This window comes from Phoca vitulina, unplaced genomic scaffold, assembly GCF_004348235.1.
Source record: "Phoca vitulina isolate PV1807 unplaced genomic scaffold, GSC_HSeal_1.0 scaffold12, whole genome shotgun sequence".
Classification (NCBI taxonomy): domain Eukaryota; kingdom Metazoa; phylum Chordata; class Mammalia; order Carnivora; family Phocidae; genus Phoca; species Phoca vitulina.
The window spans coordinates 12,219,196-12,363,374 of NW_022589715.1; the positions used below are offsets into that span (position 1 = coordinate 12,219,196).

Consider the following 144,179-nt stretch of genomic DNA (forward strand, 5'->3'; position numbering starts at 1 on the left):
CTATAAACATTCACATATGGGTCTTTGTGGGAACATATGTTTTCATTTCTCTTGGGTAAAACCCTAGGAATGGGATTGTGAGGTCATATGGTGAGTGTATGTCTAATTGTATAAAAAGTGGCCAAAATGTTTCCAAAATAGTTTTACCATTTTGCATTTGGACCAACAATGTATGAGAGTTCCAACTGCTCTACATCCTCAACAGCACTTGCTCCTTTTTTTTTTCAAAGAGCTGTTCCAATAGACATGGAGCGATCTCATTGTGTGTACTGCTTTGAGGCAAATTGTTCGTGCTAGACTCAGGCACAGATATAATTGATTACTCTCATAGCACTTGTGCTAGATTGGATTTTTGCTCTCTGAAATCCTATGCCCACATCCTTCGTCATGTGACTTTGAAGTTTCTCTCACTAGTGGCAAGGCATATTTTCCTGCTTCGTTGATGCTGGGCCTGGTCAAAGGCTCACTTAGCCAACGGAATGTGAATGGAAGTGACAGCGCTGCCGTTCTGACTCCAGGTTTTAATAGGCCCTGTAAATTTCCACTCATCTTTCTTCTGTTTCTGCCATTGCCTTAAGGAAGATGTGTTCCGCGGGCGCCTGGGTGGCTCAGTTGGTTAAGTGTCCAATTCTTGCTTTTGGCTCAGGTCCTGATCTCAGGATCATGGGATTGAGCCCCACGTCAGGCTCTGTGCTGAGTGTACAGCCTGCTTGAGACTCTCTTGCCCTCTTTCTCTCCCCTCCTCCTGCTTGCTCTCTCTTTAAATGAATGAATGAATGAATGAATGAATAAAATCTTAAAAAAAAAAAAAGATTCTCTCTTTTCTCTCTCCCTTTGCCCCTCCTCTCTCTCTCTCTCTCAAAAAAAAAAAAAAAAAGACGTGTTCTTGCTAGACCAACCCCCCAGGTGAAGGGTATGAGTTCCATATATGTATAAATGTTACACAAGCACATCAAAGGAATCTCAAAATCATTAGTCATCACGGAATTGCAAACCAAAACCACAAAGAAATACCACCACATACTCACTAGAAAAACAAAAATTAAAAGACTAACAATATCAAATGTTGTTGACGATATGAAAGAACTAGAACTCTCATATGCCACTGGTAGGGGTATAAAATGAAACCACTTTGGAACATGGTTTGGCTTATTGGACATTTATGTCTTTTTTAGTGATATTGCAAGTCAAAGCATTTACAAAGGGAAGAATTTATATGGGTGGGCACCCAACAGAGTTTGCCACACAGTGAAATATACAGTGCTGTATCAGTTGACTATTGCCATAATAATGCCATGTAAGAAACCATCCCCAAATGCAATGGCTTAAAACAACAGAAATTTATACCCTCACACCCTTCACGTGGGGATTGACTGATCTAGGCAGAGCACAAATACTATTTGGCAGATTCATATAAATTTAACATACATCAACCACATGAGCCAATAATTCCACTTCTAGGGTTTACTCAAGAGAAATAAAAACCTACACTTACATAGAGACTTGTATATGCAGGTTCATAGCAGCTTTATCTTCAATAGCCCCAAATTAGAAGTATCTCAATGTATACCAACAGGCAATGGAATTCGACTCAGCAATAAAAATGAAGAAAGTGTTGCTACATGTGAGAACATGGATGAATTTTAAAACATTATATTAGTGAAAGAAACCAGACACAAAGAGTATATACTGTACAATTACATTAAAAATTCTAGAAAATCTATTGTGACAGAAGACAGATCAGTGATTACCCGGGCCCTGGGGTGGAAGAAGGACCTATGAGGAGATACAAGGAAGCTCTCAGGCATGGCGGGAATGTTCTGTTACCTTGGCTGGTGTATACATCTGTTGAAACTTATCCAAGCAGGCACTTTCTATAGGTACACGTATTAAACTGCAATAGTGTGGATTACAAATTCTCTCCTTCATCCTCACCAGCAGAACCCTAGTTTTATTCAGAGTGGCAGTATGCTTCCTTTTTAGCTCTGGATGACTATTTGACATGTTCTTGGCCTGTGAAAGGTAAGCAGAAGTCCCTTACTGGGGCTTTGAGGAAAGCTCTTGACAGAGGGCAAATTCAGGCAGCACCAGGTACAGACTTTCTCTGCTAATAGACTGAGCCTATGATTCGAAATCACTGACCTCTTTTGCTCACCTTCTAGACCATGCTCAGTTTTAGAATTTGAATTCTAAACTTGGCAACCCTGGCTCAGATACCTAAGCATCAGCTTCTTCTCCTGGCTCAGGTTCATTGATCAGCTATCCTGCCTGGTTCCAGCTACTCTTACACTTCCCTGAGGAACTCACACTCATAGTCCAGGGTTCCCATGCAGCCACCATGACTCTCCATGCTGTCCCCAAACTGGCAGGTTCTCTCTTCACCCCTTCAAGTTCTTTTCCTAGTCAGCTGACCCTGACTCATGATTATGACTCCTCTTTTTCCAAAATGGAAATATTCACATGTTTTTTTCTGAGTATAAACTGTGACTGTCCTTACTGGCATTTTCCACCACTGAGCTCTTCTGTCTGTGCCTTTTCCTCATGGCATTTACTTTGTTTTCATAATATAAGTATATGTGTGATTATTAAAGTAGTGTCGGTCTCCTTAACTAGAGAAATGTTAAGCTTCAGAAGGGCAGGGACCATGCCTGTTTTGTTCACAACCTTATTCCCATAGTACTTGCTAAATGGTAATGAATAAATGAATAAACAAAACTTCCACATCAATTGTAGGTGGCAAGCAGACTCCTAATTCATTAGCTCAGATTACAGTTCATGCCATGATCATTTTTTGAAAAAGTTAAAAAAAACATGAAGACTAGGTTCACTAACCTATACACACTAGCTAATTTCAAATGGGCCATTACAAATAGTCAACAATCATTTTTCAGCTCCTGTTAATTTTTTTGACACCTTTCTTATATTATGTACTAAATATCACTTTGGCAGGAAATCTTATTTTCTGTTTTATTGAGTAAATCATGATCAGCTAGTTTGAACTCTCTCACCTATTTTTTCTTTCAAAGTAAGTTATTCTTTAGGGGTACTTCTTCAACTTTCAACATGGACGGCATGCCTCTGCTTTCCTGGATACTCTGGGATCTTGCTTCCTTAATCAACCCCTTGGATCTACAGCAACTACAATCTCCCTTTCCATTTGTCTCTTTCCATTCTGTCCTGTTGAATGAATTCATTCATTCATTCAACAAATATTTATCAAATACTAAACACCTTGCTTTGTTTTAGGCTCTATTTAGGAATATATTGATGAGCAAATCCTCATTAGAACTTATATAGGAGTAGAAGGGGACAGACAATAAACAAAACAGATATATATATTACGTATTTTAAAGTCTAAGGAGAGAAATAAAGCAGGGGAGTAGTTTAGGAAGTGATCTGTGGGAGATGTTTCAATTTTAAAAAGGGTGGTCAGGAGAGGCTTCACTGGGAAGGTAACAGAGCCTTGAAAGAAGTGAAGATATCTGGGTGTTAGGGGCTGAATTGTGTACCCTCCCCCATTTCCAAATTCCTATGAAGTCCTTACCCCCTGAGTACCTCTGACTGTAACTGTATTTGGAGATAAGGCCTTTAAGGTGATTCAGTTAAAATGACGCCTAATGAGGGTTATGACCTGGCCTATGGGGCAGGAAAACCAGTGAAAAGTGTTTTGGCAGGGAAGACTGAGTTACTGGGTTAAATATAGCTGATCAGATGAAGACAGAATTGTCTTTTTAGCAATGGCGGCCTCAGTGAGAGCAGTTTTGGTGGAATTGTGAGCTTGAAAGCCCGACTGTAGTGTGTTTGAGAGGGAGAGAAGAGGAATTGAAGACAAGGAGTTTAGAACACCGGAGAGTTTTGCTGTACTGAAGAGCAGGGAAATGTGGTCAGGAGGTGGAGGAGGAAGTGGGGCTTTTTGTTTGTTTTGCTTTTGGACGGAAGAAATTAGAAAAAAACCTTCAGTTTTGATGAGGCAATAGCCTCCCAGCTAGCTTCCTCATCTTTGGTGTTATTCTTTTGAATACACAGCCGATGGACGCATTTTACCGTTTCATTCACTTGCTCAAGAATTTTCAGGGTCTCTTTAACTGTATGCCTTAGTTGAACATTCAAATTTTCTGCAGTTTGGCCTTTTGCAGTTTTATCTTTTTTCGTCATAGCCCTATAGTGAGGTACAAAGCATGCCAGACCAGGGTCGGAAGGCTTGGATGAAGTCACGGAGCCGTAAGGGCTAGGTGTGTGACTTTAGACAAGTGAGGGCAATGCACTGGGCCTGGGCTCCTTCTCCTTTATAACGAGGAAGGGAGCGTGTCAGGTAGACTGGATCCTCTGGAGGTCACCGGCATCTCTAGCGGGCTGTAATTTCAGCACCAGCGTGGCCACAAGCAGGATACTCTCCTGAGCCCGCCCTGTCCCTTCCACTTCGGGGGACCACACCTCCTGTACCGTCACTTATTTTTCCTGCTTCGCTTTTGCCTTTCCAAAGACAGCAGGCTTTAGAAGAACCACAGTGGCAGCTCCTTTAAGGTCGGCCACCTCCCCGCCACCAGGGACTCGCCTCCCACTCTTGCTTTCACTTGGGACCATCCACTTCCACAGTCAGAATCGGCCACGTATTAAGTGCCGCTTCCAACCAATCAAGAAGAAGTTACCTCAGACCTTTGGAGGGGCATCCACTTCTACCAATGATCTTCCAACTCTTCTCTAGCGCCTCATTTTTTTTTGAGGGGCGAGGCCAATCGCAACGATGGCCAATCTGCTCCGGGAAAATGTATTCCGGTACTGCGGTGCCTACCAATCAGGTGAGAGGATTGCGGAGAGGGGCGATTTTCATTGGTAACCGCGTCCGGAAGAGGGCCGGGCCTCGGGAGAGGGCAATACGATTTGATTGGCAGGCGTGATGTTGACATCCGAAAGCCCACCTTCTCCAAGAGGACCAGCCTGGGTCTCCTGAGTGACGGTGGCCGCAGCCAATCAGGGGGGAGACGCGCGGAAAGTTTGTTCAATGGGCGATGACTGAGGGAGGCTGTCACTCAGGTGCGGTGGCGGAGGCCGGGCTAAGACGTGGCCGGTGGAGCTCCGCTCGGCTGTCCAGACCGTCGGGGCGGCGGCTGGGTGCCTAGCGCGTCCTCGTCCTGGTCGGGCGCTTCCAGCAGCGGGAGAGGCAGGCGCCGGCGTCTGCACCTCCATGCCCGCACGCGGGGCAGGACGCTGATGGAGCGCGCCACCCGCCCGGGGCCGCTAGCGCGGGCGCTGCTGCTGCTGCTGCTGCTGCTGGGACTGGCGGCGGGCACGGTGGCCGCGGAGCGAGCCCCGGACCTCCCCGCGCCGAAGGCGGAGGCGGTGTTCGGCCTGGGCGCAGCGGCCGCTCCCACTTCTGCAGCGCGGGTGCCGGCGGCGGGGGCCGTGGCTACGGCCGAAGTGACCGTGGAGGACGCCGAAGCTGTGCCGGCGGCCGCTACGGAGCAGGAGCCGCGGGACCCGGAACCCGACGACGAGGCCGAGCTACGGCCACGCGGCAGGTGAGGGGCGCAGGCTGAGCGCCGGGGCCGGCGACCCCGGAGGCCACTTGTTTACGGCACGTGTGCCGCGGAGGATCGGAGGTCCGGGGTTCCCCCTCGGCTGTGGTCTCTCTCAGAGGATGGAGAACTGGTGACCCGGGAGCGAGCGCGGGGCCGTGCTCCCATCCCCCGGGCCAGCGACGGGCCTTTTCTCCGGTCCTTGTTCGCAGGCAAAAGCAGCATCCTCGAAGGTGTCTGGGGGATGCTCAGAGAATGGAGCGCAAAGGTGGGAAAGAAACGTCGCTTTCCCTCTTTTTTTGTTTTCGAACTTTATTCGCGCTGCAAGGACTCCCTCCCCTTTTTCTTCCATGAGTCATCCCATATCCCTGCTGGGTTGACAGCTGTTTGGGAAAAGAACTTTACAATGACATTTCTACATTTCCCTTTCAACACAACCCTGTAGTGGCCCCTGGACCAGGGGTGAGGTCAGTATTTCTCGAACTGAGACCTGCAGAACATCTGCATCAGAATCACCTGGGGATGCTGGTTAACTGTACAGTTTTTAGGCCCTACCCCAGTTGTACTGAATTAGACTTTCTTGGGGCAAGAACCTGGAATCTGCAGGTTTAAGAAGCACTCCAGGCAGGTCTTGAACACACTAAAGTTTAAGAGCTGCGGGTAGGTCTTGCATTTTGGCAGTTCTTTGATATTTAGAGGGCTTACGATCCGTAAACATTTAAAATAGGGTTGTCTTGGTTGATTTGCTTAGCCTCCTTAAAAATGTTACTGCAAGGTACAGGTTTTTAAAAACTTTTCAAAACCTGGACACAAATGTAAGGTATTTTAATGGTAAAGTATTTTGCAGGCAGCTGATCTCAGCACAACTGGGGAGAAAGTGATGTCTCATCTAACAAATGGAGTGATAGAAGGAGCATTAGGCAAATTAAACCAGAGAGGGCTAGAATCTGGATTAGAAAGTATTGTAAGCTTATAATGTAGCAATTACTAGATCCTAACAAGTTAGATTTAATTTTCAGCTAAATATCAGCACCTTGATCTATATACTTGCAGACTACTAAAACTGGATAAGTACTAAAATTTTCTAGGCACTATATGAATGTTTATGTATAGATTTTTTTTTCCTTTAAGTAGCACATATTTGACAATATTTTCATAGATTTTGCTGATGGATTAATTTTCCTGGAAGAGTGTTTTTGTTTATCTTAAGTTTCTGAAGCCCCTGCTCAAAGTAAGTTACTTGAAGTAAAGTGAGATGTTTCATTTTTCTTAGGGTACAGATCCACCACCACAGGTATTTATTGGCACTTACAACCCACAGGATGCCCTGGGGTTAACAAAGGTTAGGCAGATAGTCCCTGTCTTCCAGGAGGAGGGTGTTGCCTAGCAGTGAGGATTGAATGAAGAGACCCATAATGATATTACAGAGCAGAAGCAGTGCAAATGAAGTGCCCTGACTGTCCCAAGGTTTTTGTGGTGTTCAGTGGGTGGGGGTATGGGGGTGAAGTAGGTAAAAAGGTAAGAGAAGGCTGTGGCAGAATGAGTTGGTTTGTGAAATGTGAGTAGGATCATGATGAGCAGATACTGGACTTGAGGAAACAGCAAGAGGCACAGAAGCTGGAAAGTATGTTTAGGGAACATTTTTGTTTGTATACCTGTGTGTGTGTGTGTGTGTGTGTGTGTGTGTGTCTGTCTGTCTGTCTGTCTGTCTGTGTGTACGAGGGAGATACAGACATGCACATGTGTGCTGGGCAGGGAGTTGTGGAAGATGAGGCTAGAACAATAGGGTGGGACCAGATTGTATATGTCGAGTCTAACACTACTAGCATCTTCATCACCTGGGACGTGTTAGAAATCAGAATCTGGCACCACCCAGATCCACTGAAGGAGTATATGCATTTTGACAGGATTACCAGATGATTCCCATGCACGTGACAGTTTGAGAGTTATTGTTTCAGAAGTGTTGTGTAGGGTATCTTGAAAGCCAGGTCTGATTACAGTTTGTTGTTAAGTGGGTATAGTACAGAGGGGAGAGATTTGAGAGATTTGAGGCAGAATCTTGGTTCCTGGCAAATGAGTTGATTCCTCCTCCTGTGGTACCCCTGTCCACAGATAGAGATGGGATGGTCAGAAGATGGGAACACACATGGGAAAGTGGGGAAATTGAGGAGAGCAGGGAAGAAAAGGTAAAGGGCTTGTTGTTGGACATGGTGACTTGGAGGTGCAGGCAGTCCATCCAGAGGGAGAGATTTGGGAGGCAGGTAGAAATGATTGACTGTAGTTGGAGAGAGATCAGGGTAAAGAGGTGAAGGTGTGAGAGAGAGGAGGCTCAGAAGAAGACCTCAACAAATGCCTTATATTTTTGAGAAGATGAGGCAGCAGAGGAAACAGAAATCCAGCTGGCTGGGATGGAGGTGTAGGGTGAGGGCTGAGAACAATGAGGAGGGATTTGGTGGTGAGCGCATGTAAAGAATTTAAGTCAAGCAGCAGAGAGTGCTCAGATTGCAAGACGGTAAGGATTCATCCTTTTAAAGCCCCACTCCCTCCTTCCGGCACTCTTTGGACTGACTCCTGACAGCAGGCAAGTTTATACATTCAGAGGAAGGAGCCTGTATAGACAGGTTGAAAAAGAAAGGAATAGAGGAGGGAGTGGAGGTAGTTGAAGAGGATCTCCTTGGCAAACAGGAGGACCACTTCCTTCTCAGAAACAAGGAGAGTGAAAATAGAAGAGTTGGGCCTGGCAGAGAGTAAGTGATCTCCGGCTAACAGAATTCTCTAGGAAGAGATAGACCGTGTTTAGGGGTGTGCCAGGTAGCTTGAGATAGTGTGGAAAGTTTGAGAAGCCTTGGATAAGTAAATTGATTGAGTCAACAGAAGATCAGTATGCAACGTTTATAAAACTTCTTCCTAAGTGCTCTTTAAAAAAGTGAAAAACCAGAGAATATCAGTGTTCCATAATAACAGACCAATATCCTGTTTGTTTAAAGGAGGAGGATTAGGGGAACAGATTTGAATTAACCAAGCGTTTATCACAAACAGCTGTGAAGAGCTATGGTACTTGCAAAACTTTTAAAAAGAGGGAGATGGGAAATTAAGGTCGCTATTTTTTCATGTTGTCTTTTGATGCCCAGGAAGCAATATGAGACTCTGGTTCATTTTTCTTCCCTTGATGGAGTTTTCATTGGTTTTATCCTAACTGCTTATTCTACATCTCAAGAACATGTGAATGAGTGAATAAACTTTTTGTCTTTAAAAAGTAGCTAAAATAAACTTGTTTTTCTGATAGCAGCCTTGTTAGTGCTTCTGTTAAACATTACATTTAGTTGAAATTTAAATGGGATGCTCGCTAAGGAAAGCTGGGAAGAAAGTTGCAATCTCGCCTCATTGCTAGATTTTGTGCACATTGGCATAGTTATGAGTTACCAGTTTCCTGACTCCAGCACAAATGGGCAAATTGCTAAGTGTTACTTGGGGTTTTGGGGATGGGATGGGCATCTTCATAGTGACAGCCTCTAATGACCTCAAGAGTTGTAAAGAACTAATTTTATCTTAACTGTCACACTAATTTGTAGCATATTTCTGCCTTCCTCCCCTGCCTCTAATTCCCCGCTAACAACAGTATTACTAAGTTTGATGTTAATCTGTGGTGCTTCTTTAATTTGTCACCTGTAAACTGAATTCTTTGTATTTAATGAGATAACATGAAAATATTTTGCAAATGTGAGATGATTTCATTTTTTATTTCTCTCTCCTGTCTATCCTTTCACAAACTGATTGGATGTGAATCGTGGTACAGAATCTGGTCATCCTCAGATTTTCAGATTCATAATTAAGCTTTTTTTTTTTTTTCCCCGCTAATACACCTATTGAATAATAGAATCTCAGCATACAGTGTTGAAAGGGAACTCAGTCATCTGGTCCCAACACTGCTCACTTTTCTGACACCAGACTTTTTCTTTTTTTTTTAAAGATTTTATTTATTTATTTGAGAGAGAGAGAATGAGAGAGAGCACATGAGAGGGGGAGGGTCAGAGGGAGAAGCAGACTCCCTGCCGAGCAGGGAGCTCGATCCAGGGACTCCAGGATCATGACCTGAGCCGGAGGCAGTCGCTTAACCAACTGAGCCACCCAGGCGCCCGACACCAGACTTTTAAAGTTAACTAGAAATCATATTTAAAGAAGAATTTATGCATAACTTTCAAGGCAAGTTGTAAGCCAAAATAAACATACTTTAAGCAAGTAATGAATTATCCTTCCTGTCTACAATTGTCTTTTTAGTTTAGTTGACACCTGGGCTCTAGATATGATATGTGAGAGGATTGAGGAAACTGTTCTTTATTTGAACTCCGAAGCCTTTACACACCTAGGCATTTTGCCGAAAGGGACTGGGTCTTCATCAGCTGCTGTGAGCTGTAGCTCCAACATGCCTCTTCATTTCCTAAATACTGCCTGAGAACTCCATCTGATTTTTTCCTCTGTTTGTAAGAGAGAAGTTCCTGAACATTTTTACTACAAAATATTTTAAAATACAAAGAGGAGAACTTGTAAGTTACAGAACTAAATGTGAGGGGGGAAATTAATTTTATTTTTTATTTTTTCACCCTGTTCTGTTTGTAAATGACCATTTTGATTAAAAATGTTTCCTAGAACAAAGTAGAAAAAGTGTGTCCAAAAATGTTTTAATCTGATAAAGGGTATATGTCACTCATGTCTATAATATTGAAAACTTAAATGGTATTTCTTTAAGGTGTAGCTGATATGTCAAAGTTATAAAATATAGTTGGTAATTTTTGACATGTTTGTTTTGATTTGGGGCAGGGCTAGTCTTGTGATATGTTTAAATAAAGGAAGTTTGATTTGAAGATTTACTTAGTAGGTGAGGACTAAGAAGTATAGTCCAATTAGTACTAGTTTGGTTTTGAACAAGAACATATGCTTTCTTGAATAAGAGTATGTGTTTAGGTGGAGGATTCTTGGCTACATCAAAAAGCAGATTTAAGGGGCGCCTGGGTGGCTCAGTCGTTAGGCGTCTGCCTTTCGGCTCAGGTCATGATCCCAGGGTCCTGGGATCGAGCCCGCATCGGGCTCCCTGCTCGGCGGGAAGCCTGCTTCTCCCTCTCCCACTCCCCCTGCTTGTGTTCCCTCTCTCTCTGTGTCTCTCTCTGTCAAATAAATAAATAAAAAATCTTTAAAAAAAAAACACAGATTTAACCAAATCACATTTTTAATTTTGTAGAGTTTTTTCCTCTCCTCCCCTCTCCCCAAAGAAAGAAAATGTGCAATTTAAAAATAAGCAGTTGTTAATGTAGAAACTGTTCACTCGATACAGTGTTCTCCTGTCACCTGCTTCTCTTTCACATGGGAAATTTCTACAGGTGGTAAGCCTCCTTTAGAATTATTGTATGAAAGAATTCAGCATCTACTTCTCAGACTCTTATAAACTTAATTGTAAATAGGCAGGTATTCTGGGTGACTTAAGTGAGAGCAAACAGATTTTTTTTTAAATTTTTTTATTGTTATGTTAATCCCCATACATTACATCATTAGTTTTAGATATAGTGTTCCATGATTCATTGTTTGTGCATAACACCCAGTGCTCCATGCAGAACGTGCCCTCCTCAGTACCCATCACCAGGCTAACCCATCCTCCCACCCCCCTCCCCTCTAGAACCCTCAGTTTGTTTTTCAGAGTCCATCATCTCTCATGGTTCGTCTACCCCTCCAATTTCCCCCCCTTCATTCTTCCCCTCCTGCTACATTCTTCTTCTTTTTTTTTTTTTTCCTTTGAGAGCAGTTTTTTAAAATAGGATCTTCATTGGCATAAGGTTATTTCTGCTCAGTTGAGGGCAAATCAGAGCAGTAACAGGATAAATGGCATCTTGATGAGATTTCTGGAATGAATAAAAGCTGCACATTATAGTAATATAGTAGTTGCTACTTAATGAAAACGTACTGTTAACAGAATGATTGAGTTTAAAAACCTAAATTCATGCTTCTGTCCAAAACCTCTTACTTAGTGCATGACTGAGGCAAGTCACATATTTTCACATCTTTCTCAGCTTCTGTTTTGTTTTTGTTTTATATGTACCATAGTGTCTGCCCTACTAAGGTGTTTCATTCAACAAACATTTATTGCATTTCACGAGTAGATAAATGGGCAGCTGAGCTAGCCCTTGAGCCCCAAGTCTGACAGGGAGATCATTGTGTTAAAGAATTAACTACACTAGAATGGATAGTGAGTGACATAGGAGTAGTTTGAGAGTAAAGACCATGGAAGTATCAAGTGAGCGAGTCCTTGAATGTCAGGTGTCAAGGCGAGTCTAGGCTGCAGAGCCCGGAGCAGTGATTCCCAAGCCAGGGCTCCGGGACATCTATGGATCTGCAAAGGTAAAAATGGGGATCCATGAGATTGTCAGTATTTTTAAATAACTGAATGGAATTGGATATCCAGTGAGGGGAAGGCTAATTAAACAGTCAAGTTTCCTGACTTTGAACTAGAATTGTATCAAACTTAATATAGTAATCTTAGCTATATCTTTTCAGAAATCTTCAGTATTTTGATTGGTATTAAATATTTCCTCTAAAAATGGGGGAGTTCATTAGAAATAATGTTTATGGGGCAAATGAAATAATTTAAGATGTGAGATAAAGAATAAATTAAATGGAACTTTGTTGAAAAGTTAAGAAACGTGTGTGTGTGTGTGTGTGTGTGTGTGTGTGTGTGTGGCAGTGGGGTGGGGGATTATGCCTGATTATGAAAGGCTCTGTGTGCTATACGAAGCAGTGTGGCCTTTATTCTGTGAGCACAGTAAGCTTCAGAAGTTTATCAGATCTCTATTATAGAAACAAAACTGTTGGAACTGCAGAGGGGACAGAGACCTGAGGCAGGAAAATATGTCAGAAAGGCTTTTGAAGGTGTTCTGATGAGAAGTGAGAATTGGTTCTAGGACAAGGGCAGTGGTAATGAAGAAGAAGGAAAAGATTCAAAAGCTTCAGAAATAGAATCAATAGTAACTGACTGTTGTCTAAATGTAGAGCGTGAAGGAGAAGGTAGACTTGTTGTCTGATGCAAATGTTAAGTGACAGGGTAGATGGAAAAGGATGTGGGAGAGGAGATTTATCTGAACACACTATGGGGGTAACAAGCATGCCCTGCTGAAAATGCAGAACTAGAGCGGGGAGAGAGACAGTGGACTGTAAACACCGAATAGGTTTGGGAGCTGTCATGTTACAGGTAAAGTCAAAGCTGTGGGCATTGGCTGAAGCCAGAACTCCATGGCCTGCTTCCTGGAGATTGAGAGCACTAGGAATTATGGGGTGAAGGGAAGTGGCCTTGTAGAAGCCGGGGAAAGGAGAAGGTCCAGAATGAGGAGCCAGCCACTTTTTCAGCGCTGCTGCGGGACAGACTTGATGAGGAGAATAGATCTGGCAGGAGGAGATTGTTGAAAACCTTCTTGAGAACAGCTTCGAAGAATTGGGTCATGCGTAAGAGAACAGCGCTTGCTGTTGAATCATCCAAACAAATGCCTTTGTAAACTAGAGCAAGGTGTAAGTGAGAGATAGGAGTTTCTAAAGAGTTTATTGGCAGAGTTGGCCAATAGGCCTTCTTCATCCAGGTAATAGATTATTTTTCTACTCTAAGGAAACAGCCCTTTGAGCTAAGTCAGTATTTGCCAACCTGGTCTTATTGCAAGACTCAACTGGGGTATTGTCAAGCTCTAGCTCCCAAGCCCCTTCTGGGGATGGGACCCATGAATGTTTACTGGCTTTTAACAAGCACCCCAGATAATTTTTATGATCAGGCAAGATTGAGTTATGCTGACCCAGGGAAGTAGTCATGTCTTACCTGTGAGAAAGCAAGTGGAATGAAGCTGTGAGCAGAACAAGTGCAGAGTCATGGGGATGTGAACACAGGTCTGACTTCAGAGCTCCAGTTCTTAAAAAGAAAAAAAAAATGCTCCAGTTCTTTCCACTGGAAATGCTGCCTCTGCAGTCCCTTCAATTCTTGAATAAGTAAAAGGCTTTTCATCTTGTTCATAGAAACCTGAAAATAGAGCGAATGGATTGTGGGGAGATAAAATGGCCTTATATTCTCCCTATTTGGGGAGGGGGGATTCATTTTTCATCTCTGATTGGTGTTTGTTCTAAACACTTATTGCTGTCCTCTGTTTATCCCTGCATTTAGCATTATCTATCTGCTTGATGCTTTTCTCAATCAATAGTATGTCCATGAGCATCTCTCTCTTAGAATGTGATTAGACATAATAGTCTAAATTGTAGCATCTCTTTTATGCCCTGTAGTGCTGCTCAATTTCAGCCACAGCAGAAGGGGTACTTCCTTCCAGAAACATGCTTGGGAAGGAGCCCACAGTGAATATTATGGCTAGCTTGTAGCAGACGAGAAAGTGAAGGGTTTTTTTTGTTTGGTTTTGTTTTGTTTTTTTAAATGCCTGACAGAGTTATAGGGGATTTACTGTTTTTCCCATTAAGAGGGTTAAAATAATTAAGGGTACCCCATTCAAATCTAAAAACCAGATTACATTAAGTATCAAAAGCAGTTAAGAGAATAATATACTTAATTGTTCCTGCCCACATGTTTGTATTTCTTTTAATTATTACTCAAATTTACACTTATTCTCTAGATATTGTACAAAATCTGAAACTATCTTGTTTAAAAAAACAGAATCCTTGACTCAGTTAAATGCACCCTATATGATAAGTTGTCAGTGAAAGAATAGTTAAACATTAAACTCCAAGTGACTTATTAAAATGTGTTTTTATATACACATAAGACACATATGCATGTTTTATTGTTGGGTTTTTCTTTGTTTTGAAGATGAGACCTAGAGTTTTACCATTCTCTGCATACCTCTAGCCCAAATACCTACATACTCAAAAAATTACAGGTTGTTTTTTTTTTATAAGTAGAACGTCTAGGGTGAAAAACAATGTTCATTCTGAATTAAAAACAAAAAATAGTATCTCAAGTGTTGCAGGGGTCTACTTAATTTTTCATGGGTTAACACTGCTTGCTTATACTAAGTTTTGTTCCAATTAGAGTAATTTTCATTTAGCCATTTATTTGTGGTTAATGATTACCGAACAGAATAACTAGACATTTCTATAATGGTACTAGGAAAGAGTTAACTTGGCTCTGAACCTTCGATCATTAACTTAATTAGATTCTGTTGCTTTTATTTGTAAATTGGCACATCTAAGATACGAATTTTTTATACCCTTCATTATAAAATAACTTCCTTCCACACGGTATCCGTCTTCTCCCCTAATTCCTGATACATCTCTTTAGAAAGCAGGGCAGGGGCACCTGGGCAGCTCAGTCGTTAAGCATCTGCCTTCGGCTCAGGTCATGATCCCAGGGTTCTGGGATCGAGCCCTGCATCGGGCTCCCTGCTCGGCGGGAAGCCTGCTTCTCCCTCTCCCACTCCCCCTGCTTGTGTTCCCTCTCTCGCTGTGTCTCTCTCAGTCAAATAAATAAATAAAATCTTAAAAAAAAAACAAAAAAAAAAACATTGGTCTTGGCAATGATTTAAAAAAAAAAAAAAGAAAGCAGGGTAATGTGTGGGGAGGGGAGTTGAGTTGTTCCTTTTCTTTTGGTTAGTTATCTAAAATTATTAGAGTTTGTTATGTGTCAAAAATCTTTATTTTCACAAATTAGACTAAGAGTTACCATTTGAAAAATTCAAAATTAGAATTAGTGTATAGTTTGGGAACTAAATTAACAATTGTATTTATTCACTTGATAAATTTATTCATTTGATAAACAATTAAGTTCTTTGAAAGGTTTCAAATGAGTTTATCGAACTGCTTTGTCTTGGTCAACTTACAGCTTCACTATGAATTTGTATACCTTGTACTTCAAATGAAATAGAAAAGATAAAAGTTGTATTTTATAATCTCAAAGTGGAACATAAATATGTGTACTTAGAATTTGCATGGTCTTTCAAGCAGACCAATATATACCTAACAAATTCATAGAACAACTGTATAACACATTCTTTCATTCAAGAAATATTTATTGAGGGCCTGTTATATATTTGGGAGGATATGTTCCAGGCAGAAGGAACAGTAGCTGCAGAGGCCCTGAGGGAAAATCATGATGTGTTTGAATAATTGGAGAAGTCATTCTGCCATATAAGTCTAGTAGGCAGTTAGGTATGTAAGTCCAGAGTTCAGGGAGAGATACAAATTTGAGAGTTGCCAGCATATAGATGGTATTTTAAGCTATGAGACTGGATGAGACCATCAAAAAAAAGTACATGTAAGTAGAGAACACTTTGAGAGATAGAAGAGATGAGGAAGAACCAGAAAATGAAACTGAGAAAGAGTAGCCTACAACTAAGGAAAAAAAAAATTCATGTGTCCTGGAAGCCACATGAAGAGTGTGTCTCATGAAGGGCAGGAGATGTCACTGGTCAGGTGCTGCTAGAAGGTCAAGTGAACTGGGACCTGACCATGGGATTTTTCAATATGAAGGTCGTTGATGACCCCAACAAGAACCTTTCAAGTGAAGTGGCAGAGACAACATCTTGATTAGAAATAGTTCAAGACAGAAGAAGGGGAAAGGATTTGGAGACAGAATGTATAAGAACTCTTTCAAGGAGTTTTGATCCAGAGGCAGGCACAGAGTGGATTGGAAGCTTAGAGGGGGTAGAATGGCTCATTTTGTTTAACTGGTTTGGTTTTTAGGTTGGGGGAAATAATAGCAGGTGTGAACGGTGAGAGGAATGCTCTGGTAGAGGGGGAATAATTGATGTGAGAGCAAGAGGAGAAATGTGAGGACTGGCAGATAGGGATCTGTTGTCTAAGCAGAAGTGTTGGTAGTGCATGGGACCATGAACAATTCACCTGCAGTAATAGGAGGGAAGGTAGAATTCACGGGTCCAGGTGGTGATAAAGAGAGGCATGATGGTGGGATGTCTTTTGATTATCCCTGAGATGAATGAGCTTGGAGGAGCTTGTGTTGTAAGTTGAGGAGAAAGGAGAAATAACATAGTTTAACCTAGGCCAGTGAGTGAGTAGATAGACCAGGGAAGTATGCCGTGATGGTGGAGCATCATTAATAGCTTTTTTCACATTGGTGGTCATGATTAAAGTGAGTCCAGTCAGCATGATTATGTTTTTCTTTGGCCACATTCAACTGCACAGAAGCGAGAGTGAGAAAATGCAGAGCATTGGATTTAACTAGGGTTGGAGTTCTGCTAGGCACTTGTGATGTGTGAGGGGCCAGGAAGTACTCAAAATGAAGGATTATGGGATTTAAACTCAATAAGAAAAAAATGAGGGCCTAATGTTGGTGAAGCTTAGGGTAAAAGTGACAGGATCAATGGCTTGTATGCTCAGGTGGGGTCATAGATTAGTGGGAGTGAGGGAAGCAAAGGAAATGAGCCAGAAAGGGGTTGGTGGCAGGGGCTGGAATGCTTGAAATTTCAGTGGGGCGGGGGAGTTGTGGTGATTGGTAATGCCAAGGGCTAGGATCTCACCATGGCAGTGGATGAGGCAGGGTAAACAGATAATGAAAACCCAAAGAACGTGTTAATAGTGACAGTTAAACCAGGAGCTGAAATCCTCAAGGAGTGAGGCTAGTGACCCAAGGGTCAGTAGCCAATTACTAGGAGGGGTAGTGGGTGGAGCAATCTGATCCTGAGGATTTTTAGAGAGGAGAGAAAGAAAGTAGTCAGGAAATGGCAATGAGGTGCAAGGAGCACCCCCACCCTGTTACGGGGCCCAGTGGTTAAGGGTTTTGGAGCAAAGAATTCTCTTTGCTTCAGAAGTGATGGTCTCAGGAAGAGCCAGGTTTCTACTCAAGCAAGAAGGCAAGTAGACATTCAGGGAAAACTGTGTTTCAGGGTTAAGGCTTTCAGGGATTTGGGAAGGGAAGAAGAGGACAGCACTGGGAATGTTGAATTCCATGTGGGGATTACAGTGTGAGAATGAGGGGTGACCTAGGAGTCTGGGGCTTTTCATAAATGACATAAACAGATAAAAGGCAAATTGCAATGGTCTTGGTAGGCTTTAGCCAGATAGAGATAGCAAGACTGCAAGTCTTATGAGGAGGTGGGCCCTCCTCCCCCAGCAGACAGAGGTCTGGGGATGGCCTGGTTTTCTTTCCAGTGTATGCAGTAAGTGCCCGATATTATAAATACTTTTTAAACTTTGTCTTATTAATTTTTAAATTTATAGATCCTTAGTGATTATCAGCACTTTAGATGGGCGAATTGCTGCCTTGGATCCTGAGAATCATGGTAAAAAACAGTGGGATTTGGATGTGGGATCCGGTTCCTTGGTTTCATCCAGCCTCAGCAAACCAGAGGTAAGAATTTTCTATTAAATGTTGATTGGAAACAGCTATAATGAACAATTGCTGATACTAGTAGTATGTATTTGCTTATAGAGCTGGGCTACCCGATGGCCTAGGTGTGAGGCCTGTCTGCCTTTTACGAACTATGTCCCCTTCCAGCAACTACTTAACTTTTCTGTTCCTCAGTTCCCCTCCTTTAAAACGAGTGGCTAATGTCACCTACTTCTTAGGATTGTTTTGAACATTAAATGAGTTCATCGTATACATGAGTAACTGAGAATACTATCTGCTGTATCAATACAATATAGCTCATTATCTGAGCTATAACATGATCATCATTTCTTCCCCCTTATTATTATCACAAGGTGCCTAGGAATAAAAAAACAAATATAAGTAACTTAATAGTTTGAAATATATACTGCAAAATCCTATAAATTATTCCCTGCATTTTCCCTCAAGCATACATCCTAATTGTAAACATGAAATTTTCTTAGAATGTAATTTTTAGACAAATTTGATTATTTGCAAAAACAAAAAGAGAGATGGTACTTCTAAAAACTCCTGTGACACATGACTCCAAGACTTGGGCAGCAACTTAGCTCCTCAGAGCTTTAGTGTCCTCATCAATAAGTAAGGACACTGCCTACTTTGTTGAGGTTGGGGGCAGGTTAAATGAGAGAAGTTAATTTTTCTCGCCTTTTGTCTTGACTCTGATAGATGAAGTTTCTGTCCTATTCTAGAGCTTTATTCTCTAGTTTAAGTCATTTAAAGTAAGGCCCTCTTTTGAGTTATGACTGCTGACATGGAAGCTATCACCTCTGTTTTCCAGAATACCCTCAGCCTTCTATCTAACCAGTCTGTTCCTCTGGGACAATCTCTCCAGGTGCTCTTTTTTTTTCTTTCATCCAATTGTTCCCTTTCAGAAAGCTTTCTAGGGGCGCCTGGGTGGCTCAGTCAGTGAAGTGTCCCGACTCTTGATCTCAGCTCAGATCTTGATCGCAGGGTCATGAGTTCAAGCCCCACGCTGGGTGTAGAGCCTACTTAAAAACAAAACAAAACAAAAAGCTTTCCAGCTGGTATCAAACTTGAAAAAGACAAAACCTAACATGAGGGGCTTAAGAATGACCTTATTTGTGGTGATGGAATTTTCTGATGGGGATACTGCAACCAGTGCCCTATCTGCTCTTCTATAAACCCAGCCTGGACGCTTTCCTGAAGCACCCAGGGAGGTGCTTAGGGAAATAGCACTGCCCGGTCTCCACATTTGTGTGGGCTAAGCCCTGACTAAGCTTTCACAGTGCATACTATTTATCAAACAGTACAGTTTGCTGTTATATCTGTCAAGAATACTGAACTTCTGTTTTTTGGAATTATTAATATAAATAGCAATTTTATTGTAAATTACATTAATAAATTTGAATCAGGTATACTATTCAAATGAATTACTACTCAAGCTAAACATTCATTGATTTGTGTTCTGCTGGGATTATGCTTGGGTATGCATGTTTTGCTTTATTTTTTAAACTAGACATAAAAAGATGATCAGCAAAATCAGAAGATTGTGAGCTGTTTACATCTGAGGTAATAATATGGTGTGTCGTGGTGGTACAAAGCAGGTGTGTGTTTGCAATAAAATAGACACCTGAACGAAAGATAAATTGCATGTTATGACAAAGTAGATGCAAATAGTTGTAATATCCCGAGTGCTATTGAGTGTGTTTAAATTATGTTAGCCGTTTTTTTAAGTACAGTTCAACTTTCTCATTGTCTATCCTTTGGATAGAATACTTGTGAAATGTTGAATCTCAAGTATATTCGCAAAGTTTCATTGTGTCACTCTTACACAATAAATGACAAGCTCACTGGCCACCTTCCATTGCAGGAGAAGAATCCTGAAGCCTCTTCGCATTATCTAGATTTTCATTTTCTATTTTATGGAAAAAAATAGAAAATCTAAAGATATTGACCATCTGAGATAATGTGACAGATTTACTAGACTTTACGGCTGCCCCAGGTTCTTGAGACCATTTCTTGAAACAACACTGTTTCCGGGGTTGTAATATACACCTTATGTACTTTACACACAGTGTAAGCCTCATAAAGATCTTCCTGAGGTTGATGTGTTGGTGTCATTTTATAGAAGAGGAAACTGAAGCTCTGAGAAGTTACCTGCTTGAGATTATAGACCAGCTAGATGATAAAGCTGGGATTGAACCCAGGCTTGCCTGACTGTACTCCATTCTGCCTGCTCTGGGGCCATCACCCCATCGTGGGTGCACCTCCTCATTACAAACTCAGACTGCTTATCTACTATAGCAGGTCTCAAACTGTATTGTCCCATGACCCTTCACATTCTTAAAAATTGTGGAGAGTTCCAAAGAACTTTTTCATGGGTTATGTCTATCTAGACTTAAACCATGTTAGAAATTAAAAAAGAAATTTTAAAGACTTGTTATTAAATCATTTAAAAAATGAACCCATTGATGATAGCATAAAAACATATTTTTATGAAGAATATTTTCTAGTTTAAAAATATTTTAGTGAGAAGAGGGGTGGCATTGTTTTGTATTTTTATAAATCTCTTTAATTTCTGGTTTAATAGAGAAAACAGTTTTCCTATCTGCTTCTGCATTCAGTGAGTTGCATTGTTGTTTTGGTTGAGCTATATGAAGAAGAAAATCCAGACACGTACACATACGTAGTTAGAAAAGGGAGATGTATTTTAGAAGACTTTTCAGATGATTGGGTCATTCTTTTTTGATACTATACCAAAACAAGTGGAAGTTTCTTAAAGGTTAGTTGCACTGTAGAATCTGAAACCATATCAGTGAACATTTTGTACTCTGTTACATCAACATCCATATGTCTGTCTTGCCTTTTACTCATGCATGATGTTCTAACATCATTTGACAAATGTTGATTCAATGAGTTATACAGATCTTCCAGGTGTTCACCTATTTCTTGATAGAATATTTTAAAAATCAAATTTGCTATTATCGCCACTGATCTCATCAGAAAAGTCTTTAAGTATTGGGAAACTGTTGAGCTCCCATTGGTAGAGAGAGATCTTCCAAAATCTGATTTTCACTTGAAAACTTGAATTTTACCACAAATATGATCAGTTGTTTTCTTTGAGGTGAGAGGTTCACTTTGTGTATTTTTGAGAAAATGTCTGACAGATACCCAAGTCTCATAAGCATCTTTTTCCCCTCAGTTTTTTAAGTAGAAACAGAGCTCTGTGAACAGACAGTTCACAACTCGATCACAAGTGCTTTTCCTCAAGACGTGTTTCATTCGGTGTGTGGCAGAGGTGCTGGTGTGTACCTCCTCCGTAGTTACGCTAGCAGAGTAAAAAGATGTGTACTCAGGTCCCAAAAAGAATGAAATTAATGCTTTCTGTTGCTTCATCAGAACATTCTTGAGTGAAGCTTTTCTCTTTTCCTCTTATTCTTTTCTTTTTTTCTTTTTCTTCTTGCTGTGAGTGTGTGCCAGTGAAGAATACAATGACTGCTCGTTTGGTGCTTGATTCTCTTAATTTTCGTGCTAAGGCACTAGCAGTTTTAGTCACCATTGCTTTTTCTTTTCTTTTCTTTTCTTTTCTTTTCTTTTCTTTTCTTTTCTTTTTTTTTAAGTAGAGCATGGAGCCCAGTTCCCAGGCTTGAACTCAAGACCTGAGATCAAGACCTGAGCTGAGGTCAGGAGTCAGATGCTTAACCACCTGAGCCACCCAGGCGCCCCTAGTCACCATTGCTTTTATACCTTCAGTGCAAATATCACCACAGTAAGAAAGCAAATAACACCTTAGTGGCAAAACTTTTTGACTCTCTGCACCTCTAAAAGCATCTACAGACCACAGTTTGAGAATTGCTGATCTAGTATGTGATAGAAATATAAGAATATTTGTAAGATACAAAGGAATGTATTGTGAGCTTGAGTCATCTGTTCCTCCGCAAGGTGTGCGTTGCTCAACATCTATAAGTTGTGTTCAGAAGTTGGACAAAATGCCACAGAAAGGACATGTGGGTGGCTCAGTCGGTTAAGTGTCTGCCTTCGGCTCAGGTCATGATCCCAGGGTGCTGGGATCGAGCCCCGCGTTGGGTTCCCTGCTCAGCAGGGAGTCTGCTTCTCTCTCTCCCTCTGTGCCTCCTCCCTGCTAGTTCTCTCTCACATAAATAAATAAAATCTTAAAAAAAAAACAAAACACAGAAAGAGGATCAAAAACTGCTATTTGAAATGCCCTGAATATGATGCATAGACTTATAATACCTTTTTAAATGCATCTGATACAGTATTTTATGAAGGTACCTAACTTTTTGTGAGAAATAGTTAATTTTCTCTGTCTGAAGCCCAGCGTTTGGTGCAGAGGTAAAGCCGAAGCCACCCAGTGACGGTAGGTAGATCCATGGGTCCCTGTGGGGATCCTGTATTAGAATGTTGCTTTCTCCACATTTTCATCAGGAGTGGTATGAAGATGAAACAGATAAAACCTAGAAGGCCAGGGAAGATGTATTTCCTGTGGAGCAATTAGTAAAGCTACTTATTAATCTAATGAAGAGGATTTGATAGACTGTGTAATAATTTTTTTAAACTTTTATTTATTAAGTAATCTCTACCCCCCAAAGGGGCTTGAACTCATGACCTGGAGATCGAGAGTTGCGTACTCTACCAAAGGATCCAGGCAGGCACCCTGACTATATAAAATTTTTTAAGTTACTGGGGCGCCTGGGTGGCTAGTCGATTGGGCGTCTGCCTTCGGCTCAGGTCATGATCTCTGGGTCCTGGAATCCAGTCCTGGGTTCAGCGGGGAGCCTGCTTCTCCCTCTCCCCCACCCCTGCTCGTGCTCTCTCTCTCTCTTTCTCTCTCAAATAAATAAAATCTTAAAAAAAAATTTAAGTTATTAATGATAGAGCAATTGGTGATGAATCACACAACTTCTTACAATGTGTGGGATTGTGGAGGAGGGGCTGGGATTCAGGGACTTGAGTTCTAGTCAGGATTCTTTCATTAACTGACTAGATGGCCTGGCTAAATTCTTCAGTTGAATAGAGCTTTAATTTCCTTCTCTGTAAAATTATGGGATTGCACTAAATCTTAAAGATTGTTGTAACTTCAGGAATCAGGTACCGTCAGATACATGAAACACATAAATAAATTATCTAGAGTTTTCAATTCCCCCCCCCCACTTTTTTTTTTAACTGCATTTAAAGATTCTTTAAAAAATAAAGCACAGATTCATTAGAAATTACTATTAGGTGCATATGTTATTGCCTCCGGGCCTGCTCTGATATCGTCCTTAACCTTCTCTGGTCCAAAAGGCATATAAAATAGTATATTATGTTGCTTTAGTGGTGTTTTGATTATGTCAATGAAAAAATAAATTCCTAGAGGATAAGAGAGACTGACGGTTCCATTAAACAGGCGTTTTACATTATATTTAGACTGGTATGCTGTAGGGAGATTGAGGTGTCTTGGGACACAGATCTGATTTGCCACTCTTTCCTCTTGACTAGGTAGTTACAAACTTCCTCAAAAGAATAGTGATAAACCAAGCTAAAACCCTGTGTGTGTGTGTGTGTGTGTGTGTGAGAGAGAGTGTAAGTGTGCCCTAGGTTCTAAGCCTAATACTTACATAGTAGTAGCTAAGAATTTTGTTTTTAATTTTCGAAAAGACCACCTGAGGTGAAATCTGATTTGCTTTCCTCTGGTAATTTATATGCAGATTAAACCTTGAAAAGCACTGAGGAGATTTGGCTGTGGTTCTTCATTGGTTGTCTTATTTTTTTTTTTTTAAGATTTTATTTATTTATTTGAGAGAGAGAGCTAGAGTGCACGTACCAACAGGAGGAGGGGCAGAGGGAAAAGCAGACTCCCCGCTGAGCAAGGAGCCTGACTTTGGGCTCACCAGGACCCCAGAATCATGACCTGAGCCAAAGGCAGACGTTTAACCGAATGAGACACCCAGGCATCTCTCATTGGTTGTCTTAAAATTTTGTTTTGTAACATATTAGCATAGTTTTTCTTTGGGGTCTCTGGGTGACATTTGGATCACACTTCAAATCTAAGTAGATATAATATCCTTGAACTATCTACCTTTTTGTGTTTTGGAGCACATTCATAAACACACAGAGACCTTCCTTATCTTTATTTAGAATGCATGTTATAATTGTATACATATAACTAGTTTGTCCTTAGATAATACCTGTACCTTTTCTTTATTTAGAGATACCATATCTGTTTTTTGTTTCAGTTTTCTGTTAAAATGCCTTTTTCTCCCCCCTCTTAAAAAGAACAAACAACTCTATTATAAGACTATAGTTAGAGTTTGGGGTTTTGTTTTATTTTCGGCATGTTTCTCCCCAAGGGACACCGCCTTTCTGTTTCAGACAGGTGCAGAAACAGACAACTATGATGCTAGAGCTTTCCAGCCTCCTCCTCACCCCTCATCAGACTCCATTCATTGAGAAGGGCCTTCATAGGTGGGGGGATCCTTTGAAAAGGGTATACTCTTAATGGTTAACGTGATTTGTTCACAAAGAGTTCATCAGTAGACCCTCAGTGTAGTGCTTTTATTAAGAGAAGATCCATAATCTCTCTTAAAGATTCTCTAATTTACACTGAAAGATGTCTGGTCATTTTGTATTTTTTTCATTTGTACATAAACCAGCACATTTTGAGCCTGGATCTGTCATTGAATATTGCGATTTATTTGGAAAAGTCACTGTCATTTGAGTCACGTAGCAAGGCAATATGTAAATAATTGCTTAGGTTAATTGCTTTTCTTTTAATTATAAGAAATGAAACAGTGCTTTGATTTCATTTTGTTTTATTAATTCCTTAGCATGGCTGAAAGCGTTGCTGTGAACTAAACCAGTTTACTCTAGCATGCATGTTGCCAAGTGAGAAATTGATTTGACCTTATTTTTTAGGAAATTGACTTCGCATGCATATTATCTACTTCATGAATGTATAATGATCTAAATGAAGGGAGAGAAGTTACTAAAATCTGTGTTTTCATCATGAATGTGAAAAGTATGCTTAAAAGTTAGTCTGATAGTTTTCCTTGAGGTATTTTGTTCTATAGGTTGATGATAGGTTGAGGAAAGAAAGAATGAAATAGTTACTATCTCCTTGGCATCTCACTGTTCTCGGGTGTTAATTCACAATCTTTGATGACAATAAATAACCAAATTGCTTCAGGATTTGTTTTTTCTTCAGCATTTCCTTTATAAAAAATAAAAAACTAAAAAAAAAAGTCTACGTTTCCTGTTAAGCAGGTCACATGGGATGCCTTCTCTAATAGCCAGATCTACTGAAAGATCTTATAATCCCTCATGTTAGATCTAAGGAGTTGTTAACCAGGCCCCCTTCCTTAGTCTGTGAGGTATGATTCCTAGGAACACTTTATTTTCAGCAAAAAAGCTTTCTTTATTCTCCCCATCATGGTAATTTCAGGGTTTTCAGGGAAATAAAGCTTTTCCTTAGCACAGTGCTGGAACATTTTTTTTCTCTTAACATCACCAATAGTCAATTCTGGCATCTTGTCATCTAGTCACTTACTGGTTTTTGTTTAGGTTACCATTTTATGTCCCATACACAGTGTATCATTTTTAAAGAAATAAAATATACAAAACTATGCCTGTTAACTTTAATATTGTTCATCTTTGTGATCAATAAAGTACAGAACTTCTATATGATAAAGGAGAATTTTAGGGTTGATAGAGATTTCTGGTAAATCAAGACTGGTAACAGTTTGATGTATTTAATTCTTACATTGAATTCATCTTTATTTGGCTTTGAGGCTTTGTTTTTAAATGGGTGTTATAAATCCAGGTTGGGAAAGAAATAATTAATATGGCATAGTTAAGCTTTCTGCTTTCTCCTTGAATTTACTTTTGGAGAAGCTATTTAAATTCTAAAAGCTTTTTTGCAATTTTTGAAATTTGGTGTTCATGAACCATAGTTACTTTCTGAAGTTACCTTATTGAGAATAAAGGAAGGTTCATGATGAATTTATAACTACTCAGATGAAGAGTTTATATTTTTGTTTTAAACATTTTTCTTTAATAAGTATGCATATATATGCATATACACATGAATTTCATTAGAGGTTCAAAGTAGCATTACATATACATAACAACTTTTGTTTGATTAGTACTTTATAGTGTGTAAAGTGATACCAAACCCATTCTTATTTAATCCTTACATAACCTTGTAAAATATTCTTTTTAAATGTTTTAATGTTTTTTGTTTGTTTTAGAGAGAGAGTGCATGTGAGTGGGGGGTGGGGATCCTAAGCAAGTTCCACGCCCAGCATGGAGCCCAACTCAAGGCTTGATCTCCAGACTCTGAGATCGTAACCTGAGCCGAAATCAAGAGTCAGACACTTAACCTACTGAGCCACCCAGGTGCCCCGTAAAATAAATATTCTTATTAGCCCCTGTTTTTCAGATGACAAAATTGGGGCTCAAAATGTGTCAGAGATCTGTCTGATGTAATAAAGCCAAGACTCAACCCTAGATCTTTGGACTTAGCTCTTGCCCTCTTTCTGATGCTTCATGCTTTTTTTGTTGTTGTTTTGTTTTTGCATAGTCTTAAAAAATCTCCCATCATCCAAGTATTTATTCATTACAAGGGAAAAATAGTTATTGTACAGTGGGGAAACTTGGCAGACCCCAGACATCTCCTTAACCAAGTGATCAAGGTTAACATCAACAAAAATAAGACTTATCAGATATAATGCACTGAGGAGGGCACAACATCACTCCTGTGGTTTTCTTGCCAAAAATGTATAACCTCAATCTAATCACGAAAAACCACTGGGCAAAATCACATTTAGGGACATTCTACAAAATACCTGACTAGTGCTCTTCAAAAGCCTTAAGGTCTAAGGCTTTGAACAACAAAGCAAGACTGAGGAACTGTCACAGATTGAAGGAAACAGAAAAATATGATAATACAATATGTAACCCTAGACTGGATCCTGACCAGAAAAAGGACATTAATGAAAATACTTGTGAAATTCGAATACAGTCTATAATTTAGTTAATGGCATTCCTCCAATTTCTAAATTTCAAGATGGTAACATTAGGGGAAGCTAGATGAAAGGTTTATAGAAACTATTTGCACTATTTTTGCCACTTTTCTGTCAGCCTAAAATTATTTCAAATTACAATTTTAAAAAAATCCATACATTGGGGGAAAATTCCCAAGAGTTCCTTTTCCGACAGTCTTTCATAAAGAAAGAATCTGAAATACAAAAGATGTCATCATAGTGTTATTCATAATTTTAAAATTTAGAAACAACCTTTATGTTCCTAAAAAGGTTGCTGGTTAATAAATTATGATCTCTGGGCTCTTGGATTTAAACAGAACCTGTGCACTGTTGACACCCCAAATATACATCTGTGCCGGTAGAGCTGAAGGCTGGCTTCACATCTATACATAGAGGAAGGTCTAAAAGTCACATCAAATTAGTATCTGCCACCTCAACCTCAGTCTTCCCTGTGGCTTAGCTGAAACCTACAAGTCATCCTTGAGTTCCTTTCATATCCTTGTCTTCCAGGCTGCTCCATTAACAAGTCTCTTTGCTCTTCCTCCAAAACATACCATTAATCCATTTACTCTCTCCAGCACCATTGCTCCTCGTGATGCAAGCTCCTACCACCTCCCTTGGACCACTGCACAGGCCTCCCAATTGCTCCCCTGTTTCGTCTATTGTCTGCTGTCATCACTGTCCATGCTGCCATCTGAATGATGTTAAAAGAATACGTCAACCTGTTCCTCCTCTGCCTAAAGCCCTCCAGTGGTTCCCTATTACGTGTAAAATAAGGTTCAACTTGCTTACCATTCCCTGCTGGGTCTTACAAGAGCTGGCCAGGCTTTGAGCTCTGGGCCTGTCCCTCATCCTCTCTCCTCCTCTCTCCTGTGTTCTGGCCAGAGTGGCTTCATTCAGTATCTTAAACAACAGTGCTTCATGCTTTTTGAAATACATCAGTACTTACCCATGTATTTGTGTTTTCTATAATAGTAATTATAATTCTTAATGTGCTTTATCCAGAATAATTGCTGAAAGACATCATGTATAGAGCAGACTTAGCTTGCTGCTCAGCATATTGTGAGCATTTAATGCCTCTTAAACATCCCTAGTGGGAGAGTCAGAGGTACCTGAACTGAACACATCCCAAACGGAACTCCTCTTTAATGGGGTGGGAGTCTGGCAGGACTGTGCACTGGGGTACAGCAGTGCCCAAGATACATGAGATCCTTGCCCTCGTGGAACTCATGTGGCATCATGTGGAGCCAGCTGGGAACACAGATATAGAATAATTACAGTGTAAATAATGTAGTTGAGTTGTGGAAACGGCCACATGGAAGGGTTGAACTAAGAGATTTAGCAAGGAGGCCTGACCCACCTAGATAGGAGGCCAGAGAAGCCTTCTCAGAAGAGACGATGTTTACAACTGAGATCCCATGAGGAGAAGGAGCTGCGCAGGCAAGAGACGGGTAGAGCCGCAGGGAAAGACTGCTCTGGGAGAGGAGATGGTCTGTGTGGAGGCCTTGCGGTGGGAATTATCGGAGTATGGCAATAAGAGTGAGGGCTGGGGGATAGCAGGAGAGATGAGGCTACTGAGGGACGCCGGGGCCAGCTGATACAGGGCCTAGCAAGCTGTGTTGAGCATTTTGGATTTTATCCTGAGCCATCGGAAACCAATGAAGGATTTTAAGTGGGAGAGATTCCTCCACAGTCAAAATGGAAAGGGTTTCTTGACATTCTTTTTTGCTTTGAGACTTTCCATGAGACTCTGATAAAGCAAATCGTTGTCTCAGTGAGGCATTTGTATTACAAGCCAGTTATCGCTAACTGTGGAAGTATTTATATTTATAAACACCAACTAGCAATTGGGGAAACCTGGAAGAAAATAGGAAAATTCCTAAAATTCTACTAAAACCAATCTCTTGAAGCACTTTTTTCTCTGACTTACCAACTTTCCTGGAATTTTTAAATGTTAGAGTTCTAGAAGTTTGGGTGTAGGTCGCCTTCTCACCCTATTCTCTTTCAAGGGGATTGTGTCTCTGTTCCTATGACAGCAGTAATTCTAATTTTTCTCTTCCGCCCAGACCTCTCCTCTGAGCAGCAGACCTGTACAGGCAAAGGCCTCCTTAACATCTCTGCCTGGAGAGCTCTCAGTCACTCGGAACTCATCATATGTAAACACACTCCTGTTCTTCCTCTCTGTACCTGTTCCTAAGTCACTCCTAAATCCTCCTTTGGTCTTAGTTTAATTCCAGAGAATGTCAAAATCCCTTTCTGTTTTGACTGTGGAAGAGCTGGGGCAATAGGTATAGGAGTGGAGAAAAGCAGGAGGCCTATGGATCCCCAGAGTGGTAGAAACATCAGTAGTCTGGGGACCAAAAAGACACACCTTTTAAAATAGCCGTGGAGGGGCGCCTGGGTGTCTCAGTCAGTTAAGCGTCTGACTTTGGCTCAGGTCATGATCTCAGGGTCCTGGGATTGAGCCCCGTGTTGGGCTCCACACTCAGCGGGGAGTCTGCTTCTCCCTCTCCCTCTGCCCCTTCTCTCCACTTGTGCTAGCTCTCTCTCTGTCTCTCTCAAATAAATAAATAAAATCTTTTAAAAAAAAATAGCCATGGAGACTGAATTTGAGGATCAAGTACAGTAAGTTAATGTGGGGAGTTTTGTAGAACGCTGTAATGTTAGTTTTTGTCCAAGGTCACATAGCAAGTGGCATGCAGAGTCAGGGACCCAGGAATGAGGCAGGATGAGGTGCGCTCATCACCCTGTGCACACGGCTCCATTTCATACGTTGGATGCCTGCTGTTTCCCCATGTTAGCAAAACAGCTAGCGTGGCCAGGAAAGTAATTGTTCAGGGAAAAGGGGATTTCCACATAATAAAAAAGCCAACAATTTAACACTTCCAATGGAATGTTTTTCTTGTATTTTACATCTTCCCAGTGTTCGTGAATTTTATCTTTTTATTCTTTGAGATCATCGTTGGAAGCATCAACTGTTGTGTTATTCTAGAAATGCTTGGAGTTCTTGAGGTGGGACAGAGATTGTATGCCCCTTTAGTGAATATTCTAGAATAGTTTTTTTCTGTCCTTTCCCTTATAGTCTGTGTTCATTCTTCCTTATCTGTACTATTGACAAGTCTGAGTCTTAACCACACGCTTTTTATAAGTCCCTTCCCTGCCCTCCTTTTAACTTTATTGCTTCTTAGCTTGTACTTGGGACTTGGCTTTTGTAGCTCTCAGGGCCAGCGTGTTCTTTTTCCCTCTTTCCTGGTTGGATGCAACTCTTTGGATTTGAAAGGGTTTAATGTCTTAAGTCACTACTTGAGAAAATAACAGTGTATGCAAATCTAGCTTCCAAAGCTACAGAAGGGAAAGTTCTTATTTATAGAAAAACTCTCACTGATAAATGCAGGAAGAATATAGAATTAGAGTCATTGTTTTATTCCCTTTATTGAAATAATAGGTCATCAGTTATGAAAAGTTGATGGAACACTTTAAAATGGAGAGATCAGGCTGACTCCCCCAAATCTACTAATTAATAGTAACAAATATGACATAGCACAGGGGTTGGCAAACTTTTTCTGTAAAGGGCTAGACAGTAAATATCTTGGGCTTTGTGGGCCACATGGTCTATGTAGTTGTGGGGAAAAGCAGTCATAGACAATACATAAATAAATGGGTGTGACTGTGGCCCTAGAAGCCTTTACCTATAAAAACAGGCAATGGGTACAGGTCTGTGATTCAACAGTCTCAAAAAAAAAAAAAAAGAAAAACAGGCAGTGGGTCAGGTTTGGCTTGTAAACTGTAGCTTACTGGCCTTCAATGTAATAGGAAGTATGTAGCGCCACCTATGAAGTAGTCTTATAAGAAAACCAAACCTGCATCAGATCAAAGCTCCAGGTTTAATCACACACTTTTCAGAAAACACAGGGGATAAAGGAACAAGTTAAATGACATGCAAAACAGACTGTGGGACATTCTATAGGATAAATAATAATCTGGTTTCTCAAGCAAATCAGTGCGTGAAAAAGGAAATAAAGGGGCTCCTATGGGGGAAAAAAGAATCAAATGTAGTATGTGGAGTTTGAATTCCTTGTTGGAGCAAACCAATTGTATATCTTTGAGACAATCAGGGAAGTTTATTTTATTTTATTTTTAAGATTTTATTTATTTATTTAATTGACACAGAGAGAGAGAGAGACAGCGTGAGAGGGACTCAAGCAGGGGGAGTGGGAGAGGGAGAAGCAGGCTTCCGGCCGAGCAGGGAGCCCGATGCGGGGCTCGATCCCAGGACCCTGGGATCATGACCTGAGCTGAAGGCAGTCGCTTAACCAACTGAGCCACCCAGGCGCCCCAGGGAAGTTTAAATATTAGATGATTTTAAGGAATTACTCTCAATTCTGTTAGATGTGATATTAGCATGGTAGTTACTTTTCAGCAATGAATACTGAAGTATTTATAGGTGAAATGGCATGGTGTCTGGGATTTACTTTAAAACATTCTAGTAAACAAATATATGTCGTGGGTGGATGGAGGACAGATGAAACAATTAGCAAAATTTAATAATTGTTGAAACTGAATGATAGATTCATGAGGTTTTCTTAGTCTCTTTATACTTTATATGTTTCAAAATGTTCAGAATAAGTTAAAATAAAGTTGAATATACCCCAAAAAGTATACGTGTCAATGGTGGGGGTGGGGGTACATAGAAAAAGAAGGAAGAACCAAGTTTAAAAAATATATTTTATACAGTTAGAAGAATTTTTGTTTTTATTGCTGGTTATATTCATTTTAGTAGTAGCACATCCTACATTTTCTCAGTTGAAGTTCCTTCTGTCACTTGGCAATAGAATTCTTATATTCACATTCTAATTTCAAATAGCGCTCCCTGATTACATGTGCCACTGGTATTCATTATGCAATTTAGGTTTTGTTCAGAAATAGAAATTGAATTATTTTACCAGACTGCTTTGTGATTGCATGGATAAAGATCTTGATTGGCTCTTTGGCCCTGAGTTTGCCAACCAATGTGAAAACCTTTTATTTTAAAATTATGAACAGGAAAAAAACAAATGGAGGAGGAAAAAAAAACCGCATAAAATAACAATTTATATTTTTAAAAAAATGACTGATAGAGGAAGCAAGTCACGCAATTAGTCTGAGAGGCAGAGCAGCGAATCAGAACAAACAGCTGCTCACAGAGACGAATCAGTGGAATGTGAAAATGCATCGCATCACCGTAACCTTACATTTTTTCTACCAAGAGATTTGCAGCTGACTCTCCGAGTGACTCATTCCTGTGCTGGGCGGGTGAGGTAATGCTCTGGTGAGGGCTGATGTCATCTCACTACCTGAACTGCATGCATATAGCATTTCTTGTGGTTCTCAAGGAAAAGCACCATCTGCTTTCACATACGCTGCCTGAAAGACTTCACAAAGATTGGTGCAAGGTTAGCAGCCGAGGGGATGACTCATAAGCAGCCAATTAGCGAAGAGCAGCTATTTCAAAGTGAGCTTTTAAAATCAGAATGCAGAAATACGACATGATGAATAAGTATTGAATCATAATGCTTTTTTGTTGTTTCGGGTTTTGCACTTTTCTCACTGAGTTCATGCTGTTGAAGATTTCACTTTTAAAACAAGGCAGCTTTTCTCAATATGGTCCATCATGTCAAATCTTCTTGGTTGTTTAAACCACATATATGTATGTATGTACGTGTATAATTTTTTTTTAGTGTATGTGCTGCTGAAGCAAGCACTAAAGCTTATGTTTATTGTGGAAAAGTTTGTTTTCTTTTACATTTGGAGGCATATAGATTAATTTTAAAGCAGAGATGAATTTCAGTCCATATTAGTTTGACAGTATTTTGTTTTTTAGTTTTTGGGGTTTTTTTGCAGCACTTAGGAGTCATTGTGTTTCTTAAGGATCTGTTACTACTTTAGGAGAAAAGAGGTGGTTAATGGAAGAGGAAACAAGTCAAAATAAATGTTATCTGTTTACTACAGACCCTCTAACCCCTCTTCCTCTTTCTTTTAGTGATCACACCTGCTTTCCTTGTTTGTACTTAACTAGTACTACTGCTGATATGACCAGACGACTGAAATACCTGTTTTTTTAACTCTATCATAATTTGAATTTACTGTTTTAGTGAATAAAATAAAGAATACCTGGGCGCCTGGGTGGCTCAGTCGTTAAGCGTCTGCCTTCAGCTCGGGTCATGATCCCAGGGTCCTGGGATCCCGTCCCACATTGGGCTCCCTGCTCAGCGGGAGGCCTGCTTCTCCCTCTCCCACTCCCCCTGCTTGTGTTCCCTCTCTCGCTATCTCTCTCTCTGTCAAATAAATAAATAAAATCTTTAAAAATAATAATAAAGAACACCTAACATAATATGAAAGGTAGAAAGCAGTAAATACTTGATTTTCTAACTGATATGTAACTCAAAATGGGAGATCATATTGGCTACATATTGTTTTCCTAGGGTATGTTTACTAATGACCTAACTCTTTTCTTAATGACAGCTTCAAGTTGGACATTCTACAAAAGATAAAAAGAAAAGTTTTAATTTAAAAAAAATAAAATAAGAAAGCAAAGAATAAGAGTGATGTGAAAACTAAGGTAATAAGAGGCGGTATACTGATGCCATTTGAGAGTTTATTAAAAACCCCCAAATGTTTTTTCAATAAAGAATAATAGTGATCTTTAAATACCCAGAATTAGAAAAAGTCAATTATCATATGGTTTCACTTATTTGTGGAACATAAGGCATAGCATGGAGGACATTAGGAGAAGGAAGGGAAAAATGAAGGGGGGGAAATCGGAGGGGAAGATGAACCATGAGAGACTATGGACTCCGGGAAACAGAGGGTTTTAGAGGGGAGCGGGGTGAGGGGATGGGTTAGCCCGGTGATCGGTATTAAGGAGGGCACGTATTGAATGGAGCACTGGGTGTTATACACAAACAATGAATCATGGATCACTACATCAGAAACTAATCATGTACTGTGTGGTGACTAATAGAACATAATAAAAAAATAAATAATTCCCAAAATTATGACAAACTTTTGTTTTAATGCTTTGGCCTTCTGAGTTTAATTACAGAGCTCCTGTAAGGCTCTTGAGCCTTTTTCTTTTCTTTTCAACCTCTTATTTGGAAATAATTTCAAACTACACAAGGTTGCACAAATAGAAATGATATAAAAAAAAAAAAAGACCAATCTTTATATACCAAGATTAACCTACCCCAAACCTTGTTTGCTTTATCATTTGAGTTGTCTCTCTTTTTCTTTCCCCCAACCTCTCCTACACATTTTTTTTTCCTAAAACATTTGGAGATAAATCAGCTATCCATCCATCGTGGCCCTGTACTCCCAAATGCTTCAGTGTGTATTCCTAATAGAGATATTCTGTTACATAATCACTACATAGTTACCAACTTCATAAGTTTATATTGATACTTTAATCTGCCATCCATATTGCAGTTTTATCAGTTGATCTCGTACAGGCGTACCTCGTTTTACTATGTTTTGCAGATACTGCATTTTTAGAAATTGAGGGTTTGTGGCAACCCTGCATCGAGCAAGTCTGTCGGCACCATTTTTCCAACAGCATTTGCTCACTTCACGTCTCTGTGTCACCACTGGTAATTCTCACAATATTTCAGACTTCTTCATTGTATTTGTTAAGGTGATCTGTGATCAGTGATTGTGACTAGCTGAAAGCTCAGATGACGGTTAGCATTTTTTTTAGCAATAAAATATTTTTTAATTCAGGTATGTACATTATTTTGTAGACAGAATGCTACAAATACAAATAGAATGTAGACAAATGCTAGTGCACATTTAACAGACTACAATATAGCATAAACGTAACTTTTACAGGCACTGAGAAACCAAAAATTAATTTGCCTTGTTTTATTGAGGTGGTCTGGAACCAAACCCACAATATCCGCAAAGGATGCCGTGCTATCTTTTATAGTGTCCTTTACCTCCAGTACACCCTCTGGTTTAGGGTCAGGTAGTACATTTATTTGTCTTGTTAGACTCTTTTAATCTAGATTTTCCCACAGACTATGTCTTTTATGATGCCGACATTCGGAAGAATATGGTCTCTCTGCCCTTTTATTTAAAAAAATAGAAATTTCTTCACTTCAGGGAACCTGGGTGACTCAGTGGGATAAGTGTCCAACTCTTGCTTTCAGCTCAGGTCGTGGTATCAGGGTCGTGAGTTCGAGCCCTGCAACAAGCTCAGTGCTGGGTGTGGAGTCTGCTTAAGATTCTCTCTCTCCCTCTCCCTCTGCCCATTCCACCCCCCCCCCCCCCCACATGTGTGCACACATTCCCGTGTGCACCTGCTCTCTCTCAAAAAAAAGAAAAAGAAAAAGAAAAAAGAAGTTACACTGTGTGCTTGTCCAGTGTTTCCTGGTGATTAGATCTAGGTTGTTCATTCTTGGCTTAGAATCCTGCACAGGGGAAATGCCCTCTCTCAGGGTGTCACATCTGTCCCTCATTGGTGATGTTAATTTTGATCATCTGGTCAAGGTATTATCTAAATTCTCCACTATGTAATTACTGGGTTTTTTTGTTTGTTTCTGTTTTTAGTTTCTTGTAACTAATAAGCAGTCCATGGGTAGACCCTTTAAGACCGTGCAAATATCCTACTCCTTGTCAAAATTTCCACCTTCCTCGATTTAACACCATTGCTGATTTTTGCTTGATGTAGTTTTTACTATGATGGTTGCAAAATTTTAATTTTTCCAACCTCACCCCTCCCTTCATATTTACTAGTAGACACTTGGCATTTTATTGCAGTAAGAGCCTTCCCTTCTCCCCCATGTATTATTTATCTATTTATTATCAGTATGGACTCATTAATTCTTTTTTTTTTTCCCTTCAGTTCTTAATTATTTTGGTACTTAAGTTGTTCCAGATTTGCTCAGTGGTGTACTTCTATCTTTTCTGTGCACGTCCTTACTCTCTAGAATAATAAGATGTTAAAGTCTCATCCTGTCCCTCCCTTGCTCCAGCTCTGGAATTAGACATTTCTCTGAGGAGCTTTGATTCCTTCAGTGGGCAGTAGAGTTGGAAAACAAAACCTGGGCACTAGGTTTGGGTGCATTGCTTTTACAGCCACTGTATAAACATTGTAGAAACAGAAATGTAGAAATGTTAGTGTATGTGGTAAATATTTCTTAGAGGTACAGTAAACAGTTTTTGAGAATGTAATGCTATCTCAGTTTATAGTTACAGCAAAAGGTAAAGTACAGTGTTAAGGAATGGGAAGATCTTTGTCAGCAATCTTACACTGCTAAAATTTTCTTGGACTTGAAAGCAAAAGCATAAGTGAGGCCCACTTGAAGGCCAGATGGGATTTCAGTGGGCAGTGTTGGTACTGGAGGGTGTTTCAGGGAGAAGAAGTGACATTGACAATGACATCACTGAACAATAACAGTAACGTTAAATATCACGCGTAAGTGGTGATGCCCGATTTCTGCCCAAAAGTGGAAGACAAGGAAGAAAAGGTTGTTTGAGGTCACGTGTAGAGGACTTTGAATGTCAGATTTAGGATTTGGCGTCTTTAATAAGAAGATAATCGAGAACTGTTGAAGATTTTTGAATAATGTCATAACAAGCTTAACTCTGACTCAGAGATTAATCTAGAAGATACGTAGAGTTTAGATTGAGGAAATTGCCAGTTTAGAACTGTAAAGAGGCTGTTATAATAGTTCAGGCAGGAGATATAGGGATTTGAACTAGAACATGAAAGAAGTGGATGAGAAGAATGGTTTTCTACCAGCCCTTGAGAATTCCAAGGTATAGGGGCCAAGCTAGAGGGAAGGGAGGATTGGGTGAGCGCTTGTAGTGACTACGTGGGCGTTTTCAGGTAAATATCCCTTTAAAGATAGGATTCTACTTGAGGAACAAAGAAGTACATAGAGAAATTTTGCTATTAAAAAAAAGTTAAGATCAGGGCGCGTGGGTCGCTCAGTCGTTAAGCATCTGCCTTTGGCTCAGGTCATGATCCCAGGGTCCTGGGATCGAGCCCCGCATCAGGCTCCCTGCTCTGTGGGAAGCCAGCTTCTCCCTCTCCCGCTCCCCCTGCTTGTGTTCCCTCTCTTGCTGTCTCTCTCTCTCTGTCAAATAAATAAATAAAATCTTAAAAAAAAAAAAAAGTTAAGATCAACATTTGTTTGGACTTTTTTTTTTTAAGATTTATTTATTTAGGGGCGCCTGGGTGGCTCAGTCGTTAAGCGTCTGCCTTCGGCTCAGGTCATGATCCCAGTGTCCTGGGATCGAGCCCCGCATCGGGCTCCCCGCTCAGCGGAGAGCCTGCTTCTCCCTCTCCCACTCCCCCTGCTTGTGTTCCCTCTCTCACTGTGTCTCTGTCAAAAAAATAAATAAAAAATCTTAAAAAAAAAAAAAAAGATTTATTTATTTATTTTGATAGGGGCAGGAAGGGGGCAGAGGGTGAGGGAGAGAATCTCAAGCAGACTCCCTGCTGAGCCCGGAGCCGGAGCCGGACATGGGGCTCGATCTCACAACCCTGAGATCATGACCTGAGCCAAAATCAAGAGTCAGACTTTGACTGAGCCACCCAGGCACCCCTTGTTTTTTTGTTTATTAAACTCATACTTCTTTATGTTCCCTTTTTCCAAAGTTTTGAGCCTGGTCAGGAAAATAGTTGTGTTATTAGCTGAAGTAAGTCAAGATGTATATATTTTTAAATACCAAAAGGTCAGCATCATAAAGCCATGCACTAATAACTCTTCCTCAAGAAACAAGATGTTCGTGGCCAAAAACTTTAGAGTTACCCTGAACTCTTTTCTTTTGCTTATACTACACAGGGAGTCCTCCATGAAATCCTGTTGGCTTTGCCTTCCTGTTATATCCCAAATCTGATTGCCTACAACACCTCCAGTGCTGTCAGCCTAATTGGAGCCATCATCATCTCTTGCATGGAGAATGCCTCCCCCCTTGCCTCTATAGCTTGTTCGTGTTCCTGTGCTTCCTCCAACGTGAAGGGCATTCTTGCACCTTAAGGTCTTTGCAAAGGCTGTTCCCCAGATATAAGCATGGTTAACTCCCCCAAGTTCAGGTTTTGCTCAGATGTTACTTTCTCAGCAGGGCCTACCCTGAGCTCCCTGTTGGCAGTCCCCTCCCCTCCCATATGCACGTTTTCTAGTCCCACTTTATCGTGTTCCTTTTTTCCCTGTGGTATTTATCACTTCACATACTCTCTGATTATTCATTATGTTGTTTGTCTCCCGACACCAGAGTTTGAACTCCACAGGGCAGTTATTTTGGTTTGGTTTGGTTTGGTTTTGCTCTGCTCACTGGTCCCTCCCAAGCAGCATACTCATGCCCGCACATAGTAGGCCCTCAATACACATTGATAAAAGAAGGAAGGACAACTTGGAGCCTAAAATCAGTAAACGTTGTTCCCAGGCTTGTGGTGCATAGCAGATTTGAGAAAGTAAGTAAAGGATGGGATACTGCTTGAATCAACCTGTCTTCCATGGATCTGAGCCTGTGACAGTAATTGCCCCGGATAAAATAGGTCTGGAAGATACTGCATATACTGTCCCTTTATTAGAAAATCATATTGCACATTAGCGTTTTTTTTAATAGAGCACGGGGGAGGCTGGGAAGGGAGGGGCAGAAGGAGAGGGAGAGAGAGAATCTTCAGCGGAATCCATGCCCAGAGCAGAGCCTGATGTGAGGCTTCATCTCACAACCCTGAGATCATGGCCTGAGCTGAAATCAAGAGTCAGACACTTAACCGACTGAGCCACCTAGTGCCCCTGTACATTAGCATAGTAACTGCCATAAGAACAGCTGTAATAACCTCTTCTTGAACTGACTTGATCACAAAACTCTCTTTTGGCAGCTCACTTATCATTATGGGACACCCATAGCAGACAGAGTTTGAGAAAAACCATACTAGAATATTATATGTAGGCCCCAGGAGAGACTGGCAGTTGTTTTAAATTGTTTTTTGGTTGATGAACTGCACCATTTCACATACTGTTCAGAAGGAGGCTGGAGAATGTCAGGCTCAAGACTCCAGCTCTTAGATACTAAAGTGATTATCCCTTTAAAAGTTAGCTTTTGTTTTAGGTATTTGGGAATAAGATGATCATCCCTTCTCTGGATGGAGACCTCTTCCAGTGGGACCGGGACCGTGAGAGCATGGAAACAGTTCCTTTTACAGTTGAATCACTTCTCGAATCTTCTTATAAATTTGGAGATGATGTTGTTTTGGTTGGAGGAAAGTCTCTCACGACATATGGACTCAGTGCATACAGTGGAAAGGTGAGTGAAAATGTTGAATTATTTGGGGAGAAATCAGAATAAATAGGGATGGAAGAAATAATTTATTAAGTTATACTATTACTGGTTGAAGTTTATTATTATTTGTCCCTCAAGGATATCGTTTGTTTTAATAAAAGAACTATGAAGTCGAAAGGGCAAAATATTATTAAGAAAACTAAATGTATCCAAGACAACAGAATGAACAGCAGAGCCAGGAATAGCAGGAGGAAGAGAATTAATAAATAAGGTCTAGTGTGTGTCAGTTGCGTTTTACATACATTATTTTGAAATCGTCACAGTATTCCTAAAGGTCACACATTTTTGTTTCCATTTGGACAGATGAGGACTCCTCCAAATATTAATAATAATCCCAATAAGAATAATTGCTACTAATTTATTTATCTAGTTTGATCCTGTAATCCAAGAGGAAAGTTGTACTCATTTTACAGATGAGAAAACTGAGACTTTAAAAAGTTCAGAAACGTCTGAGGTTAGATTTGACTTAGGTCCGTCTGATGGTAAAGTTATACTATTAAGACCTAGATTTTCTCTAATGTTAGTTTTTAGGATATAATCATAATGTGCTCCTAAGATTGGGTCTTATACTGTAAATCTCTTATTAGGAATAATTAATTAAAAACATCCTTTGTAGAAAGGTAAAAATCTTTTATTTTATCCATTCATCTGGTGATGGACATCGTGGCTCTTTCCATAGTTTGGCTATTGTGGACATTGCTGCTATAAACATTGGGGTGCACGTATCCCTTTGGATCACTACATTTGTATCTTTGGGGTAAATACCCAGTAGTGCAATTGCTGGGTCGGTACGGTAGCTCTATTTTCAACTTTTTGAGGAACCTCCATACAGTTTTCCAGAGTGGCTGCACCAGCTTGCATTCCCACCAACAGTGTAGGAGGGTTCCCCTTTCTCTGCATCCTCGCCAACATCTGTCGTTTCCTGACTTGTTAATTTTAGCCATTCTGACTGGTGTGAGGGGGTATCTCATTGAGGTTTTGATTTGGATTACCCTGCCAAGTGATGTTGAGCACTTTTTTGTGTGTCTGTTGGCCATTTGGATGTCTTCTTTGGAAAAATGTTTCTTCATGTCTTTTGCCCATTTCTTGATTGGATTATTTGTTCTTTGGGTGTTGAGTTTGATAAGTTCTTTATAGCCATCAAAAAAACCGAAATCTTGTCATTTGCAACTAGAGGGTATTATGCTAAGCGAAATGAGGAAGACATGTATCATATGATCTCACTGATATGAGGAATTCTTTTTTTTTTTTAAAGATTTTATTTATTTATTTGACACAGAGAGAGATAGCGACAGCAGGAACACAAGTGGGGGGAGTGGGAGAGGGAGAAGCAGGCTTCCTGCCGAGCAGGGAACCCGATGTGGGGCTCGATTCCAGGACCCTGGGACCATGACCTGAGCCGAAGGCAGATGCTTAGCGACTGAGCCACCCAGGTGCCCCTAATTTGAGGAATTCTTTTTTTTTTTTAAGATTTTATTTATTTATTTGACAGAGAGAGACACAGCGAGAAAGGGAACACAAGCAGAGGGGGTGGGAGAGAGAGAAGCAGGCTTCCCCCGAGCAGGGAGCCCGAAGCGGGGCTTGATCCCAGGACCCCGGGATCATGACCTGAGCCAAAGGCAGACGCTTAACGACTGAGCCACCCAGGCGCCCCGATATGAGGAATTCTTAATCTCAGGAAACAAACTGAGGATTGCTGGAGTGGTGGGGGGTGGGAGGAATGGGGTGGCTGGGTGATGGATATTGGGGAAGGTATGTGCTATGGTGAGCGCTGTGAATTGTGTAAGACTGTTGAATCACAGACCTGTACCTCTGAAACAAATAATACATTATATGTTAAAAAAAAAAAAAGAAGAAGAAGAAGAAGAAGATAGTAGGAAGGGAAAAATGAAGGGGGGGAATCAGAGGGGGAGACGAACCATGAGAGACTATGAACTCTGAGAAACAAACTGAGGGTTCTAGAAGGGAGGGGGGTGGGGGGATGGGTTAGCCTGGTGATGGGTATTAAGGAGGGCACATACTGAATGAAGCACTGGGTGTTATATGCAAACAATGAATCATGGAATACTACATCAAAAACTAATGATGTAATGTATGGTGATTAACATAACATAATAAAATTTTTAAAAAATCTTTTTAAAATAAAAACAATAAAATAAATAAAATAAACGATTAAAAAATCTTTTATTTTAATCCCTTAACCTTGATATATGAATATTTTATATATAGAGTTAAGAATAAAACAAGGAAGAGTAGAAAAATGATCTTTTGACCCTTGAGTTTTTCAAACGTTAATAATTCCTTATCTGAGTGTTAGGCCCATAGCCCCGTCTTGCTCTTGCGGGTGTTTCTCTGCCTTCCCCACTGCCCGCATCCACATTGTACTGAGGAGGCAGGGAGATAGATCCTCAGTTGCCTTCAGTATTCTCATCTGTAAAACAGTGAGATTGAACCCAATCGTCCGGTTCTCTGATTTGATGTGCTGCTACAAAATTCTGGTATTCTAGCAGGTGTGCTACTCTCTGTGAGGATTTTAGTTCAGACCATGCTGAGTCCTTTTTCTTTCTAATGAAGATTTGAAGGAGGCACTTTTTTTAAAAATTTTATTTTGTTATGTTATATTAATCACCATACATTACATCATTAGTTTTTGATGTAGTGATCCATGATTCATTGTTTGCATATAACACCCAGTGCTCCATGCAATACGTGCCCTCCTTAATACCCATCACTGAGCTAACCCATCCTCCCACCCCTCTCCCCTCTAGAACCCTCAGTTTGTTTCTCAGAGTCCATAGTCTCTCATGGTTCATCTCCCCCTCCGATTTCCCCCCCTTCATTTTTCCCTTCCTACTACTTTTTTTTTTTTTTTGACATATAATGTATTATTTGTTTCAGAGGTACAGGTCTGTGATTCATCAGTCTTACACAATTCACAGTGCTCACCATAGCACATACCGTCCCCAATGTCCATCACCCAGCCACCCCATCCCTCCCCCCGCCACCACTCCAGCAACCCTCAGTTTGTTTCCTGAGATTAAGAATTCCTCATATCAGTGAGATCATATGATACTTGTCTTTCTCTGATTGACTTATTTAGCTTAGCATAATACCCTCTAGTTCCATCCACGTTGCTGCAAATGGCAAGATTTCATTTTTTGATGGCTGCATAATATTCCATTGTATATATATACCACATCTTCTTTATCCATTCATCTGTTGATGGACATCTTGGCTCTTTGAAGGAGGCACTTTTAAATACTATAGCTATTAGGAAAGGTTTAAGTCTTTAAAAACCTAATACTTCCATCAAATGGAAACTCTGAGGCTAATTTTTTTTTAATTCACCTGGAATTTTATTAATGATATTATTGCTAGGAGGTCACAACTGGTTATCTGTTTCTTTTCGTGTATTCCATGGAAACCCCCCAAATAAAACTAAAATTTCCTAAATCCTTAAAATCATTCCCTGAACGAAACATTTATTGTTTCCTTTATGGTTCTAAGTAACTCATTTTAGGAGTTGATAGTTTAACTGATGCTTCTTAATACTTAGAGATCTCAATTTTTTATAAATTATATTGATTCTTTTAATGTCTCTGATCTCCTATAACCTGTATTCTTCACAAAATTTATATCTGTCTTTTCAGGTGAGGTACATCTGTTCAGCTTTGGGTTGTCGCCAATGGGATAATGATGATATGGAACAAGAAGACATCCTGCTTCTGCAACGCTCGCAGAAAACTGTTAGAGCTGTCGGACCTCGCAGTGGCAACGAGAAGTATGTATTCAGAGAATGCTGCTGTTGATAATTACAGGTTCAGCAAAACCCAAATTTATCAGATTTTTCTTTATGGAGATTTCCTGAACTATTTTCTTGTCCTAAAAACATACAACTCTTTTAAGAGAAACTTAGGCCCTAAATTAAAAATGGTCTCATGATTATCAACAAATCCCAAATTGAAAACTCCCACCATAGGCTCTGGAGGTGGTAACTGGGAAAAGGCCCATACAATGACTATAGCAAACCTCACTGATCGAATTTCTTTGAATGCAGAGCACTCTTAAGACAAAGTTAATGTGCTTTATTTCAACTTGCATCTCTGACTCTGTAGTTCTCTCTAGTAAGTAATTTCACAGTGTGTTTGACAACCCCAATTTTAAAATATGTTTTAGTCTATTTTCTTAAAGTGTTAAAGTATAATTTATTTTGTCAAATGCCTTTTTGCTTCCCTTTTCAAATAAAGAATTCTTTATGTAATTTTTACATTTAAATATGTGATTAAAAAGTAAGATGATGAGATGACATGTGCTGATCCTAAATCACATGCTTGGTTTTTTTTTAAACCTTTTTTAAATTTTAACTTGCCTGTAGTAAAAATCATTGGAGATCTCATCTTTATCTTTTGAAAATGAACCAGACTTTCAGATTTTGTCTAATCTGATGCAATATAATTCAGTTTCCTTTCCTGTTTTCTCAAACTCAGTTAAGAAAATATTTCTGTGTTCACTGGACTATGAATAGGGCTTTGCATCTGCTGGCAACCTGACCTTCTTTATCCTGATGGGATTTTGTCTCCTTAAGTATTTGAGTGTCTGCTGGGTGTCCAGCCACAAATAGGAACAGATGTCCAACTTAACAGAATTTTGAGTTACCGGAATAGGAAGAGTCTGGGGTCCAAGATCCATGTTCCTTAAGTATATTTTTTTAATAGACATCAGAATTATTAAGCCACTTTTTATCTAAGTGACAAGTCATTATACTGTCAATAGTTAAGTGATTTTTCTATATATTGATTATAGAGGAAACATTATTATTGCCACTTTATGGATGAGGACACTGAAACTCAGGAAAGGTTCGATGACTTGCCAGATCTCAGGAGAGATCTCAGATTGGAGCTGAGGTGGTATGGCCTTCAGCCTTGGTACGCGGGGTCACATTGCCTTTCAGGGCTATGTTTTCATATAAATATAAAATTGATGCATTCAACTTGCTGTGTACCATTGGTTTACTGGGATGTATTAATTTATCTGCACTTGAATGAAATGTGCCCAGACTTTAATAAAGAAAGCAGACTGCTGCTACCCTTATTTTAAGGTAACTTTGATATGTCTGGAGAAAATCGTTCTGATTTGGAAATGTGAACATTTGTTAATTTTTGAGGGAAAATCTGTCCCATAGCCATTGTTGGTTTACAAGGTAGAACCATTGTTTCTAAAGGACCAGAACAAAGTGATGCCCTCTTGTGGCATAAACCAGTGGAGCACTTCCAGAAAATTATGTTGAGTTCTTCTTCTCATCACAAAATTTTAGTGTTTGCTTCTTGAATCTAGAATGGTTTTTTATTATTTGGTCCCTTTACTTAAGTGTAAATTTCTAAAACAAACCTTTGTAAATTTAAGGTGGAATTTCAGTGTTGGCCACTTTGAACTTCGGTATATTCCAGACATGGAAACTAGAGCCGGATTTATTGAAAGCAACTTAAAGCCCAGTGGGAGCAAAGAAGGGTCTAAAATTATTTCAGATGTGGAAGAACAGGAAGCTGCTATGATGGACACAGTGATAAAGGTCTCAGTTGCTGACTGGAAGGTTCTGGCGTTCAGCAAGAAGGGAGGACATCTGGAATGGGAATACCAGGTACCTGAAACCACTGAGCGTTTATAAATACGTTTTTTCCTTTCCCAGTTTGACCAGACTTATTGGGTTGAGGGAAATAACTGTCATTGTGGATTCTCAGCCTGTTCTCTATGCTTTAATATATGTGTGGCCCCACACCTGCTAGAGTGGCTCTTCTGAAAAAGCCTACAGAAAACAGGTGCTGGTGCGGATGTTTGTATCTTTGTGCCCTGCTGGTGGGGATGTGAAGTGGTGCCGCCACTGTGGAAAACAGTATGGAGGTGCTTTCGAAAAATTAAAAAGAGAACTACCCTATGATCCAGCCATCCTGTTTCTGGGAAGACAGTCAAAGGAAGTGAAATCAGTATCTCGAGGAGATATCTGCACTGCCATGTTCAGTGCATCGTTATTCACAGTAGCCAAGAGATAGAAGGAGCCTAAGTGTCCATCAGTAAATGAATGGATAAAGAAAATGGGGTGTGTATATGTACGCAGTGGAGTATTATCCAGCCTTAATGAGGGAAATGCTGTCATTTGCTAAAACATGGATGAACCTGGAGGACATTATGCTAAATGAAATAAGCCAGGCACAGAAAGTTAAAAAGTGCATGGTCTTACTTACATGTGGAATTTTAAAAAGTTGAACTCACAGAACAGAGAGTGCAATGGTTGTTGCCAGGGGCTGGGGAGTAGGAGAAATGGAGAGATGTTGGTCAAAGGGTACAAGATTTCAGTTATGCAGGGTGAATAAGTTCTGGAAATGTAATGTACAATGTGGTGACTATAGTTAATAATACTATATTGTATACTTGAAATTTGCTGAGAGTAGATCTCAATGCAGGGCTTGAACTCACAACCCTGAGATCAAGACCTAAGCTGAGATCAAGAGTCAGATGGACACTTAACCGACTGAGCCACCTAGGTGCCCCAAGGGTAGATCTTTAAAAAAAATTTTTTTTCTTGTCTGTTGAGGTATAATTGATAAATAAAAACTATATATATTTGAGGTGTACAGCATGATAATTGATATGCATACACGTGAAATGAGGAGGGTAGATCTTTTTTTTTTAAGATTTTATTTATTTATTTGACAGAGAGAGAGAGCAACGGAGCACAAGCAGGGGGAGGGGCAGAGGGAGAGGGAGAAGCAGACTCCCCACTGAGCAGGGAGCCTGATGCGGGGCTCGATCCCAGGACCCTGGGATCGTGACCTTATCCAAAGGCAGACGCTTAACTGACTGAGCCATCCAGGTGCTTGATTGTGCTAATCATTTCATAATGTATATATGAGTCAAAATATGGCATTGTATACTGTAAATATATACATTTTTATTTGTCAATTATACTTGTAAAGCTGGAAAAATTTTTTAATTTGTGATTTTTAAATGTCATTTTAGGAGTTGATTTACATAAATACTGCTTGAAATTATGTAAAATTTCTTTTCTATTTTTGTTTAGTTTTGTACTCCCATTGCATCTGCTTGGTTGGTTAAGGATGGAAAAGTCATTCCCATCAGTCTTTTTGATGATACAAGTTATGCATCTAACAATGAAGTGTTAGAAGATGAAGAAGACATTGTAGAAGCTGCTCGAGGAGCCACGGAAAATAGCGTTTACCTAGGTGAGTAGATGTCTCGTATCTAGTGATAGGACATATGGACATTTAAGTTTTATTCCTATGTTGTTCCTTTCTACCTCTGGTATGCCTATAGCAGTTTTAATTCCTAAAAACATTCCCTGCCTTAGATTGCCCTTAAGATTTATACTTTGGTTTCCATTCCTGCTGTTTTTTTCCATTTATCCAATTCTGAAACTTTCAATTACTATGGCATATTCTTTTCCTCTGAGACCCTATTAGAAAGGCTTAGAAATGTTGCCATCATACAGCATGCTGTAAATTATCCTCAGATTCTAAAACTTTCTACATTTGCATTTGCATCTATGTCAATTTGCCCCCCCCCTTAAAGTTTATGTTTATTTTTTTCTATGTATCTTTACAACTTATCTGAAAAATAGTAACAAAATTCTTGTGTGCTTCTGGGCAATTGGAGGCCTTTACAAAATAAAATTTGCAAACTTTTGAGTCTCATTATTTGCACTAGTGTTGGTGGTCAAATACTCGTAAAATTCTTTAAGCTCTATCAATGTGCCACCCACCCTTCAATCTCAATGAAATGCAAGAATTTGGAAGAATAACATGTCACACATGTATTATGATAGTATTTAACTGGCGTGTTAGCAGTATCTCTGGAATTACAGGTGCTTTGGTTTCCTTAAAAAGAAAGTTACTTCTTCTAAGCTGTCAGTTTTATAAGTGTGCAGTGATTTCTTTTCTTTGAACTTTCCTACTGGAAGTGTTCCAGTAATTACTGACAATTATTGTTCAGTGAGAAACAGCTTAACTCGTGTATAACTTTCCTTTCCTGTTTTTGTGAAATAACCTTTAGGTTGCATTCAGGTACTTCAGGCTTGATTCTTCTTTGGAAAGAGTTATGTAGCACGTGAAGAAATAACAAATAAATCTAATTGTATTAAATCAAAATGAACCTTTTTGAAAAAAATCATTGGTACTTGATTCTAAACCTAATTGACAGTGTTCTCGTTGACTCAGGAATGTACAGAGGTCAGCTCTATCTGCAGTCATCAGTCAGAATTTCAGAAAAGTTTCCTACAAGTCCCAAGGCCTTGGAATCTGTCAATAATGAGCATGCAATTATGCCTTTGCCAACAATCAAATGGAAACCCTTAATTCGTAAGTGAATCATGAACTTTTATACTATTATTGAGGTGTTCAGAGGCCTTATTCTGTCTTTGTCCTAGTATTGAATACCACAGAGATTACAGCTGTTATGTACTCTTTATTTTCTGACAAACTAGGAAGGTATTTCAGACGTCAGTGAATTTTAATTATCATTTACAGCATGATTTCATTGAAACAGCAGCTGCTCCTAAAGAAATCAGTGTTAATAAAATATTTCTCTAGACAACCTAGATACACTCTTTACCATTCACTGACTATACCTAAGTATCATTTAGCTCTTAACATATTAAGAATATTTATGAAACAGGGGCACCTGTGTGGCTCAGTTGATTGAACGGCCAGCTCTTGATTTCGGCTTGGGTCATGATCTCAGGGTCATGGGATCAAGCCCCACGTTGAGCTCTTTGCTGGACATGGAGCCTGCCTGAGATTCTCTCTCTCCCTCTCCCTCTGCCCATCCCTCCTGTGCTTGCTCATGTGCTCTCTCTCTCTCTCTCTCTATTATTCTCTAATAAAAAAAAATTTTTTTTAAGAATATTTATGAAACATTATCTGGTTATTACATCATATTCTTTGAGACATTTAAATGAGTTGAATTCAAATAGTAGGCCACCTACTTCCTTCAGTTATCTTTCCGTGGCTTGTATGTGTTTTTTATCACATATGTCACATCCTATTTTAATTACTTGTTTAAATGACTCATCTTCTTTACAAGACTGCTTTTCAAGGGGGAAGAACCTTAAGCCATTTACTTAACATATTTAAACAGAACTGTGGTTGAATATCTATTTTTTGAATTAATGAGGTACATGCATTTTCACTAAAGTCTCAACAGTTAAGATTTTACCATTTTCTTTTAGATTCTCCTTCCAGAACTCCTGTCTTGGTAGGGTCTGATGAATTTGACAAATGTCTTAGTAATGATAAGTTTTCTCATGAAGAGTACAGTAATGGCGCCCTTTCCATCTTGCAATACCCATATGGTAAGTGTGATGAAGCTTGTATTGAAAATACTGTTTTATTTTTCCTTTTAGTTTATTTATTACTTTGAAATTAATTAGTAGAATTCAAATGAAAGGTAGTTTTTGGAAGGTAGAAAATATCTTTGGAGGAATAGTATGAATGGTGGCCAAAGGTGCAAGTTCCAAAGTTAGATTGCCAGGGTTCAAATCTCAGTTTTGCCACATACTAGGTTGGGCACACCTAATTTAACTGCGTCTTGGTTCCTTCATCTGTAAAGCAAGGATAGTAATCCTGATATTTATTTATTGGGTTGTTATGAGTCTAAATGAGATAATGCACATACAGTCTTAACTAGCACTGTGTCTGGCAAATAGTAAGTGTTCAATAAGCATTAATTCTTGTGATTAGCTTTCATTTAATTATCAGCCTATTTAATAAAATCTATATAATATCAGCCTATATAATGAAGAAAATAGGTTATGAAAATGCTATAGAATGAGGGGATTTTAATTTTGTCCTCCAACAAGAGAAATTAGTGCAAAAGTCAAGAGTAGGTGAAATTTGACAGGAAATACATGCCTGGGTATTTAAAGTTAGGATGTATTCAGATATGAAAGGACTTTGAATAGTTAGATATAAAAAAAATTGTCAAATCTGCATGAGACAAAAACAGACTCCTCACCATTCACCCTAGATGCTAGCACTGGGAAGTTATTGTAAAATTTAAATTGACAAAAACAGAGGGCTCTAACCTAGAAGCAACAGTCTTTATCTGATTCTGATCAAAATACAAGGTAAGAGAGAATTGTGTAGTCGGTCCACATGGTACAAAATAGAAGCCAAACAAGCAGGCTGCTTTCTGGGACAACCTCATTTTGACAGCTTGAAATGAACCAAGGAGACTGTTGGAGATGTTTTCTTCTGAGTTTGCCAAGAATAATTTATGGTAAAATTTGTATTTTATTGATGCCAAATGAGAGTAAAGCTTAAAAACTTTGAAGGAAGATTGAGTACTATCTAATTCTTTCTTGCATTTAAAGAATTGGATTATTAAAGAGGTAATAAGGGGCGCCTGGGTGGCTCAGTCGTTAAGCATCTGCCTTCGGCTCAGGTCATGATCCCAGGGTCCTGGGATCGAGCCCTGCATCGGGGTCCCTGCTCGGCGGGAAGCCTGCTTCTCCCTCTCCCACTCCCCCTGCTTGTGTGCCCTCTCTCGCTGTGTCTCTGTCTGTCAAATAAATAAATAAAATCTTTAAAAAAAAAAAATAAAGAGGTAATAAATAGGGTGGCCCTTAAGGTTTTTTTCTAGTCTTATTATTCAGTAAAAAGAAAATCTGTGATGCTTATGGAATAAAGGAAAATATGTTTGTGTAGGAAAAAAGAAAAAATAGGATAATGAGGCTATTGAAAAGTGTTAAAGAAGAGATGAAACTTTAATAAAAGGAATTAGTAATAGAAGTGATAGGAAAGTAGATAATTTTTAACAATTAAAAGTGGACCTGTATTGGTTTATCTTTAAAAAAAAAATCTTTTAATGTCTGTTTTTGAAGATAATGGTTATTATCTACCATACTACAAGAGGGAGAGGAGCAAACGGAGCACACAGATCACAGTCCGATTTCTCGAGAACCCAAGTTACAACAAGAACATTCGCAAAAAGGATCCTGTTCTCCTCTTACACTGGTGGAAAGAAATAGTTGGAACTATTCTGTTTTGTATCATAGCAACAACTTTTATTGTGCGTAGACTTTTCCATCCTCATCCTCACAGAGTAAGACATTTTTTAGAATCTAATGTATTTCAGAATGTTGGGAGAAAGTGTGTGTGTGGTGGGGGCTAAGGGGACATTTACTTAAGTTCACCATGAAGTCATTGTTGCCCATCCTCTCGTCTCTCCTGACTTACCACCCCTTCACTCCTCAACTTGTTCCCATCTGGCCTTCACCCATCCCATTTCACTTCCCATGGACAAGGGAAATGCTGTATTCTGTGTTCTTAGAATACTTTTCTTTTTGTCCATATTACTTATTTTTTAAATGTTATTTTATAGCTTAAGATTGTTAGCTAACTTCAGTTCAGCTTTGACAGTGATTTTTCTCCCCCCCCACCTTATCAGCAAAGGAAGGAATCTGAAACTCAGTGTCAAACTGAAAGTAAATATGATTCTGTCAGTGGAGAAGCTAAGGACAGTAGCTGGAATGACATTATAAATTCTGGATATGTATCACGGTAAGAGTCTTGTCATATATAAAGTATGTATGTGTGTGCCACAGCTTCTGGTGGCAACTGTTTGAATCAAGGAAGAAATGACCTCTAAACTAAGATCTTGTTTAACTTTTTCTTTAATGTATCGATATCCAGGGAAATAAAATATAGACTTAACCCTCAAGTAACTTAAATTTATTCAAAGTGGTATGTGCCCTAGAAAGGATAAAGATAGTGTTACAGAAGTTCAAAATTAAGTTCTTATTCAGGGGCGCCTGGGTGGCTCAGTCGTTCAGTGTCTGCCTTTGGCTCAGGTCTTGGTCCCAGGGTCCTGGGATCGAGCCCCGCATCAGGCTCCCTGCTCAGTGGGAGGCCTGCTTCTCCCTCTCCCACTCCCCCTGCTTGTGTTCCCTCTCTCGCTGTGTCTCTCTCTGTCAAATAAATAAATAAAATCTTAAAAAAAAAAAAGTTCTTATTCAGACAACTTTGTTATTGAGGGTCTACTGTGTCCTGAGCTTGGCATTATCAGTACCGAATTATTATTGTGTTATTAGAGTATGATATTAATCTCTATATGTTAACTTAATCTTCAATTATTTATTTCATCTTTATTCTGTCTGGAATAAGAAGTAGAAAAATGAGGGGAAATACACCAGTAGGTAATTTTAAAAGTAGAAGAGGGAGGTGAGTCACCTAAAAAGTAGGCAATTCAGGGCGCCTGGGTGGCTCAGTTGGTTAAGCGACTGCCTTAGGCTCAGGTCATGATCCTGGAGTCCCGGGATCGAGTCCCGCATCGGGCTCCCTGCTCAGCAGGGAGTCTGCTTCTCCCTCTGACCCTCCTCCCTCTCATGCTCTCTGTCTCTCATTCTCTCTCTCTCAAATAAATAAATAAAATCTTTAAAAAAAAAAAAAGGCAATTCAAATAATTTGAAGGTAAAATAAAAGTAGAGAATCTGTTAGCATCTGTCAGGCGTACAGGTTTTTATGCTCTGTGGTACAGGAAGTGGTTCTGTGGTTCATTTTTCATATTGCATGGTTTATTGCTACATTTTCCATTTGTTTTGGTATCGTACTTAGCACTTGGTGATATGGGGACAAGGAAGAGATACAGAACCTTACTGCTTAATATCTAGGGTAATGGTTTTATGACAGAAAAGATTGAAAATTACAGCAAAAATGTGTGATACTTGGATGATGTGTAGACCTAATTTATCTAAGCTGCATTCATACTGTATTATCACAGATTGAGAATTGACTGTAATCAGTTTGTTTTAGCTACAAGTTTCCCAAAGCAGAATTTACTAGGTGACTAAGAAATGGCAAAGGCTTTAGTACCCTTCTGATAAAGATGCTGACTAATATGGGAGCAGGCAGAGAAAGGGAGAGAACTAGAGACCTGACAAATCTCACGAGGTAATCCACCACCGAAGCCATTCATGGTTCATTCAACATTTACTCTGAACAACCGAGCACAGGACAGTATTTCTGGCTTTGGGAGAAATAAAAAGACTGGGCCTATTCTGGAGGGGCTTAAAGTCTATGAGGGAAGATAATACTGGGCAAAACAAACAGCTAAGGAAAAAGCCATGAACTATAAGTGACTCAGTCACTGGTTGTGATGATTCAAGAGCGCATCATAAATGAGGTCACATTTTCATTGAACCTTAAATTGTGAGTAAGGAAGAGTTAGGTAAAGACAGGGAAGAGTAGGGTAGAGTGAATAAACATACATCTATAAGGCTGTTGTGAAGAGAACTGGAATAATATACTCTGAAACTGAATTAGATTTAATTTTCCTTTCACTTTATTCAATATGGCGAGCACAGCTGATTATTTTTCAAATCCGGGAGGCTCTATAATAATACCTAATGTTTATTGAATGCCTACTATATTGTAGGCATTGTGAAGAACCTGAGCCCTGGGTTCAGTCATGAATTCAAGTCTCAACTTTGTCATTTGTCATTTGGGACCTTAGGCAAGATGATTCTTAAATTTTACAGAGTCTATAATCATATATAAGATGTCTCTTCAGACGACATATTCATTTTCTTTAATATAGGACAATAATGCATTTGGCCTTGCAGGAGTAGGATGTGAATGTCATGAGCTTTGTAGTTGGGGAGATGGATCTATACCAAAGTGCCTTGACTGGCTATTTTTAGGGATACAGATTATTGTTCTTCATTCTCTGTGAAGGTAATTGGGCCATGGAGGATTGGGATCGATTGCCTCTCCTCAACTCCAATGCTCTACCCAGCTAAGCCAACTACTAAATTAATATGAGTGTGCAAATCATAAAGTAATAAACTTAGCCTTATGAGAGACAGTAAAGATAATCGAATTCAACTCTCCCCCATATGGTGGAAAGAACAACTTCCATAGCATGCATGCATTCATTTATTTTTTCATATATTATTTGATGGAGATTTGTTAGACCTTCTATTTGCCAGGTAAGTGCAAGCTCTGGAAATACAAAAAGAAGCAAGAATGCTTTCCTGCATTCAAGGCCCCCACAATGCAGTGGCAGTGGGGAGAGTGAGCTGCATACAGATACCCGCGAAATATTGAGATTATGTTTAAATAGTCCAAAAAGCTATGTGCAAAGTGCTATGAGAACTTAAGACAGGGGTCTAGGAAGGCTCCACAGTGGTGGCGAGATGAGCAGAATGAAGGGAAAACAGAGTTTCATTAAGTACAAAGAAGTAGGCCATCTCAGTAGAGTAAATAGCAGAAGCAAAAGCCCCAAAGTTGCGAGAGAGCCTGGTGCAAGTCAGCTGAAATCTAGAGTGCAGAGCGAAGAAGTCAGGCGCGTAAGGGAGACGAGGCTACAATGTGCAGGTCAGCCTGGAAGTCACAGATGCGGGGTCAGCTTCTGTCTGAATTCCTCTGGTGATGAGCATACTGACTCATGCGGCAACCCAGCCAATTTCACACAACTTTGGCTCCTAGAAAGATTTCTGGCTAAAAAAAAAAAAAAAAATACTTAATAGGATTGATTACATTTTTTTCCATAAAATTTACAGGCACTGATATAAGATTAAGCTATTTTTTTTTCTTTTTTTTTTTTTTTAAGATTTATTTATTTGAGAAAGAGAAAGAGTGCACGTGGTGGAGGGCGGGGGGAATGGGCAGAGGGAAAAGGAGAGAGAGAATCCTCAAGCAGACTCCCCACTGAATGTGGAGCCTGACTTGGGCTTGATCCCAGGACCCTGAGATCAGGACCTGAGCCAAAGCCAAGAGCAGGATGCTTAACTGGCTGAGCCACCCAGATGCCCCTAAGCTATGTTTTTCTAACTGAGTGCAGAATGCCACAGGAGGCAAAAGTTTAGAGAACGAAGGATAGAATATTTTGGTAGGCGATGGAAAGTTCTGGACAGGTTAGATCAGTAGTACAGTTGCTATAAGAACAAGTGATTAACAAGCGATTCCCAATTGAACAGAAACTTTTTTATTTTTTATAAATTTCCTAGGAAAAAATTAGAATAAAGAATACTAGTAGTCAAATTTAAACTATAATCTCTATTAAAATAAGTTCTCTGAGACTCACTGAGTTTATGTACTTTTTATACATCATAAAGTAAGATTGAACTATTGCCTTATTAAATTTACTTTTTTTTTTTTTTTAAGCTATCTAACAGATTTTGAACCAGTTCAGTGCATGGGTCGTGGTGGGTTTGGAGTCGTCTTTGAAGCCAGAAACAAAGTAGATGACTGCAATTATGCTATCAAGAGAATTCGCCTCCCCAACAGGTAAGGGAGGGCATTGTTAGTGGGCTTGCAACTAGCGCCATATTGCTCATCTCATAGGCAATATGTCCTTCTTGCTATACTCCGTCCATCCTATAGAAAAGAGTTTCTGACCTTCTGAATCTTAGCTTCTAAGTGCCACCAGATAACCACCCGTCGAAAAGGGGTGATCTATTTAGATTGCTTTGCCTCAACTTAAAAAAATCTGCCCCTGTTTTTGATTCTTAAACACTCAGGACTTTTCCACAGTGGATTATGGTGACAGTCATATTTACTACATAGCACCATTTAAAAATAATCTATATATTGTGGAAAACAGGGAAAAGTAGTAAAACAAAAATCATCTGTGTCTTCTCTTCCCAGTAATGCTCACTATTACCATTTTTGGGTATTTCCTTTGATTTTTTTTCTGATCATAAATTTACCTAGTTAGTAGCATAGTTACCAATATAATACAGTTTAATCTGTTGCTTCCTTTATTGTATCCTTGGCATTTTCCATGTTATTAAGAGTATAAATGCTAAAATAAACGAAGTATTTTATGGCCGGGTATTAGTCCAGTTGATACATGTGAAATATTTTGTTTAACTGTTTCTTATTGTTAAACATTTGGGTTTCATATTTGTTGCAGTTAAAAACAACTTTGCAGTGTCCATCTTTTATATAAATTTTTGACCACATCTGTTTCCATAGGATAGATTCCCAGAAGTAGCATTTCTAACTCAGAACAGTGTCATGCTTAAGATGATGGGCTTTGAGTAATGCCTTCTTTTCCATCTATTTTATTTTTTTTTAATATTTTATTTATTTACTTGTCAGAGAGAGAGAAAGCACATGCAGGGGAAGTGGCAGGCAGAAGGAGAAGCAGGCTCCCCACTGAGCAAGGAGCCCGATATGGGTCTCGATCCCAGGACCCTGGGATCATGACTCAAGCTCCTATTGATTCTTTTATTTTTGAGACTTTTTATTTATTTATTTGAGAGAGAGTGAGAGAGAGAGAGAGCGTGCAGGAGCAGCGGGGAGGGGCAGAGGGAGAGAGAGAAACAGACTCCCCACTAAGCAGGGAGCCCAATGCGGGACTCGATCTCAGGACCCTGATCGTGACCTGAGCCGAAGGCAGACGCTTAACTGACTGAGCCACCGAGGCGCCTGTAAGCTCCTATTGAGTCTTGATTAAATGTGTACAAATTGCTCTGTTGTCCTTGTAACTGCTTAAACATTCTGTCCAACAGTTAGGGACACAAGATTGGGATGGATTTGTGTACTAATTCTTTTCCTTGGGACTAATTCTTTTCCTTGGTATATAATTTTTGAGTAGTTTAAATATATGTGCAAGGCACCACATAGGATATGAAATTAAGCAAAGCTTCTGCCCCCAAGAACCAATAACTCTTTGAGGCTTTTGCATATATACTCAAATAACTACAATGCAAGGAAGGTTGTGACCTGGTGGCTTAGATTAGTAAATAGCTTCTCATGAAAAAGTGCAGATGTAACTGAAATCAAGGAAGGCAAGCTTTTTGGAGGTGGTGACATTTGTGCTGGGTATTCAAGCGTAGCCTGTCGCTCAGTAGACAGATGTGTGGGGGTGGATGGCCAGCTACACAAAACGGCCTGACAAAGGCTCAAGGAAAAGCACTTGGAGGTGGTATAGAGAATAGTTAGTGGGATCCCTAGAAATGTGAGATTAGATCTACCAGAAAAGCTGTCAAAGCAGAAAATCAAATCCAGATGCTTTTCTAATTAAACTTCATTGCCTGTGATAGTCAGTATTTGAGGCTTGCTTTAAACAAACAAACATGCTAATACAGGTTTTTTGGATGGTAATATGTGCCAATTACATATGTACTAGTAGGGTCATTCTCCATCCTTCTGAGCTGCCATCCTGAGCTGTTTTCCAAATACTTCACTTACACGTATTCATCCTCTTATTGATTTAATATTATGCAGTCTTTATAACTGTAACGATCTGTAGTCATTCATTTTTAGTCGTCCAAGAAAGCTTTGTTTGAATGAGGCAATGTGTTCGTAGCACTTATATTTAGAAGGAAAAAAAGACCCCTAAATACATGTATTTTTTAAACTACAAAACCTACTGTGTGGCTTTTTAGAATTGTACCACTAGGGCTAACTCATCTGTTTCTAATTTTAGATTCAAGAGAGAATTTTATTTTCTTATTTCTCACTAGAGATATGATTACTTTTTCAGGTAAAAGCAACCTTCAGTATTGTCTTTGTCTCTGTATTTTAGGGAGTTGGCTCGGGAAAAGGTAATGCGAGAAGTTAAAGCCTTAGCCAAGCTTGACCATCCAGGGATTGTTAGATATTTCAATGCTTGGTTGGAAGCACCACCAGAGAAGTGGCAAGAAAAAATGGATGAAATTTGGCTGAAAGATGAAAGGTAACTTGGTTAGACATAGACTTAAAATCTAGTACTTTTAGGCTGGTTTTTTGCTTATGTGAATAAAATATCATTTCTATAACTAGAGATGAGTTTTGCTTGTTTATTTTAGGAAAAAAATGCTGTTCTCTGTCATCATGTTTTGGAACATTCTCTAGCCACTTATTGAAAAGTTTATTTAAAAAAGGAAAGACAAGTTTATTTTTTAGAATATGAATTTTAAAAATTATTTGTAGATAGGCTGTATGAATTGTAAATTGCTAAGGGATTTATGGTGGCTTTTCTTTTTAAGAGGTTTTGTCTGCTTTCATTACCACTTTTTTATTTTAGATTTTCAGTTTCTCAGTAGTTAACAGTTTACAGTTCCTCTAAAACTATTAAACTAGTTTAAAGCTATTTGCAGTTAAAAATACTTAAACTTGGGCAACCTGAAGATAATTCCCGTATTAAGTATGCTCTGCTACAGGAAGGAAGGCTCTTTTAAAAATGAGTAAATGAGAACAAAGAGGAAGCAGGCTGCATATAGACCATTTACCAGTAAAATTCCTACCTAAAAGTACCAAACACAGCCCTAGATCCACGTGAAGTAACATGTTAAGATGACACTTACAGACACAGTCAATAGCCAAACCACAGAAGGACCAAGTGAGGTGGCCCCATGGCGCAGGGCCCTGTGAGCTGCTGCCCTAATTTGGACAAGGGCTCGTGAACCATGGCCACTCAGCAGCCTTGTCCGTGGCGGCCCCTCAGCGCTTTGTGTTTTGCATAAAGGCCCTGGCTGCTCTGGCATGACAGTCCCAGGTAACTGTTTCAAGTCTAAAATTAAGCTTCCCAATTGAAATTTTTTAGAAGAAATGGATGGAATATAACGTTCTTTGTCTCATATAGCCTGTTTTTATTTCATCTGTGTGTTGTTTGTCATTCGGTACCTGCTTTCTTATAGACGAAGCTTTTAAAATAAAGACTGTGCTTCAGATCATTTAATCAGCACATATTCCCTCTCTTTCCTTTGTATCTCTCCCACTTCTAGCACAGACTGGCCACTCAGCTCTCCTAGTCCAATGGATGCACCGTCGGTTAAAATACGCAGAATGGATCCTTTCTCTACAAAGGAACATATTGAAATCATAGCTCCTTCTTCACAAAGGAGGTCTTTTTCAGTAGGGATTTCCTGTGGCCAGATGAGTTCATCTGAGAGTCAGTTCTCTCCGCTGGAATTTTCAGGAACGGACCATGGAGACACCAGTGAGTCCATGGATGCAGCACGCCACCTCCAAGACAGTTGTCTCACGGAATGCGATGTGGAAGATGGTACTATGGATGGCAATGAGGACGGGCACTGCTTTGAACTGTGTCCTTCTGGAGCTTCTCTGTATGAAAGGTCAAGGGAGAGAACATCCTCTTCTATAGTATTTGAAGATTCTGGCTGTGATAACGCGTCCAGTAAAGAAGAGCTCAAAACGAAGCGACTGCATATTGGCAACCATTGTGCTAATAAACTAACTGCTTTCAAGCATTCCAGTAGCAAATCTTCTTCTAAACCTACTTTCTCTGTTTCTCCTCCAAGACCGACCACTTTAAGTTTAGATTTCACTAAAAACACTGCAGAAAAACTCCAGCCCAGTTCCCCAAAGGTATATCTTTACATTCAGATGCAGCTCTGCAGAAAGGAAAACCTCAAAGACTGGATGAACAGCCGATGCACCATAGAGGAGAGAGAGAGGAGTGTGTGTCTGCACATCTTCCTGCAGATCGCAGAGGCCGTAGAGTTTCTGCACAGTAAAGGGCTCATGCACAGGGACCTCAAGGTCTGTATTCGTGGAACCTCACCCAAGGGTTTCAGTCTGACCTGCTGTGATTGAGAGCAGTACTTTCGGTATTTGTCAGATTTTAACTGAAGTGCCCTGAAGAGCAAAGGAGAGGAAAGGTATCAATCAGAGAGGGGAGCAGAGGCTTGGGGAAGTAGCCCGAGGAACCTGCTACAGAAAGAAGTCTCGTGGTTTGAAAACTTCAGGCAGAGCAAGTCTTCTCTTCTGTGATGTGTTTATGTTCATTTTACTGTAAAAAGTATTCCCGGTCCTCTGGCTAAAAAGACAAATCCACCATGAGCAGATATACCCTGTTTTTCCTATGGCTTTGGGTAACCCTGACATAAGTTCTCGAGGGCCCCAAGTAGCATGGTGAAAGGGACCCAAGTGGAAGGAGACACATAGTTTGCTTCATTAGCCAGCTCTGAATTGATTCCTGAACGATTTAGGCTCTGGGGAAGGGCGTGAGAAGCTGGATGGAGAAAGAAAGCAAATAGTTAGCCAGGTTATTGTTTGCAGCTTTAAAGCCTTTGATTCTGTTTTCAGTATATACAATATTGAATATTATGGCAATGTGATATGCTAAATTATATAAGATTCTTACTAAAATACTCAATATATCCTACGTATGTGTTTCTGAAATAAGTATATGGAACTCTTACTTGACTAATTTCTGCTGTATTTCATATGCTCATAGTGATCATCAGTAAATGTATAGTGAATATATAAGTACTTTTCTGACGGAAGTGGCTTAAATTATTGATTTGAAGTATTTTCAGTTTTGTTTTTGTGTAGCCAAAAACTTTTGTTTCAGGCACCAAAGTAACTACTTGGACAAGTTATTTTCTTCTCATATCAGCAGTACATGTTTTAGTCCTTGAATGTATTGTAAGAGTTTGGAATAAGGGGGATAAGAATTAGAATTAGTTCCTATTTTCTAAAGTAATTGTTATTGAATTATATATAATCACTGTGCTTCAGTGATTTTGATGTGGGCCCAAACTGACTACCAGGAATTATTCTGCACTGAAGGAAAAGTTCAGAGATGATTTCTTTTGGTTGGAAAGGAGAAGCCAGATACTAACTTGAGAGGGTGCTGGCTATTTGAATATAGTAAACCTTTATCATTTGGTGAGAAACAATTAACTGATATACACATTCTTTTTGTACTTAGCTCTTACTATACACACAAAATGCCAAGTTGAAAGGCAATGTAATTATGTTTTCATTAATAATGAGTATCCTTCTAATTTTATAATGTTAATGAGATATTAGTGAATATTTGTTAGATGCTACAGTATTGTCTAAAGATTTTTTTATGTGTTCGTCTATGTACCAAAAAAATTCCAGGAAGAAAATTAATTTCCCCTAAGTTTTTCTAGAATCAAAAAGTTTGATTCCTTTATAAGGATATATTGTTTTTAAAGATTTCTAGGATGCCAGAAAAATTACCTCCCAAGATTTCTATTCCCAGTTTAAACAGCTCTGCATTCTGTTCATTCTGACCCAAGTCTCTGAGCTTCATGTTAAACCTTCTGGCCACCCTCCTCTCTTTTATTCCTTATTCAGTTTTTGTCATTGGCACTTTCCAGCCCCCGATTCTCCAGACTTCCTTCCAGTCTCTTCTCTTCCCTCTAGCTGGGCTTCACGCTGGGCTTTTTGCAGTTCCTTAAATACATCGGGTCCTCACAGAGCCTGGTATTTCTCATTTGAATTCTCATCACACTTGTATTATTTATCCTCTGGTTTCCCTGCCTGTTTTATTCACCTGTTATTTCCCTAGCACAATGCTTGACACATTCTATATGCTCCTATCATTTTATTTTGAATAGTCTTTTGTTTGCAGCCCAAAGGAAATTTATTGGCCTATGTAACTGAAGTGTCCAAGATTCAGGGAAAGCTTTATCTAGGATCAAGTGATGTACCCAGAATTTGCCCCCTGCCCCATCGCCATTTCTTGTTTCCATTTTCAGGCATGCTCTCCCTCACTGTCCCAGGATAGCTGCCAGCAATTCTCAGGGCTACAGGTTATAAGTCTTTAGAGGTGGTTGGATAGATAGGCATGGGGAGAAAAGAGCATGGGAGAAAAATATCTCTTTCTCCCAATACTGATAAGGAATCCTGGGTTTCCTTCTAATTGCTAAGCCAAGGACACCAATCCGTCCCTAAATCAGTCTCCTGGCCAGGGGATGGAATCGTGCTGATTGACTTCTACAACCTCTGGATGTAACCTCAGGACAACATCCACCTGAACCACGGGGTTGCTGCACAGTTGGGAAAAAGGGAGTCCCCAAAGTCAAGTCAAGGTATTTCTGATGGAAGCACAGGGGATAGATGCTGGAGAACCCCCCGCCCCCCAAAAAATCTCTTATGGTGTTTAGTAAATAACAGCTGACACCAGAAGGTAGGGGAGAGGAGGAGATGTGAAATTTAAGGCATTGCAGTCTGTTGTCTCTCACATAAGGTCGTCTGTGGGAGAGCAGGAGGTTATTACCATAGACTTTGGTTATATACAATAACTTAATTGCTTCAAAGTCAGCATTGTAGAATAGTATTTTGGAGTTCGGGAATAAAATGCTTTATGTCTGGCAGTATTTGAAACCTGATGAAATTCAGTTTCATGAGCTAAATGGCTTCCTTTTTCCTTATTTTAAGGGCTCCGAATGGTGGTTATGTTAGCCACGGTTAGAGTAGGTGCTGAAGGAAAGATGATATAATTCACACAGGCAAGTTTGAGGAGCCCATGAGACATCTGGTTGGATGTGTCCTATAAACAGTTACATATGAGAGTTTAGAACTGGGGACAGAGGTCTAGGAGTACATGCGAGCGTCCGGGTATTAGAAGAGCAGCACAAAGTTGTAGTGAAGAGCTCTTATTCTCCTTGGTAGCCTACTTCCCCCTCTCAGACACAAACGAAAGGCAAGCCTATTTCATTCATTCATCAAATAGAAGTGATGAGCTACCCTAGGGCAAGGACTGTCCTGAATGCTGGTCCCGTGGCCGTGAACCAGAAGTCTTTTTCTTATGGAGCCAGACCGCTTGGGTTTGAATCCAGCTCTACCACTTGCTAGGTGGATACCCTTGGGCACTTAACTTCTCTGGGCCTCAGTTTTCACATCTATAAAATGAGGGTCTAAGAGGACTAATAGGGTTGTAAGTATTACATGAGTTAATAGTAGTAAACTGCTTAGAACAACTCCTGGCACATTGCCAGTGCTCTATATGCATTTCCTGTTATTACTACTATTATTATCATGGCTTCAGTCATAAACATAAAAAGCTTGCCAAAGGAGAGTATATAGAATACTGAGATTGAGGACTGGGCCCTAGAGAATGTGATTCTCTAAGAGTTTAAATAGATGTTCAATAAATGCTCACTCCCTTTGCTACCCTTCCCTTTTCCTTACTCTAACAGTACTTGCTTAGCTTTGAAGGATTGCTTTTATTTTCTTATTAGTCTGTTTAATGCTTGAGAATATCTAGTTTCTTGTACTTCTCTTCTGTAGTTATTTAAATCATTTTCTTCACTTTCTCTCCTTCTCCATGCACACCTATTATGCTTTTGTCTGTCTTATTTTTTGCAGCCTTCCAACATATTCTTTACAGTGGACGATGTGGTCAAGGTTGGAGACTTTGGATTAGTGACTGAAATGGACCAGGATGAGGAAGAGCAGATGGTTCTGACCCCAATGCCAGCATATGCCAGACACACAGGACAAGTGGGGACCAAGCTGTATATGAGCCCAGAGCAGGCAAGTTTTTTCTTTTCCTTCTGAATTAACAATGGATTTTTTAGTTAGCATGGCTGCAAGCTAGATATGCCCCATGAATCTCCATCCACATTCTTCTTAGAATAAGAAAATCTGAAAATTATGAAAACTGGTAGTAGTGTTCACAGGCAACACAGCCGGGGTACAATTTCTACAACCTGAATTGGGGATGGATTAAGAAAAACATAGTGCATAAAGCATGCACTCACCCCTGAGCCAGAACCTGACAGCAACCAGAAATTCAGAAGAAGACTTTGAATGCCTCTCTCCCAAATTTAACTCTAGTCCTTCTTTTGTACACTATGTAAAAACTTGTTTCAGAGCCAGCTAGAGCCAGAGGTCCTTTACTGAGCTGCTCGTTCCAGTAATTCACAAGCAACTTCTAGAATGTACCATGGCAGGAAAGAGAGGTAGATGGTCTGGAATATGTTGCCTTGTGGGGATACTCGGTCTCCAAAGGAAAAGCACTGTGAACAGGACAGCCTGAAAGAGTGATTGGAACAGGGCATCCTGGGAGCATCAGAGAAGCATGCCCAGCCCAGCTAATGATACTCACAAGCTTATATATGCTTCTACATCAGTGGTTCTCAAACTTTTTGGTCTCAATACCTGTTTATACTTGTAAACATGATTGAGAACCCAAGAGTTTTTCTTATGGGATTTTATCTATCAATATTTGCTGTATTAGAGGATAAAATAGAGAAATTTATAAAAATTTTATTTATTTATTTATTTTAAAGATTTTACTTATTTATTGACAGAAAGAGAGACAGCGAGAGAGGGAACACAAGCGGGGGGAGTGGGGGAGGGAGAAGCAGGCTTCCCACGGAGCAGGGAGCCCGATCTGGGGCTCGATCCCAGGACCCTGAGATCATAACCTGATCCCAGGACCCTGAGATCATGACGTGAGCCGAGGCAGACACTTAACGACTGAGCCACCCAGGCGCCCCAAAATTTTATATATTAAAAATAGCAATATTAAACCTATCACATCTTAAAGGTATTTTTATGAAAAATAAATATTCTGCAGAATAAAAACAAATTAGCAAGACGAGTGACATTTGTTTACATTTTTGCAAATCTCTTTAATATCTTATTTTAAAGAGCTGGATTCTCTGGGGGCCTGGTTGGCTCAGTCAGGTAAGCATCTGACTCTGATGTCAGCTCAGGTCTTGATCTCAGGGTCATGAGTTCAGGCCCCACATTGGGCTCCACGCTGGGCATGGAGCCTACTTAAAACAACAAAAAGAGTCAGATTCTCATATCTGCCTTTGCATTTAATCTGTTGATCTGTTATTTTGGCTAAAGTGAAGAAATTCTGACCTTGCACAGATAGTTGGAAAGGGAAGAATATTTAATAGCATCCTCAGGTAATTGTGCATATTCGTCTTTGTTAGTGCATCAAAACTCAGTAAGTGATAGTTTCTTAAAAGTTATTTGCCCTGGGGCGCCTGGATGGCTCAGTCGTTAAGCGGCTGCCTTCGGCTCAGGTCATGATCCCAGGGTTCTGGGATCGAGCCCTGTGGCCGGCTCCCTGCTCCGCAGGAAGCCTGCTTCTCCCTCTCCCACTCCACCTGCTTGTGTTCCCTCTCTCACTGTCTCTCTCTGTGTCAAATAAATAAATAAAATCTTTTTAAAAAGGGGGGGAAGCTAAATGAAATATATATTAGCCCTTAGATATAGTTGGCCTTTGAACATTTATTGATGAACTAATTAAAATAAGATATACTTTGATTTCAAACTTCTAAGACCACAAGGAAACATGAGTGTATTTGAAAACAGACCTTGTAAATGTCTTTCTGTGAACACAAGGCAGTAAAAAAAGATGATAGTGATTTGATTTTGGGTTTTTATTTGTTTTGCTTGTGTTTTGGATAGCTGGAAATTTAAAACACCCTCCCTAAATAATGTTTTGGTGGATAATAAGGTAAAACTGCTCATGCAAAGCATTAAGAAAACAATGAAAGAAATGAAAAATAGGGAAATTCATAGGAAGTTATCAAACTTCTATTTTATTTGAACGCCCTTCATTATATGAGCACATTACTGTGTAAATGATTCAATATTCTGCACAAGGCCAAGGAGCTACAAGTTGAACACGAATAAGAACTGATACCAGAACTGATAACAGTGGAACAATAAAGTCACAACATGATGGTAGATTTTTAGAGTTTTAAATAAAAAAGATAATCTCTCTAGCAAATCTACTTAAAGGGAAAAACCACAAATAACTTTAGAAATTAGCAAGGATACATGTAGCAGAGATTTTAATTCATAAGAGACTATTTATACATAGTTGATCATTCACAACCAAAGGTATCCAAACTGGCTTAAGGAGGAAAAGAAATCCATTGGCCTGAGTAATTCAATCATTCCAGTCAAACGATGTGGCCAGGACTTGGTGAGAGGGGAAATTAAAACTGTATGAAATATGAAAATACTGTAAATACATGCTCATATCCATAGGAAAAAAGATCAGAAGGAAGAGCCAGAAAATGTCAGCAGCCACTGCTTCTGTGTGGAGGGCTTTGAAAGATATTTTGGACTTTTTTGTATTTTCCAATTTTTCTACATAGACATGTATCAGAATTAATGCTAAAATGCTTTTAGCATTATTTTATTTTTTCGGAATTATTCAAGAGGCTGGGAGTATACCTTCACACTTTTAAGTATTATGAAAACAAAATGGGAATGACTAAATAAAAGGACTCCTATCTGGGTGCTTAGGAGAGAAGGTGGGGAGCCCCTCCCCCCAGCCCCCCACACCCCGCCCCAAACACCCTTTGAAATAGAGGACTCTCCCTCCACTCCCAGTCCGGATCGATCCCATTATACTGTTTATTTTTTTTCACAGCATTTTTAACTCTCTGAAATTGTTTTTTCCTCCCCTCTAAAATATAAGCTATCAGAAGAGAGACCTAGCTTTTCTCTTGTTTTGCTTTATCCCCAACACCTGCAATGGTGCTAGAATTCAGCAGATGTGCAGAAACGTTTGGTGGATGAGTGAATGTGAATGTCAGCGAAAACCTAAACACTAGGTGGTCTTGGCCACCCCACACACTGCTGTGTTCACTGTATCACGGCTTGCGGCTGACGTGTGTGCGCGCACGTGCACACACGTGGGTGTGTGTTTGTTGGAGGAAAGGGTTGCCATCTGAGAAAGGGAGAGATCTGTGATAAGTGATAACTATGTTTGTTCATAAGTGATACTATGTTTGTTGTTGTTGAAGATACTGGAAATCAAGGATAGCTGGAGAAATTTTGCCCTTGACAGCGCACAGTAGTGAAAATATGGTAGTTAAAAATGGACAGCCATAATTCTCTTAATAATTTGCTTGTTATTCTTCTGTATTTTTCTACATTCTTATATATATATAAGAATATAGAAATTGTCACTTTATAAAATGTCCCTTTAAAAGTCTCTCAGAATACTTTGTATGAATTGTCTTACCCGAGCTTTAGAAGCTGTACTAAGACATTGTTTTAAAATATATTTTGGGACACCTGGGTGGCTCAGTTGGTTAAGTGTCTGCCTTCCACTGCCTTCCGCTCAGGTCATGATCCCAGGGTCCTGGGATCGAGCCCCGCATCGGGCTCCCTGCTCTGCGGGAGGCCTGCTTCTCCCTCTCCCACTCCCCCTACTTGTGTTCCCTCTCTCGCGCTGTGTCTCTCTCTGTCAAATAAATAAATAAAATCTTAAAGGAAAAAAAAAATGCCTCTATGGAGCGGTTTCAAAGTGATGCCCTTCTCTAACATTTGCCAAATATGTGCCTAGGGTAATTTTCACAAATAAAAGGGTTCTGCTAAGTCCCAGGAGGTCACTTTTAATTTGAATGAGGCTTTGTTTAATAGAGTAGTTGGGCTGCAATTCCTCTGTTCATTTGAACAAATAAGTTTTTATTGAGGGCCTTCTCTATACTTAGCCCAGTGCCGGATGATGGGAACACCAAAGAGGCAGTTCCTTCCCTCCAGGACTTTATAATCTAGTGGTGAACAATAAGAAATAGACACATGTAAAATACAACTAAGAATGCAAAGCAGTCCATAATTAAGTGCGTTAATGAGGGCTAACCGCAGTTGATTAGTGGTTTGGAGTAATGAAGATTTTCTCATAAAAATGGGTGAGGTCTAAGATGATTAGAAATGAGAGATCTGCTTTAGATAGTGTTGGCTTTGAAAATCTTCACCTCGGGGGTAGTTGAGCTGCTTTGACTGGCTCCCACAAACTTTTTTAGCATTGCAAGGCTCCAGGTTTCTGCGGGGCCTTTTTTACTGATGCATATCTCCGAGCAGTACCTGGGCTTTCCTTCTGTAATGCTGAGTAGTTTAATTACTCTTCTGTAGTGAGTTAAAGAAAAGAGGCTGCAGAGATCATTAACTCTTTGCTAACGTTTTTACCCGGACAGTTACCTCTAGACCTAGGTGACTAGGTTAATTTTGGGATTCACTAATGCCGGGTTACCAGTTTTATGATCTCTGTTAATTTTTTTCTAAGATTTCTTCTTTATATTGGTATTTCAGATTCATGGAAACAACTACTCTCATAAAGTGGACATCTTTTCTCTAGGCCTCATTCTGTTTGAATTGCTGTACCCATTCGGCACTCAGATGGAGAGAGTCAGGGTAAGTTCCCCCCCTACTCGAAAAAGGTGGAAAAAGAAAATACTCTTAAATTTACATAAGAAAGCATTTTAAAAGAAGAATAAGTTACCCTTAATGCCAGCAGAGCAGTTCACTGCAAATAGAAAAGTTCACGTGAGCATTACAGGGAGGATTTGTAGACTATTTGCTTCCATCTCAAGCTCAGTCTTCAAAAATTTCTTGTATGTTCCTTGTTGTTGTAACAATATCATAACAATATCCTGCACTCAGTAAATTTGTAATACGTGCAAAGCGATGGGGACGGCAGGGTAATGGGGATGGAGAGGGAGTGACACGGTTGGTTAGTTGGTCAGAAAAGAATTTTCTAGAGGGCAAGTGACCATACACTCATACACTTAAAAACTGGCAAATAAGCATAGTTAGTGTTTTTTTCCTCTCAAAATAAACCATGACCATGGCTTTTAAGGAAGACTACTGAAAGTCTTCTAAAAGGAGGCCAGTCACATTTTTCCCCATCGTTCATAGGTTGTCACCCTCAACATTTCTAACCGTTGTCCCAGGTACATACCTCCATATTTCCAAAGTTTATGCCCTTGTCATGCCATTTCTATATCAGTTTTACTTCTTATCTGTTGACTTGTGTCCATAGTAGAAGAGGATGTAGTTCTCACATCGAACCAAAAGGCTCAGATGTTCCTAACCAAAAGGACGTACCAAGTACTCTGTACAATAAATGGGAAAAAAGGAAGAAAATTTAAAAACCTGAATGACTAGCAGAACATTCTAAAAGCTTCTAGAAGGATATGAAACAGGTCCAATATATGTAAAGAATCAGAATCTTATGGCATCAAAATTTATATAGTTACATCAAAGAACCCTATCAAGAAAGTAAAAATAGAACCTACAGAATGGGAGAAAATATTTGTGAACCATATATCTAATAAAGCTCTAGTAATCCAGAACATACAAAGAACTATTATGACTCAACAAAAAGACAACCCAATTAAAAAATGAGCAAAGGACTTGAATAGACATTTCTCCAAAGAAGATACACAAATGGCCAGTAAGCACAACATCATTATTCATTAGGGAAATACACATCAAAACCACAGTGAGATACTACTTCATAGCATTTAGGACAGCTGTAATAAAGAAAACAAAACAGAAAATAACAAGTGTTGGCAAGGATGTAGAAAATTGGAAGCCCCGTGCATTGCTGGTAGGAATGTAAAATGGTGCAGCCACTGTGGAAACAGTTCGACTGTTACTCAGAAAATCAAACATAGAGGGGCGCCTGGGTGGCTCAGTTGGTTAAGCATCTGCCTTTGGCTCAGGTCATGATCCCAGGGTTCTGGGATCAAGTCCTGCATGGGGCTCCCTGCTCAGCAGGGAGTCTGCTGCTCCCTCTCCCTCTGCTCCTCTCCCAACTCAGGCTGCTGAAATGCTGGTGCCTCATTCTTTGACATGAGATCTTTGGAACTGTTTTATTTTCCTTTTTGGAAGCTCTTAGGGCTCTCCCATTATCAGTGCTATTATGACATTTAGTCCTTTCATTGATCCTCCCCCCCCCCCCATTTATTGTACTTAAACTGGTAGGTCCCTTCAGTTAGAAGATGTGACTCTCATTTCTAGCAAATTTCTTGTGTTAGTTTTTGATAAATTCTTCTCCACTTTCTCTGTTTTCTTTTTCTGAACCTCCTGACTTAATCCTATAAATGCCTAATCTTTTTTTCTCCTACTTCCCATTGGCTTGTCTCTTTGTGTATTGTTTTTTGCAAGACTTCCTTAATTTGTTATTCCAATTTCCTAATTTTGTATTTTGACAATCCAGTTTTTAATGTCCAAGATTGTTCCTTTTTATAACATTTCATTCTTTTTAGGATTCAGTATTTTATCTCTGAGAATCTCGTGTATTTATATGCTTTAACTATTGTCTCTTTCTTCTGGAACATAAAGAGAGTGATAATATGTATGAAAATTTCCTAATGAACTTTCAAAAGCTTAGTTATATACTCAGTAATTAGCACAATTGACTTGAGTGGTTTTTTTGGTTTTGTTTTGTTGGTTTTTTTTTTTTTTTTCCCCACTCAAAAAAGAAGAAAAAAAAGAAGAAGAGGGGTGCCTGGCTGGTTCAGTCAGAAGAGCATGTGACTCTTAATCTTGGGATCATGAGTTTGAGCCCCAGGTTGGGCATAGAGATTATTAAAAAAAGAGAGGGAGAGAGAGAGAGGAAGAAAGAATATACTCTTTCATATCAAATACAAAGAGGCTAGATACTAATAGAAAAAGTTGCCCACTTAAGGGCACAAATGTATACTCATGAATGAGTTATTTTTTACACAAATCAATCCATTCTCAGTTAAAATCCAGGTGTCAGTATAATATGTACAATAAAAGCATAATTATATCTGAATTGTTTTCTAGATTTTGATAATTTGATGGCATGTAGATCTGTGCTCATGAAGCACTTCAGTGTAGATTATCAGGTCAGGAAAAGCTGTTGGTAAGTTTTCCATCTGTTTAATATTCAACCTTTCTTCTTCGTCACTTCATTAGAGTATCAAAAAAATACATTTAAATAAATGGATCCATATATCAAAACATTTAAAAGCAAGTAACACTTTTCTTTCTTTTTAGATCTTAACTGATGTAAGAAATCTCAAATTTCCACCACTGTTTACTCAGAAATATCCTCGTGAGGTTTGTATAATTCTGATCTTTTATTTTCTTGAGAATCAAATTTAGAACTTAAAGGGTCCTTCACAGTTAATTCACCAGTTTCCCATTTTACAGATGAGGAAGCCAGAGGTGTAGAGAGGAAAGGGACCTGATCCCAAGAGCACACAACTTGTTAAAATCACAGACGGGAGGGAACTCGGGCCGGGGTCCTGGGTGGGATCTTTGGCCGGGTGTTCTGTGGTCCCCGCCGGGTGACTTCCGGTTGTACGTGCTAGCCTCCTTCCCCTTCAGAAAGGCTGAACTCCTGGCACACTCAGGGCAATAGAGCTACTGCTGTGACTGTGCCACTAATTTCTTTATTTTAGTGAATTGGGGAGGGATCTTAAAAACTGGCTTCTTTCTTTAAAAAGGGGGCAGGATGTCACTAATTTCCATTGATTGGAGTTAAAGCACTCAGAGTGAGTGACACAGTAAAATTGCTCAGAAGAGTAGGAAGGAAAAACTAAGCTGGTCCTGATGATAAAAGTTGTGTGTAATGAGCCTTGGAAGTTTGTTTTTGTTACTTTTGTCATTTTTATTCCATAATATGTTTGGTCCACAAACACATCATTTTAAAATTTACACATGGATACATCTTGAATTTTCTTAAATAATTAAATTGAAGTAAGTTAGACTGTCTTTTAATTATCAAATTGGGAAAAGTCTAAATTTACCTGTCAGTATTGTAAGTTATAATGAAGGACTGCATTAAAAAATGAACTTTATAGGCTGGCTCAGTCGATAGAGTGTGCGACTCTTGATCTTAGGGTTGTGAATTCAAGCCCCACATTGGGTGTGGAGCCTAATTAAAATAAAATTTTTTTTAAAAAGTACTTTATAATATAGAGATACATTAAGCTAAAATGCAATAACGTTTTACTAAAAATTACTTTGTTATATATTTTGCAAAACTGATGAATCAGTTTCCAGGGTGGCTTATAAGAATATATGTTACATTAAGAAGGGCTCAAAAAAAAATCAAGAAAAGGGGTTAGGTACTGATTTCTGGCATGATTATTTTTAATTGAAATTTTTATTGAGATAATTGTACATTCACATGCAATTATAAAATGGAATCATTTTTAAAGTCAGATGATGTCTGTGTTTCAAGGATATGACTTAAGACCCTTTATTATATGTTAGAAAAGAACCAATTACCACAAAATGGACAGGGGTTGGCAAATTATGTCCCATAGGCCAAATGCAGCCTGCTGTCTAATTTTGTAATAAAGTTTTATCGGGACACAGCCGTACCCATTTATTTACTTACTGTCTATGGCTGCTTTTGTACTTTAATGGCAAAGTTGAGAAGTTGCATCAGAAACTGGCCCGCAAACTTAATATATTTACAGAAAAACTTTTCTGACTCCTGATTTAGTGGACTGTTTCATGGTCTAAACCTGGCCCTTCATTTCAAAATGATTATTATATTTCAGTATGTGATGGTTCAAGACATGCTCTCTCCATCCCCCATGGAACGGCCTGAAGCTACCACCATCATTGAAAATGCTGTATTTGAAGACTTGGAGCTTCCAGGAAAAACAGTACTCAGACAGAGGTCTCGCTCCATGAGTTCATCGGGAACAAAACATTCAAGACATTCCAGCAACTCCGGGAGCCCTTTGCCAAGCAATTAGCCTTCACTTACATTTGCACGCCTAACAGGTGACAGAATAGCCTTTTAGGAATGTGGCTCTCCAAAATTGTGAACTTGAAAATTTTTTTCTTTGCTCAATTTTATTTGGGACTACTTTTTGTAAGTCATATTTAAACTGGATTTGGGGACATAACCTAATTTGAGCCAACTCTATACTGCTAAACTCCAGGAGAGGGCTATCCATAAATCATGTGTGGTCCTTTTTCTTCAGTGGTCTCTTGAAACTGGCTGGCCAAGCTTGATAGCCCTCACCTTTGCCTGGGGAGGTAGAAACAATCCCTAAAATATAAAGAGAGAATTAAAAGGGAAATATTTTTATAGTACAGAAGAGAGTTCCTACAGTGTGGTAACTGTATTCTAGAAATATGCTTTCTAGAGACAAGATGATGATTTTGAAACTAATTTCCAAAAAAAGCTGACTCCATTTTTGTCCTGGTGTGTAAATGAAGAAAGAATCCACACTATTTTGGAGGACGAGTAGCACAAATTGTATAATGGTTTATGTCCATAGCTAGTGTTATAGTGATATTTGTAGCATTAAATAGCTTTATTCCTTAGATGGTTCTAGGGAGAGTTTAAGAGCTTTTTTGTACTTTTACCTCCAATAAAGGGAAAATGAAGCTTTTTGTGTAAATTGGCCAAAAGTTCTGGTTTGGGGAAGTAAAAAGCCGTAGTAAGACACGAATCATATATTACAACTAACTTCTTCAATTATGGACTTTTTAAACATAATGAAATCTTAAATGTTTTATGTGTAATCCTATAGGTTGGTACTTCCCCAAAACTGATTCTAGATAACAGTTTCATCATCTAACTTGCTAACATGTTTTTATTTTTCACTGTAAATATGTTTATTTTTTATTTATAAAAATTCTGAACTCAATCCATTTGGGTTGGTGGTGTACAGAACGCACTTAAGTGTGTTAAGTATTGTGACTTCTTTCAAGTCTAAGTGATTTAATAAAACTTCAAAAAATTATTTATAGTTGACTCTTATTTTGGGGAATTAGCCCCAAATGGTAGTTTTTCAAATTTATAAAATGGGATCACGGGTCTAGGAAGGGTCATAACCCTACTTGCAAGAAAACTTTTGCTAACCTATTCCAAGCAGGTGTGTCTTCTCTGTTCTTTCCCAAAGACGTGACAAAACCAAGTCTTTTTCAAAAGTCACCGGACTCATAACCAGGTGGCGTTCGCCCGATGCCTACTCCGTGCCGGGGGCTGGGGACAGAAGGAGGACCCTGCCCTGAAGGGAGACCTTGCAGAGCCCAGGGCTGGGGCCATGCCGGCTGTGCTGGTCCCAGTGTGTCTGGCACGTCCCCTGGAGAGGCGCGGGGCCCGCTGGGCGGACGAGGCACTCACCAACCCGACACAACCTGTCGGGGCAGAAAATGCGTGATTACTTCCATTTTACACACAAGTAATGTCTGCCCCCGAAGTTATGAGCAGTGTGTAAGCTGGAAAAGCACGTCACAGGTATTGTGCTCTCTACTGCACAGTGCAGCTTGGACGTGGTCTTCCTTCCGGGGTTCCGCTTGGTTCCCGGCCAGCCCATCTCCCTCTCTCTTCTTCATCTCTTGGTCGGCCTCGTGGTCCCCTTACCCACCCTTTCCTCTTCACCCTGGGAAGGCATCCTATTGATCTCTTCCCAGCACGCCACTCAGTCCCAGCTGCAGACCCTTTCCGTCACAACGCCGAGAGCTGGCCATGGCAGGCGTCATTATTGCCCTTCTCCTTCTGGTGAAACTCGGGTCCCAGAAAGGATGCTACGATGTGCCCAGGACCACAAAGCCAGAGCGGAACCGGGACCCAAATGCAGGTATTCCAGTTTCCAGTCAGGGTTTTGCCTACTCCCTTGTACCAAGCTGTCTAAGGATTTGCACATTTCTTTTATGACAAAATTGGACCTTTTTTTTTAAGATTTATTTATTTTATTTTAGAGAGAATGTGAGCGGGGGTGGGCAGAGGGAGAAGGAGAGAGAGAATCTCAAGCAGACTCCCCACTGAGGCTGGAGCCCAATGCAGGACTCGATCCCACAACTCCTGAGATCACCACCTGAGCTGAAACCAAGAGTCAGCCACTTAACCTTCACCGACTGAGCCACCCAGGCGCCCCAGACCTTCTGTCATTTGAATTCTGCGTGTGCCTTTGTTGGCTAGCTGTAGGAGAGCAGGCCTGGGAAGTGTAGGGGCTGGGCCAGTGGGACCCAGCAAGTCCTCAGCATCGCCAGGACAGCGTCTGCTGCATCCTCACCCAGAACCCTTTCCCCTGACACCACACCCTACCTCTCCCTTCAAGCTGTTGCTTTTATGGCACTTTTCTGAGCCCCCTGCCCCCACACTTGCTTCTCCCTCCAGCACTTAGCATTGTCAGGCTGCAGATGAGCCAGTCCTCCGGTGCACATCAGCCTTCTTAATAGCCAAGGCCCCAGAGGGTAGGGGCACACCTCGTCATCCCAACAGCATCTAGCCTAAAGCTTGGTGCTTGATGACAAGGCCGTGGAGTTGAATTCGGAGAATGTACGCTGTGGCTGGCACAGCTGCAGCCCTCAGGAGGTGGCCAAATGAGAAGGGAAGGAAATGTCCCCATGACTTCAATAACTGTTTGGCAAAAATGGGGAAAAGATGGTTGAACAATCCTAATGCGAAAACCGGAAGTCTCACATCCTAGAAGTTTCCTAAAGGAAGGGGGCCTTATGCTTCCATTTAAATGAGAGGAGAAACAGGCTGGGACACTTGGCACCATGGGGCCCCCTTTAGCTCCTTCCCCAGCTGTCCCTGGAGGGCGAGGCGTCCACCACCTCCAACAGGGCCTGCAGGGAACAGATTGCGGTGGGAGAGCCACGCACACCTACTGACACGGTGCCAGGAGGAAGCACACGCACATCTTCCAGGTTCCAGGCTCCGCCAGTACTGAAGGGAGTGCTGGTCCTGAGGTCAGGAGGACCGTGAGAACCTCGAAAACCAGCTACCTATTCTGCCCTCTGCCTCCCAGTAGTAGACTGAAAAGCAGACATTTGTTATGTTGGGGATGGTTTTCTTTTTTCCATATTGTTTCTCACAGATAACTTTTCTCTGGATGCATTTGCACCCAAAGCAATTCTATTTCTACAAGAAAGTGGGAGACAGAACAAGTTTCCAACCTAACCACGGGCCGTAGAGTGACTCGGTCCTACTCCTGGAAAAGTCAAGGGCTAAGCAGAAACGCTGGATGTTTTCTGGTCCACCTCTGGGGACATTTGCTCTTTCCATAACTAGATTTAGGAGGCCCTGCGTCAGACTTCCCTCTCCAGATTCTACCCATGCAACTGCAGAAGCTGCCACCAGGGGGCTCGTTTTCACCTTTTCCCCCCTCAAGAAATAGTTGAGGTCTGGGATAAAAAAAACCACATTCTTTCACCTGTAAAGGTATTCCCCTCCTCCAAACAGACAACACATTATGAGAACAACAAAGCGTGTATCCACATGTGACTGACAAGAACATACCAGATATGATCAAATTCAACCCCACTACGTCTCATAATGCTTTTGTCATAGGTTGCTTTCAAATTCAAGTGGACAGTGACTTAAAACAACACGGGGCAGTATGTGCCCGATTGCTCCCAACAGTCTTGGCATCCCTAAGCCCTCCCTTGAACACCCCCTCTTCTGAGCAGCAGAGTGGCTTCCTGCTCTGGTCCTCTGCATGCTGGGGCGCACTAAAAAGATGGGAAGGCAGCAAGAACAGTCCAGGGGAAGGCTTGTGGGGAAGGGGAGGAATGAGGAAGAGAGTTCTCAGTAGTGGGAGTGGGGAGAATAGATGAATTTGAGGATCATTTTTGAGGCAGAAAGGCCAGGACCCTAGAATTGACTGAACATAGGTGAAGGAGAAGCTGGCTCCCCGATTTTGGATGCCAGAACTTGGATAGAATCCAGAAGAACGAGGATGTGGTTTGGGGACAGAGGTGCCCTTTGAAAAATGACGAGTTTCCCAGGACTCTGTGGTAGAAAGCTGGGGCTTTATCCTGGAGGAAATGGGAAGCCACTGAAAGTGGCTGAGCTGAAAAAGGACATCAGGCTATTCAAAGATCACCCACATCACTGTGGCAAGTGAGGAACAGGGTTGACTGGAGGGGGAATTAGCTGGAGACAGAGAACCAGGCAGGAGGCCTTTATCCAGGGAGAGTAAGAGGCCCCGGGCCAGGTCAGTGGGAGCTGAAAAACGCCATTACCGTGGTGCTGGCCCAACAGCCCAGAGGAGGACCCTGGGCCACTGCGCTGTAATGTTGCGTCGTGAAGGATTTCTCCAAAGGGGATGCTTCAGTGCATGGCTCCCTATCTGCCTCTGTATGAAATAACACGAGCTTTTAAAGAGCACCCAGAGAACATTGTCAGGGTGACGGCAACTTTGGGATCAGTTCCTGTCCTGCTAGCAGCAAGAGTGTGGGTGGGAAGAGGAGAAAGGACCGTGTCGTTTGCTGGCACAGAGCTTGGGGGCCTCCAGGAGGACCCTGGGAAAATGTTCACTCTCCAGAAAGGTCACACACCTGCCCAGAGGCAGGGAGAGGGTCTGATACTGAGAAGCAATGCAGGGGAAGGATGTTCTGTCTCTATTTGAAGAAACACTCAGGGTCATGGCTACGTAAGTAAGGATAGAGTCATACTATGGGTATTATGCAGACAAGTCAGCAGCATAAGTGGAATCATAAACTGTCTATTAAGCAGATAAATGACAAATCTGCAAGTGGCAGAGGGGTGTGAACAGTACAACTGCTACCAAATGCAACAACCTCTCTATCTGTCTAAATGAAGTACTTCTGAAGGCAGAAAGTGTAGAAGTACCCATACCCTACCCAATGCCATGCTGGTTAACTTCAGGAGACTGGAGTTGCGGGAGGGGGGTGGGGGAGATTATTCACCTCAATTCACTTCATTTTAGTATTTGACTTCTTCCATCGGATGCACTATTTTAGGGATTAATAATATTAAATTAACGAGACAAGAAAAAGGAAACCAATAAACAGCATTTACAGTATGTTCATTCATCTCATCTTTGTATCCCGGTCTATAGTCTAGAAGGATTTAACATGGTCTCTAATTCTACCAGGACCTCTGCAACTCAGATCTTCTCATTGCTGTTTTGCATGTAAGGAAGGAACACAATTATCAAAATAACTAGAGTAACACAGGAGGGAGCTTGTAATAATGCCCTCATCATCCCACCACCTTCTTAGCATAACAATTCCACCTCGCTGAGTTCCCTTCAATCCAGAGGGCATTTGGAGGAGTGACAGGTGACAAGACCTCACCCGGCTTTGGCATCACTGTTGGCCACATTACTATTTACTTGTTTACAATTTTCCTTGCGCTCTCAGTTTCCTCAACTGCAAATAACAGGTGGTGAAGATTCAGGTAAAAGATAAAATGTTTATCACAGAACCTGGTAAGTAGGGGCACCTGGGTGGCTCAGTCGTTAAGCATCTGCCTTCGGCTGGGGTAGTGATCCCGGATCCTGGACCTCGCATCAGGCTCCCTGCTCCTCGGGAAGCCTGTTTCTCCCTCTCCCCCTCCCCCTGCTTGTGTTCCCTCTCTCGCTGTGTCTCTCTCTGTCAAATAAATAAATAAAATCTTAAAAAAAAAAAAAAAAACCTGGCAAGTAATAAGCACTCAGTAAATAGGTAAATGATCATGACCACAGTTTCCTAAACTGCAAAATGGGCATATTTGGGCCAGACTTATTGCGAGGACCAAATGACAGAAGTATGGGTTAGAGTCACACAAATATGTGCATATATGCAATTCTATGATGATAAGCCCCGAGGGAAAGATACAGAAAGAACCGCTGGCTATTACTGTTGGGTACTCAAGGAGCAGAAAAGAAGGAAACAGGAGGTGAAGAAGGAAAGATAAACCATTGCACAGAAATGTAGATACTGAATATGCATGTGACAAGGACTAGAGAGGCTGGCATTTGATCACGTGGGGATAACGTGTGATGCAGATGTGAACGTGGGGTTATTATTAAAGCAACCAAGGAGCGTCCTTTGTTATCCTGAGGAGTTTGGGGCTGCCTGTGGGGCCAGGCGAGGGGCTAGTGTTTGCTAATTCCTGCTTTCTTCCAGGACTTTGACCCCAAGCTGCCGGTCAACAGGGCAGCCTGCGAGTCTACCCTCGATTGCCTCCGCGGGGAGCCGGGGCGCAGTGTGGCCAGAGGGTTTGGAGATCAAAGCTATGTGGATGCGCCCGGGATTCTCAGGCTGGGGCCCGGCGTCTGGCTCGCGCGCAGCCGGGAGCGGCGCTTGGAAAGGTCGGGGCGGAACCGGCCCCGGGAGGAGGAGGAGGCGCTCACACTGGCCACGTGGGGGCGACGAGACACCGAGGGAAGGCTGGGGCTCCTCGTCCCCCCGCGAGGGCTCCGGGTTTGGGGTCCCTTCGTGGGGCCCCTGCGGGAGCGCGGGCTGGGCACGAGCGCGGTGGGGAGGGGAGGCGTGCGGCGGGAGAGAGGCTGCGCGGGAGCCCGAGGTGGTGGCGGCAGCCGCGGGTCCTCCGCCGGTCGGTGACGGCTGCCCGCCGCCGCCCCCCAGCTGAGCGGCTGCGCCCGGGGCTCTGGGCCGCCTGCTGCGTAGCCAGTCCTGTAGCCCGCACTGCACATTCATGAAATCGCACCTAAGCCTCACAACGACCTTGGGAGATGTGACCGCCCCCATTTTATAGAGGAGGAAACTGGGGGTTACTAAGTGTAAAGATTTACCCCCGATGGGTATAATCAGGCAAATCAGAGGTGAGTCGTAAATATGTTTAAATGAATGAATGAATGAAAAGAACTCAACCTCGCTACTCGTCAGCGAAATACCAATGAAAGCCACAACGGGATCTCGTTTCTCCAATACTAGATGGCAAAAAGATTTACCTGGGATGCATTTCAATGACTTTTTTGGTCGGTGTCTGTCTTAATCTGAAAGCTAATTCTTCTTCATGCAGCAATTTTACTTCTGGGGTCTGTTCTACAGAAATAATCACACCGATATATTAACCTTAGTGGGAAAGGCAAGTAAAGGGATTATTTCTTTAAAAGTGATTTACTCCTTGTTGCCCTGCTGCTGTAGAAGGCTGGGGTCCAATGGGGCACTTGCTAATTCTGAGAATCAGCCCCCTCCCCCCCCACAACCTTTTTTCCGGAATCCCTGCCCTCAGGCATCTTCCTAGGGGGAAGCTTCCAAGTGTATCATTCACCTGCCGCGGTATCTCCAGCCGCGCTTACTGAACTATAATGGTTACCCTAGAACCTACATTTAAAAAAGCTCCCTAGGTGATTCTAAAGCACCTCTTCTCGATCTTGACAGAAGTTTTAAAAACCTGGGTCCTCTAAAAAAAATGCCATTAGCTAGGCTACACTCCAGCCCTATAACTCATAACCACTGGGTGTGGGGCCCACGTATTGGGAGTTGTTAAAGCTCCCAGGTGATTCCCAGGTGCAGTTAAGGCTGAGAAGAGCAGGCTTTGTGTGGGGCCTTGTGTGGCTGCTGGACTGGGAACATCAGCAGAAATGCAGAATCTCAGGTTCCACCCCAGACTTGCTGGGTCAGAATCCACATTTCAGCAGGAGCCCCAAGTGATCCATATGCACACTAATACTTGCGGTGAAGTGTGTGCGAGGTCTTAGCTATGCTTCAACCTTCTCCTGTAGCCTAGCCCAAGCCAGATTGCTGAGAGAACATGCTGGAACTCTGGGTGGCACCAACAAGACAAAAAGCAGTAGGGCCATGAGTCATTCTGCTAGTATCTCCGGGGCAATTCCTGAGGGGAAGGGGCTGTTCTAGAGGGACCTATAACCCTCCTCCAGAGCCCTAAAATCGGACCAGCGCAGGTTGGGAGAGAACCAGCCTAGAAACAGTACCAGGGCATTCAGTCAGAACTCTAGGACAATTAAAGCTTAAAGTCAATCGACAACGTGCAGCATCTAGTAAAACTTCAGGCTCAAGTAGGTTGCATTCATCTATATATCACCTTTCCCTGCACCTCAAAACTGCCCACCCCACCTCCGATTTTCACACTGATAGGACAAAATGTTTTATAGCACAAATCTGGCCATGCGATTTATTCCCTGCTTACTCTCCTCTGAAGGTTCCTGGTCATCCTTAGTTTAAAAGTCAAATTCATGAGCTTGGCATACGAGGCCCTCCACCAGCTGACCAGCCAAGCCTTAACTCTGAATAACCACCCTGTGCTCACCCTGCTCAGGAATAATGACCGGACCCCTGGCCTTCCCTCAAGCTGCCTAGTTCTCAGCTTCTCTGCTTGTCACCTCTTCTCTCCTCCCTCTGTGCACACAAACCCTCCCCTCCTCCAAAACCCCTGCTTCCTAGATTAGATCTCAGGATTACAGTCTCTGACTCTCCTCCTGATCAGCCCTCAGCCCAATGAAGGGCAGAACAAAATGACATTAGGAAGAGGAGTGTCATCTAACTTCAGATTTGAAGAACTGTCCAGCAAGAGCAATGTGACTGTCCCCTGGGCACAGCTTTTTAAGAGCCAAAACCCATCCTAGCTAGGACTAGTTAGGATACAGGTTTACCAACCCAAATCAACAATGCCATAAACCATTGGTTCTCAACTGTGGCTGGGAGCTTCTAAAAATATCTAATGCTCAAGCTATACCTCAGACCGATTAAATCAGAAATGGAGGAGGAGGGGACAGGCAATAAATATTTTTTAAAAAAGATTTTATTTATTTATTTGAGAGAAGGAGACACAGCGAGAGAGGGAACACAAGCAGAGGGAGTGGGAGAGGGAGACGCAGACCTCCTGTCAAGCAGGGAGCCCAATGCGGGGCTCGATCCCAGGACCCTGAGATCATGACCTGAGCCGAAGGCTGACGCTTAACGACTGAGCCACGCAGGCGCCCCAGTGAATATATTTTTAAAGCTCCTCCAGGTGAGTCTAATGTTCAGTCAAGGTTGAGAACCACCGGTGGTTTGTTTTTCTCTCATGAGACATTCCAGAGCTGATATGACTGCCGTGTACCACTCAGGCATCCAGCCTCCTTTTCTCTGGTCTTCCCACCCACAGGGCTCCTCTGTGGCTCACAATCTGTCTAAGCTACAGGTTGGAGGAAGGGAAGATGCACACATCACTTCTGCTGATGGCCCCTTGGCTGAAACTTAGATGGCCTCATTTTTATGCAAGGGAAGCTGGGAAATGTAGTCTTTCGCCTAGGTGGCCATGGCCCAACTAAAAAACTTAGGAGTTCTCCTCTCTCTCTCTCTTTTTTAATTTAAATAGAGGTTCTCTTGATACAGAAGAGAAAATGGCTATTGGGAGAAATCAGTAAAGCTCAGCCCAAGGAAGAATTTCCTAAAGAACAGGACTGCCACCTAAAGAAGTAATCATACCAGGAGAGAAAGGCTGCTTTAAGGTGATCAGATATTCCCTCAGTCTGTCCTTGACAATCGGCACAGCCAGTCACACTGGCCTTCTTCCTGTCCCGTGAGTGCACCCAGCCATCTTCATCAGATGGCCTCGTGTTTGCCACGAGTCTCTCAGCCCGCAGAGCTTCTCCTGTCTAGCAGATCGCGGGGAGGTCTGCTCGGACCACCGTACCAGACGTGCTCTTCCACTCTGTCCGAATCCTTTTCTTTTCTCTTTTCATTACGTTTATAACCTTAAGAGCTAGACTGCTGGCTTAGGCACTCATTAGCTTGTGACTTTTCTATGCCTCTGTTTTCTCATCTGTAAAATGGGGACAGGAATAGTGCCTGCCCTCCTAGGGCTTTTAAGGGCTTTAGTTATCTTCTGTAAAACGGTTAATGCAAGCTGTTATATTGTGTTGTCAACGGTCTCTTCTTACTGATAACCAGCCCCCAGAGCAGGGTTTGACACTTGTAAGGCCCTCAGTGTCTCCAGGGAACTGTACCCTGTGGTGAGCATGGTGCCCACCGCATTCTCCTGCCTGTGTTTCACAATGGCCTCGGGAGCTATTATCCACGTCACCAGACGGGACCATGAGATGCGACTCCGCACATTAGCTCTGCGTCTTCACAGCCCCCAGGTGATTCCAACACAGCCTGACCGTGGACTTGGGCTATGGGAACCACCAGGCTAGATCACCTGAAAGTCCCCTCCGACTCTACATGGTATGACCCCATTGTAGAAGTTTTTATTTTAAAGTGAATTCTTAACACAGTACATGTTCGTGGGCAAAATTTCAAACAGTGCAAAAGTATAGGAAGTAAGATATGTCTCCACCTTTGAACCCTGGTCCGCCCTTCCAGGGTCATCCCTGTTTTCTTGTGTATGTTCCTAGAAGTCTCCCCGACTTGCACAGGCGTGTATGTGGGTATCCCCTTTCGTCACAAATGGGAGATCATATACCCTTGCTTTCCTTGTTTACTGGTCCAGAACGATCCTGCCGCATCTACATACAGCTGCTCGTGTTCCATTAATGAATGCTGCACAGTGGGGCTCGGTGATGGACATCTGGATTTCTTCCAGGGTTTTATTATAGATGTTATAAATAATAATGTGAATATACCTGTACATAGTCATTGAATATCTGTGTGACTTTATGCACTGGGACATCCCAAGGAGTAGAATTGCTGGGTGGAAGCGTAAGTACATTTTTGTCAACCAGAAAGGCTGTGCTAATTTGAAGTCCTAAAACAAGGGATGATGGTTGGCTTCTCTGCCCTTCCAACAATATAGTATAAACTTTTTAACTTCTCCTAATCTAATAGGTATAAAATGACATCTCGGTTTATTTGATTTGGTTTATTTGATTATGAAGTACAGCATCTTTCCCTATGTTTAGAAGCCACACGTATTTCTTTTTCTGTGAACTTTCCATGTCCTTGCCCATTTTTCTGCTCCCCTCCCCCCCACCACCCTTTACCACAAAGCTTTTCAACAGTTCTCTATAGTCAGTGCTTTCATTTCTTCTGTCCCATTCTCTCTTGCCAGCCTTCTTCCCCCACCGAGGCTCCTTGCCAGGTCATCAATACCCTTGCTGCATCCAGCAGGAATCCTCAGGGCTCTTGCCTCCTGACCCTACAGCAGCAGCTGACCCCACCGATCCTGTGATGGCTCCCCCACCCTGATACCTCTCCTCACCTGGTTTCCACCTGATTTTCCTCCCACGTCGCAGCTCCTCCCCATCTCCCTGACTTCTCAACCTTGACCGGCCCCAGACCTCAGTCCTTGGACCACTTCCACACCTTGGCAATGGTGTCGGGTCTCCTGGTTTTCAATACCACCCATAGGCTCTTAACTGCCCAGTTTCTATCTCCAGCTGGTCCTGACCTCTCCTGTGTAGCCCGCTGCCTCCGCAAATCTGCACTTGGATGTCCTAGAGGCATTTCTAACTTAATGCTGCCGGATCCAAATTGATCTTCCCCCAAAACCCATTTCAACTATCATCATCTCCCCATTCAAAGAAAAGCAGCTCACCTTTCCACTTTGCATAAGCCCAAAACACGGAGTCATCTTGACGCCTCTCTTTCTCTCATGTGCCCCCCAGCCAATCTGTTAATAAATTCCACTGGCTGTCCCTTCAAAGGCCTCCCAAAGCCAACCACTTACTATCTCCCCAGCTGATGCTCTGGCCCCAATGACCAGCACCTCCTGCCTGGATTATCCTAATCCACTTCTTCGCCTCTGCCTTTGTCCCTCTCAGTCTTTTCATAATCCAGTGGCCAAAGTCTGTCTTTAAACCTAAAAATCGGGGGGCGCCTGGGTAGTTCAGTCAGTTAAGCATCTGCCTTCGGCTCAGGTCGTGATCCCAGGGTCCTGGGATCGAGCCCCATGTGGGAAAGCGGGAAGTCTGCTTCTCCCTCTCTCTCTGAACCTCCCCACCGCCCCCCGCATTCTCTCTCTCACTCGCTCACACCCATTCAAATGAATAAATAAAAACCTTTAAAAAAAAAAAAAAACCCTAAAAATTGGGTTATGTAGTCCCTTTGCTCATTCCCTTCCAGCGGTCCCATCTCCTGTAAAAGAAGACTAAGAGCCTTTGCACCTGCTCACCCGTCTGTAGACAATTGTGCAGCACCCTGTGACTTCCCTGACCTCATTCTGTTGCCCTCACGGCCTCCCAGGCCTGACGCTTTGGGGTCTCTCCTGGTCATTTGGCCCCACTCATCACCGTGAGAAGATCTCTCTCCCCCTCGGGGCTTTGCTCAAATATCACCTTCACAGTGAGCCCTGCTCCGAGAACCACTTAACCTGTGCCCCTCGGGACAGCTGTCTTGCCCTCCAGGCCCGCCCTCCTTTTCTCCATATCACTCGTTACTTTCCAGCATATTATATACTTTCCTGGTTTAGTTTATTGTCATTTCCCCCAACTGGTATTGATTCTCCTCATCTTAATATTATGCTTATTTATTTATTTTTTGCTACATTCCCGGCACTTAGAATGGTGTCGGGCACATATGTGTTAAACAAATATTTGCCAAAAGAGCAAATGATTGAATTAAAAAGTGAATTTTTTTTCCCCCTGCATCGTTGGTCTTTTTCTTCTTGGCATATAAGGGACTCAGATGCTTTTGTCATTTGTATTGCAAATATTTTCCCAGTTTGTTCTTTGCCTTTCGATTTTGTGTATGGTAATTTTTCCATGCAGAAATTTTGATTATTATGTAGGCAATGCATTAGTTTTTTTTTAAATTGATAGTTCCCAGGTTTTAGGTCATACTTAGAGAAGCTCCCTTTCATATGTGTGTGTATGTATGTATGTATGTATGTATGTATTGTGATAAAATATACACATAACATAAAATTTACTATTTCACCCATTTTTAAAAGATTTTATTTATTTATTTGACAGAGAAAGAGAGAGCGCACGCGGCAGGCAGATGGAGAGGGAGAAGCAGGCTCCCCTCTGAGCAGGAAACTGGTGCAGGGCTCGATCCAGGACCGTGGGATCATGACCTGAGTTGAAGGCAGATGTTTAACTGACTGAGCCACCCAGGCATCCCTATTCCACCCATTTTTAAGTGTATAGTTCAGTAGCAGTAAGTACATTCACTTTGTGCCTCCCATCCCCTCTCCAGCCGTGGGCAACCACCCTTCTACTCTCTCTCCGTGGGTTTGAATACTTTAGGTACTTCACATAAGTGGAATATATATATTTTTTCAATGTTTGGAAATTAATGAACACATTCTGGCATGGTACTTGGCCCAAACATTCTTGAGATATTTCAACATGTGCACCTACTCTGACCTACCCCCAGCCCACATGTCCACCCCTCCCACACCCACTCCCAGTTATGTTTATTGCCAGCAGCGATTTACTGGTGTCTGCCCAGAGACTTCCAAGAATTCCGCATCCTCTTCTGCCACTTCTCAAAGTGTGATCCACAGAGCACCAGCAACTCAACCTCCACATGAACTGGATAAAAATACAGATTTTTGGAGTTGGCTCCACACCTAGTGACCCTCCATCCAGACTTGGTGGAGCTGAGGAATCAGCATTTTACCAAGGTGCTCAGATGCAAGGCACTCTTTCAGAGCTAGGGATCAATGGTGAATGGCTGCTTGATCTGGGAAAGGCACACGGCAGTACAAGCCTGGGGTCTGCACCCCCACTCAGCCTTAGCTACTTGTCCCCTCTGTGAAATGGGGGTAAGATTTCCTGTGTCAGGAGATGAAATGAGATTGAAGGGAGATACCATCTCTGGCTGTGTTTTGTAAACTCCGAAGAATATACACATGTAAGGGCTGCTACCATTATCTTGGAGCCTCCCAATCCTGTTTCTGCAGCCTCAGAATCAGGGCTCCTCCCCAGGCCAAGGAATGACAAAAACAACCCTTCAGGATGACTTCACGCTGGGGTGGGGCACGGTGCTGGGCCGGGGCAAATCTACAAGCAAGTGCCACAAAACAGGTGTCAACTCCTTGTCTTTTACGTTACTAATTGAAAGGTGCACTTTATTAACCTTAAAAAAAAATTTTTTTTAAGTTCACTTGTGCACATTCTTGTTTGTACCTTATGAGATGAGCATAATTACCCTCTTTTTACAGATGATAAAACTGAAGGTTTTTATGGAAGTGAGATTTCACGGAAGGAAGAAGCCTAGCTCCAAATCCTGTGACATTTGGCCAAATCGCCTGAGCCCTCGGTTTCCTCAGCTATAAAATGGGGTTGCAGCTGTATTAACTCCACGTTTACGGTAGGTTTTTAATAAGATAAGGTCTGTGCTGAGCCCGACAAGGGCTGGCACGCCCGGTGGCACCAGGGGTCCACTCCACGGCACTTGCTCCAAAGTCTGTGCTTTCTCCCTCATGTTGAGGTGTTTCAGGGGGCCTTAAAAAATGCAAGAGGAGTGAAGATAGATGGGGTGGCTGCTGGCATGCAGCCATGTTCCGCCCCAGGAATAAACTGGACAAGAAGCTAGGAATCTTCTTCTGAGAATATTACAATGTCCACTGACCAAAACAGGCTTCTCCTGAATCTACTGATTAAACACAGTTATACTGGGGCGCCTGGGTGGTTCAGTCTGTTAAGCATCTGCCTTCAGCTCAGGTTATGACCCCAGTGTCCTGGGATCGAGTCCCGCATCGGGCTCCCTGCAGGGAGCCTGCTTCTCCCTCTGCCCCTCCCCTCTGCTCCTGCTCTCTCTCCCTCTCTCTCAAATAAATAAATAAAATCCTTTAAAAATATATTTAAAAATAAATAAATAAATACAGTTATTGCACTAGGCCAGAGTTGAGACTAGAAACGTACGGGGGTGGCCCAAACCCAATTTGGAGTTCCCACAGACGGGCAGTCTTCCCAAAGATGACTCCATCTGGTTAAGAGTAGAATTCAGTTGGCAAAGCTGTGGGCCATCCTCAGGAAGGTCACTCAGGTAACCTGACATCACCGGGTACTGAGAGCTTCCCCAGGTGGACACACAACCCTGCAGGGAGCCCGAAGCTGCCGGGGTAAGAGCTAGGAGAGCTGCCATAGAAAATGCCTGGAGGTCAGGCCTGGCCCACCTCATTGCTGTGCTTCCCCTTAGAAAGCCCTACCCCCTTCATTCCTTCAATATTTATTGAGCCTCTACTCTACGCCAGCTTCCAGGAGCAACAAAGAGAAATAAAAGACTCTCTGACACAAATACAACCGTAACAATTTTAAAGACAATAAAAATTAAAATGAAAAAGTTCTAGGAAGTATTGAGCTTCTCTGCCAGGCCCGAGGTGTTGGGTCCGGTAATCCTTATAGCACCCCTCGGAGAGATGTAGGAATGACAGGACTTGGGAACTCGCAGGAATGGCAAACTTAGGGACAGGGGATGGTCCAGACAGGCTTTTCCAAGAAGACAGTAATTCAGCTGGGGGAAAGCAGACGAAAGGGTTTTCTAGCGGACAGAAAGAAACGGCAAGTGCACAGGCCCAGAGGTGGGCAATGGGGAAGGCGTGGGGAGCCCGGGTCGGAAGGGTCGTGCTCACATGGAGGGCCAGAGAGCCAGGTTATGCAGGAGATGAGGAATAATCACACCTGCGTTCTGATCCCTGGGGCGGGGGGTGGGGAGGGTGGGGGGGGATATGGGGAGGGCCTGCAGGGGGTGCTCCTGGATGCCGACAGAGCAAGCTGGCCAAGGCGGGGACTGATGGAGGGCCCAGTCGGACAGAGAGATTTCTGAGGCGAGCTCTCTGGACTTCAGTGGCTCTTGCCCAGACCCAGCTCAGGACCTTGAGGCCTCTCTGTGGGACTGGGTGGCCAGCGTCTCAAGTGCAGCGTGTTGGGTGTCTCCACTCATCCTCATGGCTGGAGCCAGTCCCTCCCTGTGCTCTGCTGCAAGGGGCCCAGGCCCCAGCTAGCCTTCCTGCTGTGTCCCTTGGCTCCCATGGAGCCGTCCAGACTTGTCTCTGTGACCCATTTCAGATCTTAAGCACGGCGAGTCGCAGCCTTTGTGAGTCTGTGATGGGGGTTATGACTTCCTGAACACCTCGGATTCAGAATCCAGAGGGAGCTCTGAATCCGCCCATCTTCTTGGTTGGCCCATTGTTCCCCCCAAAGGGGTGGTTAATCCAGGAAACTTGGACATTAGGGAGCAAGACAGCTATCATATTAAAGGGCTTTCCATCATTTATGTAGAATAAAAAAGACATGCAACATTCTAAAAATGACTGAACCATTGGGTTAAAATCAGATAAATCTGGGATTCACATTCTGGCTTTGCCGCGTGTGGCTTTGGGAGGGCACTTAACTTCCCTGACCCTCTGTTTCTTCATCGGTGTGTGAGAACAAAATAATGCATGTGATGTGTGCAGCACAGAGCCTGGCATAGGATGAGTGCTCTATAAAGGGTAGCTATTGTTAGGAATGTTTTCACCTCAACTATATCATTTTGTGGAAGTAACTATGTGTTAAATCTGTCAGCTGAGGGGCCCCTGGGTGGCTCAGTTGTTAAGCATCTGCCTTCCGCTCGGGTCATGATCCCAGGGTCCTGGGATCGAGCCCCGCATCGGGCTCCCTGCTCTGCGGGGAGCCTGCTTCTCCCTCTCCCACTCCCCCTGCTTGTGTTCCCTCTCTCGTTGTCTCTCTCTCTCTCAAATAAATAAATAAATAAAATCTTTTAAAAAACAAAACAAAACTGTCAGCTGATCCACATGACCCAGCACTGGAAAAAATGTTATTTAAAAGTAGTAAACTTTCACTCATAGACACTCTTTTACACACATCGTAGAAGGTGTTATGGATAAAACAGATTCACTAAGGATTGTAACAGGTAAGGGAGAAGGGACTGCACACTGGTAAGAAAGCATTTGACAAGCGATGAAGAGATAAGGATCATTTGTGAAATTATTTAACTTCACCAGGGACCAGAGACTATACTATCCAACTAACAGACTTTCTCTTTCTCTCTCCTCCCTCCCTCCATCCCTCCCTCCTTCCCTCCTCCCTCCCTCCTTCCCCCTTCCTTCCTCCTTCCCTCCCTCCCTTTCCTTCCTTCCCTCCTTCCTTCCTTCTTTCCTTTCTTCCTTCCTTTCTTTTCTCTTTTTCTTTCTTACTGAGAGTAGGAAGGATGACAAGGATAGTGTGAATTAGACATGCTTATAAATGGCTAGCAGTAGTCTAAAGGGGTGCATCTTTCTTTTTTCCTCCTTTCCTTTCTTCCTTTCCCTCCCTCTCTTCCTCCTTTCCTTCCTGTTTTAATGTCTATGATGGGAAATTTCAAACACACACAGAAGTGGAGAGAGTAGGATAATGGACCTCCGTGCACCCATCACCAGCTACAGCTTTTATTTTGTCACTGATCTTGTTTTACTTATTCCCTTGTTCTAATAACACTGTTTTGCTACATCATTTTATTTATTTAGTTAGTTATTAAAGATTTTATTTATTCATTTGGCAGAGAGAGAGAGTGCACAGCAGGGGGAGCAGCAGAGGGAGAGGGAGAAGCAGGCTCCCCACTGAGCAGGGAACCCCATGCAGGACTTGATCCCAGGACCCCGGGATCATGACCTGAGCCAAAGGCAGATGCTTAACCGACTGAGCCACCCAGGCGCCCTTTGCTACAGCATTTTAAAGTAAATTTCAGACATCATCTCTCCTGTAAGTATTTCAAAATGAAGTCTCTCTAACATAACCAAAATCCCATCATCACACCTAAGAAATGATTCCTTAATATTAAAGATCACGCCTGTTTAGAAAGTGGGTTGGTAATACTCATTGAGAATATATCCATACACCTTGACACAGTAACTTTGCTTCTTTTTCTCCCTAATTATAGAAAAAAAGTTTATTCTGTAGCCTAATTTGCAAGAGAAAAATACATAATTGGAAACAACTTGAATGTCTAACAATAGTAATTATGGTATGTTTGTGCAAGGATATTTATAAAGTTTGAGGTTGAGTGGCAATGCTTATAGTTAATGCCACAAAGACCAAGCAGGATTTGAAATTACATCTTCAGTATGAGATCTGTAAAAACGCCTATAAAAGTTCTCCCTGAACACTGATTATATATCTCAGATGCTATGAGAACAGTGTTGACTCAAAAGGTAGGAGCGTTATTAGTGCTTCTACTAATGAGGACATTGCTGTTCAGAGACATGGAATAACTTTCTAGAATACCCCTCAGCTGCTAAGATGTAAACTGAGGCATGGGTGGAACCCCGGATTTGTCTGGCTCAACAGCCCAAGGATCTAACCATTGTCTGGCAGCCTGGGCATCAAAGTGTTAACAGGAGCTGTCTCTTGACTGAGCAGTGGGATTGAGGTGATTTCTTTTCCTTCTTCACACCTTCTTCACTTTGCAACATTTTCTACTGAAGGTATGCATTTTATGTTAGAACAAAATATGTTCAGATTACATATTTTAAATTGTATATTTAAAAGTTAAGACAGAACATGTTTGGAACATGTCCTAGATAAAGGGCTAACATGGCCATGTGAAAAAAAAAAAACCTATAAATTGGTAAGAAGAAAGATAATTCAGGGCAAAAGATGCGACTCAGGGGTGCCTGGGTGGCTCAGTCGTTGAGCGTCTGTCTTCGGCTCGGGTTGTGATCTCGGGGTCCTGGGATCGAGCCCTGCTTCGGGCTCCCTGCTCGGCGGGAAGCCTGCTTCTCCCTCTCCCACTCCCCCTGCTTGTGTTCCCTCTCTCGCTGTGCCTCTCTCTGTCAAATAAATAAATAAAATCTTAAAAAAAAAAAAAGATGCGACTCAGAAACCCAATGGCTAATGGGATAAAATAGATCCTGTATCTCACTAGTGGCCAAGTAATTGCACATTAAAGCCGAGATGAGATACCATTTTCTATTCATGAAATTGGCAAAAATCAAAAAAAGATTGATAATATCTCTGTGCTGGTGAGGAGATGGGAAGGAGGAAGGGGGCTGTTCGGGTGGTATCTATTAGCACCAAGCATCCACCCCGTTTGACCCAGCACAAAGCCAGCACTCGTAAGACTCTGTCTTGCAGAAATAAAAGCATCATTTGTAAGGATATATGCTCATGAATTGTTATTGCTGCATAATTTGTAGGAAGGAAATTGGAAAAGCGTGACTGCCCCCCAATAAGGAAATAGTTGAATAAATCAAGATCTATCAATTCAATGGAATACCAGGCAGCCATTAAAAATAATTAGACCTATAAGTAATGACTTGTGAAGAGAAAAGGAAGATGCAGAGTATTGTGTAGAGAGCCTCATTACCCAGGTACAGTCTCCCTTCCAGCAGCACCACACACCTGGGAGCTTATTGGAAATGCAGAATCTTGCCCCCAGCCTAGACCAACCAACTCAGAATCTGCATTTGAACAAGATCCCCTAGGGAAGCATGGTGTATAGGATGATTCCAACAGGAAAGCCTTCTCATGTATTGTGGCAAAAATAGTCATCCATCCAAATAATCCTCTCCTTCTATTCTTCTAACTTCTCATTTTTTGCTGGGCACAGGGCCACCCAGGACCAAGGTGAATTTCCCAGCCTTCCTTGTAGTTTGGTGGGACCATGTGCTGAGCTCTGGCCAAGAGGACAGGACTGGTAGCGAAGAAGAATATCGTATCTGTCTGTGCCCCTGAAAGGGAATACACCTGTATTCCTCTGGGCGTTTCTTGCTTTCTGCTCCCAGGAAAATGTCAATAACTGAATGAGTCACTCTCTTAGCTTGGACTAGCATAACAAAATACCACAGGCCGGCGGGCTTCAACAACAGAAATTTATTTTCTCACAGTTGTGGAGGCTGGAAGTCCACGATCAAGGTCTGGCAGAGTTTGGTCTCTGGTGAGGCTTCTCCTCCCTGCTTGCAGGTGGCTGCCTTTCCCGCTGTGGCCTCACATGGCTGTTCCTGTGTGTGTGTGTGTGTGTGTGTGTACATGCTGAGAGAGAGGGAGAGAAAGAGCTCTCTTTCTCTTCCTCTATTTAGAAGACCACCAATCCTATCAGAACAGGCTCCCACCCTTATGACCTCATTGGACCTTAATTACCCCCTAAAGTCCCTGTCTCCAAATACAGTCACATTGGGGGTTAGGGCTTCAAGCTATGAATCTGGGGGGTGGGGGCGACACAGTTTAGTCTATGGCAGCCACCTTGGACGCAGAGATGGGAACCACAGCAGAGACGCCCCACCGTCCTCGGCCGCCTACCTCCGAACTGTTAGACTGGGAGAAACTAGGATGTTCAAGCCACTGCACCTCGGTTCCTAGTTCGGCAGCTCTACCTGCTTCCTAACCCACTCATACATGGATATGGTTACAGAAGCTCCACTGAGCAAGAAGGAAAGTATAAAATGATGCCCTGGAAATGGGCTACGGGGTGGGCGTGGTGAGCAAACTAAGCGTCTGAGGGAAGGTTACCCAACAGCATTTTACAGTCACCCTCAACGTTCAGACAACTATGGGAAACGAGATTTGTCCCGTTTTGTAAGTAAATGTCTAGAACAAGAATCTTTCCAGCAGGACTCTTCGTTGTCATGCGACGTCACACACATTCCAGCCTCCACACACACCAGTTTTCCTCCCTCCCTTCTCCCCCCCCTCCCCTCCCCTCTTTCCCCCCTGCTGTCCCTGCCCCTCCCCTCGGCAGGTGGTGCGCGGGTGCAGATGCTGTCCCGGGACAGGCCAGGGAACAAGGTAGAACACCCTCAGTGCTGCTGGAACGTCTTCCCAGGGTTTTATTTTCAGTCCTCCTGTCCGTTCTCCAAGTGCCGAGCGCGGACTTCCTTGGGAGAGGGGGGATGTCCGTGGCGCCCCTGAAGGCGCTCTCACCCTTCCTACTGGTAAAATGGCATCAAGGGCCCCCATCGGTTCAAGATGGGGAACTTGACTTCATGGTGATACGGACAGAGGCAGCCAGGCAGCAGAAAGTAGCCCTTGCCCTCCTCGGGCGCAGGCTGGAGCTCAGGCTCCAGGAGGCACGGAAAGCCGGCGCTCTGGTGGACCCGGTTGGGGACACCCTGGGCCAGGTACAGGGCGTGGGAAATGGGGTACACGGAAGGGCATATACTGGTGAACCTGCCCTCGTCCTCCGCTGCGGCCACACGGTCCTGATCCTGCGGGGGGAAGAAGCCGGGCTGTCCCAGGTCTTTGGCGGTCATGTGGGGTTTTCTGAAGGCGGGGTATCCATCCTCTAGCCTGGGCTTGGAGCTGGGGACGACCCTATAAAATTCTTTGTCCCGGAGTTGGGCATCCAGCTTCGCTTGCTGTGGAAATAAGTCACACAGGAATGGATGGCTGAGAGAGGTGAAAGGCGAAGCAAGCAAGCTTCCTTGGCCTCATCCAAGACAGAGCACACTTCTCTTTAGTTAAAAAAAATTTAAATTGGTTTTTGAATGGTGATATATACAACCCAGGGAAATACTGAAATAGTAGAAAAGGGTTTCTAGTGAAAAGTCAGTCTCTTTCCCACCCCTCCTCCTCCCTTGGATCCCATCTCCAGAGGCAACCACTGAGGTAAGCGTTTTTTCTATCTTTCTAGATATAGCTTATGTTTGTATAAACATATAATGAATTTTACACCGCCTGGCCTGTACGCAACTGATGCACATTATAATCCCACTCTGCATTTTGCTTCCGTTAAATTCTATATCCCAGAAATTGTTCCATCTTTGTTTGTACAGATTTTCTTATTTTTAGTGGAGCTACGTGGAGATAGGAAAGGATTTCTTGAACAAGATTTAAAAAAGACAAATGATAAAGGGAAAGACTGGTACATCCAACTATATTAAAGTAAAAATTTCTATTCACTGAAAGGGAGTGAAAAGATAGACCACAGCCTGTGAAGAGTGTTCCCATTTCTGTAACTGACAAATGAAACATGTCTATTTACAGAACTCCTACAAATTAAGAAGAAAAAGACAAGCATCCCAATAAAAACATGGGCAAGGGGCACCTAGGTGGCTCAGTCTTTAGGCGTCTGCGTTGGGCTCAGGTCATGATCCCAGGGTCCTGGGATCGAGCCCTGCAACGGGCTCCCTGCTCCGCAGGAATCCTGCTTCTCCCTCTCCCACTCCCCCTGCTTGTGTTTCCTCTCTCGCTGTCTCTCTCTCTCTGTCAAATAAATTAATAAAATCCTAAAAATTAAAATTAAAAAAATAAAAAATAAAAACACGGGCAAAAGACATGACAGCCATCTCACAGAATAATAAATATCCATAAACATATGAAAAGATGCTGAATCTCATTAATAAGCAGTGAACTGAAAATTATGAGCACAAGAAGATATTCTTTCAAACCCACCAAATTAGCCAAAATTGGAAAGTCTTTCAATACAAGTTGATGGCAAGGTTGGAGAGCCACAGAACGGACTGTCCCCTGCTCCAGTGACGCAGCCACTTTGGCCAATAGCGATGTTCCCTGGGACAAGCAATTCCCCCCCTGGGCCGGGGACTCCTGCGCCTTAGGCTGTGTAATCCGCATTGCAGCATGGGACAATAGGAGAAGTAGCAGACAAGTAAAAACCCAGATGTCCAACAGCAGAGGGGACAAATATATGGTGGCGTATTCATGCAATGTAATACAACACAGCAGAAAATGAATAATATATTATAAATAACATAATGTTTGGCAAAAAGTAAAAGTCACAGAGTACAAATAGTATGATCCAATGTGTAACAGAGCTCAAAAAGGCAAACCTCAACAGTTTACAGGGATACATATAGAGTAAAACTATTTTTTTAAAAGATGCCCAAGGGAATGATTAACCCAAAATTCAGAAGAGTGGCTACCTCTGGAGGTGGGAGGAGGAGTGGGAGCACGGAGGGGTCCCCTGGGGGCTCTAGGGTACTTCTAATGTGCTATGTTTTCATTCAGCTGGCTGATAACAGGTACACTGGTGTTTGTTTTGTCAATGTTATTTAAACTGTGAATGTATATCATTTACACTCTTGTGTGCATGACTTAGGGCTGATGTACCTTTTAAAACGTACACACACGTGCACCCCAATGTTTATAGCAGCAATGTCCACAATAGCCAAACTGTGGAAAGAGCCAAGATGTCCATTGACAGATGAATGGGTAAAGCAGATGTGGTATATATATACAATGGAATATTATGCAGCCATCAAAAGGAATGAGATCTTGCCATTTGCAACAACGTGAATAGAACTGGAGGGTGTTATGCTGAGCGAAATAAGTCAATCAGAGAAAGACATGTATCATATGACCTCACTGATATGAGGAATTCTTAATCTCAGGAAACAAGCTGAGGGTTATTGGGGGGGGGGGGGGGGGGGGGGGGGGGGTGGCTGGGTGATGGACATTGGGGAGGGTATGTGCTATGATGAGTGCTGTGAATTGTGCAAGACTGTTGAATCACAGACCTGTACCTCTGAAACAAATAATGCAATATATGTTAAAAAAAAAAAGAAGAAGAAGAAAGAAGATGGCAGGAGGGGAAGAATGAAGGGGGGGCAAATCAGAGGGGGAGACGAACCATGAGAGACGATGGACTCTGAAAAACAAACTGAGGGTTCTAGAGGGGAGGGGGGTGGGAGGATGGGTTAGCCTGGTGATGGGTATTAAAGAGGGCATGTTCTGCATGGAGCACTGGGTGTTTTACGCAAACAATGAATCATGGAACACTACATCAAAAACTAATGATATAATGTATGGTGATTAACATAACAATAAAATTTTTTTTTAAAAATAAAATGTACACACAAAGCACACACATAAAAGACTTCTTTAGCTCTCCCGGCATCAGATATTGTTCTAAATAAGTGCCCCCAATATCCACACATAATAAAGATGAAGTAAAGATGATTTCAGTGGGTGACTGAACAGAAGACAAGACCGAATAACTTCTTACCTCTTGTGGTGTGACTCTGGAGTATTTGTGCTTCCCGTAGTGTTGATAGTCAACCATGTAGGAGCTTTTGTATGTGTCTAAATCCACAGGGGCCTGAAGGGCAAGGGAGATTACAAAACAAGAGACCTCATCTTGCCATTCTTCCACCTAAAGGTATTCGATGGCTTCTCATGGCCCATAGGACCAAGACCAACTTTTGGGCCTGGCATTCAGAGCCCCCATGATCTGGCTTCTACTGACCTTTGCCATCTTGCCCTGCTTGACTCCCCTCCATGCCTTCTGCACTCCAGCCTCACTACACTCCACTTTTCACAGATGCGCATGCTCTTATCTCCTGCTGGAAATGCTAGTGGTACTCCTCACGGACTGACAAACTCCTACACATCCTCCAAAACCCAGATTAAATTTCTCCCGCAAAACATCTATCCCACCCTTCTATTCACCTCCCCCAAATTAAACTCTTTCGCCTCTGCTTTCACAGCACATTTTGCATCCCTCATTACAGCACTTACCATGGTAATTGTAACTGATTTAATGAAGTATACTAGATTAGGACCTAATCTTTGGCATCTCTGCAGACTCGAAGCCCAGCACAGGGCCTGACACACCACAGGTGCCTATTAAATGCATGCTGAATAAATAAGTGAGCCCCCAGAAAACCATAAATCATTACTTTCCTCTGCCTATTACACACACACACACACACACACACACACGTACACACATCATTCCAGAATGACAACCAGAGGGAGCCCAAGGTGCCTGGGCCTGTCTGCTAAAGCTGCTCAACCTTGAGGTGGTCACAGGCGACAGAAACCCACAACACTCACCTGTCTGGGGTACACCGCACCTGCCATAGTAGGACAACCTAGACACAGACAGGTTGGTTAGCCCTGCTTCCGCCACGGGCCGGGGGAAACAGCCGTCGTCCCCAAAGCCATGTGCCAAGCAAGCAAGTCCTCTTAGACCTCCCCTGCACATTACTCAGTCATCCAGGGGTTGATGGCAGCAGCAAGGATCAATGGGCAGGTGGACAGGGGTCCTGGGACAAAGGGGCAGGAGCAGGTCCCAGACGGAATCAGAGCTGATGAGAACATCAGATTCACCTCTCAAGCAGGGCAGGTAGTGTGCTGGTAAGTCTTTAATAACCACCTTTATGAGGCAAATAAATAAGCAGTGGTTGGTAGCATTTACCAGTTTCTGGGGTGTAAATGCTCCCACCACGGCCCATTTCAGGCTATCGACATAATGTCACTAATGTGGGGTTGCACAGATGTACACGGAATGGGCTCCCAGAGCCAGGATGAGCTGACTCCAACACTCGGGTCCCACTGAACAGGGCTCTGAGCTGCCCTGGAGAAGCAGGCTGCAGGCTTAGGACTTAGAGGCGCCCTGATTCAGAAGCACCAACCATGTTTTCTAGTGGGGTTGGGGGTATCCAAGGTGAAGAAAGTTGTGAGGCTCTGCTTTCCCAGCTGAACAATAGCAGCAGATACGTCCAATCCTGCCCCTCACTCCCCAGCCCTGAAGTCCTAGTGGGGAGCCTCACAGCTGGGCACTGGGGAGCAATCTGAATTCCCAGTTCTTGACTGGTTCTCCACTCCATTCCCACGGAACACCGCCCTGAGCCTCACTCCATTCAGTGCGCTGTGGCCGAGCACGGCAGTTGCCAGACCTCAAATAGTCCCTATGTCCCCTCCGTTTTGTGCATGGACAGCTCCCCTCCTGGGGCTGGGACCCAGCTTCAGTGCAAACAGCACCTACCCCTCCTTCTGCCAAGAGGATGACGATGCTCCTGCCCTTCCCACTCCAGGTGCCCCGCTGCGTGAAGAGTCCCGCCACTTTGTCGCACTGCCACACCTGTCCTTGAGATGCAGGCTGCTTTGGTCACAGTCCCTGGTCATTGTGATGGGTGACTGGCTCACCTCCCGTGCGGCAGTGCCCAGGTCCCTGGCCCACCCTCTCACGGCAAGCCGCTGGCTTCCAGAACACCTGAGCCAACAGGAACCCCGGCAGCGGCATTGGAAGGTGCCGGGGAGGCGGGGGCTTGCCAATACTCTACAGAATCGGTCGTTTCCAGGAGAGGGAGGGAAACAGAACCCCACATGGATTTTGACATCAGACCGCGGGCGACTCGATCCACTGCACACCAGAGCCCCTCCAGGCCTCTGTTGCCTGAAAGGCTGGCTTGTCCTTCCTCTGTCTGTCAGAATTGCACCCTCTTTCACACCCTTGAGGCTGACCATGATCCCAAAAATGAAAAATAAAATAAGTGCTGACGAGGATATGGAGAAACTGGAGTCCTCATGTGCTGCTGGTGGGAATGCAAATTGGTGCGGCCGCTCTGGAAGACAGTACGGTGGTTCCTCAAAAAATTACACATCACCACAGAATTGCTGTACGATCCTGCAATTCCTCCTTTGAGTGTGTGCCCCAGAGACCTGGAAGCAGGGACTCGAACACAAACTTGTACGGCCATGTTCACAGCAGCAGTATTCACAGTGGCCAAGGGATGGAAACAACGCCAATATCCGTCAACAGGTGAGTGAATACACAAAATGTGATGTATACATATGATGGAATACGATTCTGTTTTGTAAAAAGTTTAAAAAATTTCTAATTCCAGTATGGTTAACGTACTGTGTTATATTAGCTTCAGGTGGACAATATAGTGATTCAACAATGCTATACATTTTTCAGTGCTCATCACTGGCAAGTACACTCCTTAATCCCGATCACCTAGTTCCCCCATCCCCCACCTGCCTCCCCTCTGGTAACCAGCAGTTTGTTCTCTATTGTCAAGAGTCTGTTTTTTCGGTTTGTCTTTTTTTTTCCTTTGTTCAAATATTATTCAGTTTTAAAAAGAAATTGTAGCACACGCTACAACATGAATGAACCTTGAAAACATGCAAAGTGAAATAAGCAAGACCATAAAGGACAAAGATTGTATGATTCCACTTACATGAGGTACCTAGGCTCATCAAGTTCATAGAGACAGAAAGTAGAGTCCCCCCGTGCCAGGGGACTGGGAGGAAAGGGGAAACATTTTAAGAAGATGAAAACTTTCTGGAAAAGGATAAGGGTGGTGATGATTGCACAACATTGCAAACATATTTAAACCACTAAATTGTATACTTTGAATGGTTAAAATGGTAAAAATTTTATGTTATATATATATTACCGCAATAAAAATTATTCACTTTCTTTAAGGGCCACCTCTTCCATGAAGCTCTCCTTGGTCTCTCACTAGATGCCACCACAGATTCCTTTCATTTATCCAACCAATATTTATTGAGCACTATTTCGTGTTGAGCGCTGTTCTGAACTGTGCAGATTCAGCAAGTGAACAAAATAGTTGGGAATCCCCCCGATTGCACAGAGTTTACATTCCGATGAGAGCAAAACACAGAGTAAACAAAGTAATAATTGCTCAACTGCTCCATTAGATCCAGCAAATAAACAAAGTGAAGTCTGAGAGAATGACTGAGTGGCTCTTCAGGGGGGTCCGAGAAGGCCTCTCGAAAAGGGTGGCATTAGAGTGGAGATCTGAAGTGTAAGAACCAGTCATGGAAAGATCTGGAAGATAGGGCTTCTCAGCACAGGTCAGCAAGGGCAAAGCCTGTAAGACAGGAACAAGGGGGAATGAGGGGGGCCCAGGAAAGGAGTGGGTGCGGGCAAGAAACCAAGAGCAAGGGTGTTGGGAATCTCTGACTTTCGCCTTTCTGTAATGGCATGCCAGTTTCCCTTTGGAGAACTATTTCTCTCCCCTACAGGGATCATGTGATTTGTGTGGTACTGACCCTACTCCAGCTCTAAATGAGTGTGTTGTCCCTAGAATAGTCCATCCCCCAGGCCACCGTGATTGATGCAAGGAGAGGCTCATGACCAGAAGTGGGCTGATAAGCATCACTCTCAGCTCCTGGCAGAGTCTCTGTCTTTCTGTGATAGTAGGCACTAAGAACTGTGGGAGCCTGGAGCTGTCTGAAGCCATTTTTGCCACCAAGTGGAGAGAGCCTGACCACGAATAAAATCAGTAGAGAAAAGAAGACCCAAGAGATGAAGACAGAGAGTGACTGCATCATGAGGACACTAACTAAGCCCCTGGATACAACCATGCCTGAAGCTTAACTACATCCGGACCTTGCAGTTTATGTGAGCCGATATATTTCTTTTCTTGCCGAAGCCAGTTTTAGTTGAGTTTATGTAACTTACAGCTGAAGCAGTTCCAACAAATTCAAGGTTGGAGAACTAAAGTGGTTACTTCTAACAAACTGTGGTATCTTTCAGGTAAAGAACTTGGTCTTGGTCACTTTTTTATCGCTCAGTGCGTGGTCACTTACATGCAGGGATTTAAGAAGTGCTTGTGAATATAATAATCCTGAAGGAAATGGCAAAGAATGGGGTGAAGAACAGAGTGGCCGCGGAGTTGAAAGTGGAGGGACAGCTGGGCTAAAACAAGTGATTTTTGTGCCTCAAGGATATATTTTCAGGGAAATATTACCAAGTAGATTTTGGAGTCCTGACTTTAAATCCTGATACTTGCTATCTTCATGCCCTTGGGTAAATCATGTAAGTTCAATAGAAGTCAATGTGATCATCTGTAAAATGGGTATGTAATATCCACCCGAAATGAATGTAGAAAGTCAAATGGATGTGTCTGTGATGGTCGTTGGTGTTCTTCAGGCCAGGCTTCACCCACATTTTCTGAGTTTCCACTCTCTGCCAGACATGGTACAGGGCCCGTAATCAGAGTAGGGAGGAAAACCAGCAGTAACCTCTGCCTTCGTGAAGTTACAGGGTGATGATAGATAAATATCTTATACAAGTGAGTCTTCAATTACAGCTGTGACAATGCCATGGAAGAGAAATGGGGTGCAGGGACCTGATCCGGTCTTGGAGGGAAGGAAGACTTGCGTCAAGTAGTGACATTTTACCTCAGTCCTAGGGAGGCAGGAGCATGCTCTGGCCTGTGTGACTGCTGTAGGGCTAAAGGGAGCTCAGTCTTGTGTGGAAGACAGAGGCTGTTCTGCTAGCGCAGAATAAGAGGGGCACGTGTGGCTCCAGGTGAGGCTGGGGGTGGGGGTGGTTCATCCAGCGGGGTACAGGAGGATCAGTGGGTTTTATCCTGAAAACAATGGGAAGTACTGGGGAGTTTAAGCAGAAGGATGAAGCAACATATCAAAAAGATCACTGGTGGACAATGGCCTGGGGGGAGGATGAGACAAGATCCCGGCGATCGGGCCACTGGCTGATGGTGGTGGCTGGGACAGGTTGGAGGAGATGGCAGCGATATGGAGATATGGGTGGATTCAAGAGGCATTTTGGAAGTAAACTCTATAGAATTTAATCATTATCAGGAATCGGCAGGGGCAAGACAGAGGCAGAGGCAAGACAGAGAGAGGTATCAAAGATGATTCCCAGATTTTTGGGATGAGCCACTGGGGGTCGGTCGCTCTTTGGTGAGGTAGGAAATGCGGGCGGAGGAGCCAGCTTGGGGAGTAAGACCACCATATGGAATCTGTGTGGCTTCCGGGTGGACAAGCGGGTACACACCTGGGTAGGAGAATCTATAGCCCCGGGAAGAAAGCCCTGGACACTCTGGAATTGCTGGTGATATAGGCGGTATTTGAAGCTAAGAGAGAGGGTTTGCGGTATTTGGGGAGCACAGCCTCCCTCCCCCATGGCCCCGCAGTGCGAGGCTGCCCTGAAGAACTTTCTGCTGGCTCCCTAAAAGGGTGCTCCAGGGCAGCAGGAAGGGAAATCAGGCCACAGGAGGGAAAGGGTGAAGGGGTCCACCTACTCAGTCTTCTTTCTGGTTTCCGGTGTTGTCGATTTCGCCGCGGTCAGGTTTCTGCAGAACCTCGGGGCTTCAGAGCGAATGCAGCAGCGTCCGTGCCACAATCTGCAGGAGCCCGGCGGGGCCTCAGCTGGGCCACCCGTGGCCACACGTCGTGGGCAGGTCCACTCCGAGAGCCTCAGTGCCCTCGTTTCTTCATTGAGAACTGAAACGTCGAGACTTCCTCCATTTGCACTACGGCATAGTCAGGAACTTTTGTAAGCTCAGCCCGAAGCTTGGCAAAACCATCATGTACCAACGTTTATATTATCGTGGTGATCCGTGTTCTTTTTCTGAAGCAGCACAGCTAAGTTTCTCATGGTTCTTGCTGTCGCCTTTAGCAGCACGCAAGGGGGATCTTTTCAACATTTTGTCAGGGATGAAAAATAAACCAGAAAGCAAATCCTGTTTGGTTTTTGTGTGTTTTTTTTTAAGCCTAAATACAAGCATTGGGTTCAAATTGTGTAGGGTAAGACAAATGAAATTGCACAATAGAAACTGCTAGGAATGTGTTTCTAAAAGCATGGTTAGGGTGAAGTCAATGTTTAAAAGCACACACAGAAAAACATTGCGTGGAGAGCAGTCCATAAGCAGTCCATACAAAGCACAGGGCACACCAACGGCTCTCACCGAGATCCTCCTCCCCTTCCTCCGGTGAGAATATTCACCTCTCTACCTTCATTTCCTTATGGACAAAATACATATGGACAGGGTTGGGTGACAAAACTAAAGGAGAAAAATATGTACAATGCCTTGGCATCGAGTCTGGTATGCTGTAGGAGCTTAATTATTGTAACATTCATTCCTCTGTGGGAGAATCGGCTTGGCTCTTTCTGGAGGGAAAGCTGGGCCCCAAGTTTCTGTCTATGCAAATTCGGCATGTTAACATTGTTAAATCACAGGAGGAAATTCTTTTCCCAAACCAGAAGCCTTCGAGTTCCTCCAGGCTTATATTAAAGGGATTACAATCCATTTCCTTCCTAATACGGCTAATGCGCTATGGGAAGCCCTCAGGCCAGGGATTAAAGCATTTACGCCTTTAATTAGGAGCAAACCTTCCCCTAGAGCCTGAAACACAAACAGCAAGTCGACACTACAAAGGCCTCCTCCCAGAGCAATGGGGATACCGATCCCTCTCCGGGAGCCAGGAGCCTCCAAAGGGCTTAGCAAACGTCGCCTTTCCCAAACAGGGTGCCTTAGTTGGGAGGGCCGGCCGCAGAAATGGACACCCCTTCACGTGGAGAACAAACAAACAAACAAAAACAGATCCTCGGAGTTAATCAGAATCAGGCCCTGCCTTACAGCTCAGGGCCGCAGGAGGGCCCAGCGGAAGGACCTCATCTTGGAGAGGGGGCCAGAGGCTAGATTGTCCCGCAGGTTCACTCTTCTAGATTTCCCCTGGGGACTCACACAACCGGGTCATTAGCTTTCAAGTGGACAACTCTGAAAATTAAGACCTGTTTGTGCTTCAGAGGGGTTTGTCCTCACACAGATGCCTTTGTCGGCCCCAAACACGGGGTCTGTCAACATATTCCATTCTAGATTCATAGCCATAGCTGGGTCACCTCGTGCAGCCCAGGGACCACGTGCCTCAGAGTCCCCTGGATACATATTAAAACCTAGATTGCTGCTGCAACCTTCCGTGTCGGAAACTCTGGGAGAAGGAGCCAAGCCCAGAATCTACCTTCACCGGAAATTATCATGATTCTTAAACTCACCTACAAGGAAACTATGACCGGGCCACCCCTAGCTCTTTATAGAGGAGGGAGGTGAGGACCAGAGTCTTCCACGGACTTGTACTGGTGCAGAGAGCCAATCAGGCCCCGGCCTGGGGCGCACATGGGTGGTAGATGTGCACAGTATGCGAGAACTGATACCGAAAAAGCCTGTGAAATTGTTAACCTGGGATAAGAACGTAGGGTCTTCTGCTTCATTTGTTCAACATGCAACTGTTGGTGGCCTTAGGTGAGCAAGGCGTACGTCTGTTGCTGTGTGTGTCCCCGGGTGTAGAAGTAGGAAGGGGGCATTGTCAGGGTGAAAATAAAAGATGGAAAACACAAGGTTCCTGCCATGTAGAACTTGACAAAGTGGTGAGGGGGAGAAGGGAGGAAGTGCCCAAAGAGAGAGCAAGTACAGGTAGGGGGTCCAGAAGTGAGGGCCATCTGGTGTAAGAGGGGACTAGACATGTGGCAGAGATGATGCGACGAAATCAAGTCTTAAATGAAGAACCTCCTTTTGTCCAAATCTGGCCCATCTCTGAAGGTTCAGGCAACCCTCGACCTCTGGTGGGAACCACTTCCTGCCCACTCATGCTCACCCACATCCCTTCTCTCTGAACATTTATAACACTCCGGCAGAGATTTGTCACTTAATTGATGCCATTTCCGTGCCTTTATTTAGGTATGCATTTTTTACTTCCCCAAAAGACTTGAACTGTCTTTGGCCTCTCCTGAGCCTGCCAGACGAGGCTGATAAATGCTAAACCCTCCAATAGTGTTCTTTGGTTGTTCAGGGGCTTTTTAAAGGTCAGGTGCGGGCTGCACACCGAACACCTTCCATGAAGGGCTAAGGAGTGTGGACTTCCAGAGGGGAGGCCGGGTATAGACAGCAAAGGGTTTGAGAGTCAGACGATTTTGCATTTGAACCCAGCTCTGCCACTTACAACCAGGTGTCCTTGCACAAGTTCCTTATGTTATCTTCTCAGTTTCCTTCTCAAGTGGCAAAATGGGGATTAAAAACACCTACTTGGCAGGAGAATGGACTACAATACTGTAAATGCCCTGCTCAGCGCAGCGCCTGGCCCCGGGCACGCGCTCGATAAACAAGAGCGAGTGTGGAGCGTGTCGCTCAACAGGACATGATGAAGGGGACTTTTTAAAGAAGACCAGTGTGGGGGAAGGGCACAGCACAGACAGGGAGGAAGAAGGCACGGAAGAAATGACAGCAGTGGGAGGCTCCTACCACCAGCCAGGCACTTGAGAATTAACCGGACATTTGGGGATAGTGTTAACAACAGAGCACGTCCTCTGTGCTGGGTTCTGTCCCGACAGCTCCAGCATAAGATCCTCCTTACCATATAGATCCTCCTTACTCTCCTCATTTGGTAAATGAGGCACAGAAAGGATTAGTGACTTGCTTAGGGTTCCACACAGGTATTAAGTGACAGAGGCAGGATTTTTGCCCCAGCTGCCTGAGGCCAGAGTTCATGTTTTCAATCACTGGGCCATATGGCTTCTGCACCCCTGGAGAGAAATAGGATGGGGTTCTAAAGAGGGCAAGCTATATGCCGGAATTTGGGGGCTGGTCTTTATTTCAAACAATGTCCTGAATTCCCTAAGACAGTGAAAAGCGGATCTAGAGGCTGGCGCCCATACTGAGGACATGGTGTTCTCCGGTTGAACATAAACAATTTCACAGAATACCTATGTTGGACAAGACCACTGTGATCACGATGGATCATGACAAAAGCAAGACAACTGAATAATTATGTTTGAACACACACAAACCAGGAGCATTGTCCTAGACCCAAAAATGACCAAACACTGCCCTATCCCAGCTAATGAGCCTCCACTGCTTCTGAAGCCTGAACTTATTCCTCCTGCGTGATAGACAGGAATTCTTAAGATACCCCATTACAGAGTCACATGCTTCCTGAAAATGTCCAATCCACAGCAAAGCCCCGCTTCCTTGAACCCACCCTCAAATCACCAAATACAAACCCAAATCCTTTAATAAATAATTTTTGAAAGCATATGGGAAAGATGGCGGCATAGTAGGAGGACCCCAGGCTGGTCTTGTCCCTTGAACACAACTAGAGAACATCAAATCGTTCCAAATACCCTAGAAATAAAGACTTTTTGACACCTAATTCTTCTAACAGCTTCCCGTCGTGTGTCTCCTCCCTCTTTGCAACTGGACAGAACCCCAACTTGTTCAAGTCCCTGCAGATTCCTGATGGTCTTTGGATGGAAGTCATTGACATCTCTCTGGAAATCCCAATGTTTCAGCATGCGAGCCATTTCCCAGTCAGAAGCAGAATCTTTGTCAGGCCCCGGAAAGGGTCACTGTCCTCATCTTTGGCTGCTTCATTTTGTGTTTCTCTAATCTCTCCCATAGAAAGGGAGATGAATTCTCAATTGAAGTGAGGATGAGAATCTTATCAACACCAAAGAATTGTTAAGAAGAGTCAATACTAAGACATTAGGCTACATCTAGCCTGGTGACTGGTGGAGAGAGCTCAAACTACAATTCTTAATTTGTTTTATTATATTGTTATTTCAGTCGTGCTCAAAAACATTTTTTAAAAAATCCATCCAGATTATCAGCTTCTATCTATTTTATTACAATAAGGCTCAAAATATGTGATATAGGTGAGGGATGAGGTGCTCAGTGGCCTCATATCATACATTTTCTCAATAAATGAAGCTTACTATTTTTAAAATGACATATTTCAAAAAAATTAGCTTATTTAATAATTTTAAAATTTTTCACATGTTTAGTAGAAGATCAGGTATTTCTCAGAATTAAAACACACAAATGACCAATAAACACATCATTGGAATCAAATCAAAAGGAATGCAAACAAACATAGGAAATTTCCATCTATCAGAGCGCCAAAAAAAGTTTTAAATATAATTTCCAGTCCTGGTGTGAGAAAAACAGGCACTTCCTCATTCACTATTGTTATGAGTATAAGCTACCATAATCTTTTTGAAGGCAATTGGAGGTACCTGCCCAAAATTTAAATGGCTGTACCTTTTGACCTTTGGCAATTACGCTTTTAGATGTTGCCCTTACATCAATGATCGCTCACGTGTGCAAAGATAGGCATGACATGTTCACTATGGCGTTGCTTGAAATAACAAATACCTGCAACAAGCTAAATCTATATCAGCAGGAGCTGATTAAATAGATATGGGTCCACCCACACTATGAAATACTAGTACGTCTTTAAAGAAAAATAAATAGATCTTCAGATGAGCTGAAATGGAAGGATGTCCACGTTCATGAGAAGGAGAAACCATTTCTGTGAAGATACAAAAGAATGATTTGTTACCCTTGCAGATAGCTGGATAAAATGCTTTTACCCAAAGGCCTGGAAATGGAATGGAAATTTATAACCTCCAGGGTCTCTTGCCCATCATAAATCTAAGATGCATTCTATAGAAGGGTACTCAGTAACTATTGGTTATTGTGATCGTTGATGATGATATGAAGATGAAGATGGTAATGGTGAAGATTCTCTGCCCAAAAGAATTAGAAGAAGAATATTGTCCTTTAGAGACCTTACTCTGCCAGCAGTTACAGCAACATATTAGCAGCCCTTATTTTGTCTCCTAGGACCTCTGTCAACTTTCCTAAGTTCTTTCAAATGCCTTTTGGGCCGTGAGTCTGGGGTCAGTGGTGGGTCGGGCCATTTAGATGTTGAAAGGGCAAGGTGACCAGTAAGTCACACCTCTGTCCCTCCCTGCCTGACCTGGCACTGGCAGCGTAATCTGCAAGGGGATCTCCCTTCATGCCATCACATTGGAATGAAGTGCCGAGAGGAGCATCTTTCCTAGGAATCGTGCTGACAGATTGGCCAGTCAATCTGAGGTCAGCCCCTTCACACCTCATGACGCAACCTGGCACTGTGAGGTTGAGAAAGACTTGTCTGGTTACAAACACTTTCTAGATAAGTTAGTGGATCTTAAAGTGTGGTCCTCGGACCTCCTGAAGTGATTGCTAAGAACAAGACCTCACTGCCTATCTTACAAATCAGAATTTGATGGGGGACTAGAGTCAGGCATGGGAATCAGCATGTGAAACTCACTCTCGGGGAATTCTTTTGTACCCTGAACTTTGGGGACAACTGAGGAAGACCTTAGTGATATTTTGCCCATAGGCAAGTATTTCGGGATCCCATTATGACCGACTATATCTTTGTGTGAAGCATTTTTGCAAGTAGTCAAGTGACCCTATATCTATTCCATTCCCCTGGTATAGAGAATAATTAAAAATAAATTAACCTTGATTTAAGTGGGCACCTCTGTTATATTCCAGTGATATGAGACATAACACCAAAAACAACAACATTAGGACAAGAAATAAGAAGACTTCAAGGCATATTGTGTAGATACATGCCATTTACTGATTCACTTAATTAGCAAACATTAAACAGCTCAGAGCAATATACAAAAATTTGTAACGAAAAAATAAAAAGTTTTAAAACTTGGTGAAAAAAAAGAACCTGTCTTCAATTCCCAGAAATTTTCTATTTGTATTCATTTGTAACATGTAGTACATACAGGTAGAATTTTGTTTTTCCCTACTCTTTCTACCAAAACCTTGAATGTGACTGTTTCACTGGTTAAAACCAATTAACCACCTATGTGTAACAATACCTGGAACCTTCACTATTTCCTCCTTCCCTCTCTTCATTCTTTCCTTTCTACAAATATTTATTGAGCACCTGATATATGCCTGGCATTGGGCATGTATTAGTGAACAAAGGACATGCCCTACCCTTTCTACTTTCTGGGATGGGTTTTATAGACATAACTAATCACATAAGTATAACTACAGAAATGATTAGAAATAACTCATGAACACACTTTATTCATAGTAGGCCTAGTGATGGTTGTGGTTTGGGAAGCAGCATGACTCCCTGCACGGAATGAAGATTTAGGTTCAACTCAGCTGCCCCACCATTTCTGCGTGTGATTCCTGGGCAGGCTGTTTAGCTCTGCAACCTCTTCCAGAAAATGAAGATAAGAATGTCTGCCTTAACTGGTGCAACCACTCTGGAAAGCAGTATGGAGGTTCCTCAAAAAGTTAAAAATAGAGCTACCCTAAACCCAGCAATCGCTCTACTAGGTATTTATCCAAAGGATAAAAACAGTGATTCAAAGGGGCACATGCCCCCCAATGTTTATAGCAGCAATGTCCACAAGAGCCAAACTATGAAAAGAGCCCAGATGTCCATTGACAGATGAATGGATGAAGAAGATGTGGTGTATATACACAATGGAATATTACTCAGCCATCAAAAAGAATGAAATCTTGCCATTTGCAATGACATGGATAGAACTAGAGGGTATTATGTTAAATAAAATAAGTCAGTCAGAGAAAGACAAATACCATATGATTTCCCTCACATGTGGAATTTAAGAAATAAAACAGATGAACATAGGTGAAGGGAAGGAAAAATAAAATAAGACAAAAACAGAGAGGGAGACAAACCATAAGAGACTCTTAACTATAGGAAACAAACAGGGTTGCTGGAAGGGGGGTGGGTGGGGGATGGGGTTACTGGGTGGTGGGCATTAAGGAGGGCACTTGATGTAATGAGCTCTGGGTGTTATATACAACTGATGAATTGCTAAATTCTACCTCTGAAACTAATAATACACTACATGTTAATTAAATTGAATTTTAATAAAAAATTTTAAAAAAAGAATGCCTGCCTTATAGAGTAGTTGAATGCATTAGAAAATATATATATATATTATATATAATATATATATATAGCACCTGGTACACAGTAAAAGTACAATCACTGATAGCCATCCCTGCCCAAAAAAACCTCCAAACCTGTATTTTTTTTTAAAAACTACATATTTTTGAGGGAGGCAAGATGGTGGAAGAGTAGGAGACCTCACTTCATCTGGTCCCTTGAATTTAGGTACGTAACTATCAAATCATTCTGAACACCTATGAATTCAACCTGAGATGTAAGAGAAGAATTGCTGGAATTCTACAAATAGAAAAGCAACCACTTTCTGCAAGGTAGAAGGTGAGGAGAAGTGAATCTGAGGGGATATATGGGAAGATAAACAGGGAGCGGGGGAGGGAGCCTCTGTAAGCCGGCTACCAGAAAGTGATATATCCTGGGGGGCAAAATTGAAACTTTTAGGAATCTGCTCCAGTGAGAGATATCCCTGCCTGAAAGGTGCTCAGGTGGCAAAGCAGGGCAGAATCCTGGGTGGGACACTGTGGTCTCAGGATTCCTGGGGTCATAGAAAGCACTGGGGGTGCCTGAGCCAGCAGAGTTCCCAGGAGTGGTGAAACTGGCTACAGTGAGTGAGCTCCAGAGTGGGCTTTCAGCTTGGTTTGCCATAAATCGTGAACCACAGCACAATCAGGTGACCCCTCTCCGTGCGGGTGTCCTGCAAAGGGCAGAAACACAGTGACCCTCTGCCTTCCCCTGGGAGGATTGGCATGGGTGAGCATCACAGGAGTCTGCAGAGTTTGGCACACACAAAAGTGAAGACTGTGCTTCTCTGAGGGTTTACTGAAGAGAGGGGGCTGTGATCTTTCAGCTCTGGGGCTGGAGATCAGGGTGCGGCCATTTTTATTTTCATCCACTAAAGTGGTGTGGAAAGCCTTCAGGGAACAAAAGCCACACAGAGCAACCAGAAACAGCTTACACTGAGCAGGCCCCCTAGCAAGGGGTGGTGCAACTCCACCCAGGCAGAGACACCTGAGAATCAGCACAGCAGGCCCCTTCCCCAGGCCAGTCGGAACAACAGGCAAACACCAAGTTTACAGAGCACACAGGACTGCAAAACTCCAGCACTAGGGGAAAATAGTATATAGAATTCAAGGTTTTTTTCTCACAATTCTTTTATCTTTCAGTTTAAAACTTTCCTTTTCTTTTTTTTTCTTTTTTCTTTTTCAACTGGTTTCTTATTTTATCAACTCTTTGTTTTTAAGCCTTTTTTTAACTTTCATTTTTACATTTACATTTTATAGATATATTGTATTCTTCATTTTTGGTTTCCTTTCACTGTAATCAATTTTATTTTTGTATATATATAAGTTTTGCTTTCTTTACAATTTTGGGATTTAGTGTCTTCTAATAAACAGACCAAAATACACCCAGGACCAAGTGGATCACCCTGTTTATAACCTGGGAGATTATATTCTCTCTTTTTTCCCTTTTTCTTTTCTTTTTTGGTTCCTGACCTCTTTGGATTTGTCCAGTATATATTTTGCTTGGGTTGTGGTTGATATTTTTGATTTTGTTCTCTCATTAATCCATTCTTCTCTGGGCAAAATGACTAGAAGGAGGAATTCACAACAAAGGAAAGAACCAGAGGTAATACTCTCTGCCACAGATCTAATCAATTTGGATATAAGAGAAATGTCAGAGCTGGAATTCAGGATAACAATTATAAAGTTACTGTCTGGGCTTGAAAAAAGCATAAAAGACACTAGAGAATCTCTTAATGCAGAAATAAAATCTAATCAGACCAGAATTAAAAATGCCTTAACTGAGGGGGGCCTGAGTGGCTCAGTCGTTGAGCGTCTGCCTTCGGCTCAGGTCATGATCCCAGGGTCCTGGGATTGAGCCCCATGTCAGGCTCCCTGCTCTGCGGGAAGCCTGCTTCTCCCTCTCCCACTCCCCCTGCTTGTGTTCCCTCTCTCACTGTATCTCTCTCTGTCAAATAAATAATTAAAAAATCTTAAAAAAAAAAAATGCCTTAACTGAGATGCAGTCTAAATTGGATGCTCTAACAGGTAGGGTAAATGAGGAAGAAGAGAGAGTCAGTGACATAGAAGACAAGATGATGGAAAGGAAAGAAGCCGAGGAAAAGAGAGAAAAACAACTAATGGACCATGAAGGGAGGCTTTGAGAAATCAGTGATACCATAAAGTGAATCAGTATTAGAATAATTGGGGTCCCAGAGGAAGAAGAAAGAGAGAGGGGCAGAAGGTATATTGGAGCAAATCATAACTGAGAACTGCCCTAATCTGGGGAAGGAAACAGGTATTCAAGTGAAAGAGGTAGAGACAACCCCCCCAAAATCAATAAAAATAGGTCAACACCCTGACATATAATAGTGAAATTTCCAAATTTCAGAGATAAAGAGAAAATCCTGAAAGCAGCTCAAGGCAAGAGCTCCTTAATCTACAATGGTAGAAACATTAGACTGGCAGCAGGCCTATCCACAGAAACCTGGCAGGCCAGAAAGGACTGGCATGATATATTCAGGGTACTAAATGAGAAAAACATGCAGCCAAGAATACTTTGTCCATCAAGGCTGTCATTCAGAATGGAAGGAGAGATAAAGAGCTTCCAGGACAAAAAAAAAAGTAATAGAATTTGTTATCACTAAACCAGCCCTAGGAGAAATATTAAAGGGGATCCTGTAAGTGAAGAGAGGCCCAAAAGTAACATAGACCAGAAAGAAACAGAACAATCTACAGAAACAGGGACTTTACAGGTAATTCAATGGCACTAAATTCATATCTTTCAATAGTTGGCAAGCTAACCTTACATCTAAAGGAGCTGGAGAAAGAACAGCAAATAAAGCCTAAACCAAGCAGGAGAAGAGAAAAAAGATTAGAGCAGAAACCAATGAAATAGAAACCAAAAGAACAGTAGAACAGGTCAATGAAACTAGAAGGTGGTTCTTTGAAAGAATTAGTAAGATCAATCAGCCCCTAGCCAGATTTATCTAAATAAATAAATAAATAAATAAATAAATAAATAAATAAATAAATAAAAGAGAAAGGACCCAAATTAATGAAATCATGAATGAAAGAGGAGAGATCATGACCAACACCAAGGAAATACAATTTTAAGAACATATTATAAGCAACTATATTCCAACAAATTAGGCAATCTGGAAGAAATGGATGCCTTCCTGGAAACTTGTAAACTACCAAAACTGAAACAGGAAGAAATAGAAAACCTGAGCAGACCCATAACCAGCAAGGAAATTGAAGCAGTAATCAAAAATCTTCCAACAAACAAGAGTCCAGGGTAGGATGGCTTTCCAGGGGAATTCTACCAAACATTTAAAGAACTAATACCTATTCTTCTGAAGCTGTTTCAAAAAATAGAAAGGGAAGGAAAACTCCCAAACTCATTCTATGAGGCCAGCATTACCTTGATCCCAAAACCAGACAAAGACCCCACCAAAAAGGAGAATTACAGACCAATATCCCTGATGAACATGGATGCCAAAATTCTCACTAAGATACTAGCCGGTAGGATCCAACAGTACATTCAAAGGATTATTCACTACGACCAAGTGGGATTTATTCCTGGGATGCAAGGGTGGTTCAACACTTGCAAATCAATCAATGTGATACATCACATCAATAAAAGAAAGGACAAGAACCATATGATCCTCTCAATTAATGCAGAAAGAGCATGTGACAAAATTCAGCATCCTTTCTTGATTAAAACTCTCCACAGTGTAGGGATGGAGGGACCATACATCAATATCTTTAAAGCTATGACACCCCGACATATTATAGTGAAGCTTGCAAATTTCAGAGATAAAGAGAAAATCCTGAAAGCAGGATGTGATGAGCACTGGGTGTTATACACAACTGATGAATTATTGAACTCCACATCTGAAGTTAACGATGGACTATATGTTGGCTAATTGAATTAAAAAAAAAAAACCTACATATTTTGCTTTTGTTTCTCTTGCCAGAGGAGACATATCTAGAAAAATGTTTCTATGGCAATATCAAAGAAATTCCTGCCTATGTTCTCTTCTAGGACTTTTATGGTTTCATGCCTCACATTTAGGTCTTTAATCCATTTTGAGTTTATTTTTGTGTATGGTGTAAGAAAGTGGTCTAGTCTCATTCTTTTGCATGTTGCTGTCCAGTTTTCCCAACACCATTTTTTGAAGAGACTTTTTCCCATTGCATATTCTTGCCTCCTTTGTAGAAGATTGATTGACCATGTAATCTGGGTTTATTTCTGGGTTATTTATTCTGTTCCATTGATCTATATGTGTATTTTTGTGCCAGTACCAGCTTTATAGTATATCTTGAAATCTGGGATTGTGATACCTACAGCTTTGTTCTTTTTCAAGATTGCTTTAGCTATTCAGGGCCTTCTGTGGTTCCATTTGAATGTTAAGATTATTTGTTCTGGTTCTGTAAAAAATGCTGTTGGTATTTTGATAGAGATTGCATTACAACTGTAGATTGCTTTGGGTAGTATGGACATTTTAACAACATTGGTTTTTCCAATCCATGAGCATAGAATATCTTTCCATTTGTTTGTGTCATCTACAATTTTTTTCACCAAGGGTATCTGCAAGTGATATATCTGATACAGGATTAATATCCAAAATATATAAAGACAAATAATCTGATTAAAAATGGACAGAGGACCTCAATAGCCATTTTCCCAAAGAAGACTTGCAGATGGCCAACAGACACATGAAAAAATGTTCAGCATCACTAATCATCAGGGAGATGCAAAGTAAAACCACAATGAGATATCACTTTACACCTGTCAGAATGGCTAAAATCAAAATCATGATAAAGAAAAAGTGCTGGCAAGGATGTGGAGAAAAAGGAACCCTCTTGCACTGTTGGTAGGAATGCAAACTGGCACAGCCACTGTGGAAAAGTGTGTACGTCCCTCAAAAAATTAAAAATAAAATCACCATATGATCTTAGTAATTTCACTACCAAGTATTTACCCAAAGAAAATGAAAACACTAATTCAAAAAAGTATATGCTGGGGCGCCTGGCTGGCTCAGTCGTTAGGCATCTGCCTTCAACTCAGGCCATGGTCCCGGGATCCTGGGATCGAGCCCCGCATAGGGCTCCCTGCTCCGCGGGAAGCCTGCTTCTCCCTCTCCCACTCCCCCTGCTTGTGTTCCTTCTCTTGCTGTGTCTCTCTCTGTCAAACAAATAAAATAAAATCTTAAAAAAAAAAAAGTATATGCTCCCCAAGGTTTATTGCAGCATTATTTACAATAGCCAAGATAGGACCAAGTGTCCACCCATAGATGAGTGGATAAAGAAGAGATGGTATATATGTATAATGGAATATTATGCAGTCATAAAAGGAATGAAATCTTGCCATTTGCAACAACATGGATGGATCTAGAGGGTATAATGCTAAGTGAAAGCAGTCAGTCAGAGAAAGACAAATACCATATGATTTCACTCGTGTGGAATTTAAAAAACAAAACAAATGAACAAACAAAGAAAAAAAAGAGACAAAAAACCAGACTCTTAAATATACAGAACAAACTGGGGGTTGCCAGAGAGGGGGGTGGGTGGGGGATGGGTGAAATAGATAAAGGGGATGAAGAGTACACTGATCTTGATGAACACTGAGAAATGTATAGAATTGTTGAATCATTATATTGTGCACCTGAAACTAATATAACACTCTATGTTAATTATCCTGAATAATAATAATAAAAACCCTACATATACAATTAATTGAAATTCTTGTTAAATTTATCAGGTCAAAAATTGAGCTTCACTCCCCCAAAACCTTCTCTTTCTCATCTTTGTGAAGGTCACACTTCAGCCAAGCCAGACAATCAACTGCCACCCAGTTAATCACCAAGTCCTCAAATTTTTCTCCATACCCTTGCCCTGGGATTAGAACTCCCTGTGTTCCATACTACCCTTAGGATAAAGCTGAACCTCTTCACTTGGTCCACAGGGTCCTTCTAGGTGTAGCCTCTGCCCACCTCTCTGTCACCCCTCCCTGCCTCCCACCTCCAACATCGCACTGAAGCCGGTCCCTCGGGCATGGCAAGCCATCTCTGGGCTCCAGGTCTCTGTACACTCTCCCTCCTCCTCTTTACCCAGCTAGCAAACTCCTCTCCAGCTTGTCACTTCCTTCAGGAAGCCCTCCGTGACTCCTACTAGAGCATGTTAGGTGCCTCCACTGTGTTCCTAACACACCTGAACTTCCTCTGTCGTGATGTTTACCACACATCATGCCGCTGGCGATTTATTAGCACACAGCCTCCAACTCCAGCCCTGATACTCAGCTGTGAAGCCCTAAATAACCCTACTCACTGGCACAGGGCCTCAGTTTCCTCAACCGTCACAGATAATAATAGGACCTACCTTCCGGGGTTGTGGTGAGGATCAAATGAGATCATGCACGTAACGTGTTCAGCACAGGGACCTGGCATATAATGAATATTCAGTAAAAGCGGGCTATCTTGATAGTTGTCGTAACCACTAGAGGTAGGGGCCACTAGGGTTGCCTCCCCATTACCCCTCCCGTCCTCCTGCCACTGCATAACAGTTATGCAGTATGGACAGACTAACCTCCATCCCCAGCTCCACAGATGTGATCTGATAATTCCAAGCACAGTTCTCGAACTTCAGCGAGCATCAGGATTACCCAGAGGGCTTGTGATGTGCAGAGTGCTGGACCACACCCCCACAGTTCTTAAATTCAGATTCTGATCCCAAGGGTTTGCATTTTGGGGCAAATCCTCATGCTGCTGGCCCAAAGACCGCACTTGGAGAAGCAGTGGTCTAAGCCAATCAAAGTATCTTATTCCCCTTGCCTTACAACTGACCAGGGTCGGGCACACGGGCTTATGACGGTCCAGTGTGTGCGGGAGAGCTGCACTCTCTCTCCCTGAATGTAAAGCCAGTGGCCGCAGATACTACTGGTAGGAATCCTGCAATCACGCAAGCCTGTGCTCTTTTTTTCCTTTTTTTAAGAGGTGGGGGAGGGGCAGGAAAGGGAGAGAGAATCCCAAGCAGGCTCCTCGCCCAGTACGGAGCCCAACATGGGGCTCGATCTCACAACTCCAAGATCATGACCTGAGCCGAAATCCAGAGTCGGCTGCTTCACCGACTGAGCCACCCAGGCGCCCCAAGACTGTGCTCTTTTGAACAGAAGAGAAGTCAACCCCAGGCTGGAAGTAATACACAGAAGCAGGAAGGCCCTGGGAGAATCATAGAGAAATAACGTAGAGGCCTGGCTGAATGATGGCTGGAAGCCTCAGATCCCTGGACTTTCTAGTTCCTGGAGTTAGTCTCTTTTGTTGCTTCAATCAATGTATGTTGAGTTTTCTGTTATCTGCAACCGAAATCTTACCTGATACATTATCAGCTCTGTGATGGTGAGAACAGCATTTGTCTCCGCAATAGTCCATGCTGCCCCCAAGCCTGCCTCTAAGTAGGTGCTCAGTAAAGACATGTCCGTCATTCTCTTCTCACAGCAGGACCCAGCGATAACCTTAACCGTGTGGTGAGGGAGCAGTCCCGCGGCTGGCGTGGGCCCACCTCTGCAGGGTGGTCCCATTCCACCTCCCCTGGGCTGAACCGTATCTGGCTTCCTTCAGGCCCTGATGACGCCCACCTTAGGCCACTGCCTCACAAACACTGAGTCCATTTTTAGTAATGAGTCACCTGATTTCTTTTTTTTTTTTTTTTTAAAGATTTTATTTATTTGACAGAGAGAGAGACAGCGAGAGAGGGAACACAAGCAGGGGGAGTGGGAGAGGGAGAAGCAGGCTTCCCGCAGAGCAGGGAGCCCGATGCGGGGCTCGATCCCAGGACCCTGGGACCATGACCTGAGCCGAAGGCAGACGCTTAACGACTGAGCCACCCAGACGCCCCGAGTCACCTGATTTCCATAGAGAATTTTACTTTTCTCCAATAAGCTTTGCAGAATGAGGCTGCCCGCTTCACTTATTGATGGGTGGATGCATGACATGTGCTGTCACCCTCTGTCCCTCCCCTAAGCTGGCCACCCTCTCTCTCGGAGCTCTCTGCCAAATTTATTCCTCTGGCCATAACCAGCTTTCTACATATGGTGGCGGTTGCCTGAGCAGTTAAAACTCCCTTCAGTGGGCAGTCCCCTGTCTTACAGTTTCCTAAGCCCACCAGAACAAATTGCCACGAACTTGTTGGCTTAACACAGCAGAAATGTACTCACTCACAGTTCCAGAGGCTAGAAGTCCAAAAGCAAGATGTCTGCAGGGCCACGCTCCCTCTTCTGAAGGCTCGAGGGGCGAACCCTTCCTTTACTCTTCCACCTTCTGGTGTCCCTGGATGTTCCTTGTGGCAGCGTAACTCCCCCCTCTGGCTGCCTAGTGTTCACACCTGGCTGTCTTCTCTGCATGGGGTGTATCCCTTGTCAGGACTCCCATTGGGTCTGAGGCCAAGTACATTACTAATCATCAGCATTGTCTTTCAGAGACCAATCAACTCCTTGATTCAGTTCATTCCCTTGTGAGTGTTTGTTACACTGTGGCCACTCTCCTAGCAGGGTGACAAACATTAGACAAGTAAACAAGGAAAAAAAAATGTTACCAGGTATAATGAGCGCAAAGGAAGAAGTAAGCGAGACAAGGTGGGGATGGCAGCATTTATATAGGATAGTGCTGGGAGGGCCTGTGTGAGGTGGTGACACACAGCAGGGACCAGGAGGACAAGGAAGGTAGGGGAGGTCACCCGAGGAGGGGGGGGGCACGAAGAAACAAGCTGGATGGGTTTTAGGAGGGCCCGAAGGCCAGCGTGTGTGAGGGGCAGGGGCAGGGTAGCAAGAGAAGACAGAGACAAGGCAGCAGGCCCGCCGGGCAGGGAGTGTGGAGTTTGGCCCCGGTGCAATGGGAAGGCCCCATTTGAACACGGAAGTCACAGGTTTTGTTTTTAAAAAAATTACTCTACATTCGTATCATAGAATACTACTCAGCGATGGAAAGGAGCCAGCTACCGATACACAGAGCGACACGAATGGATCTCCAGGGCATTATGCGGAGTGAAAAAGAAACGCCAGTCTCGAAGGTGACATACTGCATGATTCCATGCATACGACATTCTCAAAATGACAAAATCCTAGAGATGGAGAAGAGAGTCGTGGTTGCCACGGCTTAGGCACTAGGTGAAGGGGAGAAGCCTGGGCAGAACTTTAGGGGAAAGCATGGGGAAGATGTCTGTGGTGACGGGTCAGTTCTGTATCTTGATTGTGGTGTGGTTACATGATTCTACACTCGTGATACAGTTACATGGACAGAGACCCACCTGCCCACTCACACACGCATACTCCACACACAGATGAGAGCAAGGCTGGTAAAATCCAGGGGCACCTGGGTGGCTCAGTTGTTAAGCGTCTGCCTTCAGCTCAGGTCATGATCCCAGGGTCCTGGAATCGAGCCCCACATTGGGCTCCCTGCTTAGCAGGGAGCCTGCTTCTCCCTCTGCCTGCCGCTCCCCCTGCTTGTGTTCTCTCTCTCTTTCTCTGTCAAGTAAATAAATAAATAAAATCTTAAAAAAAAAAAAAGACTGGTAAAATCCAAATAAACTCCGTGGATTATACCCATATCACCTTCCTGGTGTTAATGGTACAATATAGTTACTGAAGACGTTAATACTGGGGACAACTGGACACACATGAGACCTCTCTACTATGTTTACAACTTCCTGTAAATCTATAATCATTTCAAATAGAAGGTATTTTTATAAGTTCACTGCCTGTATGGGGAGGATGAGTGGATGAGAAGAGACCAGCTATCCATGCAAGGCTTGGCGGAGTTGGACAGTGTGGGAGAAGTGGAGGTGCTGAGGCCTAGAACGAGGAGAGAATTTTCTGGGCTGCTGATGGGATGGATGGAGGCGTAGAAGGAAAGGCAAGGAAAGCGAGTGAAGAATAATGCTCAGGTCTTAGATCTTCAATGGTGCTGCCAAGGATTACTGAAATGGTAGAGACTAGAGGGAGGCCTAGGCTTGTGTGAGTCACATCTTCCTTTTTTGGTCATTGTAAAAAAGTCCACATAAAGAAAAATGCTTAAGAGATATACATACTGTCTAATGAATTATTTGAACACATTGTATGGATATAACCTCTACCCAGGTCAAGAAATAGAACCCTGCAAATCACCCAGTCTTCCAAGGTTCTTCCTGATCACAAATATCCCTCCCCACTGAGGTAACTGATACCTTGATTTGATTTGATACCCTGATTTTAGCATATTGCCACCTTGACTTTCTTTCTAGTTTATTCCCCAAGCATGCATTGGCCAGGGTCAGTCTAACATGGCGTGACATGCCCGAGTGAACGTTCGAATTCAAAGATTTCTAAAATTCCTTCTAACACCTTAGGCAGCTTTTGAATACAGCCAGTTCTTCACATCCTTTAAAGCCAATCCCTCCCTGAGGCTGGAAGGAGAGACAGCCACGACACCATTATATACACTTCGATATTACCAATATTTGAAGAAGACTTTACCACCTTCTTGCTGCACCGATGTCCTTTCTGCTTGCTATTCCCTTTGCTTCCTTTGACCCCTTGTGAAGTCTGAAATATCAAGTTTATTGCCATACGTATTTCCAGAAAAATAACTTGAACATGATTCAAGCCATCAGTGGGTGTGCAGAACATCTATCTCAGCAGAAGTATATGTTTTTTTGTTTTGTTTTAAAGATTTTTTATTTATTTATTTGAGAGAGAGAGAATGAGAGAGAGCAAGCACATGAGAGGGGGGAGGGTCAGAGGGAGAAGCAGACTCCCTGCCGAGCAGGGAGCCCGATGCGGGACTCGATCCAGGGACTCCAGGATCATGACCTGAGCCGAAGGCAGTCGCTTAACCAAATGAGCCAGCCAGGCGCCCTCAGCAGAAGTATATGTTCTTCTAGTTCTCAAGACGGGGAGCTGTGAACAGCTAAAATGGAATGCTGTTTCAACCTGGGCCTCGATCTCATTAAAATGACAAGGCCCACGCAGGTGGCCCAAGGAAGGGCTCCCTGGAAGGAAGGCATTTACGCTGATACCGCCTCTAATGGCCGGAGAGATAGGATCGCTGGGCTGGGGAGTGTCACAAAGGCCACACCCCCTACTGTTAACGCCGAGGACACTGATTGGGCCAAAAAGACAAAGCAGAGCCTCTGTGGCTGCAGAACAGGGTGGGGAGTCATCCTGCAATTATGAGGCAACTTTAAAACTTCCTTCAGACCCTGCCTTAGGCAAACCATACCTTGAAGAGAGGCCCGCCCCTAAAGGCTGCAGGTGATTCTTTTTCTCTGAGCGCTCAGACCCCTCTCCAGCCACGCCCCCACCACCACTGCTTAAAGCATTGCATTCCTCCAGGTTCCTCCAACACGCAAAGACCTTATGCACAGATTTTTATGTGCCCGCGTATAGAAGATGCTAGACAAACCCAAGACATCACTGTTTTGTGTCCATTTGGTACATTTTGTGGGATCTGAGTGATCTAGGGACAGCTTTCCGGGTCAAGGGATTTGCTCCCCCTTCTCCTTTCCCACCACCTTGAGCATGGAGGGACTGGGAAGCTCAAGGCCAGTGGCAAGCACGGAGGATTCCTGATCTAACAAAGACCTGCCCGAGAGGGCAGTGGGTATGGTGGGGATCCTTGGAGACGAATCTGCCTTCCTCCTTCCCTAGCCACTTGATCTTGGGCAACTTTTTCAAACACTTAATGCCCAGATTCCTCATCTATAAAATAGGGATATTACTAGCACCTACCTCAGAGATACTTTACAAGAGCTAATTCAGATTTAAAAATTCAGCATGGGGCCAGACATGCAGTAAGCACTTTTTACTGCACACAACTTAATATTCACTATGTAGTAGGTGCCAGACGCTGTGCAAAACACCCTGTAAGGCTTACCTCCTTTCACCCTCATGACAGCACTAAGGGGGAGAGCTCCCATTATCACGCCCATCCTACAGATGAGGACATTGAGGCCCAAAGAGTTAAGAAAGTTGCCCTAAGTTACAAAGGTAATGAAGTGTCACACTGAGTGTCAAACTCAGTTGACTTCCCTCTGCTTTGTGGCCTCCAACACCACTGTGGAATTCAGTTCCATTACGGGGTTCTGCTAGCTGCCGTCGATAAGCAGCTCTGTGCTGGTTGGTCAGGAGCCGGTGTAATGCAGCCGAGAGGCACATTTCCAAGACTGCTGATGGGGGTACCCACTCAGGCAGGGACATTTATATTTTACATACCACTTAGTGAATTTTATTTGTTCAACCTAAAACAACTAATAAGGCCCAGCTTCACAGACCCAGATGCTCATGGGGGATATTAATAGGAAAATGCCCCGTTGTTTCTCTGGGAGATGTCCTCATGAGGTTTTTCCTGTCTGATGCTTTACAGGACCACAGCAGACATCGTGAGTATTTTCTCGGAGCCAGAAACTGTTCTAAGAATCCATCTGCATGCCTATTTAATCCTCACAGTACTCTCCCAGGAAAAGCAGCAACCCTTATCCTAGCAAGGTCAAGTCACTGTCCAGAATCACAACGGTAACAGAGGCAGGATTTCATCTCAGCTCTTTAGGTCTTGATCACTTTACCGTATCACTGCCCGAGAAAAGTGTGTTTGTTCTGCATATAGCATCTTATGGATCATCAGCAGTAATGGAAACCATTATTACATTATTTTTGTTATTTTTCTCTTTTTCACTTACAGCATTATATCCAATGGGTGGGTCAAATTTGATATGAAATCACAACTCTTATGGTCCCCAAATTCCCTTGACTTGCATTTAAAATTAAGGTGTTTGTTGATGAACCATAATACAAGGACTATTTATAGTCAGTTTTAACCTTTCCCATAAATAGGTAACAAAACTCGCTTCAAATGTTTTTAAGATTTCAATATTGAGGGGCGCCTGGCTGGCTCAGTTGATAGAGCGTGTGACTCTTGATCTCAGGGTTGTGAGTTCAAGCCCCATGTTGGGTGCAGAGATTACTTAAAAAAAATTTTTTTTTAATCTTTTAAAAAAATAGGGGTGCCTGGGTAGCTCAGTCATTAAGCGTCTGCCTTAGGCTCAGGTCATGATCCCAGGGTCCTGGGATCGAGCCCCCCATCGGGCTCCCTGCTCCGCGGGAAACCTGCTTCTCCCTCTCCCACTCCCCCTGCTTCTGTTCCTGCTCTCCCTATCTCTCTCTCTGTCAAATAAATAAAATCTTTATAATCTTTAAAAAAATAAAAAATAAAGTTTCAATATTTAAAGCAACCGTTACTGCCTACCCTCCACATTTCTTTATTATTATTATTTTTTAATAATCAGATGAAAGCCATGGACACTTTCTCCAGAAACGTGGATATTTACATGCAAGAACTCATACCTGCACCTTTTAGGAGTTTCCAAAGCCCTGGAGGCCCATCCACTGACTCCAGTGATAAGTTGCTTTTTGGATTTACAAATGGAGGATCCTTTGTGAAGCACATGTTCTTCCTCTGACTTGCATTTTATAACTATTGGCCTCTCTCTGCTCTCTCTGTCTCTCCCTCTCCAGACACACATATCGCGGTATATTGTCTCGTGAGCTGGCACCATCAACTTTTTTTTTTTTTTAAATCACAGAGCAGTTTTTTCTTCTTTATATTCTACGTTTCAAAAAAATGTTATTATAACAAACTCTTCAATCTCACAAAATATAAACAAAATTGTAGCTGCGTCATTTGGCTGAACCGATGCCGCAGCTAATGTGAAGACCTTTAATTTTCAATCTGAACTTGCCTTTGACCTGATTTGCAGATTTCCTGCAGTACACTTTCAGTATTGCTACAGTCCCAGGGTTATAAAAACCAGATCCACTGGAGGGGGCAGTTGGGAGGGGTTATACACCTATTTTTCTAAGAGAAGTACAAACTGTTGGCAATGCAGTCATTTCTTCTGGTTACTATTTGCAGGGGACTTTGGATTTAAAAGTGCTTCATACACACTTCACTTCTGGCATAATATCTCATTAGTGGGTCAAAATTTGATGTGATAGCATAACTCTTGTGATTCTCTAATTTACTGGACTTGCATTTTAAAATTAGGATACTAATTGGTGAACCATAATATGGTATAATATGGCACTACTTTAATATACCATTGTTATAATATTTACCCAAGGTCACTTAGAAAGTGATCATGTGGGGCACCTGGGTGGCTCAGTCATTGGGCGTCTGCCTTCAGCTCGGGTCATGGTCCCGGGGTCCTGGGATCGAGCCCCGCATCGGGCTCCCTGCTCGGCGGGAAGCCTGCTTCTCCCTCTCCCACTCCCCCTGCTTGTGTTCCCTCTCTCGCTGTGTCTCTCTCTATCAAATAAATAAATAAAAATCTTAAAAAAAAAAAAGAAAGTGATCATGTGCTTCCTACTCCATGTGTCTTATCACTAATCCTCACAACAATCCCGGAATATATCAGAACACCAATTTTACAGATAAGGAAACTGAAACCCAAGATCACACAGCTGGAAAGTAGCCTGTCCGCTCTTTTTCAGCTATCACATTGCCTTTTTAGCCTCAATTTGGACCTGGAGCCATGTTTATAAAGTACCCTCCCCGCCCTTGCAAGTGGAAATGTTCACTTTATCCTTAAACAGGGCTGCCTATACTGAAACTCCTCATGTTCCTAAAACTTGAAGCTGACAGAGGGAAAGGGGATGCTTAAGCAGAACTAGCAGAGAATATTCTAGTTTCATATTAGAGTAAGTAAGGAATTTGACAATTTAATTGTAGACCTTTTTTTTAAGCCTAAACATTCAGTTAGCCTCAGATTCTATTTTTTTCTCAGTAAATTTTTTAATTCAAGTATAATTAACATAGTGTTATATTTAGTTTCAAGTGCACAATATAATGATTCAACAGTTCTATACATTTCTCAATGTTCATCAAGATCAGTGTACTCTTGGGGCGCCTGGGTGGCTCAGTCGTTAAGCATCTGCCTTCGGCTCAGGCCATGATCCCGGGGTTCTGGGATCGAGCCCTGCATCGGGCTCCCTGCTCGGCGGGAAGCCTGCTTCTCCCTCTCCCACTCCCCCTGCTTGTGTTCCCTCTCTCGCTGTGTCTGTCTCTCTCTGTCAAATAAATAAATAAAATCTAAAAAAAAAAAAAAAAATCAGTGTACTCTTCATCCCCTTTACCTATTTCAACCATTCCCCACCCTTCCTTCTGGTGACCACCAGTGTGTTCTGTATATTTAAGAGTCTGGTTTTTTGTTTGTCTTTTTTTCTTTGTTCATTTGTTTTGTTTTTTAAATTCCACACATGAGTGAAATCATATGGTGTTTGTCTTTCTCTGACTGATTTCTTTCACTTAGCATCATACCCTCTAGATCCATCCATGTTGTTGAAAATGGCAAGATTCCATTCTTTTTATGACTGCATAATATTCCATTGTATATATACCATCTCTTCTTTATCCACTCATCTATGGATGGACACTTGGTCCTATCTTGGCTATTGTAAATAATGCTGCAATAAACCTTGGGGAGCATATACTTTTTTGAATTAGTGTTTTCATTTTCTTTGGGTAAATACCCAGTAGTGGAATGACTGGATCATATGGTAGCTCTATTTTTAATTTTTTGAGCAATCTCCATACTGTTTTCCAGAGTGGCTGCGCCAGTTCCCATTCCCACCAATGGTGCAGGAGGGTTCCTTTTTCTCCACATCCTTGCCAACACTTGTTATTTATTGTTTTTCTTTTTTAGTTTTAGCCATGCTGATATCTCATTGTGGTTTTAATTTGCATCTCCCTGATGATGAGTGATGTTGAGCATTTTTTCATGTGTCTGTTGGCCATCTGCATGTCTTCTCTAGAAAAATGTCTATTCAGGTCCTCTAGCTCAGGTCACGATCCCAGGGTCCTGGGATTGAGCCCCATGTCAGGCTCTCTGCTCAGCGGGGAGCCTGCTTCTCCCTCTCCCTCTGCTTGCCGCTCCCCCTGCTTGTGCTCTCTCTCTGTTCAATAAATAAATAAAATCTTTTTTTTTTAAAGTGTAATGCCTACATTTCACATGCTTAAAAATATTTTGTTGGTTCCAAAATGAGTCATTAATTCAATCGTTCCAAAATGTATAATTAAATCCACGATTTTCTATTATTGGCCCACTTTTGTACTGTTAGGTAACATAAACCTCTCCCGGAAAATAAATGCCGTAGTACTAACCAACCACCTGCCTACCTTGATGGACAAGCAAAGCAAGACCCGGCCTTTTGCATCAAGAGATAATTAAACAACTGGATGGTTTCAGTTTGTGTCAAGAGTCACCGACTCCCTTTGATCTGTACTTCAGCTAAGGTGCATCAAGCACCTTAAGGGTCATGGGAGAAGAGGGGTAGGGCAAGAGAGAAATTTCAGTCCACCTTGAAGTGTGAAGTGTTTGCTTTTCCCCAGACATCCCGTCTCACTTCCTCTCTCCTGAAAATCTACCCTCTGTGTTCCTTAATGAGCCTGCCCTGGAATTGTCAGCTGCTCTTCCCAAGACTTTAAGAGGCTCAAGATGAAGTCAGTGCTTTCTGAAATATCATGAGATTTGTGCGCTCTGAAGCATGTTGTGGGGTTTTTTGGAGGCTTCTCTGAATTTTTTAAAATGTGGTTCAATTTTTTGGTACCAGAATCTAAATGCAATGTCTCCGTACTATTGAAAATAATGATCATAATATTAATTAAAAGGAACGGCATTTTGTTTAACCCTTCTATTACGGCCCGCCCCTTTGTCCCTTATTCCAAGAATATTACCACAAATTGAAGTTCCTACAGATAAGCACAGTTATGCAAAAGAGGGCTTTTTATCTGACTTGGGAGGCTCAGGGAAAGGCTCCTAAAGATCTCCAATGATTTTTCTCGTCTTAAAGCTTCTTATCTTTTTTTGTTGTTTCCCTCCTATGACTTCATACCATTCATTGGCAATGCAGTAAAATTTGAAATTCTCTCTTTGTGGATCTTTATGGCACCCCCCAACTGCAAGGCCCCGAGGCCCCATTAATTTCAAAGTGATCAGCCAGGGCGGAGATAAACCACTGTGGAACCAGAGCTACTATGCTAGGAATCTTTCCCCCAATTTGCCTAAGCCCCAAAGTACTTTTATCCTGATCTTCTACATCAGACATCCTGGAAATGAGCAGAGGGGTCGCTAGTATCCTTCAGAAGCAGGTGCCTGTAGACAAAGACACTGGCTCTCTAGAACGCAAGGTTTCTTTTTCTTATCTTGGGCAATCATGAAATAAAATATTTGCCATTGTGATCTGAAGGTGACACTGATTAGCTACTCACTGTAGATGTAGCTGACTAAGACGTGGCGATATTGCTCTTTGATTTGTAGATACAGGCTTTTTTGGGAACTTGATAGTGTGATTGGTACGTTCTCCTGCCCGGCCAACAGTGCAAGCCCTTTACTCAAAGAGACGAGGCATTTCTTTTTTTTTTCAAGAGTAGAAAGGATTGTTTGAATCCCGGCTTCAACCTTTTCTGGGCTGTGGGCTCGCAGGCGTTCCTGGACCTCTCTGGACTTCAGCTGTCATTAATAAATACGAGCGATATTATTCGTGTCCAGGGTAGCTGGGGGGAGAAGTAAAGTTGATGACTTATCATGGGGCTGCGTTGTCTCCACACTGTTCCCTCTTCACGAGAAGCAACAGAGTTCCTCTGAAGGCAGTTTGCTCCCCCCTAAGACATCCTCCTGCCCCTCACTTTATCCAGAAGCTGAAGGAAGTTTACCTGAAGGGGCAATTTGGTCCTGTCCTTACAGCATGTAATCCTGTTAGATCTTTGAGCATTAACCACATACTCGGTTGTTTTTTTTTTTTTTTAAGTTGAAAATATTCATTTGTCTTCCAGATTTGGTCATTGTCCCTGTTCTCACTCAAATCCTCTGTCAACTAGCGGCTTTAACTAATTAACACTTCTGAATTCCAGCCCTCATGAGCTTTGACTCAGCATACCTTCTTGTCTTCTACACCCAGACAGCTGGAGAATTTGGTAGTTTTTAACTTACCTTGCTCCTAACACCGTGCAGACTCAGTGTTGGCTAAGGAAATAACAGCCTAAATTCATTTTTATCTTAAGCCTTCGGATATCAAAATGTTTCTATTGGCCTATCCCGAAGTTGGGTGACATCAGGCTAAGGGTGTTTCTCTCATTTAAAAAGTAATTCTCAGGGCACCTGGGTGGCTCAGACGGTTAAGTGTCTGCCTTCGGCTCGGGTCATGATCTCAGGGTCCTGGGATCGAGTCCCGCATTGGGCTCCTGCTCGGCGGGGAGTCTGCTTCTCCCTCTCCCTCTACCTCTCCCCCTGCTCATGCTCTCTCTGTCTCAAATGAATAAATAAAATCTTAAAAAATAAAAAAAATAAAAAGTAATTCTCAGAAATTCCAGGGGCTCCCCTGACACTTTTGACAGAAGCTTATTTTCTTATTTAAGAAAGATGTCAAAACGGTGTGTAAAAAAAAAAAAAAGTCTGAAAGGAAATCAGGAAAACGTTAACAACAGATGTATCAGATTGGTGGAACTATGTATTATTTCTTTTCTTTCAACATTTGAGTATTTCCTAAGTTTTCTATACTGTACTTGTGTTAGTTTATGATACTTCATTTATCAACTTTATTTTGAAAGAAATAATTCAGGGGCACCTGGCTGGCTCAGTTGGTAGAGCACGCAACTCTTGATCACAGGGTCGTGAGTTTGAGCTCCATGTTTGGTGTGGAGTCTACTTAAAATCATCATCATCATCATCATCATCATCAGAATTCACTGATCATCTGAACCAATGTTTAAAACATGCAAGCAATATTTAAAATGTGCAATATTTAAAATACACACCGATTCTGCTAGTTTTCTCTTCCATAATCTTTCTTATTTTATATTTTCATGAGAAGTATCCTAACATCAGGCATAGATTCAAACAACCACCACAAGAAGTCCTTTACTATTGAATATTGAGCAACTATATTATTTCTCAGACATAGGAGTTACATGAGGATGGAAAAGGACTCAGGCGTCGTTTTAGATGGCACTTGGGGCCTAGATCATATTCGATAGCACATAAACACATGCAGAAAGCAATACTTGGAAAACATCTCTGCACTGGAATCATTTGGGTAGAATGCAGAAACACAGCCAGGGAAAGAACAAAGTTGAGAGAGGTAAGGGAAGCATTTGCCAATTTGACTGTTGCCTAGTCTACCTGGCATTTTGCCTGTGTCTCCTTTTCCATCACGGCGAGTTGTCAAGGTGTTTGTGGATAAACAGAGCCCCTTCTCTGGGTGATCCATCTTCTTGCGCTGCTCCGTTTGTGCATGGATCACTGCCCATCATTGGCGAGATGGCCTAGGAACCTCGACGAGCATTAAAACAACAGCAACAGAAATCAACTGCAAATGTAATTGCTATACAATACCAGAGATTGCGTCTGTGTCTCTGGACCGTTCCCTAAGGCCCAGGATGAGTTGATGCGGTCCCACTGTCAACCTGAAAGATCCTGGCTTCTTATGACTCTCAGACTTCTGACATCTAAGGACCTTCTTGGTCTGGTCCCAACCCAACCTCCCACCTTTGCAACCTCCTCTGCCGCTTCCATCCATCCCCACAAAAATCCCCGTCCAAAATGCCCCTTCTTCCTTTAGAGGGCACCCAGCTCCTATGCCACCTTCCCTAGAAGCCTCCTCTGGGTGCCCCAGATTTTCACAGCAAGGTCCGCTCACGTGCCTGACTCCTCTGCCAAATCGGCGGAGACTAGGTTAGAGACCTTCTGGTACGGGAGAGGCTAAATGACTCTTTGCTGCTAGAATGTTAGATAAAAGCATATTGAATTTCTTTACATACATGTTTACTAGCACAGGGAAAAAAATTCTACTCTTTAGTGCTCTGCATTCGGTGGTACTCTCCCCTCATACCTGTTGCTCCTTCTCCGCACCTGCTCTGATCCATCCCAGCATCCAGGGAACCAATGCTTTCTTTCCCTAATTTATGGACCTCATTTGACATCTTGTTTCCAAAGTGGATTTGTTGTAATGTCATGGGCCCAGCAGACCAAGAGGCTGGAAATCAGTTTACCAAAGGACCAATCTGCATAATCAGCTCTAGCTTGATAGTAAGTCTAAGAGGCAGAATTGTAGGAAAGGACTTATTTGGTCTGGACCTGAAGAATGGGCAAGATTCAGGTGAGCCATGATAGGGGAGAGGTGGGAAGGAACACTCCAGAGGGGAAAATCAGCAGGAGCAAAAAAATCTCTAACACCAACACCACCACCAGCAGCAGCAACAACAACAACAACAGAAGATTTCAAAATAGATGACTGGCAAATGCAGGAGACTCTTCCATGATATATATATGCTCTTATTGTTGCAATTAAATAAATCATCAAAACCTTTTGTCTTCATATAACTCAGATTTCATTTGAGTAGCTGCCTTCTTCTCTTTCATTTCTGGGTAACACAGGTTCTGCTAAAGGATGGAGATCTAGCCCTGAGGAATTAATTTGCCTCCCTAAAGGGCTCAACTTATGTCAATGGAAATTGGCTTGAGTTAAAAGGAAATTGGCTCATGCTTTCCCACAGCTGGGAATGGGAAGGCAAACCCCAACATAATCAATCGTTCACTATTTTTGATAATCCCCCCCCCAAAAAAGAAGAATGGTACATCCAGTGAGTCTGGCTGAATTCCATACAGTATTCCTCCAGCTGTGATCTGAGTCCAATGCCTGCTTTGGTGGTGTTACCGTGGCGATGGCAGAGAGAGAGCAGGGCAGTTTGAGTCATGAAGCACAGGCTCCAGGACCAGACCCAGACCCAAATCAGACTCTTTGGGAGTGGGGCCCAGGAACCTAAATTTAAAAACCTGGTGGTTGGGGCGCCTGGGTGGCTCAGTTGGTTAAGCGACTGCCTTCAGCTCAGGTCATGATCCCAGGGTACTGGGATCGAGCCTCATGTTGGGCTCCTTGCTCAGCAGGGAGTCTGCTTCTCCCTCTCTCTCTCTCTCTCAAATAAATAAATAAAATCATAAAAAAAAAAAAAAACCCTGGTGGTTTTTGCATTGATTTAAGTTTAAGAACAAATGCAAGGAAATAAATACACCAAGAATGAAACATGGCTCTTGAAAACATTTTGTTTATTTATTTTTTTAAATTTATTTTTTAAAGATTTTATTTATTTATTTGTTTTTGACAGAGAGAGACACAGCGAGAGAGGGAACACAAGCAGGGGGAGTGGGAGAGGGAGAACAGGCTTCCCGTGGAACAGGAAGCACATTGCGGGGCCTGATCCCAGGACCCTGGGATCATGACCTGAGCCAAAGGCAGACGCTTAAAAACTGAGCCACCCAGGTGCCCCTTTATTTTTTTTATACCACTTAAGGCCAGCCCTTCTGCTCAATATATGGTATATTGGTATTCCTTCTTTCAGGCAAAAGAGCTACTTTAAATGTCTGACATGTAAATATAGGAAAACCCCTACACATCGCAATTAAAAGTCAGAGACTACCAGACTGAATAAAAGGCAACTTTTATTTATAGATGTTGGCTATAAGAAACCCGCTTTAAATATAAATATACAATAAATTAAAAGTATGCAAAAATATATACCATGCTAACACTAAAAGGAGAAAGTTGAGGGCTGCCTGGGTGACCAGCTGTGTGACTGATGAAGCCACACGAGCCCCAGCTGTCATATCTGTCATGAAGGTTTGAAACGCCGGATCTCAAGCCTCTTTTTCCTCTAACGACCTCTTGGTTATAGTATTTATACCTTAAAATGAGTCCTGCTGGAGTAACTGCTTACAAAGTCCTATAGTTTCTGACGCACTTTTAGCACCAGCCCCATTCACCCCTTGAGACCGTGAGAAGTGTATGTTGTTATTTCCCTTGGATACATGAAGAAACTGCGCTCAGAGAGGTTAAAGAGTCTTGTGTAAAGCCCCACCAAGTCCAATGCCTTTTTGGCCACCCCGCAGAGAGCAGCCATGACCTGTTGCCGAGAAGGCTTTGGGTCCAGGGCGGACAGGAAAGCTCTCTCCTGGAGTGTCGCTCCGGGGGTGTAAACAGCTTTTCATCTGCATCTCAGCTATCTTTCTGGAAGCCCGACTTCCAGCTCCCTGGTTTGGAAATACTTGCGAAAGTGGGTGTGGTAGGCTGGATAATGCCCCTTCAAAGATGCCTGGTGTTCTAATCCCCGGGATTTGGGAATATGTTACTTTACATGGTAAAGGGGGCTTTGCAGGTGTGATTAAATTAAGGATCTTGAGATGGGAGATTACCCTGGATTATTTGGGCAGGCCCAAAGGAATCACAAGGTTGCCTGGAAGGGGGACGGGTAGAGGGTCAGAGTCAGAAAAAGCAGCGAGAACAGAAGCAGAGGTTGGAGTGATGTGTTTGGAACGTGGAGGGAAGGGACCGCAAGCCTAGGAAAGCAGGTGACCACTAGAAGCTGGGGGAGGCAAGGAAACGGATTCTCCCCCTGAAAACTCTGGAAGAAACACAGCCCTGGTGACACCTTGATTTCAGATTTCTGACTCCCTGCACTGTAAGAGAATAAATTTGTATTGCTTTAAATCACTAAGTTCGTAGTAACTTACTACAGCAGGAATAGGAAAGTAATACAGGAGGGAAGGAGAACATTGGTATTTTGGATATAGATGTATTCACAAAATTTAAAGTCGAAGACTCTTTAATCATTTTCGTACATTCAAAACAAAGCAAAATGCAAACACACGTACACGAACACAAATCTCTGTCCACCACTTAATCAATATAGTCCATCTGTCCTATGACAAAATGGTCCTAATTTTGCTATGGTTAGCAGATACCATTTAACACAAAGAAATTGTTACACTTTTCACTCTAGGACCCAGAATAAATTGGAAACAAAGAAACTTAAACCCTTTTGTACCCAGAACTGTGCTCAAACAAACAAATGCTGGGGCTAACTTCTATTAATGCAAACTCATTCTAGAGCTCAAATGGAAAAAATAAGTGGTTTAAAATTCATTTGGAGGTTTTGATCATTATGTCTGTGATTCCCTGCTCCAGGTTCAGATTTGTCAACTTTACCTCCATAAATACATGTCAATTTCTCAGGTGCAGCGTTTTGATTCAGAAAAACCACTCTCAGTTCTCTGAAAAGAAGCATTGTAATACCGTAGGAGTTTACAAAAAGGCACGTGGGAATGAAGCTTCTTTTTTATTTTGAAAATTCGTCAAACATTTGTTTTAACCCAGCTCGGGCTTCGAGAGCGATCTGTTCCGTTGCCCTAAGCATGAGTTTAGCGATCATTCCAGTATGTGTTAACAGACAGTGACGTCATCTGGAAGCAAGAAATGGCTCTCAGGTTACCATATAAATTGACTTAAGCTTTGGAAAGGATTATAGGGCAGACCTTGGCTAAGTGTGGAGATGGCATTACAGCTAAATCAAAGGTAACTGTGAGGTCTGGCAGGCACCTGTCAACAGGTAAGGGAAGGAGGAGCCCATGAAGGAGACTTGAGTCAGGATTACATTCTCCAAGCTTTATTTTTATTTCAGGTTAAAGGGTCAGACAGAAAAGCCATTCACAGTGATCTTTATTTATGGTTCTCAGAGGCCCAGTTGGTGAAGTGTCCAGAAGAAGAAGGATGGCTCAGGTGGGATCCCAGTTTCCCAGCCTGGCTGATGACAGACTGAGGGCCTCGTGCTTTGTGAAAGCCCAGCTTTTTATGGATGTGCGTTCGTGTTTGCAGGCACAACATGGGAGCCCATCCTATCTGTTACCTCCTGTGCAGAGAGAGGTGTGTGTTTCCCTCCCTCCTCCCTCCTCGGCCACCTGAAAAGACTAGTTTCTACCACCTGTCATAGAAGGTTGGCCTTTGAAGGACGAGTAAGGAGATACAAGCATTCTTGGCTGGCCAGCCTGGGTGGAGGAGATTCCCACACATTTCTCAAATGTTCACAAATCAGCAAAATGTCTTATTCAAGCCTTCTCTTGGGGCAAGAATACGTCTCCACTCTTTGGAGAGGTACGGTGCTTCGGGAAGATGATGAGTGAGCAGCAGAGAAGCAAGGAGACCCCTGCTTACAGCCCCATCCTGTTCCTCGGGGCCACCTCTACTTCCTTCTTGTCCCTTAACATTCAACTTGGGTCTCTTTCCCTCTCCAGTCTGACTTCATGTTCCTCTGCTGTTTCACCTCCAGCTGACATGGGGCTGGGAGACAGAGAATGGCTAGGCTGGCGGGGGAGAGAGTGGGGCTGAAAGTCTATTTTGCCAGCCGAAAGGCCGCAGGACCCAAGATCGACCTCATCCTCTGGGAGCTGGCCCCCGCCCCTGTGGAGCAGGACTGATACTGCCTGCCTCCGGTGCAGTGTGGTTGAAAATACTCGTTCTCCACCTCATAGCCTGGCTGTTTCATTCTCATCCTTGAGAGAGGCCTGCCCTTGCTCATTCTATCCAAAGTAGCCCCAGTTCACCTCCCTCTTCCCCCAGCCGAAGTGAAGGGACCTCGTCTGTCTCGTCCCATGAACGTAGCCCGTAGAAGCAGCTTGATAAATACTTGCTGACTGGTGCAGACTCAACCAGCCTGCTGGGATGAGTCATCCCAGACATTCCGTGGGGCACGGCAGCACAGCCCTGTAATCCTGCCATGCCATGGATTTTACTATGAAACAAGAAGTTGCCTTCATTTTCACTTAATGACACCAAAACGGTAGAGTTGAGGAAGGGTGATCAGTTCTTACTGGAATAGACCAAGTTTGGCAAAAATAGGAGGAACAAAAATACAAGGAACCATGTCTCAAGCATCCCCCTGCTTTTCTCAAGAGATCAAGAGCTCCCCGGGGGCAGCTGATAGCTTATTCATCTCGCTATTCCTGCCTCTGGCACAGTACCTGCATCCAGCTGGTGGCCCACAGAATAATGGGTGGATAAATGAATCAAATGTCTTTGTAAGTGCAGATAAAAGAAACATTGACCTCTTTGTTGCCTCCATTGCAGGGAGAGCTGCGTGCCTTCCCTACCACCTCATTTCTCAGCCACTTGAAAAGACTCCTTCCCACCACTCATCATTGGCCTTTGAAGGACAGGTGAATAGGTACGAGCATCCCTGACTGGCCAGCTTGGGCCAGGGAGGTTCTCACATGCTACCAGGCAGCTAAACTCTAATAAGGGATTAACTGATAACTGATGTGTTATTAATAATAAAGTGTAGCCATCCCAGGAAACACTTCCATTTAGTCTGATGATTCTTCAAGAGATTTTAGCATGAAGAACAACAAAGTTATAATGGTCAAATGAGTAGATCAAATGAGTATAATAATCAAATGATCAAATTGGAACAGTGAATAGCCCTGAGAATCCAGTGGAAAGCATTTTCATTTCCCCCAAAGAAACTCCATATCCATTAGCAGTCACTCCTCATCCCCCCTCCCCTATAAATGGAATCCTACAATATGTGGTCTATTGTAACTGGCTCCTGGGCATCATGCTTGCAAGGCTCATCCATGTTGTAGCATGTAACTCTTTCATTTCTTTTTACTGCCGAACAAGGTTCCCTTGTATCGCTATACCACTGATTTATCCATTCATCAGTGAATGGGTCCTTGGCTTCTTTCTCCTTTTTTGGTTATCCCTCTGAATTCTGAAGACACTTCTACGGATCTCCCCCTATTGACCAGTTACTACTGCAGTCTGATGCAATCCTTTGTGTGTGACTTCCAACTTTTACTCTATCATCTTTCGGAATATTCTTTCTATTCTTAATGCTAAAATTCTGTGATGGTATGCCCTGGTGGGCCATTTATTGTCCAATGTCCTGGCCGCTCAAGGGATCCTTGTCATTTAGATCCCCGAGGCTTCAAAACTGGGACATTTTCTTGTATTATTTCTTTACACCTTTCTTCCATTTTCTTGACAATTTTTGGAATTCATACTATTGGACATTAGACCTTCTTACTACTCTAATTTTCTTATCCTCTCCTATTTTTCATTTTGTATTTTTGTTCTAGTTTCTGGGAAATTCTTTCCACTTCATTTTCTAACCTTTCTGTTAAACTGGTGTGTGTGTGTGTGTGTGTGTATTTTCAGATTAAAATGGTCATCAATCATCAACATTTGTCTGGAAGTGCAAATGGGGTAGCAAAATTTTCCTCTTCTGCAAAAACCCATATAAATATTTGCAGCAGCAACAGGGACAGCAGTGGATACTGTTGTTGGTATTATGATGATGCTAACCAGTGGACTCAAGCTTTCCCAAACAGAGCTTTGTGTTTTTTGTTCTTTTTTTTCCCCAAGATTTTATTTATTTATTTGACAGAGAGAGACACAGCGAGAGAGTGAACACAAGCAGGGGCAGTGGGAGAGGGAGAAGCAGGCTTCCCGCCGAGCAGGGAGCCCGATGTGGGGCCCGATCCCAGGACCCTGGGATCGTGACCTGAGCCGAAGTCTGACGCTTAAGGACTGAGCCACCCAGGCGCCCCTCCCAAACAGAGCTTTGTGATAACAGAGGGTGGGTTTCATCCCCTGAGTCCCCGTAACCATCTGTACAGAGATTCTGCATCTGTGCTTTTTGGAAATTAATTAAACTACTCCCACTTCATGAAGCCGGAGCCGCCTGCACTACTCCAATAGAATCGGGCCATGTTTTTTTTTTTTTTTTTTTTTTAAAGATTTTATTTATTTATTAGAGAGATACAGAGAGAGAGCGAGAGAGCACAAGTGAGCGAGAAGGAGAAGCAGGCTCCCCACAGAGCAGGGAGCCGAATCGGGCCATGTTTTAGCTTGTACTGCATGGAGGTGGCTTTGACCACTGATATGCAGATATTACTGTCATTTCAAGGGAATCCACGACACCCTTTGACACAAACTCCCACAGGAAGAAAAAAGAAGCAAATAAACTATGTTTTAGTATTCTCCATTGCTCGCTCTTGAGATGTGATTAGTCCAGAATTGCCAGTTACATTTTTCCATGTTTCGAATTTGCCTTTAGGACTGTGAGCTTTATTTACTTTTTTTCATTATTGTTTTTATTAACACAAAGTGTAATATATTAAAGCATTTTCATAATAAAAGACATACCCTACATCAAGCCCAAGTCTGCTCCCAGTCTACTAACAGCCCATAAAAATACTAAACTCAAATATTGGCCACATGTCATACTCAGAGAGAAAGTATTCCTATGTTCCCTATAAGAGATTTCTCACCCTCATTTTTTTCCCCACTGGCATTTTTTTAAGTAGGCTCCACACCCAACACAGGGCTCAAACTCATGACCCCGAGATCAAGACCTGAGCTGAGATCAAGAGTCGGACGCTTAACCGACTGAGCCACCCAGGCGCCCCAACCCATCTCATTTTTAAGAGATGAACATTTCTACCGAAGGATGACTGACCCCACAACTGTTTCTGCATTCCTTTTGAGTTTTCTTTTGCATTTTTCTGCAGAGGTGGACTCTTGGAGAACATCATACCTTAGCCAGTCTAACACTATTAATTTACTTGTTTGCTTTTTTTTTTTCCTTTTGTGATTTAGAGATGGTGCTTCACTAAGTTGGTTGTTTCTTCAGACATCTCTGGGGAAATGCTGTTCCCCGTACAGAGCAAGCCGGCTTGCTTCCCTCTCTCTCCCTCCTCCTCTGTGTTGTTAGAGCCGCCCAGGTAGAGGCAGCAGGACCGTGTTAGAGCTCTTGCTTAGGCTTTGCATAAATAATGAATTGGTGATTATCTATGATAACTCCTCCCTGAATTTTTCTGTAGTCTGGAGATACTGGATCAGTTAAAATATACAGTTGAGGGGCGCCTGGGTGGCTCAGTCGGTTAAGCGTCTGCCTTCAGCTCAGGTCATGATCCCAGGGTCCTGGGATGGAGTCCGGCATCGAGCTCCCTGCTCAGCGGGGCGTCTGCCTCTCCTTCTGCCTGCCGCTCCCCCTGCTTGTGCTCACTCTCTTTCTCTCTCTCTCTGTCAAATGAATAAATAAAATCTTTTTTTAAAAAGGGAGATATACAGTTGACCCTTGAATAATGTGGGGTGCCGACCCCCCTGAGCAGTCAAAATCCATGAATAACTTTTGACTCCCCCAAAACATAACTACTAATAGCCTACTGTTAAGTACTAATAGCCTACTGTTGATTAGCCTTACCAGTAACATACACAGTCAATCAACACATATTTTGTATGTTATATGTATTATATACTGTATTCTTACAATAAAGTAAGCTACAGAGAAGAAAATGTTATTACGGAAATCATAAGAAAGAATACATATATTTGGGGCGCCTGGGTGGCTCAGTTGGTTAAGCGACTGCCTTTGGCTCAGGTCAGGATGCCAGGGTCCTGGGATCGAGCCCCACATCGGGCTCCCTGCTCAGCGGGAAGCCTGCTTCTCCCTCTCCCACTTCCCCTGCTGTGTTCCTTCTCTCGCTGTCTGTGTGTGTGTGTGTGTGTGTCAATTAAATAAATAAATAAAATCTTTAAAAAAAAAATTAAAAAAAAAAAGAATACATATATTTACTGGGAAAATCCTCACGTAAGTGGACCTGCACAGTTGAAACCCATGTTGTTCAAGGGTCACCTACACCCTCAGTACATCTGCTTGGTAAGACAGAAACACTGGATTGCATGTTATTTTTTCTAGCAATGACTTTTTCTCTTTCCAAGTAGTTGTTTTTCCAATTCAATTAATAATTAGATTTGAATTCTGTAACCCTACTGCATCCAGTTCTTAGCATCTCAGGGCTCCAAACATAAACCATGGCAAAGCCCTGCAGTATTTAGACTTCAATTGTTTCTTCCTATGCATTTTATTTTATTTTTTTTAAGATTTTATTTATTTATCTGAGGGACAGGGAGAGAAAGTGCGTGCGTGCAGAGCGGGGAGGGACCGAGGGAGAGAGAGAATCTCAAGCAGACTCCAAGCTGAGCGCAGAGCCTAACACAGGGCTCAATTTCAAGACCCTGAGATCGTGACCTGAGCCGAAATCAAGAGTCGGACGCTTAACCAACTGAGCCTGAGCCACCCAGATGCCCTTTTCTTGTGTATTTTAAAATTTACTACCTAGGATTAATCTCATTTATGCAGTGGAATATATTACAAAGTGGTGAGTTAACTGAGTACAGCTGATTTATTTTATTGAAAATATGTATTTAGAAACCTGTTTTAAAATGCAAACCTGGAATGATCGGGCAGAAAAATGGTTTCAATTTTCCCCATTTCACATAAAATCTTACAGCAAAAAGACACAGGATTTATAGGGGAGGATCAAGAGGGTAGAAATGGTTGAGAATATGCAATTTCCCCACACATCTGAACATGCCTATTTCCTACAGAAAGCCCACGATCTGCCACAGCAGGGGCCATCATCCAATAAAGCCACGATGCTTATTTTGTAGGTGAAAACAGCTCAATAGAAGCAAACTGCAACCTTCAGTGCCATCATCAATTACAGACTCCTTCAAGGATAAGCTCGAGATTAGAAATAAACACACCTTACCTTTCCCAGAAGCAGATTTTTAGGAAGCTAAATGAACACACTTGCGGAGGTACGGCGTCATCGGACCCTCTCCCCGATTGATCCCAAGGCACGCCAGCCAGCCTTTACTCAGCAAGCGGTCAGCGTGCGAGGCTCGTGTCGGAGCAACGGGACACAGCAGCCTCGGCCCTGGCCCTGGTAACGTGATAATCATGGAAGGAAGGGGACCCACCGGGTGATCGCCCGTGCCTGCTGCCTGGGGCACCGCACACGTTGGAACTCCAAAGCTGCCTTTGCCGCATAACACAAGGCTTTTTTGCACACGGTGGACAGAATAGAGCTGACCAGTCGGGGGTCGTCTTGCTTCTTTTCCTTCTCTCTGGAGCAGGGCTGATTCTAATCCTTTACATGCTACTTACAGAACCAGTTCTGTTTCTGAGAAGTTTAAGGCATTTTTAGGCAGCTTTCAATCTCGGAGCATCCCTGTTGGCAGCTATGATTTCTTAGGGCTTAGAGAGAAGTCAGCTGTTCAGGAGATTCATTTGAATGCCTAGCCCACCGACCCCAAGTGGAGAGGGGGAAATTCCCCAAATTTAAAAATTTAAAATGATGCTTGTGGAACATGGTAGTCTCTATTCTGGCTCTCGGGGCTTTGAGGGAGTGAATCGACCTATACAGCGTGGCCAGCTGCAGTTGGAGAAGCCAGCTTCTGTTTTCCGTATTTCTATTGTCCCTTTCTCTGAGGGCTCAAAGGTGATGATAAATAATCATACCAAGACCAGAGTTCTCCTAACTTGCCAGAAGCCTGAGGCCCACATTTGCATAAACATTTACATAAACATCTGCATGAACTGCAGACCTCTAGTTCTGAGAGGCTAGGCACACATCATTTTGAAAATCCGACTCTTCCTCTTGCCTGGAACCTTGGTGGTTGGGATGGAGGGCGGCAGAGCTTCCCCGTTCGCATACATAAAGGAGACTGCATCCCTCTTGTAACAGTGGTGAGCCTGGGGCTCCTTTTATTCCTAAAATTCAAAGAGCAAGGCTTTGGAGGCTGGAGGCAGAGCAGCGTGAAGGGAAGGGAGGGGCCGGGAGGTGGCTCTGAGGAAGCAGCAGTCAGCTGTCTTAAAGTATGGATTACACACACACTGCAGGTGTTTGGAAACAAGCTCCCCAAAGCACTCAGCAGTCTGCATTCCTTCCCACAGCTCTCTAAGAAAAGTGTCTCTTCTGGCTTAGGAAGAGTCATAAAAAAATTGCCACTCCAACCCCCTCATCTTAATCCCTCGCCATTTGGGGAACAATAGAGAAAGCGCACCTGACAAAGGTGTTGGGCTCCCGCCAGGTTCTTCTGCGCTTTGTGAAGAGCGTAGTGGGGACTTCATCTCCCCTTCCTTCAAGTCTAGAGGCATGGATCCAGCCAAGCCTCTGATGTGAGTTTCTTCTGGAAATGCATAAAGCTGCCCGTGGAAAGACAGCTTTCGTGTGTCAGTCATCGGAGGCTGGTGCTTCTAGCCCTCGTCCTCCTGCTCTGCCCCATCACTTTCTTTAAACCTGAAATCACTTCTCTCTTCTTCAGATCTAACTCTCTTGCCACATGAGACTTGAAAACAGAGTGACACCGAGATGCATTTTCACAGGCTTGGGAGGAGGGACACTGCCTATTTTGAAGCAGCTGCAATTCAAATGTTGTGAGACACTCACAACTCACGCTCCACAGTGGGTACAAAAGCGTCCTCGGATGAATCAGGCTGATGTTACCAGTCTTAAATTCAAGTGGCTTTCCTCCAAGTACTCCCCGCAGATAATGTCAACAGTAAAAATGAACTGATTCCAGGCAATACAACCTAGCAGATGTGTTCCTATGGGAAAGTTAGAATCACATCTTCGTCTTCTAATAATTTCTGCAGGAGCCAATGAATGGCGCCTTGATTATGCGCTGGAACGGACTGAGCGTTGGAGAACTGCTGATCCAGCCGTTCTGGCTTTTCTGTTCCTTCACCTCCTTGAAGCTGAAATCATCTGACAGGAGAAAGCCTAAGTAGCAAGCAGGAAGATTGTGGAGTGCTTTCATGTTCCAAATGGAATCAAGTGCAAAAATTCTTCATTGGTCAGGAATAGGGAGATGCAGCTCAAGACGGGAAGATGCTGGGCGTGTCCACCAGCGGTTGCCATGGCTACTCACCCTCCTTCGTGATAGTGACAGATGACAGGGAGACCAGCAAGAGAAGACCAAGAAACTCCCAGAGTATCTCCCCGGATCTTCTCCAACTCTATACCTTTCTTGGCAGCTGTCATTTCCATGTGCACGGGGACACGAAGCCAAATGAAGAATTAAAAAAAACAAAAGCTGACCGAAGGTGCATTTGCACTACCTCCCTGAGACCCCATCCTAGAAGTGACTCAATGTCAACTGCCTTTTCCGTATGCTTTCCAAAGTGGTTTTTTTCGTTATCTTTCCTTATTGTTGGCTTATCATTCCTACAAAAGAGGCAGAAACTCTGAGCAACCTAGGTGACAAAAAAAAGAGAGGTAGACGAAGGCAGAGGCAATATAGGTAAGGTAGTCCACACCTGTCCAAGATGAAACAGGAGCTCTGCAGTTTAGTCTGATGGTCAGTATGCTGTATACCTTACTGATTAGGACACTTGTCAAATGTCTGTCTTAATGTCCAAAAGTGCACCGACAAGAGGAGAGGATGAAATCCCCATTACTTTTGTTTTACCCCCACTCCTGGTACAGATTTTCCTTAACTGTCAGTATCGCTTTCAGATTGAAATGCAAATTGTCTAAATAAGTGTCTGACAGAGGATTGAGCTTCACTCCAGAAAAGCGAATGAAGTTGCGGAACACGTAATTTTATTTCACAGAAAAGGCAGGAAAATTCCAACACGTAACATTTCATTAATTCAACGATCGGCTCATAAGTGTGGGTGCCTCTTCTAAAGGGTCAGAGGCCAAAACCTCGGCACCAGAGTTGAGCAGGTATTTCTAGCCTCCCACCCCTCTGCCCTGTAAAGGCTTTCATCTTCTCAGTCCTCCCTATAGACAGCTTCCAGGACGTGTCTGTCAGGCCGGTCCTCGCTCCGCCTGCCCCTTCCCCGGGTTCAGCTCTTCGGTTCTGACAGGCCACCCCTGACGGGCTAAGGTATCAGCTACCACTGTCTCAGTCTCCTTCCTTCCTTCCTTCCAGAGCTCATCTGCCTTGCTCTCAACATCCGGTCATTCCTCCAGCAAACATTTATTGAGCATCTACTCTGTGCCTAGTGCTAGGCTCTGTGCCTGGAGGTGACCCCCTGCCTCCTGCAAGGCCACAGTCCCGGGCCACCGGGGCCATGTCAACCAAACGGTCACGCTAACGCATCCTACTTACCAACTGCGAAAGTGCTATGAATACAAAATAATAGCAGCCGATTATAAAGAAACCCTCATCTATTTGGTGGGGGGGAGAAGGGAAGGAGCTAGGGCTCCTTTTTGGAGGATGGGGCTGTGAGCTGGCATCTGAAGAGCAGGTAGCAATTAACTGGCTGAAAGACTGGAAAGTGGTCCAGACCCAGGAAGGAGAATTTGCCAAGACCCTCAGGAGGCAAGGAGTATTATTTCTCTTTTCTTTTCTTAACTCGGAGTTACTTCTTATAATTATCCCCAACAAAAAGAGCTTGAAAAGAAACGAAAAAAAAAAAAAAACCCTGCATCTATAAGAACTGAAATTCTTTGCTGAGCAAAAGTTATCCAGAAGTAAGTTCTGGAAGGGAGGAATTTCCCATATGAGGCCATAGGGTTTGGGGAGGTAGGCTACGGACAGCCACTCATACCCCGGCACTGTCTCCTGGCTTTTAGTACAAAAGCCATGCCCTTGCCCACCGCACCCCTCGTTTCAGCAGGGCTCAGGCCACCCAGCTCGAGACTACATTTTCCAGCTTCCTTCCATGCCAGGTGTGTCCACCTGACTAAGTTCCAATGGGATTTGAAGTGGAAATGAAGGCCGCTTGTTTTCCAGTGCCTCTCCCTCCCCCCTTCCCAAGTTCTGCTCTAACAGCGAAAGCAGCACCCAGGTCGCTGGGAAGCCTGGGAAACCCAGGCTGCAGAGCCACGTCCCACATCAGGACTGGTCCATGGCTGAGAAGGCAAATGCCATCTTGTACTGGGGGCTCTAAGTTAGCCTGTCCCCTTACGAACACGCGAGTGGCTCTCTTACCCAATTATTTTGTCTTTATAAGGCCAAAAAAACAAAGGCATGACCAAAGTCATACTTGAACAGATAAATCTGATCATATAAAAATTTTGTTGGTTAGCAAACACCACAAGCCAAATTCAACGCCGAATGACAAAATTGGAAAACAGTACCTGCAACACATGACAGACCAAAGGCTAACATCACATATATTTTAGTCGCTATTTACCACTTGTCGGGTACTGTGCTGACTGCTTTCTGAGGCTGTCCTGATCAATACTGACTACAAACCTGGGACGTAGGCGCTATAGCACAGGGATTAATCACGGGCTCCGAATTCCCCGCTGACTCGTTGTGCGGCTTTGGGGAAGTGACCTAAAATAAGGATTAGAGTACCTTCTTCCTAGGATTATCTATGAAAATTAGATGAGACAGCATTGCTCTGAACAGTCGTCCGGGCTGAGCCACCACAGGGAAGGGCTGCCTTTGTCTAACTGTCGCAAAGGGGACTTATATGGACTAGGGGCCCTGACATGAGCTGATGCTTGGCAAAGTCCCTGACACAGGTGCTCAGTAGAGTAATTATCGTTCACATTAGCAATACTGCTCTCAATCTCCAGATGAGAAAACCGGTTTGGAGAGGCTGTGATCTGTCTACCACGGGATTAATGCAAGGATTCTAATAGATAAGAAAAAGTCAAACAATCCAACAAAATTTGCAAAGTGCATTGTCCACAAAAAAAAGAACACACATGTGAAAAGAGAGACAGATTTACTCCTAATTAAAGAAGTGAATGTGAAAACAATAAAGGAGATATTTTTTATCAATGATGTTCGTAAACTTTGGTTATACTGAATCTTGAATAAGGGTATGAGGAAAGAATCTCTCACATGCTGATGAGACTGTTAACTAGCATGAGGCTTCTTCTGAACCAGAGTTTCAGAACTAATCATTGAATTCCAAAAAAATGATGCTTTACATACTCAGGGTTTCTGATGTAGGATAACTGCACCAGAATAACTAGCCAGCAGATCGTGGACGGGCACGACATCTAGCCAGCCCACTGGCTTCTCACTCCAGACAGGCTTTCTCTGAGGTTTCCATATTTATTTTAATTTTAGTTACCAACTAATTTATCTTGGCTAGTGGGAGATAAGATGCAAACTTTTGAAATTATTGCCTTTAAGCAACAACAACACAAAAATGTTAACATGAGTGCTTAAAATTATTCCATATAAATCATTCATTCCCCTTGCCTCTTAACAGAGCCTACACAACATAATTTAATCTTTTGTTAAAGACTCAGGGTCATATTTTTAAAATTATTTTATTATTTTATTTTATTTTTAATTTTTAATTTTTTTAACTTTTTATTTTTTAAAGATTTTATTTATTTATTTGACAGGGAGAGAGGTAACACAAGCAGGGGAAGTGGGAGAGGGAGAAGCAGGCTTCCCGCGGAGCAGGGAGCCCGATGCAGGGCTCAATCCCAGGACCCTGGAATCATGACCTGAGCCGAAGGCAGACGCTTAACGACTGAGCCACCCAGGCGCCCTATTTTTAATTTTTTAAAAGATTTTATTTATTTATTTGAGAGAGAGCATGTGCGCACACAAGCGGGGGTGGGGGCGTGGGGCAGAAGGAGAGAGAAGCAGACTCCCCGCTCAGCGGGGAGTCAGGGTCATTATTATTGAATATCAATGATTCATCTCAGAACTCAACATCAAATTGTTTTATATTATCTACAAACCCATATAAATTAATTAAAATTCAATAAATGATGTTGGGACATCCAGGTGGCCTTCTGGAAAAAATCAAGTCAGCCCCTCATCTCTTAGCCAAATAATGACACTTGATCAAAGTTTTGAATATAAAAAAATGGAATTGTAAAAATACTAGAAGAAACTAGAAAAGTACTAGAAGAAAACAATTATTTTATAATCTCAGAATGGGATTATATGACAGCTATGACACAAAATCTAGAAGCTCTTAAAAAAGATACTAATACGTATTGGTATGAAAATGATACCCACATGATAAAAAAACAAACAAACATTGAAACAAAGTCAAGAGAGAATATGGGGGGGAGTAT

At 42.5% G+C, this 144,179-nt stretch overlaps 2 protein-coding genes across 4 annotated transcripts; one reads left to right on the forward strand and one right to left on the reverse strand.

The window, feature by feature from the left end:
* The first annotated feature begins 4,761 nt into the window (after positions 1-4,761).
* EIF2AK3 (eukaryotic translation initiation factor 2 alpha kinase 3) lies at positions 4,762-72,446 on the forward strand. Of its 3 annotated transcripts, none has more exons than XM_032410497.1 (17): positions 4,762-5,519; positions 17,718-17,847; positions 38,985-39,179; positions 42,866-42,996; positions 44,619-44,853; positions 46,291-46,453; positions 47,444-47,584; positions 48,454-48,576; positions 50,107-50,327; positions 50,673-50,785; positions 54,389-54,511; positions 56,760-56,909; positions 57,940-58,717; positions 62,303-62,470; positions 67,010-67,111; positions 69,728-69,790; positions 71,245-72,446. In XM_032410497.1, exons 1-17 carry the CDS (start codon positions 5,212-5,214, stop codon positions 71,443-71,445), a joined length of 3,345 nt encoding a protein of 1,114 aa, XP_032266388.1. In that variant the 5' UTR covers positions 4,762-5,211; the 3' UTR covers positions 71,446-72,446. The 3 variants fall into 3 exon arrangements, with proteins under 3 accessions (XP_032266388.1, XP_032266390.1, XP_032266389.1); XM_032410499.1 differs by lacking the exon at positions 4,762-5,519 and adding an exon at positions 5,942-5,983; XM_032410498.1 differs by lacking the exons at positions 4,762-5,519; positions 17,718-17,847 and adding an exon at positions 34,473-34,510 and having other exon boundaries at positions 71,245-72,438.
* A 19,695-nt stretch (positions 72,447-92,141) lies between these two features.
* TEX37 (testis expressed 37) lies at positions 92,142-96,033 on the reverse strand. Its single transcript, XM_032411186.1, has 3 exons — positions 96,007-96,033; positions 95,177-95,269; positions 92,142-92,570 (listed from the first exon to the last, which is right to left on the reverse strand). Exons 1-3 carry the CDS (start codon positions 96,031-96,033, stop codon positions 92,142-92,144), a joined length of 549 nt encoding a protein of 182 aa, XP_032267077.1.
* Positions 96,034-144,179: the final 48,146 nt, after the last annotated feature.

Bases quoted from the DNA above. Each gene is read 5' to 3' on its own strand.
- EIF2AK3 (XM_032410497.1), top strand. From the start codon at position 5,212: ATGGAGCGCGCCACCCGCCCGGGGCCGCTAGCGCGGGCGCTGCTGCTG. The intron at 50,786-54,388 runs GTAAGAGTCTTG...TTTTTTTTTAAG, and splicing joins AATTCTGGATATGTATCACG to CTATCTAACAGATTTTGAAC. The intron at 69,791-71,244 runs GTTTGTATAATT...ATTATATTTCAG, and splicing joins CTCAGAAATATCCTCGTGAG to TATGTGATGGTTCAAGACAT.
- TEX37 (XM_032411186.1), bottom strand. From the start codon at position 96,033: ATGGCAGGTGCGGTGTACCCCAGACAG. The intron at 95,270-96,006 runs GTGAGTGTTGTG...CTTGCCCTTCAG, and splicing joins GTGCGGTGTACCCCAGACAG to GCCCCTGTGGATTTAGACAC. The intron at 92,571-95,176 runs GTAAGAAGTTAT...TTATTTCCACAG, and splicing joins CCAGAGTCACACCACAAGAG to CAAGCGAAGCTGGATGCCCA.